General features: G+C 44.8%; 4 protein-coding genes across 7 annotated transcripts; all 4 read left to right on the top strand.

Moving 5' to 3' along the window:
• Window positions 1–23178: 23178 nt before the first annotated feature.
• LOC100606376 (cytochrome P450 4F8) lies at window positions 23179–40310 on the top strand. Of its 2 annotated transcripts, XM_003275907.2 has the most exons (13): window positions 23179–23241; window positions 23568–23766; window positions 27277–27421; window positions 28752–28805; window positions 28897–29024; window positions 31477–31598; window positions 32370–32640; window positions 32976–33042; window positions 33242–33371; window positions 37964–38097; window positions 38193–38257; window positions 38423–38505; window positions 38857–40310. In XM_003275907.2, the coding sequence occupies exons 2-13, from the start codon at window positions 23569–23571 to the stop codon at window positions 39020–39022; spliced, it is 1563 nt and encodes a 520-aa protein (XP_003275955.2). In that variant the 5' UTR covers window positions 23179–23241; window position 23568; the 3' UTR covers window positions 39023–40310. The 2 variants fall into 2 exon arrangements, with proteins under 2 accessions (XP_003275955.2, XP_030676421.1); XM_030820561.1 differs by lacking the exon at window positions 23179–23241 and having other exon boundaries at window positions 23566–23766; window positions 38857–39039.
• Window positions 40311–49188: 8878 nt separating this feature from the next.
• On the top strand, window positions 49189–68571 carry LOC100579320 (cytochrome P450 4F3). 3 transcript variants are annotated; one of them, XM_003275913.4, is made up of 13 exons: window positions 49189–49231; window positions 49697–49895; window positions 53970–54114; window positions 55250–55303; window positions 55395–55522; window positions 57370–57491; window positions 58125–58395; window positions 60737–60803; window positions 60991–61120; window positions 66989–67122; window positions 67217–67281; window positions 67452–67534; window positions 67944–68571. In XM_003275913.4, exons 2-13 carry the CDS (start codon window positions 49698–49700, stop codon window positions 68107–68109), a joined length of 1563 nt encoding a protein of 520 aa, XP_003275961.2. In that variant the 5' UTR covers window positions 49189–49231; window position 49697; the 3' UTR covers window positions 68110–68571. The 3 variants fall into 3 exon arrangements, with proteins under 3 accessions (XP_003275961.2, XP_003275960.2, XP_012365069.2); XM_003275912.3 differs by lacking the exon at window positions 53970–54114 and adding an exon at window positions 52189–52333 and having other exon boundaries at window positions 49189–49215; window positions 67944–68199; XM_012509615.2 differs by lacking the exon at window positions 53970–54114 and adding an exon at window positions 52189–52333 and having other exon boundaries at window positions 49192–49231; window positions 67944–68534.
• Window positions 68572–72820: 4249 nt separating this feature from the next.
• Window positions 72821–78485, top strand: LOC115836968 (cytochrome P450 4F2-like). The gene is made up of 6 exons (XM_030820560.1): window positions 72821–72885; window positions 72975–73101; window positions 74934–75055; window positions 75677–75935; window positions 78092–78164; window positions 78352–78485. The coding sequence occupies exons 1-6, from the start codon at window positions 72821–72823 to the stop codon at window positions 78483–78485; spliced, it is 780 nt and encodes a 259-aa protein (XP_030676420.1).
• Window positions 78486–82038: 3553 nt separating this feature from the next.
• Window positions 82039–102322, top strand: LOC100593273 (cytochrome P450 4F12). Its single transcript, XM_030820558.1, has 13 exons — window positions 82039–82092; window positions 82486–82684; window positions 85618–85762; window positions 87599–87652; window positions 87746–87873; window positions 89650–89771; window positions 90773–91043; window positions 92085–92151; window positions 92337–92466; window positions 101110–101243; window positions 101335–101399; window positions 101604–101686; window positions 102077–102322. Exons 2-13 carry the CDS (start codon window positions 82487–82489, stop codon window positions 102252–102254), a joined length of 1575 nt encoding a protein of 524 aa, XP_030676418.1. The 5' UTR covers window positions 82039–82092; window position 82486; the 3' UTR covers window positions 102255–102322.
• The last annotated feature ends 28397 nt before the right edge of the window (window positions 102323–130719 follow it).

Here is a 130719-nt window from a genome sequence, read left to right as displayed (position 1 = left end):
TGTCCTGAGGCCACACTGCTGCCCACAAACTGCCCTTGTGGAGCCCACTCCGTATGACTCTCCCTGGGCTGGAACCACTCTCAGGAAAAGAATACATTTTCTCTCAAGCCAAAACAGACCTCTCTGTTGGCAGTGTGTCTTCTCCCTCTGCCCTGGAATGCACCCTTGGGGCTTGGAGATGTCCCTGATATAGAAGGAACAGGAGGAAGCAGAGCTTCCCTTTATCCATGCAGAATCGAGACACTGTTTACTGCTGAGGCTGCACCACCTCCAGAGGCTGCAGGCAGAACTGCGATCTTAGTCAGGGTTCTCCTTAGAATCAGAATCGATAGAATATATCTCTATCTATGTTCGTATCTATCCATCTATCCAGAAAGGGAGGTAGAGTGAATAGGGAATTTATTACGGGAATCGCCTCTTGTGATTAGGGAGGCTGAGAAGTTCTACAAGATGCTCTCTGTAAGCTGGAGAACTAGGGATACCTGGTGGGGTAGTTGCATCTGAGTCCAGAGGCCTGAAAACCTGGAGTTCTCATGTCCAAGGGCAGGAGCAGATGGATGTCCCAGCTCCAGAACAGAGAGCAAATTCACCCTCTGCCTTTAGTTCTATCCATGGAGTTGCAGCAAACTCCTTCAAAGAGTGACTTATCCTTGCAGAGTCAAAGGTTTCTTTTTTTTTTTTTTTGAGACGGAGTCTTGCTCTGTCACCCAGGCTGGAGTGCAGTGGCACGATCTCGGCTCACTGCAAGCTCCGCCTCCTGGGTTCACGCCATTCTCCTGCCTCAGCCTCCGGAGCAGCTGGGACTACTATTTTTTGTAGAGATGGGGTTTCACCGTGTCAGCCAGGATAGTCTCGATCTCCTGACCTCGTTATCCACCTGCCTTGGCCTCCCAGAGTGCTGGGATTACAGGCGTGAGCCACCGCGCCCGGCCAGTCAAAGGTTTCTTTTCCCACTCCACATAGGCTTTCAGCTTCCTCTAAGGGGAGTGATCATTTATGAACGAGAGAGTGAGTGGGGAGGCAGAGGGCCAGTGGGCCTCTAGGATTCTGCTACACCTGTGTGTATAATTCTAAAAACATTCTCAGGGCTGTGCGCAGTGGCTCACACTTGTAATCCCAGGACTTTGGGAGGCCGAGGTGGGTGGATCACGAGGGCAGGAGTTCGAGACCAGCCCATCCAACATGGTGAAACGCCATCTCTACTAAAAAACACAAAAATTAGCCAGGCGTGGTGGCATGCGCCTGTAGTCCCAGCTACTCGGGAGGCTGAAGCAGGAGAATCGCTTGAACCTGGGTGGCGGAGGCTGCAGTGAGCCGAGATCCTGTTACTGCACTCCAGGCTGGCAACAGAGTGAAACTCCATCTAAAAAAAAAAAAAAAACAACAACAACAACAACAACAACAAAACACACACAGGCCTGCTCAGGCCTGGTCTTGTCATCGGTTGCTGTGGGGCCTCCTTCCTCTCTTGAATGTGAAGGAGGCGCCACTGGACAGTTTGGGGAGAACAGACTCCAAGGTGTCTGGATTATTAGTTTGTCTCTGTGTTTGTTTGCGTGTGTGTGACAGAGAGAGAGAGAGAGAGAAAGAGGAAGTGTGTGGGTGTGTGATTGTAGGTGTGTGTGTGACTGTGTGTATCTGTGGGACTGCATTCACAGCATGTGCAAGTGTGTTTGTGAGTGTATGTAATTGTGTGCATGGGTGGCTGTGATCGTGTATGCATATATGTCTGTATTACACCCTGTGTTGGCGACTGAGTGTCTGAGTGTGGTGTGCATGTGTGAGTGTGTGTATGTTGTTGTCACTGAGCCACTGTAGCTGTCTACACCAGGCTGTGTTCCTATTCATGACTGGAGCCACTGTCCTTGACCCCAGGCCTGACCCTTGCAGTGCAGGCAGCACATTCTCATGCCCTTGACCCCACATCTGACCCTTGCAATGCAGGCAACACGTTCTCATGCCCTTGACCTTACATCTGGCCCTTGCAGTGCAGGCAGCACATTTTCATGCCCTTGATCCCATGTCTGACCCTTGCAGTGCAGGCAGCACTTTCTCATGCCCTTGGAAGCAGCCCTCAAAAATCCGTGGTGAGTATTGGTGGGTAAATGCCCCAGCTCCTTTTCCCCGAGTGGGATGACTCTGAGGTGCATGTTCTATGCTGTCTCCCAGAGGTGCCATGCAGGGCTGAACCTTGGCTGCCCATGGTGGAAACTATTTTAAATAAGTTCCTTTTAATTGCTACATTTCCTTTCCTGTCTCAGTTTTCAGCTGTCCTACTGGTGTTTCCTGGACTTACCTCCCAAACAAACAACTGGCAGTTGAAATTTGGTCACCTCTAAATAAATTATTTGCACTTGAATCCTTGCATGAGGGTCTGCTTCCTGGAAACCCGAACTGAGACACGCATGTCTGCTGGCTTCTCCCATCTCGATAGGCTTATCATTGTGTCCTTTGTACTGAAGAGGAACATGAGATTCAGAGAAGACAAGTCACTGGCCCAAAGTCACGCAGCTGATTAGCGGCAGGTCCAGGTTTGATCATGGGTCATCTAATCCCAGGCTCAGTGCTTGCTCCTCTCCGGAGGGACTCCACCCTACCAAAGGCCAGCGGAAACAACACAGGAAGTTCGAAGCTATCAAGGGCTCTGCTGCATGTGCCAGAGGGAACCAAGGCTCATAGCTGCTGTCTGTGTCCTTGTCCTGTCTTTAAGTAATAATGGCACGCACCTGCTTGTGGTTGATTATGTGCCAGGGAATGTTGTAAGCACTTTACTCTTTCAAACTCACTTAATTTTTACAACAACCTTGCTATGACTCCCAGTTTTCAGGCAAGAAAACTGAGACACAGAGAAGTAAAGAGACTGGCCCAAATTCACACAGCTCGTTGAGAGCTGAACCAACCAGCCTGCACCTGGAGTCCCTGTTCTTCACCACGACACTCTCTGGCTTCTCACAAGTCATATAGATGGAGTTCTACTACATGTCAGGCATGATGCTAAGCAATTTCTTTTTTGTTTTGGTTTTTGAGACAGTGTCTCGCTCTGTCACCTAGGCTGGAGTGCAGTGGTGCAATCTCGGCTTACTGCATCCTCCGCTTCCTGTGTTCAAGCGATTCTCCTTCCTCTGCCTCCCAAGTAGCGGTGATTACAGGCGTGCTCCACCACCCCCGGTGAATTTTTGTATTTTTAGTAGAGATGGGGTTTCACCATGTTGGCCAGGCTGGTCTCGAACTGCTGACCTCAGGTGATCCACCCACCTCGGCCTCCCAAAGTGCTGGGATTACAGGCGTAAGCCACCATACCCGACCAACAATTTCTTTTAAAATATAATTTGTAATTATATATATTAGTAATTATAATTAAACATGCTGTACAACCTCATATAATAAAAGGAAACAATTGCTAAGTGTAAGCATTGAGATCAAGAATTCTCCCTTCAACCCCCTGCTCCCATTCCAACAGTTGGGAGAATGCTTATGATGTGCTTATGTAAACTTCAGCACCGACATAACTGGTGTGTTGAGAGGTCCCATCTTTTTGGGAAATGTAGCACTTGGGTCCTGGCAGGGAACCCACAGGGGCTAAAGGAGGGGGCTTAAGGAGGAGCTGTTTGCAAAGGTGTGGGCAGGGCCAAGGGGAACCATGAGGGGTGGTGCAGCACCCTGGGGGTTAGCATCCACCGAGAGCTGTCACCACTCCCAGGCTGGTGGTGCCAGGAAACAGCTGCTCCTGGAACCAAGATCTGTGGCTGAAAGAGGAGGGCAGAGGACAGACCTCATTCTGCTGTCCCCTCTGATCATCAGTGGATGCTCCCATTGACCAAACTGCCATCTGCTTATATGACTGGAGAGGCTGCAGGCAGGTGTCCAAAGCCTCTTGTTGTGGTTCATTCCTGACAATGGGTCAGTGCTGGTCCCCCCGATCCCACAGACTGAAATCCACTCAGCTTCTCTGTCTTGAGTGGCCCCCTTGTTCACTGACTAGGCAGACACTTGAATGAGGAACAATATTCTGTCTCTCCCTGTACTCTCCTCTTTTCCCTGTCACAGGGAGGGTCTCTGTTGTTCATGTCCTGAGTCTCTCCATCTAGGGCTGGGGGCTGGTGCTACAGGACCACCAGGTTCATATGCCTGCTGTGCAATAACAGAAAATACACCGAGACAGAAGTGTTTGCGGCAGAGAAAAAGTTTAATGATCACAGGGTGGCTGAGCTGGGAGATGGAAGGAACTCTCAAATACATCTCCCCCAGGAGTTCTGGGCTGGAGTTTTTAAGGACTCCATGGAGGATGAAGGATTAGAAAATGGGGGTCACTGATTGGTTGAAGAAAGGAAGATGAAATCATCAAGATGTGGAAACTGCCTTCTTTGGTGAGTGAGCCCCTCTTGGGGTCCTGCAGAATAACTGATGTCAGTAGTTTCCTTGATATGCAAAACCTGAAAGAATATCTCAAATGGAGAATTCACATTTCACAATGCTTGAGACGCTGTCTCTAGGGCAGTTAAAGAGGTCTATAATTTTGTGATAGGGTCTATGTGATTCTAAGGCAAGAAGCAGCAAACAGCTATGAGGAAGCAGTCAGAGAACAAGCTGACGTAATGATTAATGCTGAATGTGCTGCAAACTTGGTTTATTTTTTTCCTCCTCCCTTCTTCCATGATTAATTTTATAAAGTGTATAGGTGATATGGTTGGGGTGTGTCCCCCCCCAAATCTCCTCTTGAATTGTAGTTTCCACAATCCGTATGTGTTGTGGAAGGTACCCGGGAGGTAATTAATCATGGGGGTGGTTACTCTCATGCTGTTCTCATGATAGTGAGTAAGTTCTCACAAGATCTGATGGTTTTATAAGGGGCTTTTCCCCCTTTTGCTTGGCACTTCTCCTTGCTGCTGCCATGTGAAGAACGACATGTTTGCTTCCCCTTCCACCATGATTGTACGTTTCCTGAGGCCTCCCCAGCCCTGTGGAACTGTGAGTCAATTAAACCTTTTTCCTTATTAAATTACCCTGTGTCTTTATTAGCAGCATGAAAACAGACTAATACAATAGGGATGGGTCACTGGTGAGGGTGCTGGGGTCAGCTGTTCAGGACCAGCACCACCCAATAGATCCCACCCATGAGGGGTTGATGCCAACTCTTATGGGTCATCTGGACTTTTCTGAAACTTCCTGGGGCTGTTTTTCTCCAGCTCATCTGATCTCCTGTTGCCTCTGGCAAGGTGCTGGCAGCCCCAGCCAGTCAGTCTAGCTCTGGACATGCCTTGGGAGGCTGGCTATGATTCATGACCTTTATTGCGGTAAATGGCACTCAGGAAGCACTTTGACTTGACTATCGGGCCAAATTTTATCAGCACCACAGGCAAGTTTGCAGGACAACTGGTTCCTGTTTACCCCATGCACCCCAAGGGAAATTGCTGAAGTTTCTGTTTATCTTGGTACAACTAAAGAAGGATGCAAGAATGGACAAACTTTTTTGGCCACTCATTTACTTCTCCCGGTGCTGGGTCTTTACACACCCGGTGTGATTTCATGGGCTGGTTCTTATCTGCAGGTGACTCTTCCACGTCACTCAGGTTTCTGCTCAAAGGTCACCTCCCAGGGGCCCCCTGCCTGATCACCGTGTCCAGAACTGCCCCCCTTGGTCCCTTTCTATCTCATCTCACCCTTGTAATTTCTTTCATCACCATCACCATTGGATTTGGTCTTATGATCTGTTGGCTTCCTCCATCAGACGGGAACACCAGGTTGGCAGTGCTGACTGAAATTAAGGCTTTGAGGCAGAAATAATTCCATAAAGGCTTATTGGAAGTCAAATGTGAGGACTGATTGGGGAAGACACAGTAACGAAATTGAGCATGCTTTAAAGTCTTTTATAAATTGGAATGTTTTTGTGAGAAGGTTTAGGAGAAGGGAGGGGAACTCAAGCAGGAGTTGTATGTTTTTCTTTTCCTTCCTTCCTTCCTTCCTTCCTTCCTTCCTTCCTTCCTTCCTTCCTCTCTTTCTTTCTTTCTTTTTCTTTCTTTCTTTCTTTCTTTCTTTCTTTCTCTCTCTCTCTTTCTTTCTTCTTTCTTTCTTTCTTTCTCTCTTTCTGTCTTTCTCTCTTTCTCTCGTTCTTTCTTTCTTTTTTTGAGACAGGGTCTCACTCTGTCACCCAGGCTGGAGTGCAATGGTACAATCACAGCTCACTGAAGCCTCAACCTCCTGGGCTCAAGCGATCCTCTTGCCTCAGCCTCCCAAGTACCTAGGACCACAGGTGTGCACCACCAAGCCTGGTTAATTATTTTTTTGTAGAGACAGGATCTCCTTTTGTTTCTCAGGCTGGTCTCGAACTCCTGGGCTCAAGCAACCCTCACACCTCAGCTTCCCAAAATGCTGGGATTACAGGTGTGAGCCACTGTGCCTAGCTGGAGTTGTCTTTTTCATTGCAGGGTGTAATATAGAGATTATAATTATTGGCTACAAATGACAACATATAGGCTAAAACATTAATATGTGTAAAACAATCTGTACAACTTTATGATTTAGAAAAAAATTTGTGTCTTTTTCAATGTCAGTAGGTTACATATTAAGCATGTCAACAGTTTGAGGAACTCAGGATAAAATTTGAGGCTGGCTATGATTCATGACCTTTATTGTGGTAAATGGCACTGAGTAAACACTTGGCTTGACTATAGGGCCAAATTTTATCAGCACCACGGGCAGGTGTGCAGGATGGCTGGTTCTGCCACTCATTATTTTTCATTCAGGGACAGGAGGTAAACCACGAATCATAAGATCTTCCTGGGATGGTTACTCTGGAAGCCTGCCAAAGGTGACTTATAGATTATTAGTTCTTTGGATAGAGAATCTTTTCAAGGAAGCAGTGATGACCAATCTCTGTTCAAGTTAGAGTAATAGGGATTATTTATCTTTCGCCACTGGGAAGGCTCATTTTCAAGAAGTCATGTCTTTCCAGGCTGAGGAGATAAATAATTTTGTTATTGCAGGCAGGTGAAATTGTTAGCGACATGGGGCAGGTCACGACTTGAGGCTCTGTGTTTTCTTTTGAATTGCGAGTCACATCTAGTTGCTGAGAAACCATTATTTTGGTCTTAGCTGTTGATGAATAGTTTTAAAATTCTAGAGAATTTAGGTAGAGAGAAAAATAAATGTTTTAATTTTGTTTATAAAATTGTGTTTTACCCATTTGTTGTAAGACATACATAGTTTAAAAGAAAAAAGTTTTTTTGATTTTAGAAAACAATATAAAAATAATTAGCAATGTGTTAAATAGAAAGTCATATAAATCATTTTAGTCTTTTATCAATTCAGTCTCATAATTTTTGTTGTGTTTGATGTTGGGTTAATAATCTTTATGCATAAGTTTTTATTGGAGTTTTTGACGTTTTTATTTAGTCTATAGATCATTAAATTATTAGAAATCTGTGTTGTAGAGTCTTTTATAAGAAAAGTAATTTTAGACTGGGTGCAGTGACTCATGCCTGTAATCCCAGCACTTTGGGAGGCCGAGGCGGATGGATCAATTCAGGCCAGGAGTTCCAGACCAGCCTGGCCAACATGGTGAAACTCCATCTCTACTAAAAATATAAAAATTAGCCAGGCGTGGTGATGCGCACCTGTAGTCCCAGCTACTAGGGAGGCTGAGGCAGGAGAATCACTAGAACCTGGGAGGTGGAGGTTGCAGTGATCATGCCACTGCACTCCAGCCTGGGAGACAGAATGAGACTCTGTCTCAAAAAAAAAAAAAAAAAAGTAATTTTGTACTAGAGTTGGTTGCAAATGTTTTTGGGCCAGGCACGGTGGCTCACGCCTGTAATCCCAGCATTTCGGGAGGCTGAGGCGGATGCATCACCTGAGGTCAGGAGTTTGAGACCAGCCTGGGCAACATGGTGAAACCCTATCTCTACTAAAAATACAAAAATTAGCTGGGCATGGTGGCGGGGACCTGTAATCCCAGCTACTTGGGAGGTTGAGGTAGGAGAATCGCTTGAACCTGGAAGGTGGAGGTTGCAGTGAGCTGAGATTTCGTCACTGCACTCCAGCCTGGGCGACAGAGTGAGTGAGACTCCTTCTCCAAAAAAAAAAAAAAAAAAAAAAAAGGATAATGACCAGAAATATCACTGGCAGCAGCATCACATCAGAATCATCAGACTTCTATAAATTTTGCATAATCTTTAGGAAATTTATAACATTTATATAAATCTAATTTTAGAAAGGATTAGCATAATTAAAATTATGACTGCAAATATATTCGATATTTATAAATTTAAATAATTTTTGGAACATTTATATTAATAACATATTTATAAACATGACTAAAAGATCTAGTATTATTTATCATTTGACAACATTTTTAATATAATTTTTCAAATAAATCTAATTATTTAATCTATAAAGACTTATTTTAGGATTTTCATCTTGGAGAAACCTGTAAAAGATATAAAAAGATCTGAACACCTTGTCAAATTAGAATCATAGGCCAGGCATGGGGGCTCACATCTGCAATCCCAGCACTTTAGGAGGCCAAGGTGGGCGGGTCGCTTGAGCTGAGGAGTTTGAGACCAGCCTGGGCAACATGGTGAAACACCATCTTTACAAAAAATACAAAAATTAGCCGGGTGTGGTAGTGCACACCAGTAGTCCCAGCTACTCAGGAGGCTGAGGTGGGAGGATTGCTTGAGCCCAGGAGGTTGAGGTTGCAGGGAGCCAAGATTGTGCCACTGAACTCCAGCCTGGGCAACAGAGCAAGACCCTGTGTCAAAAACACCAAAAAAAAAAAAAAAAGAAAATTAAAATCACAGGTCATTGTAAAGTAATATTTATTTAACCAGAGTGATAATCAAAAGACTTTACAAGCAATAGAGAAAATTATATGGACGTGAAAATCTTAACTCTTTTATTTTATTTAATTAATTAATTAATTTTTGAGACAGGGTTTTGTTCTGTCACCCAGGCTGGAGTGCAGTGGTGCGACCATAGCTCACTGCAGCATTGACCTCCTGGGCTCAATCTATTCTATTGCTTCAGCTTCCCGAGTAGCTGGGACTACAGATTTACGTCCCCACACCAAGCTTTTTTTTTTTGTTTTGGAGAGACAGGGTTTCCCTATGTTGCCCAGGCTAACCTTGAACTCTTGAGCTCAAGCAATCCACCCGCCTCGGCCTCCCAGGGTGCTAGGATTATAGGCGTGAGCCACCAGGCCTGTCCTCACTCTTTTGCAGCTTAGTCTTTGTAAGTAATTAAAAATCTGATAAAGATAACACAGAAATTATTTCAATAACATGTAAACTTTTTGTTTTTAAGGCCAATGACCAAAATGTAAAGACAAACCTCTTGTAGTGTGATTGTGATTTTTTTTTTTTTGAGACAGAATTTTGCACTGTCACCCAGGCTGCAGTGCAGTGGCACGATCTTGGCTCACTGCAACCTCTGCCTCCCGGGTTCAAGTGATTCTCCTGCCTCAGCCTCCCTAGTAGCTGAGATTACAGGCATGTGCTACCACATCAGGCTAATTTTTTTTGTGTGTGTGTGTTTTTAGTAGAGATGGGGTTTCACCAAGTTGGCCAGGCTAGTCTGGAACTCCCTACCTCAGAGGATCCACCCACCTTGGCCTCCCAAAGTGCTGGAATTACAGGTGTGAGCCACTGTGCCTGGCCTGAATTTTTAGTTTTAGTAACCTTAAATTTTAGTGGAAACTTAGAAAGTAAGATCTTGAGTTGTCTGTCACAAATTAGTATGTTAAAGAGGTGAGCTACTTTATAATGTTTAGAAACATGGTTTTTTAATAATTTTTTATTTTTTTAACTTTTATTTTAGGTTCAGGCGTACATGTGCAGGTTTGTTACACAGGTAAATTGCACATTGCAGGAGTTTGGTGTACAGATTATTTGATCACTAAGGTAATACGCATAGTACCCAATTGGTAGTTTTTGGTCCTCACCTTACTTCCCACCCTCCACCCTCAAGTAGGCCTCAGTGTCGTTTTTCCCTTCTTTGTGTTTATATGTCCTCGATGTTTAGCTCTTATTTATAAGTGAGAACACGCAGTATTTGCTTTTCTGTTCCTGTGTTAGTTTGCTTAGGATAATGGCCTCCAGCTCCATCCTTGTTGTTGCAAAGGACATGGTCTCATTCTTTTTTTATGGCTGCATAGTATTCCATGGTGTATATGTACGACATGTTCTTGATCCAGTTGATGTACATTTAGGTTGATTCCATGTATTTGCTATTGTGACTAGTGCTGCAATGAACATACGTGTGCATGTGTCTCTATGGTAGAACAATTTCTATTCCTTTGGGTATATACCCAATAATGGGATTGCTGGGTCAAATGGTAATTCTGTTTTAAGTCTTTGAGAAATTGTCAAACTGCTTCCCACAATGGCTGAACTAATTTACATCCCCACAAGCTGTGTATAAGCATTTCCTTTTCTCCATAACCTCTCCAGCATGTTATTACTATATATATAATTTTTACTTTTTAATCATAGTCATTCTGACTGGTGTGAGATGGTATCTCATTGTGGTTTTGATTTGCATTTCTCTAATGATGAGTGATGTTGAGCATTTTGTTGTATGCTTTTTGGCCACGTGTATGTCTTCTTTTGAAAACTGTCTGTTCATATCTTTTGCCTACTTTTTAATGAGGTTGCTTGTTTTTTTTCCTTGTAAATTTAAGTTCCTTATAGATTCTAGGTATTAGACCTTTATCAGATGCATAGTTTGCAAATATTTTCTCCCATTCTGTAGGTTGTCTGTTTACTTTGTTGATGGTTTATTTTGCTGTGAAGAAGCTCTTTAGTTTAATTAGGTCTCATTTGTTGATTTTTGTTTTTGCTTTGTTACAATTGCTTTTGGTGTCTTCATCATGAAATCTTTGCCAGTCCTATTTCCAGAATGGCATATCCTAGGTTATCTTTCAGAGTTTTTATAGTTTTTGGTTTTAACCAAAAGTCTTTAATCCATCTTGGGTTAATTTTTGTGTATGGTATAAGGAAGGGGTCCAGTTTCAATCTTCTGCATATGGCTAGCCAGTTATCTCAACACCACTTATTGAATACAGAGTCCTTTTTCCATTGCTTGTTTTGTCAGCTTTGTCAAAGATCAGATGGTTGTAGGTGTGCGACCTTGTTTCTTGGCTCTCTATTCTGTTCCATTGGTCTATATGTTTGTATTTGTATCAGTACCATGCTGTTTTGGTTACTGTAGCCTTGTAGTATAGTTTGAAGTTGGGTAATGTGATGAATCCAGCTTGGTTCTTTTTGCTTAGGATTGCCTAGGCTGCTCAGGCTATTTTTTGGTTCCATATGAATTTTAAAATAGTTTTTTCTAATTTTGTGAACAGTGTCATTGGTAGTTTGATAGGAATAACATTGAATTTGTAAATTGCTTTGAGTAGTATGGCCATTTTAACAATATTGATTCTTCATATTCATGAACATGGAATGTTTTTCCCTTTGCTTGTGTCATTTCTGATTTCTTTTTTTTTTTTTCTTAACACAGCTTGGTTGTTACTTTATTGAGAACTTAGAAAAAAAGCTAATTAAGACACTGCAAGTGGCATTAAACTTTCCATGCTGAGACTTTTGTGGACTTACATTGGATGTGCTGTATTTTCTGTTCTTCATCTGATCCTTAATGACTTTAATCAGGTTTTCATATGCCCTGCTCTCCAAAGCATCAATTATTCATTCAAATAATTTTATTAAATATGTCAGACCTACACACAGCTATACAGCATATTAAAGCAAACATCCTGATAATGCGGCACCCAGTTCAAGACATAAAACATTACCAATACAATTGAGATGTCTTGAGTTCCTTCCACTATTGTATGCCCTCCATGTAACTCATATCTCATATTTGATGTGTATCGTTTCTATAAATTCCACTGTATTTTTACTACTCATATGGTTTACCCTAAAAAGAGTATATAGCTTTTCAAATTTCTGCAAGCAGATTGTCTATCTTCTGTAACTTGGTTTTCCCTTTAGCAGTGTTTTGTAACTCTAGTTGTAGAGGTCTTTCACCTCCTTGGTTAACAGTATTCTTAGTTATTGGGCCAGGCGTGGTGGCTCATGCCTGTAATCCCAGCACTTTAGGAGGCTGAGGCAGGTGGATCACGAGGTCGGGGAATCGAGACCATCCTGGCTAACAGGGTGAAACCCTGTCTCTACTAAAAATATAAAAATATAAAAAATTAGCTGGGTGGCGCCTATAGTCCCAGCTACTCGGGAGGCTGAGGCAGGAGAATGGCTTGAACCTGGGAGGCGGAGCTTGCAGTAAACCAAGATCGTGCCACTGCAGTCCAGCCTGGGTGACAGAGCGAGACTCTGTCTCAAAAACAAAAACGAAAAAACAGTATTCTTAGTTATTTTATTCTTTTGTGGCTATTGTGAATGGGGTTGCATTCTTGATCTGGCTCTCAGCTTGGACATAATTTTTTCTTAATTAGAAATGACCCAGATGTTTAATGAGCATCTATTATTTAATTTAACATAACTTTTAAGATTTTGAATTACACAAAAAGTTTTTAATAAGCATTTATCTCATTTATGCTTACCCAACTTATTTTTAATAGGTTGACTAGACTATGAGAACTTAGATATTAGACAAAGTTAGTCATTATCGAAAGTTATGTATGGTTATGTTAAACATGTTTATAGCCTGTGATTATCACGTGTTCACCCAAGTGAGAAACTTAAATTAAAATATGGGTATTTTGTCAACAACTCAGAAGATTTAGCTGTTTTTATTAAGCTAACAATACTAAATATCTTATTTATTAAAATTACACAAAGATCCTTTGGTTTTGACTAGATTTATAGTCTTATTACCTTTGTGTCAAACCCAGGCACCTTAAAATATCTAGTGGAGAGAAATACAAAACTTTCTGACCAGCAAACTCAGGCAAAAATGTACGTTGACAATTTTAAAGACATTTAAATATTTATCTCATCAATAATTTGAACACCAACTTATTTATTAAAGACTTCTTTAAGTCACACAAACTTGGAACATACTTGGGTTTAGTAATTTATGAGCACTCATCTATTTATAAGTCAGTTTTGTAGCATATAGATACAACATATAACAATATATGTACATATATTTAAACACATCTAAACAAACATATACACACACATAAAGACTTTATAGTTTTTATTTTAGAATTTTAGTCATGAGAGAGTAGGGTAAACTTACTAGTTTATAAAAGACAGTTGGATCCATATTACATCTGACAAAATTGGAATTTGTTTACATGGCTTAAACTTTATTTGTCTCAACAGATAACTTAATGAAGGCTGTGGATCAAAATTTTGGGTAAAGCAATTCTGTTTTTTTCTTTTTTTATTAATTTTTTTTGCACACAAAACAATAAACATTTTCTAAAAATACATACAAACAAAAAGATGCATATCAAACATATTAGGAAGGTTGCACATGGGAAGACGGGGAATAGAAATGGGGGGTGGGAATTAAAGAAAATGAATGAGAAAGGGACTTTGTATGGATCAATGATAACTCAATCCTCTATTTGACAAAGAAGAGGGAGCAGGAAGAGGAAGAAAAAGAAAGTGGGATAAAGGATCAGAAAGGGAGGAAAATAGAAAAAATTAGAGTATGACTCCAGGGTAGACCTGTTTTGTTGTCACTGGGTTGGTTGGTTGGTTTGTCTGTTGTATTTTTCATATGTTTCGCCATGTTGGCCAGGCTGGTCTCGAACTCCTAGCCTCAAGTGATCAACCCGCCTCAGCCTCCCAGAGTGCTGGGACTACAGGCATGAGCCAGCACCTCCAGCCCCCACACTGCATCTGGCCTCCATGGTAGACCGCTCAGACGGGGCGGCCGGGCAGAGGTGCTCCCTACATCCCAGACGGGGTGGCTGGGCAGAGACGCTCCTCACTTCCTAGACGGGGTGGCGGCTGGGCAGAGGCGCTCCTCACTTCTTCCCAGACAGGGTGGCCGGGCAGAGGCGCTCCTCACTTCCCAGGCGGGGTGGCGGCCGGGCAGAGGCGCTCCTCACTTCCCAGGCGGGGTGGCGGCCAGGCAGAGGCGCTCCTCACTTCCCAGACGGGGTGGTGGCCGGGCAGAGGTGCTCCTCACTTCCCAGACGGGGCGGCCAGGCAGAGGCGCTCCTCACTTCCCAGACGGGGCGGCCAGGCAGAGGCGCTCCTCACTTCTTCCCAGACGGGGCGGCCGGGCAGAGGCGCTCCTCACTTCCCAGACGGGGCGGCCAGGCAGAGGCGCTCCTCACTTCTTCCCAGACGGGGGGGGGCCGGGCAGAGTCGCTCCTCACTTCTTCCCAGACGGGGCGGCCGGGCAGAGGGTCCTCACTTCCCAGACGGGGCGGCCGGGCAGAGGTGCTCCTCACTTCCCAGGGGGGTGGCGGCCGGGCAGAGGCGCTCCTCACTTCCCAGACGGGGCGGCCGGGCAGAGGCGCTCCTCACATCCCAGACGGGGCGGCCGGGCAGAGGCGCTCCTCACTTCCCAGATGGGGCGGCCGGGCAGAGGCGCTCCTCACTTCTTCCCAGACGGGGTGGCCGGGCAGAGGCGCTCCTCACTTCCCAGACAGGGTGGCCGGGCAGAGGCGCTCCTCACTTCCCAGTCGATGGGCGGCCAGGCAGAGGCGCTCCTCACTTCCCAGACGGGGCGGCCGGGCAGAGGCGCTCTTCACATCCCAGACGATGGGCGCCAGGCAGAGACACTCCCCACCTCCCTGACGGGGCGGCAGCCGGGCAGAGGCTGCAATCCCAGCACCCTGGGAGGCCGAGGCAGGCGGCTGGGAGGCGGAGGCTGCAGCGAGCCAAGACCACGCCACCGCACTCCAGCCCGGGCAACACAGAGCACCGAGTGAGCGAGACTCCGTCTGCAGTCCCAGCCTCGGGAGGCGGAGGCGGGCAGCACTCGAGGTCAGGAGCTGGAGACCAGCCTGGCCAACATGGCGAAACCGCGCCTCCAGCCAAAGGACAAAAACCAGGGACGGGTGGTGGCTCGCGCCCGCAATCCCAGGCAGCCAGCAGGCCGAGGCAGGAGAATCCCGTGAGCCGGAGGCAGGGAGTCTGCAGCGAGCAGACTGTACTCCAGCATGGGCAACAGAGGGAAGAAAAGAAAAGAGGAAGGAAGAAAGGAAGGAAGGAAGGAAGGAGGGAGGGAGGGAAGGAAGGAGGGAGGGAGGGAGGGAAGGAAGGAAGGAAGGAAGGAAGGGCAATTCTTATGGCAGTTTGATTTTAAAAACATCTTCTGCCCCTTTTTTCTTTAGTTCTAAATAAGTTTAGGGTGAAAATTTTAATGTTTATATTTTAGTTAGAACTGGCTGAATTGTTAAAAAAAAAACAGAAAATCTCTAAGTAATTTTGCATTAGCAATACCATAAACAGTGAGCTTTATCTCAACACCAGTAAAAAAGTTAGCAGATTTAAAGTGGGCAGAAAAAAACAGAGAACTTAGAAGGCTCTGTGTGCTAACTCTAAAGTTATAAGTTGACCATCTGAGCGCTGAATTCCTTTTTTTTCTTTTTCTTTTTTTTTTTTTTTTCAGAAGGAGTCTTGCTCTGTCACCCAGGCTGGAGTGCAGTGGCACGATCTTGGCTCACTGCAACCTCTGCCTCCTGTGTTCAAGTGATTCTCCTGCCTCAGCTTCTCAAGTAGCTGGGATTACAGGTGCGTGCCACCGCACTCAGCTAGTTTGTGTATTTTTATTAGAGATGGAGTTTCGCCATGTTGGCCAGGCTGGTTTCAAACTCCTGACCTCAAGTGATCCGCCCGCCTCTTCCTCCCAAAGTCCTAGGATTACAGGCTTCTGCTACCTCGCCCGGCCCTGAATTGTTTTAACGTAATCTTTCCATCAATTTAAAATGTACAGAAGAACCAGCCATGATACATAGCCAGCTGTAGTCTCAAAAAAACCTGGCATATATTAATGTTTGAGAATTTTATTTCGTTTGTTAATCTCCCAGTTTAGAAAGAAATTATTGGATCTGTATTGTTTAATCTTAAGTTTCATTTTCTTTTTGTAGTTGTTCCATTTGCTCTTTTCGTTTTACATTTATATATATTTTCCCCTTTTGAGGGAAGGAAATGTGTGCATTGTGAACTCCTAAAAATCTCTGTGTAAGAGATATATGGGAGCTGAGTGAACAAGGAAAAAGGGACGAACTCATATTGTTTCCGGAACCAAGCTGGATCTGGCTGCGTTTTCTTGGGGCCCGATAATGAGAAGCAGACAAACTAGGAAAGAAAGGAATTTATTACTGTAACCAGACACAGGGAGAAGGCCAGAGATAATTCAAACAGACCAACTCAAAGTGTTACTGTTGGGTGGCGCAGACACGTAAGGTACCACAAGGTGGCGACAGTTCCAGGTTCTTCCTCCCTCTCCACACCTGACGCAATGTTAAACCCGCCAAGAAAGACCCAATAAGACAATGACACCTCCTGCTCCCCCCGGCTCATCCCCAGGCCCGCCCACCAGACCCAATCATTGATACCTACGTAGCCCTAAGGGATATAAATATCCCATCCCAACAGCACTCTCTCTCTCTGCGCGACCTGACCTGACTGCTAGTAAAGATCTCTTGACTGCGTTTGGCGTGCTCTGGGTCTGCCTTTACTCTTTCAGTTACAATTTTCTTAGTGCTTACATAGGTTGGGGTTACGTGCCTATGTGCTGTATATCATTCGCCTAAGTCTACTGGTAACTAATTTTGTTTCAACTAGAAGGCCAGAGGCAAAAAATGCTGGCTAAGTCTGATTAAAAGGGTCCTAGTACCGTCAAGGCCTGTCTACTGTGGTACTGGAGTGACTATTTTTCCTTTTCTTTCTTTCTTTTCTGTTTTTTTTTTTTTGAGACAGAGTCTCACTCTGTCGCCCAGGCATGAGTGCAGTGGCACAATCTCGGCTCACTGCAACCTCTGCCTCCTGGATTCCAGTGATTCTCCTGCCTCAGCCTCCTGGGTAGTTGGGATTATAAGCGTGCGCCACCATGCCTGGCTAATTTTGTATTTTTAGTAGAGATGGGGGTTTCACCATGTTGGCCAGGCTGGTTTTGAACTCCTGACCTCTGGTGATCCGCCTGCCTCAGCCTCCCAAAATGCTGGGATTACAGGTGTGAGTCACTGCGCCTGGCCTGGAGTGATTATTTCTATCTTAATCTCCTTTACAGGTTGACCCAGAGAGCTGCCTTAGGCTCTCCAATGAAGGCAGCTCTCTCAAACAGCTGCCTCTGTTACCTTGAGTTGTCTCAGATTCTGTTACCCTAGATGGGTCCTTGCACTAGGAATGTAAGACCGTCTCTATTACTTTGACTTGTTCCAGGTTAGGGAGAAGCCTGTGCAAGGCTCCTACTGACCATATGTTCATTTCTAGCTTTGATGTCTGGGCACCTATTTCCCTAGTTTGGACTATTTGCTCAATTTTTAAGGCAGCTCTGTGGAAATCTGTTTGTGTAACAGAAGTGCTATGCAGGCCTGTCTGTGTGACTGTCATGTAGGCCTGGTTGTGTGGTTGTCAGGGAGAACTCTCCTGCCACAATAGCACAGGGGGTAAGAGGAGGGGGAACAATTGGAGGTTTAGAAGCTTCTAAGTCCTATTGAAAGTGTCTCATTTAATTTTTCTGGTTCTAAGACTAGCATCTTTTTTTTTTTTTTTCCTAAGGGGAGTCTTGCTCTGTCGCCCAGGCTGGAGTGCAGTGGCGCTACCTCGGCTCACTGCAAGCTCCGCCTCCTGGGTTCACGCCATTCTCCTGCCTCAGCCTCCCGAGCAGCTGGGACTATGGGCGCCCGCCACCACGCCTGGCTAATTTTTTTTTGTATTTTTAGTAGAGACAGGGTTTCACTGTGTTAGCCAGGATGGTCTCGATCTCCTGACCTCATGATCCGCCCGCCTCGGCCTCCCAAAGTTCTGGGATTACAGGCGTGAGCCACCGTGCCTGGCCAAGACTAGCATCTTTTTTAATTGCCCACACAAATAAATCACTTTAGGCATTTCAAAAAGATCTCCATTTCAGCTATTGTTGCTTATAACCGTAGTGGGTTAGGCAGGACCACTTATCTCAGCACTTGTAAATATATAGACTTTTAAAAATAACTTTTCATGGCTGGGTGCAGTGGCTCACGTCTGTAATCCCAGCATTTTGGGAAGCCGAGGGAGGCAGATCACCTCAGGTCAGGAGTTCGTGACCAGCCTGGCCAACATGTTGAAACCCTGTCTCTACTAAAAATACAAACAAAACAAAACAAAACAACAAAAAACTAGCTGGGCATGATGGCGGGCATCTGTAGTCCCAGGTACTCGGGAGGCTGGGATGCTGAGGCTGGAGAATCGCTTGAACCCAGGAGGTGGAGGTTGCAGTGAGCCGAGATTGCGTCATTGCACTCCAGCCAGGGTGACAAGAGCGAAACTCCGTCTCAAAACAAACAAACAAACAAACAACTTTCCCCTTAACTTTTATGCATAAACACTAGCTGATGTACAGTCAGTCTTAACAGGACTGAGTTCCCATCTTGGTTGTTTTGGGTGAGACAAGCTATGTTGTGGAGCAAGAGTACCCTAATGTGATCGAAAAATGATAAAACGAAGGAAAGTTTGTCTCTCCCCAACCCCCTAGAGAAACCATTCACAAAGATCCTATTTTATCCTGCCCTAGGATTCAACAAAAACTCTTACCTTAAATTTGTAGCAGTAGCTCTTATTCTGAGAACATCACTGCACCTCCTAGCCAAGGGGGAAAGCAACTTCAATAAGGCAGAACTTTGCCTAAAACAGGAAGTTGGTCGATTTCAGGAGAAACTTACCTGTTGCACCCAGCAGGGGCATCTAAGTTGGGGGAACACGATGGATTCCGTGCATAAAGGTCGAAACCTGCTCAGGATGATCCAGGGTGACCAGGGAGGCCACTCTGAAACACTGATGACTACATCATTTTGTGGACTGAAATTAAAGCTGCCGAGGCAGAAATACTTTGATAAAGGTTTATTTGAAGCCAAAGGTGAGGATCAACCCAGAAAGATGCACCAACACATTTGGATGTGTGCCAGAATCTTTTACAAGTTGGAATGTTTTTATAAGAAAGTTTAGGAGAAGAGAAGGGAACTTCTCATATCAGAATTGTCTGTTTTTATTGGAGGGTATAATACAGAGGTCATAATGATTAGATACAGATTGTAACATACAGGCTAAAACATTTTGTATGTAAAACCATCAGTGAAACTTTATAAGAGAGGGCACAGTGGCGTATGCCTGTACTCCCAGCACTTTGGGAGGTTGAGACGGGCAGATCACTTGAGGAGAAGCTCATCACTCCTGAGGCCAGTAGTTCGAGACCAGCCTAGCCAACATGGTGAAACCCTGTCTCTACTAAAAATACAAAAATTAGCTGGGCATAGTGGCACATGCCTGTGATCCCAACTACTCGAAAGGCTGAGGTAGAAGGGTTGCTTGAACCTAGGAGACGGAGGTTGCAGTAAGCTGAGATTGCGCCACTGCACTCCAGCCTGGGTGACAGAGTAAGACCCTGTCTCAAAAAAAAAAAAAAAAAAAAAGAAAAACTTTATGATTTAGATTTATAAATATATCAGCAAAACTTCATGGTTTAGAAACAAAGGATTGTGCTTTTCCACATCAGTGGAAAATCAGAACATCAACAGTTGGAAGAACTTATAAGATCTGAGTAATTAAAGATAAGATTTGAGGAACTCACAGGATTCTTTACTCAGGAACAGGACGTAACCCATGCATCAAGAGATCTTTCCTGGGGGCTAATTGGGAAGCCTGCCAAATGTGACATGTAGGTTATCAGCAGAGACCGCGTCTGTCTTGTTCAACCTGTGTCCCAGGTCCTAGCATCATACCTGCTACTGTTTAAGTGTTCATGTGAAGTTTGTTGTTGAGAAACTAATTACCTACAAGTTAGAACTTGACCTCTCCATTTTACCGAGGAGGTTATGAGACTCAGAGGGTTACACAGCTAGTGAGTGGCAGAGCCTGGACTTGAACTCAGTTCTGCTGAAGCCAGAATGTGTTCCTTCCTGAACATTCAAGGACAGGGAAGGTGAAAATCCAGCTAGCGGGCAGCCCGTGTGCTTGTTCTAGGGAGACTGCAGGCCGATTCCTGGGAGCTGGGTCTTCATGGTGACGCAGTAAGAACAACTCACCTATTGGCTAGGCGCAGTGGCTCACGCCTGTAATCCCAGCACTTTGGGAGGCCGAGGTGGGCGGATCACTTGAGGTTAGGAGTTCAAGACCAGCTTGGCCGATATGGTGAAACGCCGTCTCTACTAAAAATACAAAAATTAGCTGGGTGTGGTGGCTCATGCCTGTAATGTCAGCTACTCGGGAGGCTGAGGTAGGATAATCGCTTGAACCTGGTGGGGCGGAGAATTGCGCCATTGCCCTCCAGCCTGGGTGACAAAGTGAGACTCTGTCTCAAAAAACAAAGCAAAACAAAACAAAACAAAACAAAACAAAACAGAACTACTCACCTATGTTGTGGATCAACTGTGTCCCCACTGTACCAAATCCTTATTTATTTAAAAAAATTTGTTTTAATTATTACATTTATAGCAGCCCGGCTTGAAAAACGAAGCAACAGAGACATGTAGAAAGTTAAAAAGTCTCTACTCCAATGGTAATTTCTCCAATTCCATCGTGGTATGTGCATTCTTCTGGATTTTTTTCAATGTGCATACACGTGTACATACAGACACACACACATACACTCGTACGTTTTTTATATTGATGGGACCATTACTCACATCTTTAATTTGGAGCTTATTCTCTGCTCTCTCTGCCTGTGTCTGATAGAATGCTGGCAATGCTTTGTGATGCTTTAGGAGACACATTTGTCAGATGTGAAGACTTAGGCTTAGGAATTGATGGGTGGTGACTGAGGCTGGTCGCTCTGTGGTCTGGTGCACTTTCCCACTGCCCCACTCTGGGTAGGGGTGGAAGGGCCCCTGCAGAGAAGCACCAGCTTCTGTTTTCCCATGAGTGACTCCCCTCCCTCCGATACTCACTAGGGGACATTCCATAAGCCAGGCTGTGTGATTTGGCCCCTGAGATAGTCCTGGTTGGATGAGAAATCTTGGGGAGACTCCAGCCTTCTCAGGCACAAAACTCCCGGAGTAGAGAGCTCCCTCTGGACTATCCCTCCTTCCCTTGGCCTCAATTTCCTGTTCTGCTACCTGGTCCAGGAATCAGGACCTCAGTGATGCACCTTGGCTTCTCCCAGGCTGCAGAGTCCTGCTGGGGTGTGAGTCCTTACTCATGGCTCGTGAAAGTTCAACATCTGCTCATGGCTTCAATATTGGGCCAGATTTCGCTTCCCACCTTGGCCTTCCCAAGGATGAATTGTGTGGTCCCACGTGTTGGTGATCTCAGCATGAACTTCAAAGGAATAAGAACTCATGTGCATTTTTGCACAGCCTGGGTGCCCCATCCCATGGCTGCCCTTGGAGGGTCTCCCTCTTCATTCATGTCTCTGCTAAAAGGTCACCTCTTCCTGGAAGCCCTCCCTGATTCTCTGATTTATTGGATTGTCTGATTTGTTGGATCATTGCCTGTCTCTTTATGTGATGTGACACCTTTGACAGCCGAGCACTCACTGTTGCATCCCCAGTGCCTGGAACAGTGCCTGGCACGTAGTAGGTGCTCAAGAAACATATAGTTGCATGAACAGCCCTGAGAGGCATAGATTTTTCTTTTTATTTTATAGCTGAAAGAAGCCCTGAGAATCAGAAAGGTTAAGGGATTAACTCCCAGCATCCCTGCAAAGCCTGGAGCCAGGAATCTTAAAACAAGTCTGCTTAAACTGGAAGGATTGTATAGGGATTTCCTGGGGTTCTATTAAGATGCAATCTTGAGTTAGTATTTCTGGGTTGGGGCATGGGATTCTGCATTTCCTGCCAGCTCTCAGGTAATGCTCATGGCACAGGTCCCTGGACCACACTTTGAGTAACTGAGCCTTACAGTTAAAGTGCATGTTGCCAGCTCCTTCCCTTCACCTCCTCTTTTTGAGGCTCTTTCCTCTGAAGACTGCTCCTCTGTCCCCCTCTAAAGCCCCTCATTCCACATCCCATCTCCCAAATGCAAAATCTGAGCTCACAGCAATTTGGGAGGCCAAGGTGTGCAGATCACGAGGTCAGGAGTTCGAGATCAGCCTGGCCAACATGGTGAAACCCTGTCTCTACTAAAGATACAAAAAATTAGCTGGGCGTGGTGGTGGGCGCCTGTAATCCCAGCTACTCAGGAGGCTGAGGCAGGAGAATCACTTGAACCCAGGAAGCAGAGGTTGCAGTGAGCTGAGCTCACCCTCCATCCTGTTGCGCCAATGCACTCCAGCCTGGGTGACAGGGCGAGACTCCGTCTCAAGAAAAAAAAAAAAAAAAAAAAGCCTAGCCCAGGAGGGGCAGTACTGCCCATCATCGAAGCAAGGACAGAGCAGAAGAAGGACTCCACTCAGGGTCCCCTGGCTCTGCCTTCCCCTGTCTGGACCTCGTCTGCTCACAGCTTCCCTCACCCTTACCCTTCACGGGCCCCCTCTGTCCTCCTATGCTGAGCCTAGCATCCAGGTTGCTTTTCCAGCTGGTCTCCTTATCTCCAGAATCTGACCCTGGGTAATCCCCAGTGGCGCTGCATTCTTTGTTCCTGCTCCTGTCCGTCAGGTCTCAGCCTAGGTCCTGGGCTGCTGGGAGGCAGGACTTGAATTCCTGCCATGCTGGCAGTGGAGGGCAACAGGCTTCTGTCTCTGAATCTCCTAAATCTGCACTGAGAAATGGTGCACAGCATTCTCCTGGCCCACATTTGGAGGGGAACTCGGGGGATGTTTTGGGAGAAGGCTTGGCCTCACCCAGCTCACCTGGCACCTGAACACTTCATTCCTTTACCTACATTCCCCTGGTCTTGGAAAGGCAGGGTGGCTGCAAATTTTGGGGCTCAGATCACCATTGGCTGCCCTCCAACTTACCCTCTGCCTTACATGAGAGGTGCTGAGGACCGAGTGGCCATGCTGGGTCACCCTGAATTGGTTCTTCTACAGTTATGGTCTCCACCAGTCCCTGGGGTTTGGTTGGCTGCCCTGGCACAAAGGAGGCATCCAGGCTGTGAGGATTGGCCAGCCCAGCCCAGCCCAGCCCAGCCCAGCCCAGCCCAGCCTCCTGCAGTGTTTCCTAGATCTGGGGCCAGGAGCAAAAACCTCCTAGCAAAGGAGGAGAGGAGGTTGTGCGGGACAAGCTTCTCCTGACAGAAGGTGCCAGGCTGGGGGTGGCAGGGCTGGATAGGGAGGGGCACTGCCCAAGACTGGGGTGGCTCCAGGGAGCTGGCGCTGGTGATGGGTGCTTGCAGGTAACCAGAGGTCAAGTTGGCTGGTGGTTCTAGATGAAGCTGTCTGGTCTCTAGTCTCCTTGATCTCTAATTTGGTGTCACTTCTCCTCTCCCCTCTCCCTTGGCCTCTTCCCCTGAGATTCCCTGAATCTCCCTCCATGCTCTTAACCATGTTTACCCATCATTGGTCCTGGAGCTCCCCAGCCCCTTTCCTAGGCCTCAGGACCTCACTCCATCCTGTCTGCCCTGCAGGATGTTGCTGCTGAGCCTGTCCTGGCTGGGCCTCGGGCCGGTGGCAGCATCCCCGTGGCTGCTCCTGCTGCTGGTCGGGGCCTCCTGGCTCCTGGTCCGCATCCTGGCCTGGACCTACGCCTTCTATGACAACTGCCGCCGCCTCCGGTGTTTCCCGCAGCCCCCGAAACAGAACTGGTTCTTGGGTCACCTGGGCCTGGTGAGTGGCAGGAGGATGGATCTAGTGTCTCAGGGTGGAAGGGTGGAAATGGGGCTCAGGCTGAGGGGGTGGGCTGGGGTCTGGGATGGCAGAGAAACTCACTCATTCCTCTGCTCACTCACTCATTCCTCTGCTCACTCACTCATTCCTCTCCTCACTCACTCATTCCTCTCCTCACTCACTCATTCCTCTCCTCACTCACTCATTCCTCTCCTCACTCACTCATTCCTCTCCTCACTCACTCATTCCTCTCCTCACTCACTCATTCCTCTTCTCACTCACTCATTCCTCTCCTCACTCACTCATTCCTCTCCTCACTCACTCATTCCTCTACCCACTCACTCATTCCTCTACCCACTCACTCATTCCTCTCCTCACTCACTCATTCCTCTCCTCACTCACTCATTCCTCTCCTCACTCACTCATTCCTCTCCTCACTCACTCATTCCTCTCCTCACTCACTCATTCCTCTCCTCACTCACTCATTCCTCTCCTCACTCACTCATTCCTCTGCTCACTCACTCATTCCTCTGCTCACTCACTCATTCCCCTGCTCACTCACTCATTCCCCTCCTCACTCACTCATTCCTCTCCTCACTCACTCATTCCTCTCCTCACTCACTCATTCCTCTCCTCACTCACTCATTCCTCTCCTCACTCACTCATTCCTCTGCTCACTCACTCATTCCTCTCCTCACTCACTCATTCCTCTCCTCACTCACTCATTCCTCTCCTCACTCACTCATTCCTCTCCTCACTCACTCATTCCTCTCCTCACTCACTCATTCCTCTCCTCACTCACTCATTCCTCTCCTCACTCACTCATTCCTCTCCTCACTCACTCATTCCTCTGCTCACTCACTCATTCCTCTCCTCACTCACTCATTCCTCTCCTCACTCACTCATTCCCCTGCTCACTCAATCATTCCCCTGCTCACTCACTCATTCCTCTCCTCACTCACTCATTCCTCTCCTCACTCACTCATTCCTCTGCTCACTCACTCATTCCTCTGCTCACTCACTCATTCCCCTGCTCACTCACTCATTCCTCTGCTCACTCACTCATTCCTCTCCTCACTCACTCATTCCTCTCCTCACTCACTCATTCCTCTACTCACTCACTCATTCCCCTGCTCACTCACTCATTCCTCTCCTCACTCACTCATTCCTCTACCCACCCACTCATTCCTCTCCTCACTCACTCATTCCTCTCTTCACTCACTCATTCCCCTGCTCACTCACTCATTCCTCTGCTCACTCACTCATTCCTCTCCTCACTCACTCATTCCTCTCCTCACTCACTCATTCCTCTGCTCACTCACTCATTCCTCTGCTCACTCACTCATTCCTCTGCCCACTCACTCATTCCTCTGCTCACTCACTCATTCCTCTCCTCACTCACTCATTCCTCTCCTCACTCACTCATTCCTCTGCTCACTCACTCATTCCTCTGCTCACTCACTCATTCCCCTGCTCACTCACTCATTCCTCTGCTCACTCACTCATTCCTCTGCTCACTCACTCATTCCCCTGCTCACTCACTCATTCCTCTGCTCACTCACTCATTCCCCTGCTCACTCACTCATTCCTCTGCTCACTCACTCATTCCTCTCCTCACTCACTCATTCCTCTGCTCACTCACTCATTCCTCTCCTCACTCACTCATTCCTCTACCCACCCACTCATTCCTCTCCTCACTCACTCATTCCTCTCCTCACTCACTCATTCCCCTGCTCACTCACTCATTCCTCTGCTCACTCACTCATTCTTCTCCTCACTCACTCATTCCTCTCTTCACTTGCTCATTCCTCTGCCCACTCACTCATTCCTCTGCTTTGCCATGCCAAGCCTTTCTCATCTCCTTGTCTAGGGGAAGTCACCCCTAGCCTGTTTTGAATTCTTTTCCGGACTGTTTTCAGTACACTAGTGAACCTCTGATGGGTTCCTGTGGGAGTGTCGGGGTTACACAGCAGGGATTCACCATTATTTCCACTTTATCCACTGCTGTACTGGAGGCCTCTTGAGCTCACTGTCTAGAACCCACTTTCTGCCTGGCTCATTTGCTTGTGTCCGCCCATCTCTGGGCTGCAGTTTTCCCATAGGAAGTAGCTATACACCCCCTACCCTCACATCGTGACACAGCTGGGCCAGAAGAGAGATGTGTCCCATCTCCACTCTACCCTTGCAGGGGCATCTTCTTTATCCCCACTAAGCTGTCCCAATGGGTTGTGTTGCCCAACCTGGATAAAAATTGGCCAGTGACTTCCTCTTTAAAGTTATCTGTGACCCTTCAGACCCTGCCCTTTCACTTAGACCTGCTGTCTCCCTTGGGCGATTTGGCATCAGTCTGTTCATTGGCAAGTGGCAGGATTGATGGGTGTGTCCACAGGTGCAGGGTGAGGGAGCACAGGAAGGACTAGCTCTGAGCTTGCTGTGCAGAAGCTGCTCCCTGGTGAGAGCTGCTGTTCTTCCTGACAGACAGTTAGATTCACCTCTTCTCCCCTGGGGGCTGCTGAGAAAGGAAGTTCCACAGTGGGCAGACCCTTCTCCATGGGAGGACCTGGAGCCCGTGAGGCCCAGCCAGGACATAAAAGGATGTGGGGACCAGTCCTGGGGACATGTCCTGAGGCCACATTGCTGCCCACACACCACCCTTATGGAGCCCACCCCACATGACTGTCTATGGGCTGGAGCCACTCCCAGGATGAGAAAATCCATCCTCTTTATTCAAGGTGGGCTTCTCCGTGAACAGACAGTGTGTCTTCTCCCTGTTCCCTGGGATGTAGCCTTGGAACTTAGATACTGCCCCAGGAGAAGGGAGCAGGAGGGAGTGGAGATTACCCCTATGTGTGCAGAATCTGGACATGCTGTTCATTGCAGAGGCTGTGCCACCTCTAAAGCCTGCAGTGGGACCTGCTGTGGCTCCTCCTGGGAAATGTATTTATTTCTCCAGAGTAATAGAATTAATATGATATTAATATCTACATCTATCTATCTATCTATCTATCTATCTATCTATCTATCTATCCGTCCATCTGTCTGTCTATGATCTATCTAATCTATGGAGAGACAGAAGAGGGCATTTATTATAGGAATTGACTCATGTCTATGGAGGCTGAGAAGTCCCATTCTGTGCCTTCTGCAAGCTGGAGAATCAGGGACACTGGTGGTACAATTCTGTCTGGGTCCAAAGCCCTGGGAACCTGGAGTTCTAATGCCCAAGGGCAGGGGAAGATGGATGTCTCAGCTGCAGAGGAGAAAACAAATTCACCCTTTCTCCACTTTAACATTCTACCTGGACCCTCAACAAATTGGATGATGCCCACCCAGAATGGGAAGGGGAGATCCTTCTTCCTCAGTTTTCCTTCAAATGCTAATCTCTCTTGAAACACTCTCACAGACATACCCAGAAATAATGTTTGACTGGATATCTGGGCATCCCTTAACCCAGTCAAGTGGACACCTAAAATTAACCATCACAGGAGGTGATGGCCTTTGCCTTGCTTGCAGGTCACCCCCACAGAGGAGGGCTTGAGGGTCCTGACCCAGCTGGTGGCCACCTACCCCCAGGGCTTTGTGAGGTGGTTGGGCCCCATCTTTCCCGTCATCAACTTGTGCCACCCCGACACCGTCCGGTCTGTCATCAATACTTCAGGTACTCCTGCAGAGCTTGTGGTGGTGGGCACAAGAGAACATGGGATGGCTTCTAGATCTCATCCCCAAAGCTTCTGTGCGGCTCTTGTAGTACTCAGCCCCTTTCTTCCTGCTTCTCTCTCAGCCACCCTGCTCTTTCCTTCCTGTAGTCACAACCCCAACCTCAGTGTCTCTTCTCTCTGCTGCCATCTTCCCCACCTCCGTGTTGTTCTGGGAACCACTGGGGCCCCGAGAAGCCTTAATCCAAGGCCCTGTCCTGGAGGAATCCCCAAACTTGAGGAGATGGATGGGTACAGAGACATCCCCAACTTCATGGGGTTAGGAATGGGCCAGGAGGAGATAGGCTGTGACAGATCAGGGGAGAACAAGGTTTCTACTGGGGCAGGCTGGAAGGCTTCCTGGAGGAGGAGTAGCAGGAGCTGGGTCTGGAACGATGAGTGATAATTTTTTTTTAAGCAGAGGCAGGGTGATGCAGTGGGCAATGTTAGTATTCAAGACTCTGGGCCAGGCCTGGCATCAGCCTTGTCCTTCTGCAGGCCCAGAGCAGTGAGAAGGACTTGTGGTTGGTGGAAGATCTGGGCTGCTATTTCCATGACATTCACCTCTTGTGGGTCGATTCCTTCTAACCCCATCCTGTGGCACTTCCACCATATGCTCATTGCCCTCCTGCTCCAGGCCCCAGGAATCTCCAATACGAGACCCCACCCCAGTCTGGAGCCCTACCCTTGCCCTCTGCCCTTCCCATCTTTGGACAGGCCAGGGAGAGCAGCAGAAGGGGTATCACCCCACAGAGACCATGGCTCAGGCCCCAAAATGCTGAGTGACTCTGGGCAGGTCCACAGCTCTCCCTGGGTGCTGAGGTGTCTTTCCATTGTGAGTGGTAGAAACTCAACCCCACACAGTCTAAGCCATTAAAGAGAACCTATTGACTGCAAAGTCCAGGGAGGATGGCCTTCAGGCACAACTGGATCCAGGTCTCACCTAATATCATCAGAATTCTGTCTTTAACTCTTATTCTGTAAATGTGTTTTGCAGAGTGTTGACTTATGCTTGGGTGTTGCAGAACATGTTGGATTGTGTAGGAGCCACGTCAAGGCATGCTGGGTGTGCTGTACCACGTCAGGGTGTATCATTGCTCTATAGTGTTGTTGCAGCCTAGTCCGGCCCCCTTTATGCCCCCCACCCTCCTTTCTTCTTCTGCCCATGGCCTCCTTCCTGCTATGCTGGGCTTGGAGAAAAGAAGTCCAAACCTCTGGCTGGGAGCCACCCTCCATACCCAAAGTCCCTCCTCTATTCCTCTCCATGGACGCTGATGGTCCTCATTCATTCAGATGCCATTACAGACAAGGACATAATCTTCTACAAGACCCTGAAGCCCTGGCTGGGTAAGTAACTGTAGGTGGACGGGATGGGGACCAACTTGTGTGGTCAGGGGAAGGTTCTGCCCTTGCCCACAGCCTTTGGCTGCCCTACTAGGGGATGGGCTCTTGTCAAGTGTTGGTGACAAGTGGAGACACCACCGTCGCATGCTGATGCCTGCCTTCCATTTCAACATCCTGAAGCCCTACATAAAGATTTTCAGCAAGAGTGCGAACATCATGCATGTGAGTGCCTTGAACTCAGCGTCCCAGCTGCAGCCTTAGGGTGGGCGGATCACATACAATTGGGTCTGGAATGTTGGCTCTCCTGGGTGGGTTTGGGGCCATTGCTCTTCCTCTCTGTGCCTTGATTTCCCCATGAGGTTAATAATCCTCACTAAAAGGTGGTAGGAGCATGTGATGGACTCGTCTCTGACACTTAGTAGGTGGTCAAAAGGAGTCAATTTCCACATTTTTCTCACAGAATCCCTGTAAACTCAAGAAAGGAATGATGACACTTGCATAGTAGTCATTGCTGAGTACAGATCACTTCAAAACTAATTGGTTTAGAGCAATAAGTGTTTATATTTGCTAACAAATCTGTGGGAATGTTGGCCAACCCTTCTGCATGTGGATGGGATCCCTCATGGTATAAGAGCAGCTGTGGGTCAGGTAGGCAGCTTTGCTTGTGCCAGCTCAGTTCTCTCACATGTTTGGAGCTTTGCTGGCTTCTGGCTGATTTAGGATGGCCTCAGCTGGGACACCTGGACTTTTCTCCATGTGATTCTCTGCCTCTAGATGACACCCCAGGATTGCTCACACGGCAGAGACAGGATTCCAAGGCAGTGAGAGGAGGATGCAATGCTTCTCACTGGTTATTATTATTTATTTTATTTTTGAGATGAAGTCTTGCTTTGTCTCCCAGGCTGGAGTGCAGTGGTGCCATCTTGGCTCTCTGCAACCCCCGCCTCAAGCAATTCTCCTGCCTCAGCCTCGCGGGTAGATGGAATTACAGGCGCCCACCACCATGCCCAGCTAATTTTTTGTATCTTTAGTAGAGGCAGGGTTTCACCATGTTGGGCAGGCTGGTGTTGAACTCCTGACCTCAAGTGATCCGCTCTCCTCGGCCTCACAAAGTGCTGGAATTACAGGCATGACCTGCTGCACCCAGCCAACTTCTCACTAGTTAAGGCCTTATCATTTTCACCACATTCTATTGGCCAAAAAAAGTAAAATGTCCACCATGAATCAATGTGGGGCAAAATAGGCTCCATCTCTTAATGGAAGTTGCTAAAAAATCACATTGCAAAAGATGTGGATGCAGGGAGAAGAGAAGAAATGGAGCCAAGCGTTTTGTAAAATGACTAGGATTTTTTTTTTTCTCCTGTGAGCTAATAAATTAGCTTGTTACTTTTGCATGGATTCTGCCAGAAGACACGAGACTTCTGGGTCAAAGACAAAAATTTATTACTCATGTCTCAGCAAGTGGCATGTGCATCTTGTTGGTTTGGATCCTTTCTCTAAGCCACCCAAATTCCCTGGGGTGATAAGGTGGGCTTCTGTAGATGCCTGCCATATAGTATATTTGCATGATGGGGAGGAGCATTAGGCTTAGAGAATCAGCTTTCAGAGCAAGCAGAATAAGCCTAACGTGTGTCCCAGAGGAGCCATTACCTTATACCCCAAGGCTGTTCTCTGCAAACACAATACTGAGAAATAGCCCAGATTAAGAACCTCAGGGTTGACTGGGTGTGGTGGCTCATGCCTGTAATCCCAGCACACTGGGATCACTTGAGGTCAGGAGTTCGAGACCAGCCTGGCCAACATGGCGAAACCCTGTCTCTACTAAAAATACAGAAATTAGCAGGGTGTGGCGGTGTGTGCCTGTAACCCCAGCTACTCAGGAGGCTGAGACAGGAGAATTGCTTGAACCCGGCAAGCGGAGGTTGCCGTGAGCCAAGATCGTGCCACTGCACTCCAGCCTGGGCAACAGAACGAGACTCCATCTCAAAAACTAACAAACAAAACAAACAAACAAGAGCAACAACAAAACTTCAGAGTTTTGCATTCTTGGCATGCACAGAAAAAAATGTTCAGGGGGATCACAGGGACTTTTTGTAATTAATTTATAACAATGAAGATGAATCAAGATAATATTTATTGAGAGCTCATCATATGACAGAAATGACGTAATATGCCTATTCCATGGTATATGTGGTCTCATTTAATTTACACAGCCCTGTGAGGTAGAGGATATTTTCCACCCTCTCCCCCATGCCATGACAAATGGTGAAACTGAGGGCCAGAGATGTTAGGGAGATTTCCCAAGTTCACCCAACTTGTTAGTGAGTCTAAGAGTGGGGGAAAAGGGGCTCTAGCCTGGCTCACTGGCATCAAAGCAGGTCATCTTGATTGCTATTGAGGATTTGACAGGTGAGACCTAGATGAGGGCTGTGAGTTGACCAAGGGTACACACAGCTTAGGAATCACAGCTGGGGCTTGAACCTAGTCATGGGATCTTCATCTCCTAATAGTAACAGCTTCCACTCTCACCCAAGCCTAGTCCTCCCTGGGGATGGGCGTCTGGGACAGAAAACCAGGAGCCTGCCTCTGGGGGAGTCCATCCTGGTGGTTGGGGTTGCAGGGGGACTCAGAGGAGCCAAGGCCTGGCCCCAGCCCTGTTCCCTTCTCTGGCCAGGACAAGTGGCAACGCCTGGCCATGGAGGGCAGCACCCGTCTGGACGTGTTTGAGCACATCAGCCTTATGACCCTGGACAGTCTGCAGAAATGCATCTTCAGCTTTGACAGCAATTGTCAGGAGTGAGTTCTTGCCCAGGGCCTGGGAACACGGGATGGAGTAGGGGGGTGGGTGTGGGGAGAGCGAAGCCCAGGGAGACAAGAAGAGCCTTCCTGGAGAGATGATGAGAAGTAGGCATTGAAGGACCAAGAAGGAGAGAAAGAGATAGAGAGAGAGAGAGACAGAGAGAGAAAGAGAAGTTTCCTCCAAACAAGTGGAACTGTTTGGGTCAAGGCAAGGAGGCTAAGATGAGCAGAGCATGTGCAACAGGCAGTTGGGAGACACTTGGAAATGAAGGTGGAGGGGTTGGCAGTAACTAGATCTTAAGGATCTTGAAAAGTCAGACAAAGGAAGATGAATTTTATCCAAGGTTCCTAGGGAGCCATGGAGGTGTTTGAGCAGATGAGACTCATGGTCAGTGCTGAGCTTGGACACTGGACTCTGTGGGACTCTATGGAAAATTGACTGTCATGTAGACGCAGCATGCAAGGATGCCAGGGAGAGGAGGTCTGAGTTTGGTGGAGAAAATGGGGCAGATTTGGGAGAAACTGAATAATAATAGGCAAGAGCAGATGTTTTGTAAGAGAGAGAGAGGAGATGCCCATGATGGCCAAGCTGTGCCCTGGGGACCTGGGGCAGGAGGCAGTTCACAGAGAGTGGGAGGCAGAGAGTGAAGTGTGCTTGCAGGGCACCCCTTTCTGCATGGAACGTGGTCCTGGGATTCTGGCTGGAAGGTGCTGCCAGGCTTTCATGTGTGTAAGGAGCTGCTTCTTCTCTCTGGACTGGCCCTGCAGGAAGCCCAGTGAATATATTGCCACGATCATGGAGCTCAGTGCCCTTGTAGTGAAACGGAATAGCCAGTTCTTCTGGTACAAGGACTTCCTGTACTTCCTCACTCCCTATGGACGGCGCTTCCGCAGGGCCTGCCGACTGGTGCATGACTTCACAGATGCCGTCATCCAGGAGCGGCGCCGCACCCTCACTAGCCAGGGTGTTGATGACTTCCTCCAAGCCAAAGCCAAGTGCAAGACTTTGGACTTCATTGATGTGCTCCTGCTGAGCGAGGTGGGCTTCTCTGGGATCTGAATTCAAGAGGTAAAATGGAGCTTCAGGTCAAATGTCAGATTGAAGGACTGGACTTGATCCAGAGGGCACTAAGGAGCCATGGAAGGTGCTTGAGGAAGGGAGGGACAAGTTAGATAAGTTTTAGAGGTGATTGCATAGAAAGCTGCATAGAAAGCTGCCTGGGAAGAACAAACAGGAGGCCGGGAGGAAGCCTGTGGGGGTAGATCTGGAGGTGACAAGGGAGGGATCCTTCTGGGATAATGGGTCTTCAGAGACTGTTTCAGTTTAGACTCCAGTGACCCCAGAACTAGTGTGATTGGGGTTCTTGTCACCAGGATAAAAATGGGAAAGGGTTGTCAGATGAGGACATAAGAGCAGAAGCTGACACTTTCATGTTTGCAGGTGAGTGTCCCAGTCTGGGACTACAGTGGGGACAGGGGTCTCTCCACTCCAGGGAAGTGGAGGGCCGGCCCTGAATCACTTTATTCAGCCCAACCTCCCTCTCCCCTCAACCTTCCTGAGAGCCTCAATGTGTGGGTGCTGTCCACCCTCTGGGTGCTGAAGCAGCCCAGAGATTCAAGTCTGCCTGGCTGACCCTCAGGCCATGACACCACGGCCAGTGGCCTCTCCTGGGTCTTGTACAACCTCGCGAGGTACCCAGAATACCAAGAACGCTGCCGGCAGGAGGTGCAAGAGCTTCTGAAGGACAGTGAGCCTAAAGAGATTGAATGGTGAGTGCAGGTGCTTGTGGCTGTTTCTGAGTCCTTCTCGTTGGTTCTTCTCCCTAGGTGGGGGAAAAGGGGAGGATCTTTTTGATGATTCTGCCATTGTTGCCTAGTGGGAATAGGAGTAGAGCCCAGAAACAGGGCTCTACTACTCTACCTAACGGGGGCTAGCAAGGGTAACATTGCATGCTTTGGGGACAGAATGGTCTGGGAGTCCATATTTATTTCCCCACTAACTTGCTATGCAACATTAGTAAAATCAATTCCCTTTTCTGAACAACTTTTCTCCTTTGTAAACTGGGGGTGTGGGGAATTGCTGTCCCACAGGGCTGCTTGGAGAATTAATGGCAAAAACCGCAATGACTTTTGGACCAATCTAATATTATGATTTATCAAAACATTCTCTTATCAACGCATGTTTGTATACTTTTCAGCCTTTTGGTATAAAAGACATGATGTGTTGAATATTGGTGTACCATGATCATTGCTGACATGTCATCTTTGAAGAACAGATTCTTAGAAGTGCAGTTGCTGAGCCAAAGACCATTTGAGTTTTACAATTCAATAGCTCTTGGGAAATCTACTCCTACACACGGATTTTGAGAATGCCAAATTTCCTCATAACCTCCCCAGAAGTGCCTATTATGAAACTAAAACATTTGCCAATCTGATAGGTGCAATATAATATTTTGTTATTTTAATGAACATAACTTTAAATATGGGTAAACTTGAGCACTGTTTTCACCTGCTGATGAGCCATCCATATCTCTTTTTCTGTGAAGTCAGTTTTTGCATAATTTGTTTTTTCTACTTTGGGTCATACTAGTTTTCTTATTTATTTATAAAAGCTCTTTGCATATTAAGAAAATTATTTCTTTTTTCCGTTATGCAAAATGTTTCCTCGCATTGTCTTGGCCTTTATTTTTATTTTTGGTTCATTTATTTGTCACCAAATTTATTAATTAATTTTTTCTTTTATAATTCCTGTTTGTGTTTCTTAAAAAATTATTTAAAAAACCCTTTTATACTCTAATAGTAAAATGCAAAACTCTGTTTGACTTATTTTAATAGGCTTATATATTTTTAAAAGTTTATTTATTTAACATTTTATCAATATTTTTCACATTTAGAAATGTTTCCCTTTGAAATCTATGTTGGAATCTATTTTTTCTCCAAATGTCTAATTGTCCCAACCAAGTTTAATGAATATTTTGTCCTTGTCTCATGATTCTAAATAACAACAAATTGACAAGAAACTATATATATATATATATACACACACACATACTATATATAGTGTATACACTATATATATATATTTTAAGGCAACAAATAAAACCATATATATATATATGTCTATCTATCTTAGGCATATATGTATATATATGGTTTTATTTGTTGCCTTCATTTTGTTCCATTTATTATGTAGTCCTACACGAGCAGCATGAAGTCTACTTTTAAAAACACTTTAATATTTGGTAGAGTTTGTTCTGTCTCATTACTTTGTGTTTACAGTTTTTTTTCCCTCGAGTTCCTATTTTTTTCCATTTCAACTCTGTGATCAGGTTAGTTAGTTTGACAAATACTTTTGAAAATTTTAATTAATAAATTTTTTGGACCTTAGGTGCTAATGTTTGAGTTAACGATGCTCCTCAGTTCATGGCAAATTCTCATCATTTTTCTATACAATACGTATTTCTTCCCATTTATCTCAAATCTCTACTTCCAGCTCTCCATCAATATGATTACAAAATGATGGATACTTTTATTTGTAAAATTTGTTGTTGGGGTGGATACATTTTAAAATTCTATGTATGTTTTTATTTCACAGATGTTGTGCTGGTTCTTACCTTTTCAGAAATATAGCACTATGATTTGTGCTACGTTTGCAGCACCGTGGTTGCGTGCTATGATTTGTGCTATATAAATGTAGCACTATGATTTGCAGCACCGTGGTTCTAAGTATATTTATTCTCCTGCTTTTAGCTATGAGCTAGTCCTTTTCTCTTCAGTTCTGTAGTGGATACCTGGACTGCTTCTATCTCTTCAGTGCAATGACCATCTTTGTGCATATCTCTTTATCTGCATGTCTGACAATTTCTCTGGGATCTACAGTTGGGAACCCGCTTGCTGGGCTGTAAAACACACATCTTTCCTTGGCCATATCCTGGAGGTTGCCTTCCATATTGGCAGCTTCTCTGCACCCCACTATCAGTGCATGTGACCCCTCTACCCACACCTCAGCCAACCCTTGGCAACACCTACCTTTGGCCATTCTAGCCTCGAATAGATGTGAAGTGGTGTCTCATTGTCAGCTAGCTTCCATTTCTATGATAGCCAGTGACTTTGAGCATCTCCTCTTACATTTATCATGTTTGAGCATCCATGAATTCTTAGATCAAATCCTTTGTCTACTTTTCACTTGGGTCACCTGTTCGTTCTCTGGTAGATTTGCAGGAATTCCTGACATATTCAAGATATTGTTCTGGATATCTATCTATCTATCTATCTATCTATCTATCTATCTATCATCATCTATCTATCATCTATCTATCTATCTATCTATCATCTATCTATCATCTATCTATCTATCTATCATCTATCTATCTATCTATCATCTATCTATCTATCTATCTATCTATCATCTATCTATCTATCTATCTATCATCTATCTATCATCTATCTATCTATCATCTATCTATCATCTATCTATCTATCATCTATCTATCATCTATCTATCTATCTATCTATCATCTATCTATCATCTATCTATCTATCATCTATCTATCATCTATCTATCTATCTATCTATCTATCATCTATCTATCTATCTATCTATCTATCTATCTATCTATCATCTATCTATCTATCATCTATCTATCATCTATCTATCTATCATCTATCTATCTATCTATCTATCTATCTATCTATCTATCTATCTATCTTCGGCATCTTCTCTGAATCACTTATCTCTCATTGGAATGTTAATTGGGTCCACTGTATCTTTTATTGCACAGAAATCCTTAATTTGCATGCGTATTTATCCCTTATATTTTATCTTGTTTAAGCTTTTGGGGTTTTAAGAATTCCTGCTCCTAAGTCACAAAAATTTCTCCTATGTTATCATCTTTTAACATTATAATTTTACCTTTCTCATAAAGGAAAAGACTCCACCTTGTATATGCAGTAGACAAGAACCTGTTTCTCTCTGTTCCCACATTTCCAGTGGTCTGAACAACTTCCACCACACTATCCATTCTCCAGGGGCGTGTGGACCTTCCTTTAGCAGATGTTAAGTTTCCCCTTTTCACAGGCCTGATTCTGCGCTCTCTACTCTGTTCTATGGATCTGTTTTTCTGTTCTTGCAGCAGTCCCACAGTTTTTTAAAAAAATTATATTATTTTTATTAGTATGCATTTGCAATATTTCTTAATATCTGGAAGCTTGGGTTCCCCTTCTTCAATCTTTTATTTAAAAATTGACCTAGCTTGGACAGGTCATGGTGGCTTATGCCTGCAATCCCAGCACTTTGGGAGGCTGAGGCAGGCAGATCACTTGAGATCAGGAGTTTGAGACCAGCCTGGCCAACATGGTGAAACCCCATCTGTACTAAAAATACAAAAATTAGTTGAGTGTGGTGGTGCACACCTGTAATCCCAGCTACTTGGGAGGCTGAGGCACAAGAATCGCTTGAACCCAGGAAGTGGAGGTTGCAGTGAGCTGAGATCAGGCCACTGCACTCCAGCCTGGGTGACAGAGTGAGAATCCATCTCAAAAAAAAAAAAAATTGACCTAGCTCTTGATGTACTTTAAGATTCTTTCAATTAGAATAAGATTTCAAAGTTCCAAAAAGAATCCAGCTAGGTTATTTATTAATTGCATGAAGTATATTGATTAGTTTAGAAATAATTGACACCTTTACAACATATGGTCATCCCACCCTACAGTGTGGAGTGGAGATTATTTATTCAAATAACTTTATAAGCCCTTTGTAGAGATGTTTTTTTCCTGCTTTTGTTACCTCTTTATATAATTTTAAATACTTTTTCACACAAACAAATGAACACTTTTGTTTTTGAGATGGAGTCACTCTGCCTCCCAAACTGGAGTGCAGTGGCGTGATCTCGGCTCACTGCAACCTCTGCCTCTCAGGTTCAAGGGATTCTCCTGCCTCAGCCTCCTGAGTAGCTGGGACTACAGGTGCCCGCCACCATGCGTGGCTAATTTTTATATTTTTAGTAGAGATGGGATTTCACCATGTTGGTCAGGCTGGTGTTGAACTCCTGACCTCAAGTGATCCTCCTGTCTCAGGCTTCCGAAGTGCTGGGATTACAGGAGTGAGCCACTGCGCCCCGCTGGAATGAGCACTTTTAAGAGACACCTTCTGAATATTGTTTTGCTCAGAAATACCTCCAAAACACCAGGTCAACTTTTCTTCTAGTAGTTTTGTGACTTTGGTTTTCTAATGCTTACATCTTTGTTGCTTCTGGGATTAATTTTGTTATAGGACTGAGGGTCAGAGGGAGGTGGTGAGAGGGTCTCCAGGGGCAGCAGGAGGGCCGTGTTTGCTCCCTGGATAATTGTTGGGTGTTTCCTCAGGGACGACCTGGCCCAGTTGCCTTTCCTGACCATGTGCCTGAAGGAGAGCCTGCGGTTGCATCCCCCAGTCCCTACATTCTCCCGCGGCTGCACCCAGGATGTGGTGCTCCCAGACAGCCGGGTCATCCCCAAAGGTGCCCTCCATGGCAGGGGAGGAGGGTCCTGGGCAGGGCGGTGGTCCCAGCAGGCAGCTCGGACCTTGTCCTTACTGTCCTCTCCTGCACGACAGGGAATGTCTGTAGCATCAACATCTTCGCAATCCATCACAACCCCTCAGTCTGGCCAGACCCTGAGGTGCTGCCCCTTCCTGTTTCCCCATCCCCAGGGCCTGGTCGGGGGAGGGGTCTTGTCCCAGAAAACCAGATACTCCCTCTCTACTCCACCCACATCTGTCTTATGTGGGGGTGGCTGGGTGTCCTCAGAGGCCCCATCAGCAGCCTTAACTTGCCTCCACCCCAGGTCTACGACCCCTTCCGCTTCGACCCAGAAAATGCCCAGAAGAGGTCACCTATGGCTTTTATTCCTTTCTCGGCGGGGCCCAGGTGAGGCCAGGGGGTGTCTGAGGTGGGCATGGGCTGAGGGTGGCACAGATGGCTGCCTTGTCAGATGCCTGACTTGTAGGACCACGTGTTTCTGTGACAGGGGTTTTAATTAAAGAAGATCCTAGGAAAAAGGGTGTGCTCAGAGCCTCCTGCCCCGTCTGGTTTCAGTTGGGGCTGGGGTCTGGGTTAGGCTCTGGGAATATGCAAGCCCACATGGGGGTCCCAGACACAGCTTCCCCCATCTGCCCAAGGTGGTCTGGGTGGGGTTGGGGATTCCCGGCCTGGTTCCTGGCGCAGTGGGACTGGGATCTGGGTCCTGGGTGCAGTCAGACCCTCCACCCTGGCCCCCAGGAACTGCATCGGGCAGACGTTCGCGATGGCAGAGATGAAGGTGGTCTTGGCGCTCACGCTGCTGCGCTTCCGCATCCTGCCCGACCACAGGGAGCCACGCAGGACGTCGGAGATTGTTTTGCGTGCGGAGGACGGACTTTGGCTGCGAGTTGAGCCCCTGGACTGAGTCCTGCAGTGACCCACCCACCTACCTTTGCATCACCTACCTTTGCACCAACTACCTTTTCAGATTCCCGGGAATAAATCTGTGCTGGCTCCTGTGCCTGAGTCCCGCGGAGAGCCAGTAGGGGGCGCTAGAGGACTGCAGGGATCTAGGGCCTGGCTGGGAGGAGGCGGGGAGATGTCTCTGCCCAAGATACTGACTGCCTCTCTGGGTGAGCACAGGATCCCCCGTGCTGAAGGCGGGATCTCCCAGAGCCTAAGTAAAGACTTCACCCCCCCCCCCAATAATTGTGTATTCTGATATAAATTTTTGCCAATTTAGAATCCCTGTTTTTTTAGCTAGGTGCATAGCAGCCTGAAATACAGATCACATTTGAAAACCTTTCTTGAAGCTCAATTGGTTAAGTGACTGTGGCTGTCCCACGTGGAGAAGCCAAAGATTATGTGGTAATTCTGGTAACCTTTCTTAAGAGAAAGCTGCGATAGTCTCTCTGCTCAGTCCTCCCCTCTTCCTTCCTGCTGCTTGCAAGATTTTTTTTTTTTTTTTTTTTTTGAGACAGGGTCTCACTTGTCGCCCAGGCCAGAGTGCAGTGGCTCACTGCAACCTCCACCTCCTGGGTTCAAGTGATTCTCCTGACTCAGTCGCCCGAGTAGATAGGATAACAGGCGCCTACCACCACACCCGGCTAATTGTATTTTTAGTACAGATGGCGTTTTGCTATGTTGGCCAGGCTGATCTCAAACTCCTGGCCTCAAGTGATCAGCCCACCTCAGCCTCCCAAAGTGCTGGAATTGCAGGTGTGAGAATAAAAATTCTTGAGTTTCAATTTTTATTTTAGAATCAGGGGCTAACGTGCAAATTTATTACAAAGGTATATCGCAACATGCTGAGGTTTGGAGTATGAATGACTCCATCACCCATGTAGTGAGCATAGTATCTAATAGGTAGTTTTTCAGCTTTTACCCCTCCCTGCTTCCCCTGTCTAGTAGTCCCCAGGGTCTGTTGTTCCCATCTTTATTACCATGTGTATCCAATGCATAGCTCCCACTTGTAAGTGAGAACATGCAATATTTTGTTTTCTGTTCCTGCATTAGTTTGCTTAGGATAATGGCCCCCAGCTGCATCTATGTTGCTGCAAAGGACATGATTTTGTACTTTTAATGACTGCATAGTATTTCATGGTGTATTTCTACACATTTTCTTTATCCATTCCACCACTGATGGGCGCCTGTGTTGATTCAGCATCTTCGCTATTGTGATTAGAGCTGCGATAAACATGTGGATGCATGTGTCTTTTTGGCAGAATGATTTATTTTCCTTTGGGTGTATACCCAGTCGTGGGATTGCTAGGTCAAATGGTAGTTCAACTCTCAGTTCTTTGAGAAATATCCTAACTGCTCTCTACGCTCCATTAGTTTAGTGGCTGAACTAATTTATATTTCCACCAACAGTGTATAAATGTTCCTTTTTCTCCATAGCTGTGGCAACATCTGCTATTTTTTGACTTTTTAACAAATTGCTTGCAAGATTGATGTGGCATCTGGAGCTCCATCTTGGCCCATGAGGACGGGGACTGCTATTTGGGGCAGATGGGGCAGATGGCTAGAAGCAGTCAGGGTCTATGACCCTAGATCCATGCTGTGACCTGAATGTTTATGTAGCCCCCAAATCCATACATTGAAGCCTAGTCTGCATGTGGTGGTATTAAGAGGGGAGGCCTTTGGGAGGTGATTAAGCTGTGAGCGCTCTGACTTCGTCAGTGAGATTACCTCTTATAACAGAGACCTGAAGTAGCCTGTTTGCCCCTTCCACCATGTAAAGACACATGCAAGGTGCCATCTATGAGGAACAGGCCCTTAGCTGACACTGAACCTGCAGGCACCTTGATCTTGGACTTTCCAGCCTCCAAAATTGTGAGCGATAAATACCTGTTGTTTATAAACTACCTAGTGTAAGTTATGTTACAGCCAGAATGGGCTAAGATAATCCATATCCCCTTGGAATTGTGCTAAACACCACCTTGAAGTTGTATTATAAATGTCAGAATCCCAGTCTGCTATTCACTAGCTGATTGGCTAGGGGAAAACTCGTTTATCTCTGTAGCCCTGGTTTTGTTTACCACTTAATAGTATTCACCTCATTGGGCTGCTGTGAAGACTGAACAAGCCGGTATCTACAACATCCCTGAGCCACATCTGTTGGGTATTAGTGGTCCATGAGGGTTAATTGCCTCTCTTTCTCTTCTTTTTGCATCACATTTGAAGTTTTGACATTTTAAAAAATCACAAGCGGTTGCTTTAAGATTTGGGATGCATGGCAACCTTCTCTTGAGGAAAATTCATTCGAGTATTTTGTGTGCTCAAATATCCGTTATTACATCCGAGAATCTACAGTGGACTTTGGTGAAAGGTTGGCCCAAAGCTTAGAACGGAAAAAATTAATTTTTCCAGAGAGGCACGACCCGGAATTTATTCTTGTCTAAAAAGTTCAGGTCATGAAGGTTTTCAGTAGTGAGAGGACGTAGAGGGTGTGGGCTGGGGTGGGGGTGGGGGGTGGGCCCGCCCCGCCCCGCCCCGCCCCGCCCCTTTCAGCACCAGGGACAGCGGCTGCACCGGGACTTCCCCCTGTCTGACTGTAGGGGGCTCCCGCGGGGCACAGAGTCCAAGGACTGAGCGCCTTTCAGGGGCCAACAGATTGGGAACCTGGAAGGATTTTTGGCTGCAAAATAAGAATGGAACATTGCAAAACGAAATAAAGAACTATTTAATATATTCTAAGCTGAAAGTCAATTTGTTTTTCCTTCCCTTTCAAGTTTAAGTTTCATAAATAATGCATGCTTATAGAAGAAATTGCAAGAAATAAAAATCATCCATAATTTCAAAATGTCAAAATAATCACTGTTTATATTTTCCTGCATATGCTTCCAGTTTTTAATTCATATGTGATCTTTTTACATATGAAAATGTTTATTTACATCTATATAGCTGTATCTTATCGCATTTCCATGTAATTTTGTTTACAAATGCTATTTTTCTGCCAAATGAGCACATGAAAAGATGCTAAACATTATTCCCATTATGCAAACCAAAAGCACAATATGATGTCACCTCAACACCTACAGGATGGCTAGCATCTAAAAAAGGGAATATAACAAGTGTTGGAGAGGATGTGGAGTAATCGAAGCCCTCATCCATTCCTGGTGTGACTGTAAAATGGTGCAGCTGCTGTGGAAAACAGTCTGGAGATTCATGAAAAAGCAAAACATAGAATTATTATATGACCCAATTCCACGATATCATATTAAGCTCCTAGGTTCGTACTCAAAAGAATGGAAAACAGTCGTTCAAACAAAAAAGCTTGTACGTTCATGCTTATAGTAGCCCTATTCACAATTGCCAAAAGGTAGAAAGAACTCAAATATCCATTAACAGATGGATGAATGAAGAAAATGTCATCTATTCGTACAATGAAATATTACTCAACCATTAAAAGGAATGAAGTACTGATACATACTACCACCTGGATGAACCTTGAATACATTATAGTGTGTGAAAGAAGTCAGACACAAAAGATCACATAGTGTATGATTTATTTATAAGAAATGTCCATCTGGGTGCGGTGGCTCATGCCTGTAATCCCAGCAGTTTGAGAGGCCCAGGCAGGCAGATGACTTGAGGTCAGGAGTTCAAGAACAGCCCAGCCAACGTGGTGAAACCCCGTCGCTACTAAAAATACAAGAAAAATCAGCTAGGCATCATGGGATATGCCTGTAATCCAAGTTACTTGGGAGCCTGAAGCAGGAGAATCACTTGAACCCAGGAAGCGGAGGTTGTGGTGAGCTGAAATCATGCCATCAAGCCACTGCACTCCAGTCGGGGCAACAGAGTGAGACTCTGTCTCAAAAAAATAAAAATGTCCAGAATAGGCAAATCTATACAGACAGAAAGGAGATTGGTGGTGTTAGGAGCTGTGGGGAAGTGGGAATAGGAAGTGCTAATGGGGTCAGGATTTCCTGTTGGGTGGTGAAGATGTTCTGGACCTAGAGAGTGATGAAGTTTCCACAACACTGTGAATATTCTAAATGCTACTAAATTGTACACTTTAAAATGGTGAATTTTGTGTGAATTTTACCCAAACAAAAAATGCTATTTTATCTCAAATTTTTGTTAATTTGGGCACCTCACACAATATGCTGTTAACATCTTTCCATGACATCAAATCATTTTATGAAACATTATTTTGTGGTTTTAAAAAATATTTGGGTTATGTATTCAAACCACTCTATTTCTTAAAAATGGCATGATGTTACAAAATGATATAAAAGTGCTTTGTCTCACTTTGCAAGAATTGTCTTCATACAAGTTGACAGTTTGAGGTATCATTGGTTACAAATTGAGTAACTTCATCAAATAACTTTTGGGGTAAAGATTTCATTTTCAGAGCAATAGATAATAACTATTTTTTGTCTTTCTACTCAATATATGGGTAGTTGACATACCACAGTTACAGTGTTATAGTATTGTGTTTATCTGTGTACTTACAGTGAGTTTTGTACCTTCAGATGATTTCTTATTGCTCGTTAACGTCCTCTTCTTTCAGATTGAGGAACTCCCTTTAGCATTTCTTTTAAGACAGGTCTGCAGATCCCTTAGGTTTTGTGTGTCTGGGAAAATCTTTATTTCTCCTTCATGTTTGAAGAATATTTTTGCTGGATATACTATTCTAGGATAAAAGTTTTTCCCTTCGGCACTTTAAGTATGTCATGCCACTCTCTCAGCATATGAGGTTTCCACCAAGAAGTCTTCTGCCAGACATATTGGAGCTCCTTTGTATGTTACTTGTTTTTTTTCTCTTGTTGCTTTTAGGATCCTTTATCCTTGGCCTTTGGGAGTTTAATTATTAATCTTTTTTTTTTTTGACAGGATCTGGCTCTGTTACTCAGGCTATAGTGCAGAGGCATGATCTCAGCTCACTGCAACCTCTGCCCCCTGGGCTTAAGCCATCCTTCAACCTCAGTCTCCCAAGTAGCTGGGACTACAGATGCATACCACCATGCCTGGCTAATATACATATATATGGTAGATACAGGGTTTTGCCATGTTGCCCAGGCTGGTCTCAAACTCCTGGGCTCAAGCAATCCACTTGCCCCAGCAACCCAAAGTGCCGAGATTACAGGCATGAGCCACCCTGCCCAACCTAACTATTAAATATTTTGAGGAGGTAGTCTTATTTGGATTAAATCTGCCTGGTGTTCTGTAACCTTCTTGTACTTGAACGTTGACATCTTTCTCTAGGTTTGGGAAGTTCTGTTATTTTCCTGATCTCTCTCCACCTCCTCTTTAAGGGCAAGAATTGTTAAATTTGCCCTTTTGAGGCTATCTTCTAGATCCTATAGGCATACTTCATTTTAAAATTCTTCTTTCTTTTATCTTCTCTGTGAATTTTCAAATAGTCTTTCTTCAAGTTCACTAATTCTTTCTTTTGCTTGATCAGTTCTGCTGTTGAGGGACTCTGATGCATTCTTCAGTATGTCAAATGGATTTTTCAGCTCCAGGATTTCTTTGGTTCTTTCAAGTTATTTCAATCTTGGTTCTTCTTAATTATTTCCATCTCTTTGTTAAATTTACCTGATAGGATTCTGAATTCCTTGTGTTATCTTGAATTTTACCGAGCATTCTCAAAACAGCCATTTTGAATTATCTGCCTGAAAGGTCACATACCTTTGTCACTCTGGAATTGATCACCGGTGTTGTATTTAGCTCATGTGGTGAAGTAATGTTTTCCTGGATGGTCTTGATGCTTGCGAATGTTTGTCGATGTCTGGGCATTGAAGAGTTAGGCATCTACTGTAGTCTTTGTGGTCTGGGCTTGTTCGTACCTGTCCTTCTTGGGAAAGCTTTCCAAATATTCAAAGGGAATTGAGTGCAGCAATCTAAGTCTTTGGTAACCACAGCTGTATCTACACAGGGAGCACCCCAATCCCAGTAATGCTGGGACTCTTGCAGATTAGTAGAGGTACTGCCTTGGTTGTCTTGGGTAAGATCTGGGAAAATTCCCTGGATTCCCAGGCACAGACTCTTCTCTTCCCTTACTTTTCCCCAAACAAACGAGTCTCTCTCTCTCTTTCTCTGTGCTGATCTGTCTGGAGCTGGAGGAGGGTTGACACAGACACCCCTGTGGCATCTACCACTGGGACTGTGCTGAGTCAGACCTGAGGCCACCACAGCACTGGGTCTTGCCCAAGGCACACAGCGACCACTGCTTGGCTACCACCTGTGTTGACTCAAGGCCCAAGGGCTGTATAATCAGCATGTGGTAAATCTAGCCAGGCTTTGTAACCTTCCCTTCAGTGCAGTGAGTTCCCCACATCTCTGGTGGGTCCAGAGATACTGTCCAGGAGCTGTGGCCTGGAATCAGGGACTCCAGGTTCTCCATCCCACTGTGGCTAAGCTGGTACCCAAGCTGCAAGACAAGGTCCCCTTTACTCTTACCTCTCCTTTCCTCAAGCAGAAGGAGCTTCTCCCCGTGGCCACTATGGCTGGGAATGTGCTGGGTCACACCTGAAGCCCGTATGGCACTGAGTCTCACCCAAGGCCTGCAACAAGTACAACCCAGCTACCACTGATGATTATTCAGGGCCTATGTCCTCTTTAATCCGTAGGTGGTAAATCCTGCCAGAACTGGGTCCTTCCCTTCAAGGCAGCATGTTTCCTTTGTCCAAGGGTGTGTTTAGAAATGTTGTCTGGGAGCTAGAGCGTGGAATGGGAGCCTCAGGATGCTGTCTGGTACCCTATTCTGCTGTGGCTGAGCTGGTATCCAAGCTGCCTCTCCTCAAGCAGAAGGAAGAAGTCTCTCCTGGAGCAGCAAGCTGTGCTGCCTGGAGTTGTGGGAGGGATGATGCTTGCCAAGACTCCCTTGGCTGCCCTGGCTGGTGCCTCACTAGGTTGTGTGCACCCCAAGTTCAGTGGCTCTGAGCCCAGCGCAGCACCAGGACTTGCCCCAGAATTGCAGTCCTTGTAGCTGGATTTACCACGTACTGATTGTAGAGCCCTTGGGCCTTTAACAAACATAGGTGATAGCCTTTCAAGTTTATTTAGGACCCTGGAGCACTTTAGCCTGCAATGGTGATACTAGCTGGAACTCAGGTTCTGACCAATGGGATGGACAATTCCGTTCTGACTAGGGCTGGCCTAAATGCTTCCTCTGTCGGCACTGGCTAAATTCTACCCCATGTTGCTTTCTGCTGTGACAGGGCAGCGCTGAGTTTCAACGCAAAGTCCCATAATCACTGTGCTGTCTCCCCTCCACTCAAGCACACAGATTCTCTCTCCAGCCATGAGGCTACTTCTAGGAGATGGGGAAGTGTTAGTGTAGGCAATTTAAGACTCTTTTGGCCAGGCACAGTGGGTCACTCCTGTAATCCCAGCACTTTGGGAGGCCAAGGCAGGCAGATCACCTGAGGTCAAGAGTTCAAGATCAGCCTGGCCAACGTGGCAAAACCCTGTCTCTACTAAAAATACAAAAATTAGCCGGGCTTGGTGGCATGACCCTGTAGTCCCAGCTACTTGGGAGGCTGAGGCTTTAGAATCACTTGAACCCGGGAGGCAGAGGTTGCAGTGAGCTATGGTGCTATTGCACTCCAGCCTGGGCAACAAGAGCAAGACTCCATCTCAAAAAAAAAAAACAAAGAAACAAAAAAAATTTACTCAGTAGGCACTCCTTTTTTTTTTTTTTTTTTTTTTTTCGTGATGAGTATCGCTCTGTCTCCTAGGCTGAAGTGCAGTGGCATGATCTCAGCTCACTGCAACCTCCACCTCGTGGGTTGAAGCGATTCTCCTGCCTCAGCCTCCTGAGTAGCTGGGATTGCAGGCACACACCACCATGCCCAGCTAATTTTTTGTAATTTTAGTAGAGACGGGGTTTCTTTTTTTTTTTTTTTTTTTTAAGACGGAGTCTCCCTCTGTCGCCCAGGCTGGAGTGCAGTGGCTCAATCTCTTCTCACTGCAAGCTCCGCCTCCCGGGTTTCACCATGTTGGTCAGGCTGGTCTCGAACTGCTGACCTTGTGATCTGCCCCCCTCGGCCTCCCAAAGTGCTGGGATTGCAGGCGTGAGCCACTGCGCCTGGCCCAGTAGGCACTGTTTAAGAGCAGGCGTCACACAGTAGAAACTCTATGTAGACCATGAGTCACAGAGTGGGCACGCAGGTGGCAGCAGTAGGCACTCTTTATGTACAGCAGGCAGCAGTGAGTAAGCACTCTTTATCAGGAGCGGATGATACTCAGTAAATACTCTTTATATAGAGCAGGTGGCATCTGTAGGCACTCTTTATCTAGAGCAAGTGGCATTCAATGGGCTCTCTCTCTTTTTTATTTTTTTGTGAGACACAGTGTCACTCTGTTGCCCAGGCTGGAGTGCAGTGGTACGATAACTCACTGCAACCTCTGCCTCCCGGATTCATGAGATTCTCCTGCCTCAGCCTCCCGAGTAGCTGGGATTATAGGTGCCCGCCACCACGCCTGGCTAATTTTTGTATTTTTAGTAGAGATGGAGTTTCACCATGTTGGCCAGGCTGGTCTTGAACTCCCGACCTCAGATGATCTGCCTGCCTTAGCCTCCCAAAGTGCTGGGATTACAGGCGTGAGCTCCTGTGCCTGGCCAGTAGGCACTCTTTATGTATTGCAGGTGGTACTGAGTAGGCACTTTTTATGTAGCGCAGGCAAGAGTAGGAACTCTTCATGTAGAGCAAGCAGCACTCAGTAGGCACCCTTTACAGAAGGCGGCGCACAGTAGGTACACTTTATGAAGCACAGGTAACACTCGAGCAGGCAGCACTCAATAGACCCTCTTTATGTAGATCAGGAAACACTCAGTAGGAAGTCTCCATATAGAGCAGGTGGTATCAGTAGGCACTCTTTATGTAGAGCACTTGGCACTCAGTAGGCATGCGTTATGTAGACAGCACCTGGTACTCAGTGGGCACTCTTCATATACAGGTGGTGGCACTCAATAGGCACTCATTATGTAGAGCAGGTGGCACACAGTAGGCACTCTATGAGGAATATCAGGCACTGAGTATACAGGGTTAATGTAGAGCACCAGGCACACAGTAGGCACACTTTATGGAGAGCACTTGGCACAGAGTAGACAGGATTTAGCACCTGGCACACAGTAGCTGCCCTTCATTTAGAGGATTGGCACACAGTAGAAGTACTTTCCATGCAGCCTTTGTGCAGAGTAGAGACTGGCACACAGCAGCTCAAGTGCTAGTTGCCACCCTTTCCCTTCACTCCTTTTTGGGGCTCCCTCCTCTTAGGAGCCCTCATTGTCCCCTTCTAAGGCCCTCATCCAACATCCCATTTCCCAGATGGGAAGACTAAACCCAGGAGGTGCAGCACTGACCAAAGTCAGAGCAAGGATGAGGCAGAATGAGGACTCCATTCAGTGTTCCCTGGCTCTGCCCTTCCCCTGCCTGGACCCCATCTGTTCCCTCTCATCCTTACCCTCCTCGTCCCCTCTCTGTCCTCTTATACTGAGTCCAGCCTCTAGATTTGCTTTTCCAGCTGGGCTCTTAATCTCCAGAATCTGACCTGGGTAATCCTCAGCGTGGCTGGATTCTTTGTTCCCGCTCCTAGCAGTCAGGTCTCCAATAGGGCTCTGGGCTGCCTGGAGGCAGGACTTGAAATCCATCCAGCAGCAGGGGGATAGAGGCTTGTCTCTTCCAGGTTGCCTGATTCAGCATCCAGAAGTGGTGCCCGGTGTCCTACTGGCCCAGGCTTAGAGAGGAGCACAGGAGATGATCTGGAACAAGGCTTGGCCTGACCTGGCTCACTTGACACCTGAACCCTTAAGTTCATGCTTTTATCTGCCACACACTCAGGAGGCGCTCTTTAAGAGCAGGTGTCACACAGTAGAAACTCTATCTGACCCCCCTCTGCTTACTCTCCACCTTATGTGGGAGGTGCTGAGACCTGAGGATCCAGTGCCCGTGCTGTGTCACCCTGAGCTGGTTCCTCTGCATCGAGTTGGTCCCCCACACCCAGGTTTTGGCAGGCTGCCCAGACATGGGAGGGGCACCCAGGCTGTGGGGATTGGCTGGCCAAGCCCAGCCCAGCCCAGCCTCCCACAGTCTTCCCTGCAACAGGGGCCAGGAGCAAAAACCTCCCAGAAGAAAGGGAGAGGAGGTTGTGTGGGACAAGGTGCTCCTGACAGAAGGTGCCAGGGTGGGGGTGGTGGGCCAGGGGCATCCTAGCCTGTGATGGAGACGGGCACTGGGCAAGGGGTTGGGTGCACACAGAGGTGAGCCCCGGCCTTCCCACATTCTCCATGGCCCAGGCCCAGGCAGCTCCTGGTTGCTGGCTTGGAGGATGAGTGGTTTTCTAACTGAAACCAAGCCCCTGGCAACCTTCCAGTGATTCAGGCTGGGGCTTTCTGGACTTTAATCAGTTTCTCTCTCTTTCCCAATCTAAGTGCTTACCAGGTAACTGGAGGCTATTTGGCTGCTGGTTTTGGCTGGGCCTTTCTGAACTTTACCTCTCAGCCCCTGCTTATCCATCCCTGTATACTCTTACTGTTCTATCTCCAGCACTGCCCGACCCTGCCTCTCTCCACTGTCCCTGGAGCTCCCTGGGCCCTTCCCTGGGCCTCAGGACCTCACTCACCATCCCGTCTGCCCTGCAGGATGCCACAGCTGAGCCTGTCCTCACTGGGCCTTGGGCCAGTGGCAGCATCCCCGTGGCTGCTCCTGCTGCTGGTTGGGGCCTCCTGGCTCCTGGCCCGAGTCCTGGCCTGGACCTACACCTTCTGTGACAACTGCCGCCGCCTCCGGTGTTTCCCGCAACCCCCGAAACGGAATTGGTTCTTGGGTCACCTGGGCCTGGTGAGTGTGGCAGCAGGATGGGTCTGGGGTCTCAGGGTGGATGGACTTCCTGAGGGGTAAGAATGAGGCTCAGGTGAGAGGGGGTGGGCTGGGGTCTGGGGTGGCAGAGAAGCAGGGGAGGCGTCTTACTCATTCCTCTGCTTATTCATTTCTGTGAGGTGCCAACCCAAGCCCTTCTCACCTCCCTGTTCTCCCACTCTTGGCCTGTGTTGAATCCTTTTCCTGCCTGTCTTTCCACATTAATGCACCTCTGCGGGGCTCTTGGGCAGGGGGTTGGGTGCACAGAAACGTGAGTCCCTGGCGTTCCCACATTCTCCATTGCTGGACTCGAGGCCTCCTGCACCCACTGTCCACGGTCCTCTCCCTACCTGGCCTATTTCCTGTTATGAGGGTACAGGTAGGCCAGAGGAGAGGTGTGGGCTGTCTCTCACCTCCACCACATCCGGAGGCACCTTCCTCTTATCTTGTTCCTCCCCAGTAAGATGTCCCAATGGGGTCCTGTTGCCAAACCCACTTAAAAGTTGGCCACTCACTTCCCCTTTCAGAAGCCTTCCCTGACCTTTCTCCTCCCCGAGACTTTGCCCTCTGACTTAGACCTGCTCTCCCCTTTGGGGACCGTGGTCTCAATCTGCTCATTGCAAATGGCAGGATTGATGGGTGTGTCCACAGGTGAAGTGGGAGGGTGCACAGGACGCACTAGCACAGAGCCTGGTGCAGAAGCTTCTCCCAGGTGGGAGCCACTGTCATGATGGACAGTTAGAGTCACCTCTGCTCCCCTAGTGGCTGCTGAGAAGGGAAGGTCCCCTGTGTGCAGAACCTTCTCCATGGGAGGAACTGGAACCTGTGTGGCTGGCGGAGGAAACAGCCAGGGCATGAAGGGATATGGGGACCAGTCTTAGGGACATGTCCTGAGGCCATATTGCTCCCCACAAATCTCTCCTGTGAGGACTTCCTCATATGCCCGCCTCTGGGCTGAAATGACTCTCAGAACAAGGAAATCTTTCCTCTCAAGCTAAGTGGGCCTCTGTGAGTGGACAGTGTGTCTTTTCCTTCTGCCTTGGGATGCACTCTTGGGACTTGGAGGTGGCCCCAAGAGAGATAGAGCAGGAGGAATGTAGACAATAGATAGGTAATAGGATAGATGGATGGATAGGTGCACAGATAGGGTGAATAGATGGCTGGCTGGCTGGATAAGTGGGTGGGTAGATAGATAGATAGATAGATAGATAGATAACAGGATAGATGGATGGATGGACAGATGGATGCATGGATAGGATGGATGGATGGATGGATGGATGGATGGATGGATGGATGGATGGATAATACCTACATAGAGTAGTAGATAGGATGGATAGATAGGTAGAGTAGATATGTAGGATGGATAGATTAGATAGATGGATAGATAGCTAGATGATTGACAGATAATAGGATACATGGATGAGTGGATGAATGTGCAGATAAGATGGATGGATGGATGGATGGATGGGCAGATAGATATATAGATAGAAAATTAGAATAGGATGAATAGATTAGATAGATAGATGAATAGATAGATAGGTAGGTAGATAGATAATAGGCTAGATGGATGAATGGATGCACAGATAGGATGGATGAATGGATAGATAGATATATAAGATAGAATGGATGGATTAGATAGATGGATAGATACATAGAAACATAGGTAGATAGATAGATTAGATAGATAGATAGATACATACATACATACATACATACATACATATATATACATACATAGATAGGTAGATATGTAGATATATATGTAGGTAAATAGATGGATAGGTAGACAGATAGGTAGATAGATGATGATAGATAGATAGATAGATAGATAGATAGATAGATAGATAGATAGATAGAAGAGGGAGTTTATTATGGGAATTGGCTCACAGGATTATGGAGGCTGAGATGCTTCATGGTCTGCGGTCTGCAGGCTGGAGAAACAGACACTGGTTGTGTAACTCAGAGTCCAAAGGCCTGAGAAGATGGAGTTCTGGTGTCCAAGGGCAGGAGAAGATGGATGTGCCAGCCCCAGAACAGAGCAAATTAGCCTTTCCTCTGCTTTTTTATGCTACCTGGGCTCTCAACAGATTGAATGAGCTCTGCCCACACTGGGGAGGGTGATTCTTCCTTCCTCAGTTTACCAAATTGAATGCCAGTCTCTTCTGGAAACACCCTCACAGACAGATGATCAGCTTTCTGGGCATCCTTTAGCCCAGTCAAGTGGACACCTAGAATTAACCATGACAGGAGGTGACAGCCCCTGCCTTGCTTGCAGGTCACCCCCACGGGGCAGGGCATGAGGGTCCTGACTCAGCTGGTGGCCACCTACCCCCAGGGCTTTAAGGTCTGGATGGGCCCCATCTTCCCCGTCATCCGTTTTTGCCACCCCAACATCATCCGGTCTGTCATCAATGCCTCAGGTACCACCTGGAACACCTGGTGGTAGGTGCTGTGGTGCATTTGAGGCCTCTAAGTCCCTCTATCCCCAAGCTCCTGTGTGGTCCCTGCAGTACTCTGGTCTCTCCTTTCCTTCTCTCTCAGCCATCTTCATCTTTCTTTCATGTATTCACCAATTCCCATCTCAGCATCTCCTCTCTCCATTGCCATCTGACCCCCTGTCCTGGTGTTCTGGGCTACCCAAGGGCCCCAAGAGACCTCAACCTAAGGCCCTGTCCTGGAGGAACCCCCAAGCTTAAGGAGGTGGATGTGGACAGAGACATCCCCAACTTCATGGGGTCAAGAAAGGGCCAGAGGGAGATGGATGACAGCCCAGAGAAGAGCAAGTTCTCTGCTGGGGCAGGCTGGAAGCCTTCCTGGAGGAAGAGTTACTGGAGCCATGTCTGGAACAATGAGTAGGAATGTTTGAAAGGAGAGTGCAGGGTGATGCAGCTGGGCATCGTTAGTGTTCAAGGCCCCTTGCCAGGTCTAGCGTCACCTTGCCTGTCACAAAGCCTAGAACAATGAGGAGGATTTGTGGCTGGTGGAGGATCTGGACTGTTATTTCCGTGATGTCCATCTCTGGTGTGGGTCAAGTCCTTTTAACCCATCCTGTAGTTTGTCTCCCCTAAGTTCATTGCTCTCCTGCTCTAGGTCCTGGGAATCTTCAAAAGGAGACTCCACCACAGCTTGGGGCCCTCTCCTTGACCCCTGTGCTTCCCTTCTTGGACAGGCCAGGCTGAGCAGGGGAACAGGCAGCCTCCTACAGAGACCATGGCTCTGACCTCAAAATGCTGAGTGACTCCGGGCTGGTTCCCAGCTGTCTCTGGTTATTGAGGTCTCTTTCAGTTGTGAGTGGTGGAAATCCAACCTGGTGTGGTCTAAGCAAAGAAAGAAAATCTATTGATTTTAAAGTCCAGGGAGGGTGGCCTCCAGGCATGGCTGGATCCAGGTCTCACACAATGTCACTGGGAGTCTGTCTTCCTCTCTTGGCTTTAGCTTTCTCCACGCCACTTTTGCTTTCAAGACAGCCTTTCTCTCATGACGTCAACAATGAGTCCTAGAAGTTCAATTCTCATGGGAAAGCCCACATTTCCCCCAGAGTTCCCAGAAAAGGCCCATGATTTACTTCTCCTGGCCTGGATCACCGGACCAATTTTTCACCCAATCCCTGTGTTTCTGATTGCCTAGTCTTGGCAGGCCTGGGCCTTCCAGAGCTACTGTTTTGGGGGCACAAAGAAGTTTGATGGTTAAGGACTCAGGCCATGGGTGCAGATAGACCCAGTCTCAGGCCTCAGGCTTGCCATGGTCTGGGACTATGGGCAAATTACTTTATCATTTAGAGCCTCAGGCTCTTCATCTGGAAAATGGGATGAATGAGAGCCCAGGGAACATGGTGTGTGGATCCACATGGGGAAAGGCCTTTTCTGTCTGTGTAAATGAAGGACTGGAGAGTCCTGCATGGGGATGTGAGGAGGAAGCCCAGGGGGGCTCAGCACTGAGAGGAGGATGAGATGCTGCTTGAAATTCTCAGGGAGAGGGCCTCCACCTCTTCCCTGCAGATCCTTCTCTCTCACAGCCTAGGAGAGCATGAATTGGGTCCTGTGTCTTTCTCTTCAGATTCACAGCTCGGAGGAAGGTCTTCTATACACACAAAGCCTGGCATGCACCTTCGGTGATATGTGCTGCTGGTGGGTGGGGCCCTGGCACGCAATCGTCCGCATCTTCCACCCCACCTACATCAAGCCTGTGCTCTTTGCTCCAGGTAGACACTGCACTGGCCACGCCTTGCCCACAGCTGGGGTCTCTGTGCTGCCTCCAGCGGGTCACGTGTCCATGTGCAGACAGGAGGGGCTGTGGTGGAGATGCCACTGCCTCCATCGCCCCTGGACTTCCATCTGTCTGATCTCTGTTCCTATTTGCTCATGTCTGGGAAGTGTCTCTGTGATGGCTGTTATATGGTCAAGTCGGCTGTACGGCTACGTCTTGTCATGTGTATATTTACACCTGGGTCCTGGTTACACATGAAATATGTTATACCTGGTTACATCTGGTATATCATTCCAACTGAGGTCATTTAGAGCTGGTCATGTGTGGGGTTCATCTGTGGCCAAGGACATTTGGGGCATGTGAGGGCCTGTTTGTTTCTTGTCTCAGGTGCTGTATGACATTGCCGTTTTCTCCTGCTGGTCACATCTGGGCCATGTTTGGGGGTTGTGTGAGGTCTGGGACATTATTTGAGTCTTGTCTGAGGCATGTGTTATAGTATGTTTGGGTCATACCTGAGGAACAGTCTGGGTCACGTGTTGGCTATGTCTGGGACGTTAAAGTTACCATATTTATATTCAACCTGGAGCCTGTATGTGGAACATGCTTTTAAGGTCATGTTAGACCATCTCATGTGCATGTTAGAGCATACTGTCTCATGTTAGGAATTGTCATGTATTTTGTGGCCATGTCAGGACATGTGAACACATGTCAGGGTCATGTCTCATGTCCAGGTCCATGTCAGAAGATGCCATGTCAGAAGATGTCAGAGAGTGCTGGGACAGACAGGGTGTCCTAGGTCCTTGTGAAGGCATTCTGTAGAGTGCTGAGCTGTGTTCAGGGTTTGTAGAACATGTTGGATCATGTAGGAGGCGTGTCAAGGCATATTGGAGCCCTGACATAGCTCCTACATGCCATGTTAGGCAGTGTCATTGCTGTACTGTGCTGCCGTAGCCTGGTCTGGTCTTCCCTCCCCTCCCCCATCCTGCCTTCTTCCTCTGCCCTTGACCCTCTTCTTGCTATGTGGGGCTTGGAGGGGAGAAGTGCAAACCTCTTGCTGGGAGCCTCCCCCCACCCCCAAAGTCCCTCCTTCACTTGCCTCCATGGCCCCTGATTGTCCTCATTTATGTCAGCTGCCATTGTACCAAAGGACAAGGTCTTCTACAGCTTCCTGAAGCCCTGGCTGGGTGAGTATCTGCAGGTGAACAGGGTTGGGAACAACCTGGGGGGCCAGGGGAGGGAGATGCCCTCGCCCATGGCCCTTGGCTGCCCTGCTAGGGGATGGGCTCCTGCTGAGTGCTGGTGACAAGTGGAGCCGCCACCGTCGGATGCTGACACCTGCCTTCCATTTCAACATCCTGAAGCCCTATATGAAGGTTTTCAATGAGAGTGTGAACATCATGCATGTGAGTTATTTGAAGCCAAGGTCCCAGCTGCAGCCTTTGGTTGGGGGGAACCACAGACAGACCTAGTCTGGAATTTTGGCTCTGCTGTGTGCCATTGAGCCATTGCTCTTCCTCTCTGAGCTTTGGTTTCCTCCCCTGTAAAATGGGGATAATGATCCCTACTTAAAAGAAGGTTAAGGTGATGTAGTGGAATCATGTTTCTGGCTCATAGTTGGTGCCCAGAAGGTGTCTGTTTCTATGTTTGCGTCACCCGAACCCTGTAAACTCAAGAAGGTCATGACGACAATTGCGTAGTAGCTGTTGCTGATAAGAAACCACCTGAAAACTCACTGGTTTAAACCAATAAATGTTTATGAATCCTGATAAGTCTGTGGGGCAGTTGGTGGGTTTGTCTGGATGTGGATGGAAGGGATCACTCATGGTACATGAGCAGCCTGGGGTCAGGTAGGCAGCCTTATGGGTGTTGGCTGAGTTCTGTTACACGTTTGGGTTTCGTCTGGCTTCAGACTGATACAGATGGCCTCAGCTCGGATCCCTGGATGTTCCTTCATCTGATCCTTTCCCTCCAGAAGGTGTCCCATGGTTTACAATACAGACAGGGTTCCAGGGAATAAGATAAGACTTAGCTTCGTTAGTTATCACTTCATCATTTTTACCACATTGTATTTTGACATTAAAAGCCAATAGTCCAACACAGAATCAATGGCGGGGGGTAAAATAGGCTCTGTCTGTTATTGGGAGTTGCTGAAAAAGCTCATTGCAAAGGATGTGGATATGGGGAGAAGGGAAGAATTAGGGCAAAGGTTTTGTGAAGTGTTCAAAATTTTTTAACTTTAAAGTTGATGTTAAGCTAGTTACTGTTTCATAAATTATTCTGGAAGAACAAGAAACTCCTGGGTCAGAGACAAAGGATAGTTTTACTATTCATGACACAGAGAGCATTATGTGTTGCTTGTTAGATTGCATTTCTTCTCCAAGCCTCTCAAATCCCATGGGCTGACACAGGTGGGCTTCTATAAATGCCACTGACATCATATGTTGCATTACAGGGAAGAGGCGATAGGCTTAGGAATATGTTTTTATAGCAAGCAGAAGCAGCATATCCAGGGGGTGTCCCTTATCCTCAAAGTTATTTTCTGCAAACACAACTCTGAGAAATTTTTCAAGTTAAGAACATCAGCATCTTGCATTTGTGACATGCCCAGAAAGGGTGCTCAGGACTCATGGCGGACTACCTCTACAAACCTAGGATATTTTTATAATCAATTTATAACTGCAGATGAGGAAACCCAACATTTATTGAGAACTCACAATATGCCAGAAACAATGCCATGTGCCCATTCCATGATACGGGTATATATTGTCTAATTTGATTTTAACAGCTCTGTGAAGGAGAGGTTATGTATTTCTGCCCCATGGTAGATGATGAAACTGCAGGTCTGAGAGATTAGGGAGCTAACTCAAGTTCACCCAGCTAATGAGTGAGCTCGGCATGGTGGAGCAGAGTTTCCAACATGAATTATATGGCTCCAAAGCACATCATCTTAACTGTTCCTGAATATCTGACAGGTGGGATATAGGGGAGGGTAATGAGTTGACTAATGGCACACAGAGCACAGAGGACAGGGCTGGAACTTGAACCTAGGTCTCCTGACTCCCAGTCTTGGGTCTTCATCTCTTAATAGTAACAGCTTTTGCTTGCACCATAACCTGGTGCTCCCGGGTAAAGGGTCCCTGGGGAGAAGATGAAGAGGCTTATTCCGGGGAGTGCATATTGATTGTTGGGGTTGGAGAGCTGCTCAAGGGAGCAAGGGACCTACCCCAGCTCTGTCCCCTTCTTTGGCTAGGCCAAGTGGCAGCTCCTGGCCTCAGAGGGTAGTGCCCGTCTGGACATGTTTGAGCACATCAGCCTCATGACCTTGGACAGTCTGCAGAAATGTGTCTTCAGCTTTGACAGCCATTGCCAGGAGTAAGTTCTTGCCCAGGGTCTGGGATCTCGGGCCGTGGACACAAAGTTGGTAGGTGGGGGGCGGGGGAGGACTGAGCAGGGAAATCAGACAAACCTTCTTGGAGGAGTTTTGTTACATCTGATCATTGAAGGACTGGTATGAATTTTATCCTGAGGTTTCTAGGGACTCATTAAAAGGGTTTGAACTGGTGGGTGAGGTCAAATCCGGTCTCTGTCAGGGACTGACTGTAATGTAGCACTAAATGGAGTTAACACTGATGCAAAGAAGCTAGGGTGGAAGCTGGACCATGGACCAGTTGGAGGAGGATAAAGTCTGAGCTTTGTGGACAGCTTCAGGAAGGAGAAGGGGCAAGACTCTATACTGGGAGGGACAGAGAGAATAGGAGCATAATGTGCAAAATATCCTCTGGGTGCCTAGCTACATGGAGGCATCTCACAGAGATGGGATGCAGGGAGAGATAAGAGAGCCTGGAGAGTCGATTTCATGCTGATCCCCACCCTGCATCTGAGGGGCCATCTGTTCCTGGATACCCCGTTTATTGATAGGAGGTAGATCCTGGCTGCTGGTGGGAGGTGATCCTGGGGCTTCGGGTGTATTAAATTGTTGCCTCCCTTTTTGCCCTTATCCTGCAGGAAGCCCAGTGAATATATTGCCGCCATCTTGGAGCTCAGTGCCCTTGTGGCAAAAAGACACCAGCAGATTCTCCTGTACATAGACTTCCTGTATTATCTCACCCATGATGGGCAGCGCTTCCGCAGGGCCTGCCGCCTGGTGCACGACTTCACAGATGCCGTCATCCAGGAGCGGCGCCGCACCCTCCCTAGCCAGGGTGTTGATGACTTCCTCCAAGCCAAGGCCAAATCCAAGACTTTGGACTTCATTGATGTGCTCCTGCTGAGCAAGGTGGGCCTCTCTGGGGTCTGAATTCAAGAAGCAGAAGGGAGCTTCATGTGAAATGTCAGATGAAAGAATTTGAACTTGATCCAGAGGGCACTGGGGAGCCATGGAAGGTGACTGAGGAAGGGAGGGACAGGTCAGAGATAGGTTTTGGAGATAATTCTGTGGACTAGCACCTGGCAGGGGACTGCTAAATGAAATTGTGATGAGTCTGAGGTTTACTCTATTTATCAGTTAATAAGTTAATTGGCCACCTTTTAATCTATACATCTACATCTATGCCTATGTCTGGTCTATGTTTATGTTTTTGCCTATGTCTTTCTGTATCTTTGTCTCTGAGTTTGTGTCTCTGTCTATGACTATAACTACATCTATGTCTTTGTCTTTGGCCATAACTGTATGTCTTTGTCTGCATCTGTGTCTTCATCTTTGTCTATGTTTATGCCTTTGTCCCCTCCCTCCCTCCCTGCCTCCTTTCTTTCTTTCTTTCTTTCTTTCTTTCTTTCTTCTTCTTTCTTTCTTTCTTTCTTTCTTTCTTCCTTCCTTCCTTCCTTCCTTTCTTTCTTTCTCTTTCTTTCTTTCTTTCTTTCTTTCTTTCTTTCTTTCTTTCTCTTTCTTTCTTTCTTTCTTTCTTTCTTTCTTTCTTTCTTCTCTCTCTCTCCCTTCCTTCCTTCCTTCCTTCCTTCCTTCCTTCCTTCCTTCCTTTCTTTCTCTCTCTCTCTCTTTTCTTTTTTTGATGGAGTCTCACTCTATCACCCAGGCTGCAGTGCAATGGCATGATTTTGGCTCACTGCAACCCCTGCCTCCCATGTTCAAGTGATTCTCCTGCCTCAGCCTCCCGAGTAGCTAGGACTACAGGGGCACGCCACCATGCCTGGCTAACTTTTGCATTTTTAGTAGAGACGAGGTTTCACCATGTTGGCCAGGCTGGTCTCGAACTCCTGACCTCAGGATCCATCCACCTTGGCCTCCCAAAGTGCTGGGATTACAGGCGTGAGCCACTGTGCCCCACCTTGTCATGTCTTTTCTATGTCTGTGTTTATGTCTTTTTCTATATCTATATTTTTGTCCTTGTCTGTCTATGTGTCTGTGTCTTTGTCTTTTCTCTGTGTTTGTGTCTTTGTCTCAGTGTATGTCTATGTCCGTGTTTTTTGTCTGTGTCTATGGTTATGTCTATGTCAATGCTGTGTCTGTATCTTTGTCTTTTTTTTTTTTTTTTTTTGAGATGGAGTCTCGCTCTGTCACCCAGGCTGGAGTGTAGTGGTGCGATCTCGGCTCACTGCAACCTCCACCTCCCGGGTTCAAATGATTCTCCTGGCTCAGCCTCCCAAGTAGCTGGGATTAGAGGCACCTGGCTAATTTTTTGTATTTTTAGTACAGACGGAGCTTCACTATTTTTAGTCTCAAACTCCTGACCTCATGATCTGCCCGTCTCAGCCTCCCAAAGTGCTGGGATTACAGGTGTGAGCCACCGCGCCCGGCCATATGTTTGTCTTTGACTGTGCCTGTGCCTGTGTCTGTTTTTGTCTGTCCATGTTTATGTCTATGAGTATTTGTGTCTGTGTCTGTGTCTATGTTTATGTGTATTTGTGTGTCTGTGTCTGTGTCTGTGTGTCTGTGTCTTTGTCTATTGTGACAGAGGCATTAAATCTCTGGATCAGAGCAGCTCATGTCTTGCTCACAGCAATACTATCAGCCAGAGTAGGATTGTGGCACTGACTCTCCACCCCCAAGTCAAATTCCTCCAAGGGCAATGCAATGTTTTCACCTGTGTGTGCAGCAGAGTTTGTACCCTAGGAAAGGCACCCTATATTATGAGTCTCAGCGTATTTTCTATAGAGAGAGAGAGGGAGAGAAAGAAAGAGAGAGGGCACCAGCTTTGTGAGAGATTATGTGCTTTGTTCTGGATGCCATATTCCATAGACTTACAACTCAAATGTCTCCAGGAAGATAAGATTTATTTACCACTGTAGAGTGTGGGCAAATATCTTTGAAGCAATGCTTAATCTCTAATTTCCAAGACAAATTGCCATTTAATTATCTTGTAACCCAGGTTGCCAGTAATTTTTTCTCAGAAAGTTTTCATCGGCAGAAACATGAAAGCATTCATGGGTCATTGAGTCTTCCCATTAGGGACCAAAGAAAAGGCAAGGAAGCCAGGGAGGAAGCCCATGGGGTCAGGGCTCTGGCCGTGGTGACCAAGAAGGGTCTAGGAGTGCAAGATGGGCTTGGGTTTCTGGAAAGAGGATGAATCTTCAGAGATTGTCTCAGATTAGACTCAAGAGCCCTCAGAGGTACTGTGATTTTTATGGGGGTGGGGATGGGGGAGTTATTGCCTTCTCTCCAGGATGAAGATGGGAAGAAGTTATCTGATGAGGACATAAGAGCAGAAGCTGACACCTTTATGTTTGAGGGTGAGGGCCCCAGTGTGGGGCTAGAGTGGGGACTTGGATATCTCCATTCCAGGAACAGGGTGGGTGGACCCCTCACACTTCCCATCCCCCTTCCCCCATCCTCCCCGAGGCCCTCAATGCATGGGTGCTGTCTACCTTCGGGTGCCGAAGCAGCCCAGAGACCCAAGCCTGCCTCGCTGCCCCCCAGGCCATGACACCACGGCCAGTGGTCTCTCCTGGGTCCTGTACCACCTTGCAAAGCACCCGGAATACCAGGAGTGCTGCCGGCAGGAGGTGCAAGAGCTTCTGAAGGACCGTGAGCCTAAAGAGATTGAATGGTGAGTGCAGGTGCTGCTGCCCTGTTCCTGAGCCTCTTTCATTGGCTCTGTTCTCCAGGTGGGGAAGGGAGAAGGGGTTGTTTTTGTTGATTCTGCCACTATTGCTTAGTGGGAATAGGAGCAGAGGATCACAGGCAGGACTTAGTACCCATCCTGACTGTCTGGGGAAAGGTTATAGGCCCTTAGGACAGAAAGTCCTGGGCTTCTGAAAAAATTGGTGATGATATGTGAGGACAGATAACGCCACTTAGCACGTGTTCAGCAAATGAACTTCCCCTCCAATCTCTTCCTTTTCTCCCAGAAATATCATTTTTTTGAACGTCTTCACTTCTTGAATGTTTGCTCTTCTGTTCCCCAATTCCTACCCTACTGTCTGGTCCAGGGATTTATAAGGGAGACCTGGGGGTAAAATGCATCCATTCTTGTCCAGAACACCTGCATCATTCGTCCATCCAGTCCTCAGTCAGCAAATGCTCTCACACTGCATTCCCACCCCCAAATCTGTGCACAGCATCTTTCAGTGCTCTGGAGACCTGGGAAGGACCCAACCAGGGATCTATTTTCCAGGTGCTCCCAGCCTGGTGGGGGAACTGTCCCTGGGCAGGACAGTCCCAGCCCACGTGGGCAGGGATGGGGTTTACAGTAAGGGAAGCAGGACTAGAGGGATATAGAAAGTGTCTCAGTTGAAAGCCTGAATAATGATCAGTAGATAATTGGGTACAGTTGGGGAGCAGTGCTGTAGGTCAAGAAGACTGCCTGGGGTCTTCGGGGGAGGAAGAGAGAGAGGAGAGAGAGAGAGAGTGAGAGAGCGAGCGCAGGGTCAGGACAGAAAGGAGAAGGGGAGAGAGAGGGAGAGACTGAGTTGTGGTGAGATGATAAAACTGGAGATGGTAGCAGGGGCTGGCTGTGGAAGCCTTGGGGAAAATGTTAATGGCTTCAGTTTTAGCCCAAGGGCAATAGGGAGCCATGGGAAGTGTTTGAGCAGGGGAGGGACAGGTCACATCTGGGTACCAGGAAGATCTTTCTAGGGTTAGTGTGGAGGGTGTACTGGAGAGAACCAGCTATAGAATGAGGGCACAGTGAAGACATTCTGAGGCCCAAGCCAGGCCAGGGGCTGGAGGAAGGAGAGGAAGCTTTGGAGTGGATGGGTGTCTTGGATTCAGTGTCCTCCCATCCACGCCTTTGCCCAGCACAGCAGTCCTGGGAGGGGAAGAAACATTTTTATGCTTTTAAAATAAAGAGTACTTTTGCAATTTTATTTTTTAAAACACATTTTTATTGATGCATAATAGATGCACATAGTTTTGAAATACATGTGAAAATCTAACACATTCATATAATTGATAAAGATCAAATCAGTGTACTTGGGATATCCATCACCTGAAATATTTGTCTTTTCTTTATGCTAGAAACATAACTAACACAAGCAAACTACTTTCTAATGTATAGTACACATTGTAAACTACAGTGAACCCACTGATCTATCGAGTGCTAGGTTTTATTTCTCCTATCAAACCTCAAATTTGTACCCATTAATCAACTTCTCCTTATCCTTCCCTCCCCTCTGCCAATCTATCTTCTTTTTTCATGAGATCCACTTTTTCAGCTCCCACACGTGAGTGAGAACATGCGATATTTGTCTTTCTGTTTTTGGCTTATTTACTTACCACAATGACCTCCAGTTCCATCCATGTTGCCACAAATGACAAAATTTCAGTCTTTTAAGTGGCTGAATAGTATTCCATTGTGTATACACACTACATTTTCTTTATCCATTCATCTATTGATAGACACTTAGGTTGATTCCATATTTTGGTTGTTGTGAATAGTGCTGCAATAAATACAGAAGTACAGGTATCTCTTCCACAGATTTATTTTCTTTCTTTGGGATAGAAATTTCTTCTCTTTCTTTTCAGTAGTGGAATTTCTGGGTTATATGTTAGTTCTAGTTTTAGTTTCTTGAGGAACCTCTGTGCTGTTCTCTGCAGTGGCTGCACTAATTTATATTCCCACCAACAGTGTGTGAGAGTTCCCCTTTCTCCATATCCTCACCAGCATCTATCGTTGCCTGTCTTTTTGATAAAAGCCATTTTAACTGGGATGAGATGATATCTCATTGTGGTTTTGATTTGCATTTCTCTGACGGTTAGTGACATTGAGCATTTTTCCATCTACCTGTTGGCCATTTGTATGTTTTATTTTAAGAAATGTCTATTCAGATCTTTTGCCCATTTTAAAATCAGATATTTGGTTACTTTTCCTACTGAGTTGCTTGAGTTGCTTATATATTCTGGTTATTAATCGCTTGTCAGATGAGTAGTTTGTGAGTATTTTTTGCCATTCTGCGGGTTGATTCTTTGCTTTGTTGATTGTTTCCTCTGCTGTGCAGAAGCTTTTCCGCTTGATATAATCTCATTTCTCTATTGCCTGTGCTTTTGAGGTCTTACATAGAAAGTCTTTGCCCAGATCCATGTCCCGGAGTATAAAACCAAGATTTCAAGCAAAATTATGTGTGTAGTTTAAAAAAATGGTCCAAAGACTTTATGACAAAAATGAAGTACCTTATTAAGATCCACCTTAGCGGTGACTACAGTCAACAGTTTTCTGTGTATTCTTCTAGAAAATGGCTGTCCCGATGCCCACATTTATATGAACTCACACTGTGACTTTTATTTATATGAACACATACTGTGCTTTTCTTTGTAAATGAAAGTCCATAAAATAGACACAGGTCTGCATATTATCTCTGAGATCTTTTACTTTTCTCAAAATATACATTTTGGAAAATGAGTTTGTTTTTAAATTTGTTCTTTGTCTTTAATTGACAAGTTTTAATTATATATGTTTAGAGGCACAATATGATGTTATGATATATGTATACAACCTGAATTATTAAATCAAGGTAATGAACAAATCCACACTTCATGTGTTTATCATTTTTGTGTTGAGAACATTTGAAGTTTACTTTCTTAGCAATTTCAACTAATACAATACATTGTTCACTAACGGCACCGGGCTGGGCAGCAGATCTCAAAAACTTTTATTCCTGTTGTCTAACCGAAGCTTCTACTCTTTGACCAACATTTCACCCTTCTCTGTCCCTCCCCCAGCCCTGGCCTCTGGTAACCACCATTCTATTCCCATTTCTATGAGCTCAACTATTTTAGGTCCCAAGATAAGTAAGATCATGTGGGTTTGTCTTTTCTGCACCTGGCTTACTTCACTTAGCATCAGTTCCTCCAGGTTCTTCCATGATGTGGCAAATGAGATAATTTTTTCTTTTTTAAAGGCTAAATGGGATTCCATTGTGTATATATACACATCGCATGGAAAAACAGCATTAAATGACAAAATGAATGATAAAAAAGAGTTCTTGCACCAAATGAGACATTACAGATAAGACTAGGGGCTTCCTTGACAATCCTGCCACCTGACCTAACCCTTTCTCATTCTCCAAAGGTGTCTCTAGAGCCATAGATTTGTTATCTATCTATCTATCTATCTATCTATCTATCTATCTATCTATCTATCATATATCTATCTACCTATCTATCTATCATCATATATCTATCTATCATCTATCTATCTATCTATCATCTATCTATCATCTATCTATCTATCTATCATCTATCTATCTATCATCTATCTATCTATCATATCTATCTATCTATCATCTATCTATCTATCATCTATCTATCTATCTATCTATCATCTATCTATCTATCTATCTATCTATCTATCTATCTATCTATCATCTATCTATCATCTATCTATCTATCTATCTATCATCTATCTATCTATCTATCTATCTATCTATCATCTATCTATCTATCTATCTATCTATCTATCATCTATCTATCTATCTATCATCTATCTATCTATCTATCTATCTATCATCTATCTATCTATCATCTATCTATCTATCTATCTATCTATCTATCTATCTATCTATCATCTATCTATCTATCATCTATCTATCTATCTATCTATCTATCTATCTATCTATCTATCATCTATCTATCTATCTATCATCTATCTATCATCTATCTATCTATCTATCTTCTATCTATCTATCTATCTATCTATCTATCTATCTATCATCTATCTATCTATCATCTATCTATCATCTATCTATCACTTATCTATCTATCTATCATCTATCTATCTATCTATCTATCATCTATCTATCATCTATCTATCACTTATCTATCTATCTATCATCTATCATCTATTTCTATTATCTATCATCTGTCTATCTATGTATCTCTGTATCTATCATCTATTATCTATCTCTCTACTTATCTATCTACCTATTATCTATGTATCTATCTATATCATCTATCTATGTATCTATCTATGTATCTATGTATCTATGTATCTATCAATGATCTATCTCTCCATCATCTATCTATGAATCATTCATTTTTATAAATATGTATCCATATACTTCTTGCTGTTTTACATGTACATATGTATATATTTGTCACTTTTTTTCACTCAACAGGGTGCCTTAATGCTATCTTTTTGTGAGTGCGTATATTTTATTCCATATTTTATTCAGCTCATTTCTATGTTGAAGAGGACATTAAACATTTTCAATTACAGTAGATATTTCCAATTTGCCTTCCAGAGTGTCTGTACTGATTTACCTTCTAGCCTGCAGTATGTGATGAGACTAGTGATCCCTATTTCCTTCTTTTGTGTAGCTGTATAGTATCCATTGTGTGGCTGTTTATCTAAACATTTTCCCATTAATGTATATTTGGCTTATCTCCAAACTTTTGCTAAACTGGACATGATGCAGTCAGCACGTGTGCACAGTGACCATTCTTTACTTGTATAAGCATCTCTGCAAGACAAATTCTCTGAAGTGCAATTGCTGAATCAAAGACCATTTGCACTGTATAATAATTATTTTTTTCGAGACAGTTTCACTGTTTTTGCCCAGGCTGGAATGCAATGGTGTGATCTCAGCTCACTGCAATCTCCGTCTCCCAGGTTCAAGCAATTCTGCCTCAGCCTCCCGAGTAGCTGGGATTACAGGTGCCCGCCACCATGCCTGGGTAATTTTTTTGTAGAGATGGGGTTTCACCATGTTGGCCAGGTTGGTCTCGAATTCCTAACCTCAGGTGATCTGCCTGCCTCTGTCTCCCAAAGTGCTGGGATTACAGGCATGAGCCACCATACAATATGATTGCAAATCCTTTACTATTAGTTGAATTTTATGGCACAAACTTTCCCATAACTTTACCAATAGTACTATTGTACTGTTGAATTTTAAATCTTGGCCAATCTTCATATTTCTTCTTTTGATGGACATTTTAGAAAGATAAGAGTGAAGCTGAACATCTCTTGCATGTGTTGATATTACTTGCTTTCTTTTTATGGAACTGGTTTTCTTATTATTTTTCCTCTTTTTCTTTGGACTCTTTAAAAGTATTTACTTTTAAGACTGTGTATTAAGATTGATTTTTTTCTGCCCAGTGTTGCAAAACATTGCCTTTTAACTTTTGGAGGGTACTTTTGATTAATTTTTATGATGTTAAGTTGGTCCACATTTTTCTTTCACAACTGTAAAATCCATCCATTTCCTAGGATTTTGTTTGGGGTGGGTGGGGGCCCCTTTAACAAATGTGAAGTTTTCACTTATTCTCATGTCTTTTTCTGAGCTCTTTATGCTGTTCCATGGGTCTATTTTCTTGTTTCTGCAACAGTGTCACACTATTTTTATTCCTGTGACTTTGTAACAATTCTTTTAAAAAGTTTATTTCGTTACAGGGAGAAAAGGTCTCACTTGCAAACAGAGAGAAGCTGGAGAGTTGTGTCTTTGCTCACTTGACAAGGATTGGGGCTGGGGTGTTTCCTTAGGGACGACCTGGCCCAGCTGCCCTTCCTGACCATGTGCATTAAGGAGAGCCTGCGGTTGCATCCTCCAGTTCCTGCTGTCTCTCGCTGCTGCACCCAAGACGTTGTGCTCCCAGATGGCAGGATCATCCCCAAAGGTGCTCACAGCCTCAGGGGGAGGAGCCTCCTGGGTAGGAAGAGGGGCCCCTCAGGCAGGGAGCCTTGTCCTTACTGCCCCCTTCTCTCCCACAGGCGTTATCTGCCTCATCAGTATTTTTGGAACCCATCACAACCCAGCTGTGTGGCCGGACCCTGAGGTGTGGGCACCCCTCTCTGTTTTTGTCCATTCCAAGGCTCCTAGAGGAGGGGGCAGGGTTTTGATCAGGAGAATCCAACATCATCTCCCTCCAAGACACACACCACTGTCTCTCCAAGGGTGGCAGACTGGGAGACCCCACCCAACAACCCTTCTTGGTCTCACCTACAGGTCTACGACCCCTTTCGCTTTGACCCAAAGAACATCAAGGAGAGGTCACCTCTGGCTTTTATTCCCTTCTCAGCAGGGCCCAGGTAAGGGTGGCCTGTGTCTGAGGCGGGGACGGGTTGATGGGTGCAGGGGTCTGGGCATGACAGTGGGGAAAATGGGGACATTGTAGACGGTCCGAGTTCCAGCTCTCCTTCCCTCACCTCCTCCGGAGTTTATGGGAAAAGGTCCATAGAGTAGGGTTGGGTTGGTCCTAGAAGGATCCCTAGTGTGCTCAGAACTCCCTTCCCCACCACCTTGGTCTAGGCTAGGGGCTGGATCTGGGCTAGGCTCGCAGTATACGCAAGCCCACATGGGGATCCGGGCACGGATACTCCCTTCTCTGTTCCTCAAACTGACCTGGGCAGGGTTGGGTGTCCCAGGCCAGGTTTCCAGCTTGATGGGGCCAGGGTGGGGCTCCTGGGTGCAGTCAGAGTTTCCACCCCTCTCCCCAAGGAATTGCATCGGGCAGGCATTCGCGATGGCCGAGATGAAAGTGGTCCTGGGGCTCACGCTGCTGCGCTTCCGCGTCCTGCCTGACCACACCGAGCCACGCAGGAAGCCGGAGCTGGTCCTGCGCGCAGAGGGCGGACTTTGGCTACGGGTGGAGCCCCTGAGCTGAGTTCTGCAGAGACCCACTCTGACCCCACTAAAATGACCCCTGATTCATCAAAAGTGATTACCCTAAGGCCCTGTTCCACAGTCCTGTATTCCATCCTAGATACCTACTCAAAATAATTCAGACAAGTGTTCAAACAAAAGGACACTTGTGCATGAATGTTCATGGCAGCCCTATTCACAGTAGCCAAACGATGAAAACAACCCCAAGGTATATCTTAACAGATGAAAGAATAAACAAAATATGGTCCATCCATACAATGGAATATTACACAGCCATAAAAAGGAATGAAGCAGTGATCCCTACTACACTGTGGATGAACCTTGAATACATGATACTGAATGAAAGACGTCAGATGCAAAAGGTCACATAGTGTACGGTCCTTTTATATGAAATTTCCAGAACAGGCCAATCTGAAGAGATGCATAGCGGATTGGTGGCTTTCAGCAGCTGTGGGGAGGTGGGACTGAGGAGCGACTGCTAATCAGGATGGGGTTTCCTGACTGCTAATCAGGATGGGGTTTCCTCCTGGGGTGGTGAAAATGTTCTGGATCTAGATAGTGACGAAGGTAGCACGACACTGTGAGTGCACTAAATGCTGTTGAATTGGGCACTTTAGAATGGTTGAGATGGTGATTTTTATGTGAATTCTACCTAAACATGCTATTACAGCTCATATATACTTTTTCCATCCAGATTCTTCACAAAGGAGTATGTTCTGAGCATCTTTCCATGACATTAAATCATCTTAGGAAACATTATTTTGTGTTCTTCAAAATGTGCATGTTAAGTATTCAAATCAGTCTTAAATTTTTAAAAAGATGTAATTTTAGAAAATAATTTAAAAGGGTTTTGTCTCAGTTTGTAAGGTTTCTCTTCATGCACTTTAATGGCTTGAGGTATCATTATCAGTTACAAATCGAGTTATTCTTCATCAAATGACTTTTGGAGTAGAGATTTTATTTTTATAGTAATAGATGCACAGATATTCCTGTAAGATACAGGTGTGGTTAGACACTTTTCTAGAACAGGTATGCCCTGCAAACTCCACAAACACTGACTGTTTTGGTCTTATTAACAAGTAGACCACTGAGAAGGGAGAAGGTGACATTTTAGCTTTCCCAGGTAAAAGTGGTTTTCATTCTCACACCAATTTTATGGACTGGATGGACGTTAACTCTCTTGCTCAAGGTCACTCTGTGAGTGGCAGAGTGGGGATAAATCTGGTTCGTTTGGCATCAGAGGTCATGACTTTTCCTAACACAGAAGTGATTTTCAAAGTAAGTCTCTGCCCTAGGCACATCAGATCACCTGGGGACCACTCCAGAGTGAGTAGACGAGACTTTGACAGGGGTGCCTAATTTTGTTTTTTTTTGAGACAGAGTCTTGCTCTGTTGCCCAGGCTGGAGTGCAGTGGCATGATCTCGGTTCATTGCAACCTCTGCCTCCTGGGTTCAAGTGATTATCCTGCCTCAGCCTCCCAAGTAGCTGGGATTACAGGCACCCACCACCACATCCAGCTAATTGTTGTGTTTTTAATAGAGGCGGGGTTTTGCCATGTTGGACAGGCTGGTGTTGAACTCCTAACCTCAGGTGATCCACCCGCCTCGGCCTCCCAAAGTGCTGGGATTACAGGCCCGGCCCAGTTTGATAGTTTGTTATCATGTTATACATACACTTAGAATATGATCCAGCCATCTCATTCTAACAGCAATGAGAACTTAGGCTCCCCTCTCTACTAAAACACAAAAGTTAGCTGGTCATGGTGGCGCCGGCCTGTAATCCCAGCTACTCGGAAGGCTGATGCAGGAGAATCACTTGAAACCCATAGGCGGAGGTTGCAGTGAGCTGAGGTGGTGCCACTGCACTCCAGCCTGGGGGAGGGGGACATAGTGAGACTCGGTCTCAGACAAAACAAAACAAAACAAAACAATACTACCAAACTGTTTCCAAAGCATCTGCATCGTGTTTAATTTCCATAAGTCATGTATGAGAATTCTAGGTCCTCCAAATAATTGGCAGTCCTTGGTAGTGTCAGTCTTTGTTTCGGCCTTCCTTATGGGTACGCTGTGGCCTATCCCTGAGATTTTAATTCGCACTTCCCAGTGACTAATGGCGTTGAACCACTCGTGCCTTCCTGTGCCTATTTGACACTCCTATATTTTCTTTGGTGAAGTGTCTGTTCAATCATCTGCTCATTAAATTTTCCTTCGGTTGTTTGCCTTCTTATTGTTGGATTTTGAGAGCTCTACGTACAAGTCCTTTGTCAGTTGTGTGATTTACAAGTCTTATTCCTAGACTCTGAAGTTTCTTTCATAGAGCAAATGTTTTAAATTTTTCTGAGGAAAGACTTATCAATATTTTTTTGTGAATTATGTTTACACTGCCATATATAGGAATTCTTTGCTTAACTGGAGGTCAAGGAGATTTTCTCCTACCTTTTCTTTTAAAGGTTTTATAGTTTCAGAGTTTACATGTAATTCCATAATCTCTATTTAGTTAAATTTTGTATGGGGTGTGAACTGTGGTTTGACTGTTTTCTTGTATATGGATATCCAATTGTTCCATACAATTTTTTTGAAAGGAATATCCTTGGCAGGGTGCGGTAGCTCACACCTGTAATCCCAGCACTTTAGGAGGTCAAGGTGGGCAGATTATGAGGTCAGGAGTTAGAGACCAGCCTGGCCAATATGGTGAAACCACGTCTTTACTAAAAATACAAAAATTAGCCAGGCGTGGTGGTGTGTGCCTGTATTCACAGCTACTCAGATGGCTGAGGCAGGAGAATCACTTGAACCCAGGAGGCAGAGGTTTCAGTGAGCCAAGATTGTGCCACTGCACTCCAGCCTGGGTGAAAGAGCTAGACTCTGTCTCAAAAAAAAAAAAAAAAAAAAAGAAAGAAAGAAAAAAGAAAGAAGGAATGAAAAGAAAAGAAAATCCTTTTTGCTTTAACTTGCCTTGCAGGTTTGTAGAAAACTCAATTGTTTAAATTTGGGTGGATCTATTTCTGGATTTTCTATTCTATTTCATGTTGGCCCAATACTACACCGCCCTGGTCACTGTTGCATTATAGTATGTCTTTAAAGGAGTAATGGGAATCCTTCAACTACATTTTTTTCCCCAATAATTTTTGGCTATTCTGCTTCCTTTCTGTTTTTATGTAAATTTTATAATCAGTGTGTCTATTTCTACAAATAGTCCTGATAGGATTTGAACTGGGATTTCTGTGAATCTATAGATCAATCTGAGGAGACTTAATAATGATATTGATTCTTCCAATTCATGAATATAGTATACCCCGTATTTATTTGTTTCCTTGAATTTCTTTTATCATTGTTTTGTAGTTTTCACCATGACAATCCTGCTCATATTTTGTTAAATGTACAGCTGAGAATTTAATTTTTTCTGGTGTACAATGCTAATAAAATGGTGCTTTAAAAGATGTGTTCTCCAGTTGTTTATTGTTAATACATGATAGAAGTTTGTATCCGTTTTTGTAAAAGGCCACATAGTCAATATTTTAGGGCTTGCATGCCCTATCTGGTTTCTTCTCTTTCTCCTTCTTCTCCTTGTACCACCTTTTAAAATATAAAAACATTCTTGGCTCATAGGCCATACATATACAGTACACAGGCCATATATGATCCATAGACCATGGTTTGCTGACCCTGGGATATAGGAATATGGTCGATTTTTGTATATTGTCTGTATATTGGATTATTCTTATTGGAATACAATAATGCTGTTATTTCCTCAGTCTTAAAACACTTCCCCTCTTGGCCTCATTTTCACACCAGTCGATGCTCCATTTCTTTGCCCCACTGTGCAGCAAACTCCTTCAAAGAGGGACCCACACATGGGTGTCCAATGTCTCCTCCCCGACTCCAAACAGGCTTTGAGAATCCTCTCAGGGGAGTGAGGGTTTATGAATGAGACATAAACCCACAGGACTCTTCTACACCTGTGTATGTAATTCTCAAAACACACTCAGGCCTGGTCTTGTTATTGGCTGCTATGAGACCTCCATCCTCTTCTGAATAAGTGTGAAGGAGGCACTCTTTGCTGGACAGTTTGGGGACAACTGGCCCTACAGAGTCTTTATTAGTTTCATTGTATGTGTATGTGAGAGCAAGAGAAGACAGAGTGTGTGGGTATGTGACTGTATGTGTTTGTGTGACTGTGTGCAGTGTCGTAACAGCACATGTGTGTGCGTGCATACAGGCGCATATGTGAGGCATTCTGACTGGTGTTAGGTGGCGTTTCATTGTGGTTTTGATTTGCATTTTTATATGATCAGTGATGTTGAATGTCGGGACATGTTAAGATACATTGGAGCTATGTCATATGTTCCAGCTTTATGTCAGGAGATGGTAGAAAGTGCCAGGAAAGACGAAGTATGCTAGGTCCCTGTGGAGGCATTTTGTAGTGTTGAGCCATGCTCAGGTTTTGCAGAACATGTTAGACTATGTTGGGGCCATGTCAGGTCGTACTGTAGCATGCTGTGCCATGTTAGGCTGTCATTGCTGCACTGTGCTGCTATAGCCTGGTCTAGTCTCCTCTCTCCTCCCCCATCCTCTCTTCTTCCTCTCTCTTTGGCCCCCTTCCTGCTATGTGGGGCTCGGAGGGGAGAAGTGCAAACCTCTGGCTGGGTGCCTTCCTCCAACCCCAAAGTCCCTCCTTTACCTGCCTCCATGGCCCCTGATTGTCCCCATTCATGTCAGCCACCATTGCACCAAAGGATAAGGTCTTCTACAGCTTCCTGAAGCCCTGGCTGGATGAGTATCTGCAGGTGAACAGGGTTGGGAAAAAAGTTGGGGGATCTGGGGAGGGAGATGCCCTCGCCCATGGCTCTTGGCTGCCCTGCTAAGGGACGGGCTCCTGCTGAGTGCTGGTGACAAGTGGAGCTGCCACCGTGGGATGCTGATGCCTGCTTACCATTTCAACATCCTGAAGCCCTATATGAAGATTTTCAATGAGAGTGTGAACATCTTGCACGTGAGTTATTTGAAGCCAAGGTCCCAGCTGCAGCTTTGGGGTGGAGGGACCACAGACAGATCTGGTCTGGAATTTTGGCTCTGCTGGGTGGCATTGGGCCATTGTTCTTCCTTTCTGATCCCTAGTTTTTTTTTTTTTTAATCTGTAAAATGGGTATAATAATCCCTACTTAAAAGGTGGTCAAGGTGATGTAATGGAGTCATGTCCCTGGTGCATAGTAGGTGCCCAGAAGGTGTCTGTTTCTCTGATTCTGTCACCCAAGCCCTATAAAATCAAGAGGGTCCTGACGACAATTGCATAGTAGCTGTTGCTGATAAGTAAAAACTTGAAAACTCATTGGTTTAAAACAATAAAGGTTTATGAATGTTAATAAGCCTATGGGACAGTTGGCAGGTACTTCTCTATGTGGAAGGGATCGGTCATGGTACATAAGCAACCTGGAGTCAGGTAGGCAGCTTTGTAGGTATTGGCTGAGTTCTCTCAATTTTTGGGCTGTGGCTGGCTTCAGACTGATACAGATGGCCTCAGCTGGGACCCCTGGATGTTCCTCCATGTGATTCTCTCCTTCCAGAAGGCACCCCATGGTTCGCAATGCAGGCAGGCAGGTTTCCAAGGAGTGACACGAGGCTTACTTCATTAGTTATTACCTCATCATTTTCACCACATTGCATTTCATCATTGAAAGCCAAAATCCCAGCACACAATCAGAAAAGGAGAGGATGAGTAAAATAGGCTCTGTCTCTTAAGGAAAGTCGCTAAAAAATCACATTGCAAAGCATGTGGATATGGGGGGAAGTGAAGAATTGGGGCGAGGGTGTGTGAAGTCTCTGGGGTTTTATTAAACTTGCAAATTGGTAAGTTAGCTTGTTACTATTTCATGGATTCTGCCAGAAGACAGGAGACTCCTGGGTCAGAGACAAAGGGTGGTTTATTACTCATGGCACAGCAAGGAGTATGTGTTTCCTGTCATATTGCATTGTTTGGGGATACCCAAATCCCTTCCGGTGACATTGTTGGGCTTTTATAAATGCCTGCTCAGGTAGAATGTTGCATTACAGGGAAGGAGCATTAGGCTTAGGGAATCTGCCTTAATAGCAAGCAAAGTAAGCCTGATACAGGTCCAAAGGGAGTCATTACCTTATTCTTGAACACTGTTCTCTGCACACACAACTCTCAGAAATGGCTGAAGTTAAGAACTCAGTGTTTTGCATTTTTAGCATATCCAAAAGGGATACTCAGGGCTCATGGAGGACTTCCTGTCCCAACATAGAGATATTTTTGTAATCAATTTATAACAAGGCAGATAAGGAAAGCCAACATTTATTGAACACTCACTATATGCCATAAACAATGCCATGTGCCCATCCCATGGTACGAGTGTATATTGACAGATTTGATGTTCACTATTCTTTGAAGGAGATATATTTGCCCCACTGTAGAGGATGAAGCTGTGGGTCTGAGAGATCAGGGAGCTTGCCCAAGTTCACCCAGCTAATAAGTGAGCTTGGAGTAGTGGAACAGGGTTTCTAAACTTGTTTATGTGGCACAAAGGCACATCATCTCGACTGTTCCTCAAGATTTGACAGGTAGGATGTAGGGAAGGGTAAGGAGTTCACCAAGGACATTCAGAGCTGGAACTTGAACCCAGGTCTCCTGACTCCCAGTCTTGCATCTCCATCTCTTAATATTAACAACTCTTACTCTCACTGCAATTTGGTTACCCCTGGGAAGGGATACTTGGGGAGAAAACAAAGAGGCTGGAATAGTGTGCCTTGGTGGTTGGGTTTGGGGAGGGGCTTAAGGAAGCCAGGGACAAGCCCATCTCTGGCTAGGCCAAGTGGCGCCTCCTGGCCTTGGAGCATAATGCCTGTCTGGACATGTTTGAGCACATGAACCTCATGACCTTGGATAGTCTGCAGAAATGTGTCTTCAGCTTTGACAGCCAATGTCAGGAGTGAGTCTTTGCCCAGTGCCTGGGAATTTGAGCCATGGACCCAAAGGAGTAGGCTGGGGGAGACAGAACTGATGAGAGCAAGCAGAAGTGCCTATGTGGAGTTGTGTCACAGTCTTTGAATGACTGGTACAAACATTATCATGAGGTTTCCAGGGAGATATTGAAGGGGTTTGAGCTAATGGGCATGGTCAGAGCTGAGCTCTGTGAGGGACTGACTGTAGTGTGGACACTAAATGGAGTTGATGTTGGATGCAAGGAGGCTAGGGTAGGGTAGGGACTTTGGACCAGTTGGAAGAGGATGAGGTCTGATTTTTGTGAACAGTTTCAGGAAGGAGAATGGGCAGGATTATATACGGGGGGCAGGGGAGAGAGAATAAAAGCATGATGTTCAAGTTATGCTCTGGGTGCCTAGGGGCATGGAGGCATCTCACAGAGATGGGATGCAGGGAGAAAAGGGCTTGGAGAATCAATCTCATGGCTGACCCCCACTCCATATGTGTGGGGTCATCTGTTTCTGGATACTCTGTTTCCTGATAGGAGGTAGCTCCTGGCTGCTCTGGGGTGCTTCTGGGGTTTCAGACATGTTAAGTTGTTGCCTCCCTTTCTGCCCTTATCTTTCAGGAAGCCCAGTGAATATATTGCCTCTGTCTTGGAGCTCAGTTCCCTTGTGGCAAAAAGAAACGTGCAGATCCTCCTGCACATGGACTTCCTGTATTATCTCACCCAAGATGGGCGGCACTTCCACAGGGCCTGCCGCCTGGGGCATGACTTCACAGACACCGTCATCCAGGAGCAGCGCCGCACCCTCACTAGCCAGGGTGTTGATGACTTCCTCCAAGCCAAAGCGAAGTCCTTCATTGATGTGCTCCCGATTAGCAAGGTGGGCTTCTCTGAGATTTGAATTCAAGAAGCAGAAGGGAGCTTAATGTCAAATGTCAACTCAAAGAACTTGGACTTGATCCAGAGGGCACTGGGGAGTCATGGCAGGTGCCTGAGGAAGGGAGGGACAGGTCAGAGATAGGTTTTAGAGATGACTCTGTGGAATGCACCTAGCAGGGGACTGCTAGATGTGAAACTGACAAGTATAAGATTTTACCCTGTTTATGCATTAATAAGCTAGTCTATATGTGTATTAATATATCTATATCTATATCTATATCTATATCTATATCTATATCTATATCTATATCTATATCTATGTCATTGTCCATGCCTGAATTTGTGTCTATACTATGTCTGTGTCTTTGTCATTGCTAGTGTCTGTCTTTGTATCTGCTTCTTTTTCTTTCGTTGTGTCTATATCTATGTCTTTGTGTCTTTTCTTTGTCTATATCTTTGTCAATGTCTGTGTTTATGTCTTTGTGTATGTCTGTTTATGTCTTTATGTATATGTCTTCATCTCAGTCTTTATGTCTATGTTGAGTGTCTTTTCTGTGTCAACGTCTTTATCTAGATCTATGTTTGTGTCTTTGTTCATGTCCATATCTGTGTATCTATGTCTTTGTCTTTTTCTGTGCCTGTGTCTTTGTCTATGTCTATGTATATTTCTGTGTCTCTTTGTCTATGTGTATGTCTATGTCTATCTCTTTCTCTTTGTCTATGTCTGTCTATGTATTTATCTACATCTATATCTTTGTCAATGTCTGTCTTTGTCTATGTCTGTGCCTATGTCTATGTCATGTTTATGTCTTTGTCTATGCTCATGTCTATATCTTTCTCTATGTCTGTGTCTGTCTTTGTCTAATACTCGGTCTCTGTCAATGTCTTCATCTTTGTCTATGTCTGTGTCTTTGTCTATTCTTTTTCTTTTTCTTTTTTTTTTTTTTGAGAAAGATTCTTGCTGTGTTGTCAGGCTGGAGTGCATGCAATGGCATGATCTCGGCTCACTGCAACTTCTGCCTCCCGGGTTCAAGTGAGTCTGCTTCAGCCTCCTGAGTAGCTGGGACTACGGGTACCTGCCACCACGCTCAGCTAATTTTTGTATTTTTAGTAGAGATGGGGTTTCACCATGTTGGCCAGGATGCTCTGGATCTCCTGACCTTGTGATCTGCCTGCCTTGGCCTCCCAAAGTGCAGGGATTACAGGCGTGAGCCACGGCTCCCAGCGTCTTTGTCTATTTCTATTTCTTTATGTCTACATCTATAACTTTCTCTATGTTTATGCCTTTGCCTATGTCTACACCTTTGTCTATGTCTATATCTTTGTCTGTATTTGTGTCTGTGTCTATGTCTATATCTATATCTTTCTCTATGTTTATGTCTCTGTCTTTCTCTGTCCATGACTTTTTCTATTGTGACAGATGTCTATTGTAACAGGTGCATTAAACACCTGGATCACAGCAGCCCATTTATTGCTCACAGCAACACTAGCAGCCAGAGTAGGATTGTAGCACTGGCTTTCATTCCCAAATCACATTTCTCCAAGAGCAGTGCAATGTTTTTATCTGTATGTGGAACAGAGTTTGTGCCCTAGGAGAGGGGCTCCACATTACGAGTCTTGGCACATTTTCTATTTATTTTCTCTACACAGAGAGAGAAAGAGAGAGAGCGTGCAAGAGAGAGTGCTTTATTCTGAAGCATAAAACAATTCTCTTCAGTGAGATGTAACAGTCTGTAGACTTACAACACAAATGTCTTCAGGGGAAATTAGTAAGGTTGTCTGCATTTACCACACTGGAATGTGAGTATACATCTTTGGAGCAATACTTAATCTCTAATTTCCAAGGCGAATTGTTATTTAATTATCCTGTAAGCTCATTTGCCAGTAACTTTTTCCCAGAAAGTTCTCAACATGTAGAAACATGAAAATATTCATGTGTCATTGATTCTTCCCACCAGAGACAAAAGAGGAAGCAAGGAAGCCAGTGAGGAAGATTGTATGGTGCGGGCTCTAGTGATGGTGACCAAGAGACATCTAGTAGTGCAAGCTGGGCTTGGGTTTCTGGAAGGAGGATGGATCTTCAGAGTTTATTTCATGTTAGACTGAGGAGTCCTCAGAGCTGGTGTGGATTTCAAGTGTGTCTTGCCTTCTCTCCAGGATGAAGATGGGAAGGAGTTGTCTGATGAGGACATAAGAGCAGAGGCTGACACCTTCATGTTTGAGGGAGAGGGTCCCAGTGAGGACTACAGTGAGGACCGAGATCTCTCATCCCAGGGACGTGGTGGGTGGACCCTGGATGGCTTCACCCTTCCCGTCCCCCTTCCCCCATCCTCTCTGAGGCCCTCAATGCATGGGTGCTGTCCACCCTCTGGTGCTGAAGCAGCCCAGAGACCCAAGACTGCCTGGCTGCCCCTCAGGCTATGACACCACGACCAGTGGTCTCTCCTGGGTCTGGTACAACCTTGCAATGCACTCGGAATACCAAGAGCGCTGCGGGCAGGAGATGCAAGAGTTTCTGAAGGTCTCTGAGCCTAAAGAGATTGAATGGTGAGTGAAGGTGCTGGTGGCTGTCCTGAGCTCCATGACTCATGTTGGCAATGCCGATAGCTCTGCTCCCCAGGTGGGGATGGAAGGAGGAGTTGTTTTTGTCTATTCTGCCATTATTGCTTAATGGGAGTAGGAGCAGAGGATGACAGGCAGGGCTTAACACCCAGTCTGGCTATCAGGGGAAAAGTTGCAGGCTGTAGAAAAGATCTACTCTGCTGAGAGAATTTGTGACAATGTGAGAGGGGAGATGATGCCACTTAACACATGTTTAGTAGATGAACTTCCCCTTTACTCCCTTCTTTTTATCCCTGAAATGTCATTTTGCATGCATCGTCTGTTTTAGTTATTGCAACAACCTTGTGAGGTGCTTCTGCTGAAATGCCCATTTACGGACATGAAGGAGCACAGCCTGATGGTGAGGGGGGCACAATGTGAGGCTGGGTGGGTGGTCTGGGTGCACAGCCCAGATCCACCAGCTCCGTGACTGTGGGTAGTCACTTAAATATTTTCCAGACTCTATTTCTCATTTGTAAAATGGAAAAACAATATGGTTAATATACTTAAAAGACTTAAAACAGGCTCCATGACTCATGATGGCAACGTCTATGGCCGCCATTCCTGTTCTAGGCTGCCTGCCCATCCCAGGCACACAGGAGATCCACAGTGAGCTGAGCCCCTCTAGCCACTGGGGGCACTTTCTTCTGTGTCCTTAGGACCCTGCCTGTTCATCAACCTCTGGCTTTGCTCCCTAAGCCTAACAGGGATGGAACTGCCAGCAGGTAAGGTCTGTCCTTGCAGAGGGAGTGGGGATTTTGGGGGATGCACCCTACCAGACTGCGGCTGTAGGACCAGGTGCCTGAATCCCCTGGCTGATTGAGCTGGCAGGGGTAATGGGGTGGGGGTGGTCTAGGGGCTCCCCAACACCCAGCCAGTGTCAGGAGTACTGCATTCCCCACCATCCTGCTCAGCAGCTCTGCTAGGAGCCTCCTCCTTCAAGCCCCCCTCACCTGAGTCCACCCCACAGGGCAATTCTGGACAGGATCTAGGAAGGGCCAGGAGGAGAACCCTGGATTTGTTGGGTGGAGAATCATGCGTGTGGGTGAAGGAGCCAGGTGCTGATCCAAGAGCCTCAAGATATTTCCCCTTTGGGGCTACCACATTGCCTGAGATTCTTTCATTATAAATATCCCTATGTTAATATGGCATCGACGCTAATGAATGGGGGTGGAAGCAGCATGGCAGAGGGGATGGATTTGGACTTGAGGGTCTCATAGGCTTGAGTTCCTATGAGCTCTGCAACTTGGACTAGAGGCATGCCCTCTCCCAGCCGCAGTTTGCTTTTATACTAAATGGACACCTTCCCTCCTCTGGATGCCATCACTCAGGTCTCTCCAACAATGCCCAGGGCTCTCATCTAGAGAGCTGATGGGAGGGTGGTGGGACAGCTTTGGGCATTGGGATGCAGGTGAGCATATGATACAGTCAGGTGCATGTTATGCAGAGCACCTGGCACATAGTAGGTGCACGTTACGTAGCGCACCTGGCACATAGTAGGTGCCTGTTAGGTAGAGAGCACCTGAGAGACAGTAGGTGTACTTTATGTGGAGTACCTAGCACATAGTAGGTACACCTTATGAGGCATATCTGTCACACAGTAGGTGCTTTTTTTTTTTTTTTTTTTTTTTTGAGACGGAGTCTCGCTCTGTCACCCAGGCTGGAGTGCAGTGGCGCAATCTCGGCTCACTGCAAGCTCCGCCTCCCGGGTTCACGCCATTCTCCTACCTCAGCCTCTCGGAGTAGCTGGGACTACAGGCGCCCGCCACCACGCCCGGCTAATTTTTTTGTATTTTTAGTAGAGACGGGTTTTCACCGTGGTCTCGATCTCCTGACCTCGTGATCCGCCCTCCTCGGCCTCCCAAAGTGCTGGGATTACAAGCGTGAGCCACCGCGCCCGGCCCAGTAGGTGCTCTTTATGTAGCATATCTGGCACACAGTAAGGCACACTTTATATAGTGTACTTGGCACACTGTGTGTGTGCTTTATGTCAAGTATGTTGCACAGAGGAGTTTTACTTCATGTAGGGGACCCAGTACACAGGAGAAGCATTTTATGTGGAACATCTGGCACACAGTAGGTGTGCTTTACTTGAGCACCTGGCACACAGCAGGCATGGTTTATATAAAGGGCCAGGGAATCAAGATACAGGTTTTGTGAAGGGTGCCCAGCATACAGTAGACACTCTTTATGTGGAGCACCTGGCACACAGTAGGTGCACTATATGTAGAGTAGCCAGCACACAGTAGACAAGATTTATGTAGATTACTTGATGCAGAGTAGGTGCGCTTTCTGTGGGTCACCAGGTACATAGTAGGCATGCTCAATGTGGAGCACGTGACACACAGTAGGTATGTTTTATATACGGCATGTGGCACAGAGTAGGCACGCTTTATATGAAGTGCTCTGCACAAAGTAAGCTTACATTATGCAGAGCATGCTGCACACAGTAGGTGAACTTTATGTGGCACACCTGGCACATAGTAGACAGAATTTATGTAGAGTACCTGATACACAGTAGGTTCACTTTATATAGTGAGACTGGCACACACAGCAGGTGCACACAGTAGTGCTTTCCATACAGTGTTTCGCACAGAGTAGAGACAGGCACACAGCAGCTCAAGTGTTAGTTGCCATCCCCTTCCCTTCAGTCCCTCTTTTTGGAGCTCCCTCTTCTTAGGAGCCTTCCTCTATTGCCCTCTAAGGCCTCATCTGACATCCCATTTCCCAGATGGGAAGCCTGAGCCCAGGATGGCCACACTGCCCACAGTCAGAGAAAGGACAGAGCAGAACAAGGACTCCACTCAGGATCCCCTCACTCTGCCCTCCCCTGCCTGGACCCCCTGCCTCTGCTCTGTCCTCCTAAGCGGAGCCCAGCCTCTAGGTTTGCTCCTCCAGCTGGGCTCTTTATCCCCAGAATCTGAGGCGGATAATCCTCAGCAGGGTTGGGGCTGGATTTTTTCTTCCTGCTTCCAGCAGTCAGGTCTCAGCTCAGGCCCTGGGCTGCCAGGAGGCAGGACTTGAACTCTTGCCAGGCTGTGAAGCCAGAGACGAGAGGCTTCTGTCTCTGAATCTCCTAAGTCTGCACCAAGATGTGGTGCCTGACATCCTCCCCGTCCATGTTTGGAAAGGAGCCCAGATGATCTGGGACAAGGGTTGGCCTGGCCCAGCTCAGCTGGCTGCGAACTCTCATGATAAGTATATGCTTTTATCTGAACGCCCTTGTCTTGGAAGGGCAGGGTGGAGGTAAACTTGGGCCTCAGAGTCCCCTCTAACCACCCTCCAACTTCCCCTGCAAACTGTCAAGAAGGCACTGAGACCTGAGAATTCAGTGCTTCTGCTGGGGTACCCTGAGCTACACCCAGCTGGCCCAACCCCAGGTTTTGGCTGGCTGCCCAGGCACGGAAGACACACCCAGGCTGTGGGGATTGGCTGCCTCAGCCCAGCCCAGCTCAGCTCCGCCTCCTACGGCCTTGCCTAGATCAGGGGCCAGGGCCAAAGATCTCCCAGCAAAAGAGGAGAGGAGGTTGCGTGGGACAAGCTGCTCCCGACAGAAGGTACCAGGCTGGGGGTAGCAGGGCTGGAAGGTCCTGGCCTGGGATGAAGAGGGGACTGCCTAAGGCTGGGGTGGCTCCAAGATGCTGGCATGGGAAACTGGGGGTTTCCTGGTAACTGGACTCCTAGCAAACTCCCAAGGATTCAGGCTGGGCCCTTCTGGACTCTAATCGGCCCATCTCTTTCCCTTTCTGTGTGGTTACCAGGTAATTGGAGGCCATTTGATTGTTGATTTTGGTTGGGACTTTCTGGACTTTAGATCTCAGCCCTTGTTTACTCACCCCCGAGCCCTCCCTGCCCTGCCCCCAGCAGTTCCTGACTTTGCCCCTATCCACTGTCCCTGGAGCTCTTCCCTGGGCCTCAGGACCTCACCCTCCATCCCGTCTGCCCTACAGGATGTCACTGCTGAGCCTGCCCTGGCCGGGCCTCAGACCGGTGGCAACGTCCCCATGGCTACTCCTGCTGCTGGTTGTGGGCTCCTGGCTACTCGCCCGCGTCCTGGCTTGGACTTATGCCTTCTATAACAACTGCCGCCGGCTCCAGTGTTTCCCGCAGCCCCCAAAACGGCACTGGTTTTGGGGTCACCTGGGCCTGGTGAGTGTGACAGCAAAATGTGTCTGGGTCTCAGGGTGGATGGACTTCCAGAGGAGCAGGAATGGGGCTCAGTGAGCTGGGTATTGACGGTGGCTGGGGTCTGCGACCCCAGAGAAGCAAGGGAGATGGCTCACTCATTCCTCTGCTCACTCATTCCTCTGCTCACTCACTCATTCCTCTCCTCACTCACTCATTCCTCTCCTCACTCACTCATTCCTCTATCCACTCACTCACTCCTCTATCCACTCAGTCATTCCTCTCCTCACTCACTCATTCCTCTCCTCACTCTCATTCCTCTCCTCACTCACTCATTCCTCTCCTCACTCACTCACTCCTCTATCCACTCACTCATTCCTCTCCTCACTCACTCACTCCTCTATCCACTCAGTCATTCCTCTCCTCACTCACTCATTCCTCTCCTCACTCACTCGTTCCTCTACCCATTCACTTATTCCTCTATCCAATCACTTTTTGCTCTCTCCACCCACTCATTCCTCTGCTCACTCACTCATTCCTCTCCACACTCAATCATTCCTCTCCTCACTCACTCATTCCTCTCCTCATTCACTGATTCCTCTACCCACAGACTCATTCCTTTCCTCATTCATTCATTCCTCTGCAGTTCCATGCCAAACCTTTCTCACCTCCCTGTCCTCCCACCTCAGCCTGCATGGATTCTTTTCCTGCTTGTCTTCCCTACCATAGTGCACCTCCCAGAGGCTCCTGTATGGGTGTGGGGTGCACAGAGCAGGGCTCTCCTGGCATTCCCACCTTCTCCACTGTTGGACTTGAGGCCTCCGGAGCCCACTATAGAGGGGCTGCTCCCTGCCTGGCCCATTTGCTTGTATCTGCCCATCTCTGGGCTGCTGCTTTCCCACAGAAGTTAGCTGTGACTTCCTTCCCCAAGGAAGGACACAGCTGGACCAGAAGAGAAGTGCAGGCAGTCTCCCACACCCTTCCCTTCCAGGGGCGACGTGCTTTTCCCCACTAAGATGTCCCAATGAGCCCTGTAGCCCAACCTGGATATAATTTGGCCACTCCCTTCCCCTTTCAGAAGCCGTCTTTGACACTCCCAAACCTTGCCCTCTGACTTGGACCAGCCGTCCCCTTTGGGGGACGTGGCCTCTGTCTGCTCACTTACAAAAGGCAGGATTGATCGGCGTGTCCACAGGTGCACAGGAGGCACTAGCACAGAGCCTGGCGTAAGTGAGGCTCTCCTAGGTGGGAGCTGCCATCCTGATGGACATTAGAGTCACCTCTGCTCCCCTGGGGGCTGCTGAGAATGGAGGGCCCTCAGCATGCAGATCCTTTGTCTGTGGGAGGAACCAATGCCCATGTGGACCAACCAGGACACAAAAGGATATGGGAACCAGCCCTAGGGATATGTCCTGAGGCCACACTGCTGCCCACAAACCTCCTCCCATGGGGACCCTCCCATGTAGCAATCCCCAGATTGAAATCAATCCAGGATGAGAAAACACATCCTCTTGAGCAGACCTGTTTTCTCTCTCTGCTTTGGTATTTACCCTTGGATCTTGGGGACAGCCCCAAGAGAGAAGGGGCAGAGGTCAGCAGAAATCACCTGCAGCTGTTCAGAATCCAGACACGCTGCTCACTGCAGAGGTTGCACCACATCCGGTGGCTGTGGGGGAACTTGCTCTGGCCCCTTCTAGGGAGGTGCATTAGTCAGGGTTCTCCCTAGAAACGGAATCTCCTTAGAAACAGATAGGGTGTTTCTTCTTACCTCTAATGCATGTATGTATGGAGACAGAAAGAGACAGAGAGATAAGAATTTATTATGGGAATTGGATAATGTGATGATGGAGGTCAAGAAGTCCCATGATATACCATCTGCAAGCCAGAAACCAGGGACACTGGTGGTGAAAATTCAGCCTGAGTCCAGAAAGGCCTGAGTACCTGGAGTTCTGAGGGCAGGAGAAGACGGATGTCCCAGCTGCAGAATAGAGAGCAAGTTCTTCCTTTCCTCTGCCTTTTGTCCTGTTCATGCCCTCAATGGATTGGATGGGTTCTGGTGTCTCAGGGTGGATGGACTTCCAGAGGAGTGGGACTTCCAGTAGGGGTTCAGGGAGCTGTGTATTGATGGTGGCTGGGGTCTGGGAACTCAGAGAAGCAAGGGAGACGCCTCACTCATTCCTCTCCTTACTCACTCATTCCTCTCCTCACTCACTCATTCCTGTGCCCATTCACTCATTCTTCTCCTCACTCACTCATTCCAATACCCACTCACTCATTCCTCTCCTCACTCACTCATTCCTCTTCTTATTCAGTCATTCCTGTCCTCACTCACTCATTCCTCTCCTCACTCACTCATTCCTGTCCTCACTCACTCATTCCTGTCCTCACTCACTCATTCCTGTCCTCACTCACTCATTCCTCTCCTCACTCACTCATTCCTCTCCTCACTCACTCGTTCATCTACCCGCTCACTCGTTCCTCTCCTCACTCGTTCCTCTACCCACCATTCATTCCTCTCCTCACTCACTCATTCCTGTCCTCACTCACTCATTCCTCTCCTCACTCACTCATTCCTCTCCTCACTCACTCGTTCATCTACCCACTCACTCGTTCCTCTCCTCACTCGTTCCTCTACCCACGCATTCATTCCTCTCCTCACTCACTCATTCCTCTGCTCACTCATTCATTTCCTCACTCACTCATTCCTCTCCTCACTCCTTCCTCTCCTCCCTCACTCCTTCCTCTCCTCACTTGCTCTTTCCTCTCCTCGCTCACTCATTCCTCTGCACCTACTATTTCCAATCTGTTTACCTTTAAATGCTAATCTCTTCTCAAACACCCTCACAGACACACACAGCAATAATGTTTGACTGGCTATCTGGGCATCCCTTAGCCCAGTCCAGTGGACACCTAGAATTAACCATCACAGGAGGTGATGACCCTTGACTTGCTTTCAGATGACTCCTACAGAGGAGGGCTTGAAGAACTCGACCCAGATGGTTGCCACCTATTCCCAGGGCTTTACGATATGGCTGGGTCCCATCATCCCCTTCATCGTTTTATGTCACCCTGACACCATCCGGTCTATCACCAATGCCTCAGGTACCCATGCAGAGCTTGTGGTGGTGGGTGTCAGGCCAAGCTTCTGTGTGGTCTCTGCAGTACCCAGGCCCCTCCTTGAGTACTCGTGCCCCTCACTGAGACTTCCAAATCAATGTCTTCTCTCTCCATGGCCATCTGCTCCCTGCCTTGGTGTTCTGGGCACCACTGGGGCTCCAAGAGGCCTCAACTCAGGGCCCTTTCTTGAAGGAACACCCATGCTTGAGGACATGGGTCTAGACAGAGACATTTCCAGCTTCATGGGGTCAGGAATGGGCAAGAGAGAGATGGGTATGACAACACAGAGAACTGGGTGTCTGCTGGGGCAGGCTGGAAGGTTTCCTGGAGGAAAAGTTGTTGGAGCTGAGTCTGGACCAATAAGTAGGATTTTTAAAGTGTGGGGCAGGATGATGCAGTGGGCATCATTGGTCTTTGGGGGCCCAGCCAGTCCTGGCACCAGCCTTGCCCATCCCTCAGTCCAGAGTGGTAGGAGGATTTGTGGCTGGTGGAGAATCTGGGCTGCTATTTATGTGGCATCCACCTATGATGGGTCAGTTCCTCCTACCTCATCCTATCACTCATCCACCCTAAGTTTCCTGCTGTCCTCCTACAGGCTTCAGGATTCTCCCATAGGAGAGCCCACACTGGCTGCTTGATGTCCCCTTGCTCTCTGCTCTTCTCATCCTTGGACACACCAGGCTGAGCTAGGGAAGTGGCAGCATCCCACAGAAACTATGGCTCTGACCCCAAAATCCTTAGTGACTCTGTGCAGGTCACCAGCTCTCTGGCTGCGGAGGTCTCTTTCAGTTGTGAGTGGTGGAAACTCAACTTCGTGTGCTCTAAGCAAATAAAGAGAATCAAAGGAGTGTAAAGTCCAGGGAGGGTGGTCTTCAGGCGTGGCTGAATCCAGGTGTCAATGAACATCATCAGGAATCTGTCTCCTTTTCTTAATTTCACCATTTCTCTGCATCGCTTTTTCTTTTAAGACAGCCTTTCTCTCATGCTGTCAACCATGGGTCCTAGCAGCTCAGTTCTTGTCAGAAAGCTCACCTTTCCCCAAGGGGTCCCATAAATAGCCTATAGTTTCAATACTATACCTGGTTATATCTTTTCTGTTTAACCTGGGATCATATGGAGAAGTCATCATGTGTGTGGCTCAGCTGTGGCCAAGGACACTTGGGGCATGTCAGAGACTTTCTAGTTCTTCTCTGACATGTGATTTGAAATTGCCTTTTCTCCTCCTTGTCATCTCTTGGCCATGTTTGTAGCTTGTCCAAGGTCTGGGAGCTAGGGTCTCTTTGGAATTGTCAGAGTTATTATTTTAGTCTTCCTGAGCCAGGTTTCGGAATCCATTCCAATCAAGCTTGAAGAAAACTCTTGGTTACACCTGGGACATGTCTGGGACATTTAAGAAATCATATTTAAACCCTATCTGGGGCTTGTCTGTGGGGTACACAGAGGTCATGTCAGATTATCTCAGGTCCATGTCAGGAGATGACAGAGAGTGCTGTGGCAGACAGGGTGTCCGAGATCCTTTAAAGGTATTTTGTAGAGTGTGGAGCTGTGCTCAGTTGTTGCAGAACATGTTGGGATATATAGGAGCCATGTCATGGTGTGCTGGGGTGTGCTATGACCTGTTAGGTTGTGTCGTAGATTTACTGTGCTGTTGCAGCCTGGGCTGGTCCTTCTTCCTCTAACCTCCCTTCGTCCTTTGCCCTTGGCCCCCTTCCTGCTATGCTGGGTATGGAGCGGGGAACGTGCTGGAAGGGAGCCTTGCCTTATACCTGAAGTTCCTCTCTCGCCCTCTACATGGCCCCTGATGGTCCTCATTCATGTCAGCTGCCATTGCACCCAAGGATGATCTCTCCATCAGGTTCCTGAAGCCCTGGCTGGGTGAGTACCTGCAGGTGAAAGGGGTTGGGGACAACCTTGCGGGAGGGTGGTGGAAGTGCTGCTCTTGCCCACTGTCCTTGGCTGCCCTACTAGGAGAAGGGGTACTGCTGAGTGGCGGTGACAAGTGGAGCCGCCACCGTCGGATGCTGACGCCCGCCTTCCATTTCAACATCCTGAAGCCCTATATAACGATCTTCAACAAGAGTGCAAACATCATGCTTGTGAGTCCCTTGAACTCTGGGTCCCAGCTGGAGTCTTGGGGTGGAGGGACCATGGGCAGATCTGGTCTGGAATTTTGGCTCTTCTGGGTGGCATTGGGCCATTGCTCTTCCTCTCTGAGCCTTGGTTTCCTCATCTGTAAAATGGGGATGATAATCCCTACTTAAAAGGTCATTTACTTGGCACATAGTAGGTTATCAGAAGGTGTCAGTTTCTGTGTTTTTCTCACAAGAATCCCTGTAAACTCAAGACAGTAAAAATGAAGATTGCGTAGTAGTCATTGCTGATTACAAACCACTTCAGAACTCATTGGCTTAGAGCAATAAGCATTTACGATTGCTGACGAGTCTGTGAGACAGCTGGCCACTTCTTCTGGATGTGGAAGGGATCACTCTTGGCACATGAGCAGCTGTGGGTCAGGTGGGCAGCTTTGCTGATCCTGGCTGAGTTCATTCACATGTTTGGGGCTTCAGTACCTTCAGACTGATCTGGGATGGCCTCAGCTGTGACACATGGACTTTCCCCCATGTGATTCTCTGCCTCCAGAAGACACCCTGTTGTTCACATGGCAGAGACTGGGTTCCGTGAGATGGGGCTGCAATGTCTGTGGACATTGTCTTTGCAATGCTTCAAAGTTCAACCAGGTTTGAGTCTGTTAGAGTTATTACATCATCATCTCACCACATTGTATTGGCCAAAGAGAGTCGAAAGTCAAAAGTCCAGTACAGACTCAAAGGGGTGTAAAATAGAATGCATCTCTTAATGGGAGTTGCTGAAAAATTACTGTGGAAAGGGTATGAATACAGGGAGAAGTGAGGAATTGGGGGGTCAGGATTTTCTGAAGTGTCTAGGATTTTTTTTTTAATATGCAAGCTGATAAGTTAGCTTGTTACTGTCTCATGCATTCTAACAGACTCCTGGGTCAGAGACAAAGGGTAGTTGATTACTCATGGCCATTAGCCTGCTCATGCAGTACATTGCATGACAGACAATGGGCATTAGGCTTAGGGAATCTGCTTTAATAGTGGCAGATACAAGCCTGATATTGGTCCAGGAGGAGTCATTGCCTTATCTCTCCAGGTTGTTATCTGCAAACACAACTCTGAGAAATGGCTCAGGTAAGAACATCACAGTCTTGCATTGGTGGCAACAGCAAGGATGCTCAGGGCTGATGAAGAAGTGCCTCTTCCAACACAGGGATATTTTTGAAATGAATTTATTACAATGGAGATGAATAAAGCAAACATTGACTCATCATGTGCCTGAAAAAATGTCATGTCTCAATGCCAGGATACAAGTTGTCTAAATTTTAATAACCCTGTGAGGTTATGGTTATTTTTGTCCTATTGCAGATGACGAACTGAGGGCCAGAGAGATTAGGGAGCTGGACAGAGTTCAACCAGCCAGGAAGTGAGCTAGGAGTGGTGGAGCAGAGATTCTATCCTGGTTTATCTGGCCCCAAGGCAGATCACCTTGACCGTTATTGAAGTTTTGACAGGTGGGACCTAGAGGAGGGCAATAGGTTGACCAAGGGCACACAGAGCATAGGAGACAGAGCTGAGACTTGAATGCTGGTCCCCTGACTCCCAGCCATGGGTCTTTGTCTCCTAATACTAACAGTTTCTGCTCCCATCCAAGTCTGGTCTTTGCTGGCAATAGGTTCCTGGGGCAGACGACCAGGAGGCTGGTTGTGGGGGAGTCCATCCTGATATTTGGGACTGGGGAGGGGCACAAAGGAGGTAGGGCCCAGCTCTAGCTGTCTTCATTTCTCTGGCCAGGACAAGTGGCAGCACCTGGCCTCAGAGGGCAGCAGTCGTCTGGACATGTTTGAGCACATCAGCCTCATGACCTTGGACAGTCTGCAGAAATGCATCTTCAGCTTTGACAGCCATTGTCAGGAGTGAGTTCCTTCCCAGGGCCTGGGATGTGAATTCACGGACCAAAGGGAGTAAGTTGGGGAGGGAGGAATGAGCAAAGTAACCAGAAGTACCTTTCGGGAGGATTTATATCATAGCTGTGCTTTGAAGGTCGAGGAAGAGGAGAAAGTGCTGACTTTCCAGGTAGGTAGAAATACGTGTGTAAAAGCAAGAAGATTAGGATGAGCCAAGCATGTGCAAGAGACAGTAGAAATGAGGTTGCGGAAGTAGGGGCTAGATATTAAGGGCACTGAAAATCAGGAAAAGTGGTATGAAGTTTATCAAGAGATTTCCAGAGAGCTTTTGTAGTTTCAGCTGATGATGGATGTGGTAAGAGCTGAGCTGTGTGGGAAACTGATAGTCCGCCACCACGTCCATCTGATTTCTGTATTTGTAGTAGAGAGGTGGTTCGCCATGTTGTCCAGGCTGGTCTCGAAATTCCTGACCTCAGGTGATCTTCCCTCTTTGGCCTCAGAAAGTGTTGGGATTACAGGCATGAGCCACTGTGCCCAGCTGCTCCTTCTTTCTTACAGGGTGAAAGAGAAAGGGAGAGAGAGAGAGAGAGAGAGAGAGAGGGAGAGAGAGAGAGGGAGAGAGAGAGACAGAGAGAGAGAGTTGGCTATGCTGGGGGCTGGAGCACGGCTGAACTGGAAGAGGATGAAATCTGAGTTGTGTGGACAGTTTTGGTAAGGAAAATGATCAGTACTGCATACTGGATGGGAGACAGAGGAGAGAAACATGGTGTCCAAGCTATACTCTAGGTGCCTAGGTGCATGGAGACAGCTCTCTCAGAGATAGGATGCAGGGAGAGAAGACAGTCTAGAGAGTCAGTCTCATGACTGATACCCACCATGTATCTCTAGGACCATCTATTTCTAGATACTCAGTTTTCTGATGGGAGGTAGCTCCTGGCTGCTGGTAGGAGGTGTTCCTGGGGCTTTGCCTGTGTTCAATTGTTGCCTCCCTTTCTGCCCTTGCCCTGCAGGAGGCCCAGTGAATATATTGCCACCATCTTGGAGCTCAGTGCCCTTGTAGAGAAAAGAAGCCAGCATATCCTCCAGCACACGGACTTTCTGTATTACCTCACCCATGACGGGCGGCGCTTCCACAGGGCCTGCCGCATGGTGCACGACTTCACAGACGCTGTCATCCGGGAGCGGCGCCGTACCCTTCCCACTCACGGTATTGATGATTTCCTCAAGGACAAAGCCAAGTCCAAGACTTTGGATTTCATTGATGTGCTTCTGCTGAGCAAGGTGGGTTTCTCTACAATCTGAATTAAAGTGATAGAATGGAGCTTGACGTCAAACATCAGATGAAATAAGCTGGACTTGATAAAAATGGCACTGGGAGCCATGGAAGATGCTTGAGAAAGGGAAAGTCACAGATAGGTTTTAAAGATGACTCTGCTGAATGCAGCCATCAGGGCACTGCTAATTCTGAAACTGTGAAGAGCATGAGATTTTATTCAACTTACAAGTTAGTGTGTTAGTCTTTCACATTTTTATGTGTATCTATATGTCTACGTCTTTGTCTATGTCTGTATCTATGATAAAAGATGCACCAAACCCCTGGATCACAGCAGCCCATTAATTATTTACAGCAATAACAGCAGGTGGAGTAGGATGGTAGTGCTGGCTCCCCATTCCTAGGGCAACACAATGTTTTTAACTGTAAATGCACAAGAATTTGCACCACAGGAGAGGGGCCCCCACATTATGAGTCTTATAGCTTATATAGGAGAGCTAGCTCATATGCTCCTTCTTTATTACAGGGTGAAAGAGACAGAGAGAGAGAGAGAGAGAGAGAGAACGCTTTGTTCTGGAGTATAGACTACTCCTCTCCAGTGAGATGGCAATTTCTGTAGTTTATAACCAAATATCTTCTGGAAAGATAAGATTCTCTGAGTTTACCACTCTAGAATGTGAGCAAATATTTTTGGAGCAATACATAATTTCTAACCTCCAAGGCAAATTGCCATTCAAATATCCTGTACCCCAGGTTGCCAGTATCTTTTTCTCTGAAAGTCTGTATTATGCAGAAAAATGAAAATATTTGAGAACCATTGATTCCTGCCACCAGGGTCCAAAGAGGAGGCAAAGGATCTGGGGGAAGCCCTTGGAGTTGGGGCTCTGGTGATGGTGAACAAGAGAGATCTGGACGTGCAGAGTGCATTTGAGTTTCGGGAAGATCAGAGCTTCAGAGATTATCTCAGGTTAGACTCCGGAGTCTCAGAGATAGTATAATTTGTGTGTGTGTGTGTGTGTGTGTGTGTGTGTGTCTTGCTTTCTCTTCAGGATGAAGATGGGAAGGCGTTGTCAGATGAGGATATAAGAGCAGAGGCTGACACTTTCATGTTTGGAGGTGAGGGTCCCAGTGTGGGATTACAGTGGGGACAGAGGTCCCTCCATCTCAGGATCCGGGTAGGTGGACCCTGGATCACTCCATTCTGCCCATCTTCCCCCTCCCTCCATCCTTCTGAGGGCCTCAATATCTGGGCGCTGTCCACCCTCTGGTGCCGAAGCCAAGCTTACCCGGCTGCTCCTCAGGCCATGACACCACGGCCAGTGGTCTCTCCTGGGTCCTGTACAACCTTGCGAGGCACCCAGAATACCAGGAGCGCTGCCGACAGGAGGTGCAAGAGCTTCTGAAGGACCGCGATCCTAAAGAGATTGAATGGTGAGTGCAGGTTCTTCTGGCCTGTTCCTGAGCCCATCATTTGTTCTGCTCCCCAAGTGAGGAGGGGTGGAAGAATTGTTTTGTTGATTCTTCCACTATTGCTTAGTGGGTATAAAAGCAGAGGACCACAGGCAGGGCTTGATACCAAGCCTGGCTGTCAGGGGAAAGGTTGCAGGCCTTTAGGACCGAAAGACCCGGGCTGCTAAGAGAACTGGTGGCAATATGTGAGGACAGATAATGCTACTTTGCACATGTTCAGCAAATGAACTTCCCCTCCACTCTCTTTCTGTTCTCCCAGAAATATCAGTTTTTTCGAACATCCTCACTTCTTGAATGTTTGCTCAGGTGGGGAGGGGGAAGTTGTTTTTGTCGATTCTTCCATTATTGCTTAGTAGTACTAGGAGTAGAGCACAGTGGCCGAACTTGGTATCCAGCCTGGCTAGCAGGGGAAAGTTTTCAGACTTTTGGGACACAGAGTCCTAGCCTGCTGAGAGAACTAGGGACAATATATGAAGGCAGATGATGACACCTAGACATGTTCAATGAATTTTCCCTTCACTCCTTTCTTGTTTTCTCTGAATTATCATTTTTTTCAAACATCTTTACTTCCTGAACGTTTGCTCTTCTGGTCCCTAATTCCTACCCTCCAGTCCAGTCCAGGGAGTCCTAAGGGAGACCTAGGGGTAAAAGTCATCTATCTTTTGTCTGGAACACCTGCATCGTTCATCCATTCAGTCTTCATTCAGCAAAGTTCCACATGCCTTTCAATGCCAGTTCTGTTCCCAGAACCTTTCTGTGCTCTGGAGACCTGGAAAGAACCCTGCCTATGGATGTGTTTTCCAGGTACTTCTAGCCTAGTGGAAACGGTCCCACCACAAGACATTACCAGTCCACATGGGCAAGGATGGAGTTAAGAGCAAGAGAAGCATGGCTGGGAGTACAGAAAGTGTTATAGAAAGTGTTTCAAGCCAGATCTGGTGGCTGTTGCTTGTGATACCATGTACCAAGGAGGCTGAAATGGGAGAATCACTTGAGGTCAGGTTTAAGATCAATCTGGACAGTACAGAAAGAACCCATTTCTAAAAAAGTAAAAAACCAAAATAATAAAGTGCCTCAACTGAAACCCTGAATGGTGATCAGTAGGTGTTTGGATGCAGTAGTGCCCTAGGTCAAAAAGAGAGCCTGGGCAAAAATGCAAAAAGAGGGAGCAGGAGAGAGGGAGAAAAGTGAAAGAGAGGTTTGTGTGTCGGGGAAGGAGATGGTTATAAACGGAGGAAGAAGGAAGAGTGAGGAAAAGTGAGGGAGCACAAGATAAAGAGAGGAGGGAAGAGAGAAGGAGACAGAGAGAGAATGAGAGAGAAAGGAAGTGAGTTGTGATGAGACAATAACTATGGAAGTGAAAGCAGGGTCTGGCTGTGGAAAATATGGGAAAATGGTAATGGCTTCCATTTTAACCCAAAGGCAATGGGGAGCCATAACAGGTGGTTGAGCAGGGGAGGGACAGGTCATATCTGGGCACCAGAAAGATCTTTTCAGAGCTACTGTGGAGAGAGGACCAATTGTAGAATGAAGTCCCAGTGAGGACATTCTGGCACCTGAAGCAGGCCAGGGGCTGGGGATGGAGAGGAGGCAATGGACTGGACATGTGTTTTGGAGGCCGTGTCCTCCCGTCCAAGCCTTTGCTCAGCACAACAGTCCTAAAAGGTGGCAACACTTTTTATGCTTTTAAAAACCAAGATATCAAGTAATATTGTGCACTTTGTAAACAAAAAAAGTGTCTAAAACATTTATAAAAATGAGCTTTCCTCACGCCTGTAATCCCAGCACTTTGGGAGGCCGAGGCGGGTGGATCACGAGGTCAGGAGATCGAGACCATCCTGGCTAACACGGGGAAACCCCGTCTCTACTAAAAATACAAAAAATTAGCCGGGCATGGTGGTGGGTGCCTGTAGTCCCAGCTACTCAGGAGGCTGAGGCAGGAGAATGGCGTGAACCCGGGAGGCGGAGCTGGCAGTAAGCTGAGATCGCGCCATTGCACTCCAGCCTGGGCAACAGAGTGAGACTCTGTCTCAAAAAAAAAAAAAAAAAAAAAAAAGCTTCCTTCTTAACTCTTACCCTAGTAGTTTTGTGTGTGTCCCTCCAGAAAATGGCTATCCTGATGCCTACTTTATATGAACACAGACTTCTTCTATACAAATAAGAGTGTATAAAATAGACACAGTATTTTTTCCCAAGATGGTGGGTTTGAGGCAATGTCAGTGTGCCTCTCCCATGTGGAAGGACAGAATAGTGTGTAGAGATTCACAGTGTGAACTTTCTTTTCCCAAGAAACAACACAGGGACTTAACAGGAAAACCAGAAGAATCCACAGACCCTTCAAAAGAAGCTACAGGCTGCATCCTACTCTGTAAGACAGGTGAAAAACTGTGAATTCCCAGAGGGTGAGAGGGGGAGAGACTGCCTCCAGGGTACACATCTTCACTGGGGAATCTGAAAATCCAGACCACAGGGGAAGACCTTAACTCTACCCAGGGCTTGAACTGATTTAGGGAGTGGTAAGAAATAAAAAAGTAGAAGCAGCAGCAGGAAGTGCCTTGCAGGCATTCCCAATATCCAGCATGGACTGAGGGAAGCCATTCCTTATTGTATCTCACAGGGGACCTTGGGGAAGTCAGACAACTAGCTCAGATGAGGTCACAGGTTGAACGAAATGCCCAAATGAATTTCTTGATATAACCTCGAGTGGGGATGAACTCCCTTGACCAGAACCCGGGAGGCAAGCAGGAAGTGTCCTGCAGACAGGAGTTCAGAAGCTGGGTGCCTGGCCTTGGACAGGGACAAAAAAGTGCATGGCCTGAAAGCATTGCTATTTTCTGTGGGAAAAGCTTATAGCCTGGGGCAGGTCTGAGTTCTGTGCACAGACTGCCTGGATCTAAATCCAGTGCTATGAGTGGAATACTGCAGGTGTGAGACCCATCTAGTGCCAACTGCATGGGAGCTAGATGAGGCTTAGTGCCACCTGCTACTCTCCACTCCCTTGTCAAACTCTTCTGTGAGGCAGAGGCAGTTATACTCACCTCTGGAACATTACTCCAGTGACCTGAGAACAGCCCTCTGACTCTCACAGGGCAAAACAAACAAACAAAAAAACAGTTGCAAAAAAAAAAAAATACCTAGGAATATACTTAACCAAGGAGGTTAAAGCTCTCTACAAGGAGAACTACAAAACAGTGCTGGACAAAACCATAGATGACACAAACCAATGAAAACACATCCCATGTTCATGGATTGGAAGAATCAATATTGTGAAAATGATCATAGTGCAAAGCAATCTACAGATTTAATGCAATGCCTATGAAAATACCTTCATCGTTTTTCACAGAACTGGGAAAAGCAATTCTAAAATTCATATGGAACAAAAACAGAGCCTGTGTAGTCAAAGCAATACCAAGCAAAAAGAAAAAATCTGGAGGCATCACATTACCAGACTTTAAATTACATTACAAGGCTACAATTACCAAAACAGCATGGTAGTAGTATAAAAGTAGGCATTTAGATGAATGGAACAGAAAGGAGGACCCAGAAATAAAGCCAAATACTTACAGCCAACTGATCTTTGACAAAGCATACAAAAACATAAATCAGGGAAAGGCACCCTATTCAATAAATGGTGCTGGGAAAATTGGATAGCCACATGTAGAAAAATGAAACTGCATCCCCATCTCTCACCTTGTACAAAAGTCAAAGGCTTAAATCTAAGACCAAAACCATAACAATTCTATAAGATAACCTTGGAAAAACTCTTTTGGACATTGGCCTAGGCAAAGAATTCGTGACCAAGACCACAAAAGCAAATGCAACAAAATCAAAAATAAATCAGTGGAACTTAATTAAACTAAAAAGCTTCTGCACAACAAAATAATAATAATAATAATAATGATAGCAGAGTTAACAGACAACCTACAGAGTGGGGGAAAATATTTGCAAACTATGCATCTGACAAAGGGCTAGTATCCAGAATCTACAAGAAACTCAAACAACTCAGCAAGGAAAAAAAAAATTAGTTCCATCAAAAAGTGGGCAAAGGGCATGAACAGATAATTCTCAAAAGAAGATACACAAACAGCCACGAAACATATGAAAAAATGCTCAACATCACTAATCATCACGGATATGCAAATTAAAACCACAATGAGATACCACCTTGTTTCTACAAGAATGGCCATAATTAAAAAGTCAAAAAACAATAGATGTATGTTGTGGATGTGGTGAAAAGTGAATGCTCATACACTGCTATGAAAATTAACATAACCTCTGTGGAAAACGATAAGGATATTCCTTAGAGAACTAAAAGTAAATCTACCATTCCATCCAGCAATCTCACTACTAGGTATCCACCCAAAGGAAAAGTGATTATATGAAAAAGACACATGCACACGCATTTTTATAGTAGCACAATTCACAATTGTAAAGATACGGAACCAACCTAAGTGCCCATTGACCAATGTGTGGATAAAGAAAATGTAGCATATATACACAATGGAATACTACTCAATAATAAAAAGGAATGAAATAATGTCTTTTGCCACAACTTGGATGGAGCTGGAGGCCATTATTCTAAGTGAAGTAACTCAAGAATAGAAAACCAAATACCATATATTTTCACCTATAAGTGGGAGCTAAGCTATGAGGACACAAATACATAGAGAGTGATATAATGAGCTTTGGAGACTCGGAGAGCAAGGTTGGGAGCCGGGTAAGGGAGAAAAGACTACATATTGGGGACAGTATACACTGCATGGGTGATGGGTGCACTAAAACCTCAGAATTCACCACAGTAGAAATCATGCATGTAACCAAACCACTTGTATCCCAAATGCTATTGAAATAAAAGGAAATAAAGAAGAGACAGATCTGCACATTAACAATATATCTTTGGGAGCTTTTCTTTTCTTTTTCTCAAAATATGAGTTTTGAAAAATTAGTTTGTTTTATTTTTAATTGACAAATTTTAATTATATATATTTATGGGGTGCAATGTGATATTATGATATATGTATACAATGTGGAATGATTAAGTCAATTTAATAAACATACCTGTCATCATATACTCATCATTTTTGTGGTGAGAATATGTGAAATTTGCTCTTTTAGCAATTTTGAGAAATTTATTAACTGTAGTCACCATGCATGTAATAGATCTCAAAACTTATTCCTCCTAACGGAAAATTGTACCCTTTGACCAATGTCTTTCCATTCTTTCTTCCTTCCTTCTCTGGTAACCACCATTCTCTTCTTGGTTTCTATGATTTCTGTGTTAATTATTTCAGATCTCACAGGTAATTAAGGTCGCGTGCTGTTTGTCTCTTTGTGCCTGGCTCATTTCACTTAGCATAATGTCCTCCAGGTTCTTCCAGGTTGCCACAAATGAAAGAATTTTCTTCTGTTTTAAGGCTGACTAGCCTTCCATTTTGTATATATACACCACATGGAAAATGAGTTTTGAATTACAAAAGCAATGATGAGAACAGGTTCTTCTTGCACTCAATGGGACATTACAGATAGACAAGGGTTATCCTTGACATTCCTGCTACGCCACCTAATATCCCCCTTTCTCCAAGGGGGCCTGTAGAGACACTCATTTGTCATCTATCTGTCTGTTTACATCTATCTACATATCTTTCTATCATCGATCTCCTTTTATATTCCATATATTTTTTGTCCTATGGTATTTACATATATGGACATTTGGGAACATGTTTTTTCCACTCAATACTGTGTCTGATAGCTATTTTTTCTGAGTGCTGAATAGCATTCCATGTTTTATTTGGCCCATCCCTTTCTTGAAGACACTTGTGTAAACATTTCCAATCACTGTAGATATGGCCAATTTGCCTTCCAGAGTCTCTGTACTGATTTAGCTTCTGGTCTGCATTGTGTGACAGGACTAGTGATCCTTATATTCTCCTTTTGTGTAGCTGTATAGTATTCCATTGTGTGGATGTTTATCTAAGCGTCTCCCCATCCACGTATATTTGGCTTGTTTCATCCTTTTGCTAAATTAAACCTGTGCAATCGGCATGTGTGTACAGTGAGCATTGCTCATATGTATAAGCATCGCTGCAGGAGAAATTCCCAAAAGTGCAATTGTTGAATCAAAGACCATTTGCATTCTACAATTGTAATAGTGATGGCAAATCCACTTCCATATTAGCTGAGTTTGATGGCACTAGCTTTCCCACAAATTTGCCAATAGTATTATTGTATTATTAAATTTAAAATTTTTGTCCATCTTCATATTTCATCTTTTAATGAGCATTTTCTTAAATAAGAGTGAGAAAGAACATCCTTTGCCCAAGTTGATAAGCCATTTATTTTCTTTCTATGGGAGTGGTCATCCGATATTTTCTGCTGTTTTTCTTTGGGTTCTTTTTTCTTATTTACTTATAAGAATGTGTATCACAATTAATGTTTTTCTTTCTGTATTTTGTTGCAAAAGATTGCCTTTTGACTTTTTTGGGGGGTGCTTTTGGTTAATTTTTATGAAGTTACATTTGTCCATATTTTCTTTTGAACCACACTACCCATCTATTTCCCAGAGTTTTGTGGGGCTTCCTTTAGCAGATGGGAAATTTTCACTTATTCACATGTCTGTCTCTGACCTTTTTAGTCTTTTGAATGCATCCCTTTTTATGGCATTGCCAGACTATTTTTATTATTGTGACTTTTCTTTTTTCTTTTTTTGAGATGGAGTCTAGCTTTGTCGCCCAGGCTGGAGTGCAGTGGTGTGATCTCGGCTTACTGAAACCTCCTGCCTCCCTGGTTCAAGCGATTCTCCTGCCTCAGCCTCCCAAGTAACCAGGACTGCAGGCACCCTCCACCACGCCTGGCTAATTCTTGTTTTTTAGGTAGAGATGAGGTTTCACCACGTTGGTCAGGCTGGTCTCAAATTCTTGACCTCAAGTGATCCACCCACCTCGGCCTCCCAATACTCTGACTTTCTAATAGGTTTTAATATCTGGCAGAGTGGCTTTTTTTTTCTCATTAAATCATTGCAATGTTCTCATTGCAAACATTTGTTATGTGATAAAGTGTATTTTTTATTTGGATTGAGGGAAACTTATAGTGAAATACAGAGATTTCATGTTTCTTTTTAAGGTTGATCCAGGTATTTTATATTATTATGACTAGTATCTTTTCTTGTATCATCTTTTCATTTGATGGTTATCTCTACATGGTAAAACTAATGATTTATGCATATAAATTCTATGCCCAATGAACATAGTATATGCTAAAGGTAGTGTTGTGTATCAAGAGAAAAAATATAGATAATTAAGTAAAAGCTCTTGGGACAACTGGAAAGCCTTCTGGAAAAAAAGACAACTGAACCTGGTTTTCATGTCTTATGACAAGATAATGTTCAGATTAATCATTTTTTTCTAAAAGACTCCTAAAAGCTCTAGAAGGAGCCATGAGAAAATTATTTCATAGCTCTAGAGTAGGGATAACCTTATTTTGACGTAAGTCCCAGGGGCTATGAAAAAGTGATAAACTGTTAAATGAGAAAAGATACATGCCAGGCGCAGTGGTTCATGCCTGTAATCCCAGTACTTTGTGAGGCCAAGGTGGGCAGATCACTTGAGATCAGGAGTTCAAGACCAGCCTTGTCAACATGGGGAAACCCCGTCTCTACTAAAAATAAAAAAAAAAAAATTAGCTGGCTGTGGTGGTGAATGCCTGTAGTGCCAGCTACTTGGGAGGCTGAGGCAAGAGAATCACTTGAACCTGGGAGGTGGAGGTTGCAGTGAGACAAGATTGCGCCACTGCACTCCAGCCTGGGGGACAGAGACTCCATTCCCCCCACCCAAAAAAAAAGGTACAGAATAGTGTCTACAGTAGATGGTGTGCTCCTATATAATTTTTTAAGATGCTTAAAGTCAGCCCAGAAAGCGTACATTAAAAAAATAATAACCTGGCAACGTGTGGGGAGAAGTAAATGGCATTGGGCCATAGGAATGAATTATGTTTTATAGTTTTCAGATTCTGAACCAGATAATTGTGGACGGTATTAAAATTTTAAATAGCCACTGTAAAAGAAGAAAGATTAAGCAAAGAATGCAGCTCCTTTGCTGGATCTTAAATGTTTATAAACATTTTCCAGTGGGGCCTCTAGTGTTTTCTAAGTATAAAATCACTATCTGCCAAAATGATACATTTACTCCCACATTTCAAATCGCATGACTTTCTTTTTTTCCTTGCCTATTGCACTTGCTGGTATCTCTAGTGCCATGCTAAATAAGAGCAAAACATTGGATCTGGGCATTTTGTTTGTTATTCATTTGCATTTGAGTTTGCTTTCTTGCCACAGACAATATTTATTTTTATGCGAGTTTGTTAACTTTTTACCGCTGGTTTCTGGGTGTTTTCCTCAGAGTATTTATTTTTATCTACTTAGCTAAATTTTCTCTGGTACTTTTCTAATTCTCTGCTTCTCTAATTTTTTTCTGCTTTTTAAAATTCTCAAATGTTTGATCCCTGTGGAGTTTTTGTGACAGGGAGAAAAGGTCTCACTTGCAAATAGAAAAGGTGGAGAGTTGTGTCTTTGCTCCCTTGATAATGATTGGGGCTGGGGTGTTTCCTTAGGGACGACCTGGCCCAGCTGCCCTTCCTGACCATGTGCGTGAAGGAGAGCCTGAGATTACATCCCCCAGCTCCCTTCATCTCCCGACGCTGCACCCAGGACATTGTTCTCCCAGATGGCCGAGTCATCCCCAAAGGTGCCCACAGCCTCAGGGGGAGGAGCCTCCCGGGTAGGAAGATGGTTCCCTCAGGGGGTCCTTGTCCTGACTGCCCCCTTCTCTCCCACAGGCATTATCTGCGTCATCACTATTATAGGGGTCCATCACAACCCAACTGTGTGGCCGGATCCTGAGGTACTGCCTTCCCCATTCACCACCACCACCCCCATCCTCTACTTTTTTGTGTATGTGTGTGAATTCCAAGGTTCCTAGTGGAGGGGGCAGGGTTTTGATGAGGAAAATCCAGCATCACCTCGCCCCAACACACACACAACTGTCTCTCCAAGGCTGCTGGACATAGGAAATCCCATGAGCAAATCTTCTTTGTCTCACCTGCAGGTCTATGACCCCTTCCGCTTTGACCCAGAGAACAGCAAGCAGAGGTCACCTCTGGCTTTTATTCCCTTCTCCGCAGGGCCCAGGTAAGAGCACCCTGTGTCTGAGGCAGGGATGGGGTGATGGGTATGGGAGTTAAAAAAGGGGGACGTTGCAGATGGTCCCAGTTCCAGCTCTCCTTCCCTCCATCCCTTCACAGTTTATGGGAAAACGTCCATAGAATGGGGATGAGTAGGTCCTAGAGGGGTCCGCGGAGTGCTCAAAATCCCCTTCTCCATCTGCTGGTGTGAGCTGGGAGCTGGAGTCAGGCCCAATCTCCGGGACATGCAAGCCCACATGGGGGTCCCAGGGACGCTGAGTCCTTCTCTCTCTCAGGCTGAGCTGGGTGCTGTTGGGGGTCCCGGGCTAGGTTCCTGGGTTGATGGGACCCAAATGCGGGTCTTGGGCGCAGTCACAGTCCCCGCTCCCGCCTGCAGGAACTGCATCGGGCAGGCTTTCGCCATGGCGGAGATGAAGGTGGTCCTGGCGTTGATGCTGCTGCACTTCCGGTTCCTGCCAGACCACACTGAACCCCGCAGGAAGCCGGAACTGATCATGCGCGCCGAAGGCGGGCTTTGGCTGCGGGTGGAGCCCCTGAATGTTGGCTTGCAGTGACTCTCTGGCCCATCCACCTTTTTTTTTTTTTGCAGATTCTCATGAATAAAACGGTGCTGTCACCTCTGCCTGGGCCTCACTGACAGCCTGCAGGGGGCTCTTGGGGACTGGGAGGCTTCAGGGAAGGGGCCTAACCTGGGTGGGTTAGGCGGGATGTTTTCCCTGAAACCAAGAACCTGACTGCCTCTTTGGCTGAGCATAGGGACTCCATGCTTATAGCAGGGTCTCTCAGAGCCCACGTATGGACTTTATCCTGTGGACAATATGGAGCCGTGGGAGGTTTTTGAGCAAGAGAGGGACCAGGATTAAGAACGGATTTAAGAGATACGACTGAAGCTAAGTGAGAAGCAACCATAGGGGCAGATCCTTTCTTTTGGTCTGGGAGTGTCCCAAGACCGAGGTCCCTGGCCAGTTCAGAACACAAGGATAGAAGGGTGCAGCTTCTACCCTGGCAGGCTCTCAGGAATTCTGTTTCCTTTCTTGCTAACGTCCCACCCTATGTCTCCCCCTTCCAGTTGACAGCTTTTGTGACCCCTTTCCCTAACTTCAGACAGCTCCATTTTTTCCTCTTTTGAGCCCTCTGACTCTGCCCAGGCAGCCCGTCCATCAGCTACTATCTGAATCCTCCCCCTAGTCTCTTCTACACTCTCACAAGTGTCAGGGGTTGGGCATGTCTTCACCCTTTCACCTCTAGATTCCTCCTTCATTCCCATCACTGACCCATCTTGGGGTGGGGTGCAGTCAAGAACATCCTGTTTGACCCTTGAAATTCAAAGACAGATGATTGGAAACAAAACACCATCCCAAAGGTAGGAGATCTGGAGCCAGACAGTTGGGCTGAAGTCTCATCTTTGCTGTGTGACTTGAGCAAGTTAATTCCTCTCTATGCACTTCAGTTTCCTCAAACATATAATGTGGGCAACAACATTATCTACCTCAGAGTTGTTCCGAGGACAAAGTTTGAGGAACTCAGAACTGTGCCTGGTGCACACTGGATGCTTAATAAATGTGGCCATTATTACCTCCTCTCTGAGAAAGTCTGGCTATTAAAGCATGTTGCCTTTCAAGATAGTTTTTTTCTACCATGACTTTAAAGACTGTTTTGGAACTCATAGGCAAAAATTTTGATATTTGTGCTCCTTGAATAATCTCTTGCCTTTTAGAGGGCTGTGCATTTAGGAGGCAATTTTTTCCAAGACTGGTTGCGGGCACCTGAAAGTGCAAGGTGGTAGGAGAAGGAAAGAAGCCTCAGTTAATGTTTTAAAATGATGTCCTGCTACAAACATTGACCTCTGTTCATAGCCTAAGGAATTCTGCACCACTGCACCCTGCAGACTTGTTAAATCTTCTCTCCAGCTCATATCCCTCCCTTGTTACACTCAGTCACCTTGTCCTTGATTCTTATCTCCAAATACATTATATTTTCTTGTTTAGGGCCATTGTACTTCCTTGGAACTCTTGTGAAAGATCAGTTGCCTATACTTACGTGGGTCTATTTTCTGGGATTTGTATTCTGGTCCATTGACCTATTTGTCTTTTACTAATACCACAACATCTTGATTACTGTAACTTTACAGTAAGTCTTGAAGTGGGATATTGTCATTCCTCAAACAATGTTCCGCTTCTTCAGTAGTGTGTTGACTATGTACATTTTATAGTATGTTGTACTATAGTACATTCAATAGTATGTTGTCTATGTACATTTTAGAGTTAGTTTGTTGATATCCATTAAAAAACTTTCTTAAATTTTTATTGAGACTGCATTGAATCTACAGAATTACTTGGGAAGAACTGACATCCTGAGAATATTTTCTGCCTTATAAGAAATGCTCAAGGAAGTCCTGCATCTGGAAGTGAAAATAGGATAGCTACCATCATGACAACATACAAAAGTATAAAATTATCTGGCAAAGACTGGAAAAAAATTCACAGTGTGAATCTTTACACACTATTTTGTCTTCCAATTGGAAGAAGCATACTAACAATGCCACCAATCCACCAACTCAAGAAAAAAATAAATAAACTGTCTTTTCTATAATCCACTTTTCAATGCGGGTGAGGTGTTATCTCACTGTGGTTTTGATTTATGTTTTTTGGGAAACAAAAGCAAACAGGAGTAGCTATATTTATATCAGATATAATAGACTTTAAGTTAAAATCTGTAAAAAGAGACAAAGATGTTTGTTAAATAATAATAAAGGGATTAATTCAACTAGAGCAAATAATTGCAAATATTGTAAATAGTTACAATATTATTTACACCCAATAGTAGAGTACCCAGATATCTAAAGCACACATTATTAGATCTAAAGAGAGACATACACTCTGATGCAATAATCACTGAGGACTTCAGCAACCCACTGTCACCATTGGACAGTTCGTCTAGACTAGCAGTCTCCATCTTTTTTGGCACCAGGGACGAGTTTCACGGAAGACGATTTTCCCACGGACGAAGGTAGGGGATGGTTTTGGGATAATTCAAGCACATTACACTTATCATTAGATTCTCATAAGGACTGTGTAAACTAGACTCCTCATGTTTGCAGTTCACAATAGGGTTCACACTCCTATGAGAATTGAATGCTGCTGCTGATCTGCTTTTGATCAACAGGGCAAGACATGGAGCTCAGCTTTGCTTGCTTGCCCATCACTCACCTCCTGCTGTGCAGCCTGTTTCCTAACATGCATCGGACTGGTATTCTATATAAACATATTTTAATTAATATATACTATTAATATATAAATATAATAATATATAAAATATATTATTAATATATATTATAATATTATAATATGTCTTTCCTTTTTTGATGATCTTTTTAGTTTCTTTCATCAGTGTTTTACAGTTTTCCTTGCAGAGATCTTTCGCCTACTTATTTAAAGTAATTTCTATGTAATATATACTACCAAGAAATAGTATAATATATATATGTGTATATATATTATATATATAACTTAGAAATAAATTTAACCTACTTAGTTAAATTTATTTCTAAGTGGCTGGGCGCCGTGGCTCATGCCTTTAATCCCAGCACTTTGGGAGGCCAAGGCAGGTGGATGACCTGAGGTCAGGAGTTCAAGATCAGCCTGACCAACATGGTGAAACCCTGTCTCTACTAAAAATACAAAAATTAGCTGGGCATGGTGGTGTGTGCCTGTAATCTCAATTACTTAGGAGGCTGAGGCAGGAGAATCACTTGAACCCGGGAGGTGAAGATTGCAGTGAGCCATGGTTGCGCCATTGTACTTCAGCCTGGGCTAGAAAAGTGAAACTCCATCTCAAAAAAAAAATATTCCTCAGTAATACAGATTACTAAGAAATAGTATAGTGTATATACATGACTTAAAAATAAAAATAACTAAGTAGATGAAAGAGCTCTGCAAGGAAAACTATAAAATACTGACAAAAGAAACTGAAGAGGTCACAAAAAAAAATAGAAAGACATTCCTTGTTGGAAGGAACATTATTTCAACATTAGTTGGAGGAACTAATATTGTGAAAATGACTCAACTACCAAGAATATTCTACAGATTTAATGCAATCTCTATCAAAATACCAGTGACGTTCTCTGGAGAAATAGAAAAAAACAGATTCTAAAATTTATATGATATCACAAAACACTACACAGAGTTGAAACAATCCTGAGTGAAAAGAAGAAATCTGGAAGAATCTCACTATCTGACTTCAAATTATACTACAAAGCTATAGTAATCAAAACAGTATGATACTGACATAAATAGAGACCAATGGAAAAAGACCAATGGAACAGAACATAGAACCCAGAAATAAATCCGTGAATTTACACCCAGCTGATTTTCAACAAAGTTGCCAAGAATATTCAATGGGGAAAGGACAATCTTTTCGATAAATGATGGTGAAAGAACTGAATGTGTACGTGCAGAAAATGAAACTAGATGCTTATCTCTTACCATATTCAAAAATCAAACCAAAATGGATTAAAGACTTAAATGCAAGACGTGAAACTATGAATTACTTGAAGAAAACATTGGGGAAATGCTTAAAGAAACTGATACTGGCAAGAAGTTTTTTGATAAGAACTCAACAGCATAGCCAACAAAGGTAAAATGGAGAAATGGTATTAAATCAAATGAAAAAGCTTTTTCAGAGCAAAGAAATCAATCAACGAAATGAAGAGACAACCTACAGAATGAGAACAAAAATTTGCACGTTTTCAGTCTGACAAAGGATTAGTAATCAGACCATATGAGGAACTCAGACAACTAAATAGCAAAGGAAACCCACAAATAATTCGAGTAAAAATGGGCAAATGATCTGAATGGACATTCCTCAAAAGAGGACATACCAATAGGTATACGAAGAGTTGCTCAACATTACTAACCATCTGGGAAATGTAAATCAAAACCACAGTGAGATAACACCTCATCCCCATTGAAATGGGGATTATAGAAAAGACGGTTTATTTATTTTTTTCCTGAGATGGTGGATTGGAGGCATTGTTAGCATGCTTCTCCCATTTGGAAGACAAAATAGTGTGTAAAGATTCACACTGTGAAGTTTTTTCCAAGAAGTAACACAGGAACTTAACAGGAAAACGGAAAGAAACCACCCTTTGAAAGAAGCATCAGGCTGCAGCCTACACCATGAGCCAGGTGGACAACTGTAAGTCCCCAAAGTGTGAGAGAGGGATAAAGTGCCTCCAGGATATACAGTCCCACCAGGGAACCTGGCAATCCAGGCCACAGGGAAGGTTTTAATCCTTCCTTGTGGCAGGCCAACTGGGTGGCTGGATTGTAATCCTTCTGAGTACTGGAGCTGACTTAGTAAGTGGTGGGAGCATGTGAGAAGTGGCATCAGGACAGGCATTCCCAGTCTCTGGCATTCCCAGTCTCCAGCAGGACAGAGGGAAGCCATTCCTGATCCTACCTCAAAGGGGACCTCATGGACATCTGCCAGCTAACACAGGTGGTGGTCACAGGTTGAGAGAAACTCCCAACTGAGATTCACAATATAATCTCAAATGGGGTAACTCCCCCTTGGTCAGAACCAAGGGGCCAGTGGGAAGTGAGCGGCAGCCCCCAGCACAGAAGCTTGGTGTTCCTGTTTAATGGGCAGGAGAGGCATGGCCTGAAAGCTGCAGATACTGGCTCCTCAGGGAAGGTGTATGGCCTAGGGCACATTTGAATTCTGAGCACAGACTGCCTGGAACCTAGCTAGCTGCTGCTAGTGGAATACTGTGGGTGCAAGACCTGTCTTTCCAAGAGTGTAGGAGCTGGGTGTGGCTTATTGCCACCTGCTACTCCCCATTCCCCATACAGACTCTTCTGTGAAGCAGAGGCAGCTGTGCTCCTCCCTGGAACATTATTCCTGCAACCAGAGAACCACTCTCTGATCCCCCGTGGGGCTACTGCTTTTGTCCAGAGGTGGAGAGCCAGAGTGCAGACTTGCCCGATTGAGCTCCCACTTGGCTTTGCCCCTCCACCTGCCCTGGTATATTAATACATAGGGCAGAAATGTTTGGGAGCCCTATGCCCCCCCTCCCCCGCCCCGCCACTGCCTGAGACACCAGAGTACCTCCTCTGGGTAACATGAGACAGACACAAATTCCACTGCTACTACCACAGCTGGTGCTGTTTTGCAAGCGCCACCTCCTGGCTGTGGGCCAGTTGACAGAGTCCATTATAGCATCTGCTTGCAAGCACAATAACAGCCAGCAGGAAGGAGAAAACTTGTGCATGACCCCAGCTATCACTATTGCCTGCATCCATCTGGTTAATCAGGAAGTTCCGAGTCTGTCCACATGACCAGTTTGTTACTACCACAGCTGGCATTTGAGAAAGCCAACACACTAAGGTTATTTATAACTGAGGAATCTCACAGAATCTACATCACTCCCCTTCTTCCCCCATCAGAGCTGGTGCTGGTACTGATGGGGGTTTTGAGAATCGGTTACATCATTGGCCTCTTGCAGATATTCTCCAGCACCAGCATAAATTGTGGCGGCCCCACTGGGTGGCTAGACTCAGAGGAGCTGCAGCCTTCATAGTAGTCTGGCTCTCTGGGACTCCTACTTCTAGGGGGAAGGGGAGTGCACCATATCAATGGAGCACATCATGAAACAAAAGATTCCAGATGGTGGACCTTGAGTCCCACTTTCTGCATATGAGAAGTTGCTTTTCTTTTTCTTTTTTCTTTTCTTTTTTTTGAGACAGAGTCTCACTCTGTCCCCCAGGCTGGAGTGCAGTGGTGCAATCTTGGCTCACTGCACCTGGGTTCAGGCAATTCTCCTGCCTCAGCTTGCCGAGTAGCTGGGGTTACAGGCACCTGCCACCGTGCCCAGCTAACTTTTTGTATTTTTAGTAAAGATGGGGTTTCGCCATCTTGGCCAGGCTGGTTTTGAACTCGTGATCCACTTGCCTCAGCCTCCCAAAGTGTTGGGATTACAGGCGTGAGCCACTGCGCCTGGCAAGAAGTTTCTTTCAGCAGAGGCACAGGTGCAATGCTGGGTTCAGTGGGGGAAATGTCTGCAGATCTACTTCAACGGTCAGGCAGTTCTGGGGATCAATGAAAGGTGTTAGAGAAGGGGACTTTTTCTTCCCCTTGTCCACTACTGCAGACACAGCTGCAGCTTCTCCCATGACAGTTTGGCATGGCTACACATGTAGACATTCTCTCTGGAATAGTTCAGAGTGACTGCATTCTATAGGAGGAGCACTCTCCAGGTTCAGGCTTGCATGAGTGGCAGAGCCACAATCCCTCGCTACAGGGAATGTCAGTATTCCTGCAAATGAAAAGAAGTGCCTATCTGATCTGACTAGTCAGATCACTGGGTCAGGAGTGTATCTGGTAGGCGGATAGCTTTCCTGCTGTCCTGGCAGGGGAGCTGAGGAGGCTCCCTCCCTTCCCCTTGAAAAGACCTCAGTGTGTTTCCCTGAGAGCTCCCCCAGCTACATATGTCAAGGATGGGACCTGTGCTCCCCACTGGGAACTGCATCGACCAAACTGCTTTAATCACAGCTGGTTTTTATTCGTGGATACCTCCCTCGACTGATATAAAGCCTGAACTCTTCGACCAGGTAAAAAAACACTGGGGGGATATAAATAAATAAATAAAGTGCATACTACTGGGGAATGAGATAAGCTTCAAGAGACCTCTGCCCTTCCAACACCAACAGAAACAGTGAACCTGCCCTCACACTGAGCACATGGCTACTACAACTAGCATCTGAGAAAGCCACCATACAAAGACTCCATATAACCAAGGAACTCATACAGAGTCTACACCCACGAAAGCACCCAGAGCTATAGGTTACAATAAACTCTATTAAAGTCACATCCTCAAGGGGAAAAAAGATCTAAGAAAAATCACAATTAATCAAAAATAAGTTCAAAAATAATTAGAAGAAGTAGTCTAACCAGATGAGTGGAAATCAGAAAAATAATTCTGGCAATATGACAAAACAGGGTTCTATAACATCCATTAGCTCTCCAGCAATAGATCCAAACAAAGAATAAATCTTTGAAATACCAGATAAAGAATTCAAAAGATTAATTATTAAGTTACTGAAGGAGATACAAGAGAGAAGTGAAAACCAACATAAATAAATTTAAAAATTAATTCAGGATATAAATAAAAAATTTTCTAAAGAAATAGCTATTTTAAAGAAAAATCAATCAGAAATTCTAGAAATGAAAGACACATTTAGAGACTTACAAAATGCAGGGGAATGTTTTGAAAGTAGGCTTGACCAAGTAGAAGAAAGAATTTCAGAGCTCAAAGACAAGGCTTTGAGTTAAACCAATTAGACAAAAATAAAGAAAAAAGAACTAACTTTTTTCTTTCTTTTTTTTTTTTAAAAAGAAAAGAAATGGAAAGTGTACCCAAGAAATACAAGATTATGTATAATGGCCAAATATAAGTATCACTGATGTTCCTGAGGAGGAAGATAAACAAAAAGTTTGGAAAACTTAGTTTAGGGAATAACTGAGGAAAACTTTCCTGGTCTTGGTAGAGATTTAGACATTTAAATATAGTAAGCTCAAAGAACTCCTGGGGAATTATTTGCAAAAAGGATATGACCAAGGCACGTAGTCATTAGGATATCTAAAGACAACGTGATAGGAAGAATGTTAAGAGCAGTGAGGAAAAGCATCAGGTACCTATAAAGGAAAACCTATCAGACTAACAGAAGACTTATCAGCAGGGACTTCATGAGCCAGAAGGAATTAGGGTCCTATCATTAGCTACGTTGTACAGAAAAAACTGTCAGCCAGGAATTTTGTATCCAACAAAACTAAGTAAAAACGTAAGGAGAAATACCATCTTTTTCAGACAAGAAATGCTAAGGGAATTTGTCCTAACAGACCAGTCCTACACCAGCTAAAACCTGTTTTGCTAAACTACATTTATGCACAACGAACACAGAGATAAACTAAACCAAAAAAAAGTTTGAATGAAACCACCGGGATCCTTCTATCCCCACCACCAATGACTGCTAATTACTAATTGCTAAAAGGATTTCTAAGTCTTGAAATAAAAGGTTAATATGCACCAGAATAGAACCTCTTGAAAACATAAAACTCACAAGACCTATAAAATGATAACATAATGAAGAAAATAAAGTATCTAGGTAACAATCTGATGACTGGAACAGTACCTCACATCTGAATATTTATGTTGAATGTAAATGGTATAAATACTCCAAATAAAATATATAGACTGTCAAAATGGATAAAAAAAATCACAAACCAAATATCTCCTGCTTTTAAGAGACTCACCCAACATGTAAGTATTCTTATAGACCCAAGGTAAAGTGGTGGAAAAATATATTCCACAACAATAGAAACAAAAAATGAGCAGGAGTAGTTATCCTTATATCAGATAAAACAGACTTTAAATCAATAACAGCAAAAAAAAAGACAAAGAAGGACATTATATAGTGAAAAAGGGATAATTCAACAAGATTTATCTTCAAGTAGGAGATATTACAACCCTAAATATATATGCACCTAACTCTTGATCTCCCATATTCATAAAACTATTACTACTAGATCTAAGAAAAGAGATAAACTGCAACACAATAATAGTGGGACACTTCAACACTCCACTGACAGATTGTTGAGGCAGAAAGTCAACAAAGAAACACCGAACTTAAACTGCACTCCATAGCAAAAGGCTTAACAGATATTTACAGAATATTGTGTGAAAGAACTGCAGAATGTATGTTCTTCTCATCAGCACATGGAACATTCTCCAAGATAGACCATATAATAGTCCACAATAAACTTTTTAAAATCAAAGTCATATCAAGTATCTTCTCAGACTATGGTGAAATACAACTAAATATCAACTCCACAAGGAGCCCTCAAAACTATACAAATACATGAAAATTTAACAATCCTCTCGTAAATGACTTTGGGGTTAACAATAAAATGAAGATGGAAATTTTAAAAATTCTTTGAAATGAGTGATAATAGTGAAACAAGTTATCAAAACCTCTGGGATACAGCAAAAGCAAGTATCTATTGCTAAGAGCAAAGGTTATAGCACTAAATACCTACATCAAAAAGTCTGAAAGATCACAATTTGACAACCTAATGTCATACCTCAAGTAACTAGAGGAACAAGAACAAACCAAACCCAAAGCTAGCAAAAAGAAAGAAATAACAAAGGGCAAGGCAGAACCAAATGAAGTTGAGTTTAAAAATATAAAAGATTAGTGAAATATAAAGTTGGTTCTTTAAAAAGATAAATAAAATTGATAGATCATTAGCTAGATTAGCCAACAAAAGAATAGAGAATATTCAAATTAGCTTGATTAGAAGTGAAAATGGAGGCATTACAACTGACACCACAGAAATATGATTATTCAAAACCACTATAAACACCTATATGCATAAAAACTAGAAAAGTTAGAGGAAATGGGTAAATTCTTGGAAACATAAACTCTCCTAGCTTAAAATAGGAAGAAACAGAGGCCCTTAACAGACCAATAAGAAGTAGTGAGATTGAATCAGTAATAAATAAATAAATTGGCAACAACAAAAAAGCCCAGGGCCAGATGAATTCACAGTCAAATTCTACCAGACATTCAAAAAATAACTGGTACCAATCCTACTGAAACTAGTCCAACAGATTGAGAAAGAGGGCATATTCTCTAACTAACTCATTTTATGAATTCAGTATCACTCTCATAACAAAACCAGGAAAGGACATAACAACGTACGAAAACGACAGACCAATATCCTTGATGAACATAGATGCAAAGATCCTCAACAAAATACTAGCTAACCAAATCCAACAGCGCATCAGAAGGATTATATATGATTGTTAGGTGGGTTTCATCCCAGGGATGCAGGGATGGTTCAACATGTGCAAGTCAATAAATGTGATTAATCACACGAACAGAATTAAAAGCAAAAACCATATAATCATTTCCATAGACACAGAAAAAGCATTCTATAAAATCCAGCATTGTTTTATGATAAATAAAACTCTCAACAAACTAAGAATAGTATAAATATACCTCAAAATAATAAAAGTCTTACATGACAAAACCACAGCCAACATCATATGGAATGGGAAAAACTTGAAAGCATTCCCTCTAAGAACTGAAACAAGACAAGGATGCCTACTTTCACCATTTCCATTCAATGTAGTACTGGAAGTCCCAGCTACAGCAATCAGGAAAGAGAAAGTCATCCAAATTAGAAAACAGGAGGTCAAACTATCACTGTTTACTGATGATATGATCGTATACCTAGAAAACACTAAAGACTCCACCAAAAGACTCCTAGATTGGTATTCATTGGTAAATGAATTTAGTAAAATCTCAGGTTACAACATCAATGTACACAAATCAGCAGCGCTGCTATACACTAGCAACAACCAAGCTGAGGATCAAATCAAGAACTTAATCCCTTTCATAATAGCTGCAAAAAATAAAATGCCTAGAAATATACCTGACCAAGGAGGTGAAAAATCTCTACAAGGAGAACTACAAAACACTGCTATAAGAAATCATATGGAAATACATCCCATGCTCATGGATTGGAAGAATCAATATTGTGAAAATGACTATACTGCCCAAAGCAATCTACAGATTGAATGCAATGTCCATCAAAATACCATCATTATTTTTCACAGAACTAGAAAAAGCAATCCTAAAATTCATATAGAAGCAAAAAAGAGCCCAAATAGCCAAAGTACTCCTGAGCAAAAGGAATAAATCTGAAGCACCACATTACCTGATTTTATATTATATTACAAGGCTATAGTAATCAAAACAGCATAGTACTGTTATAAAGATAGATATATAGACCAAGGGAACAAAATAGAGACTCCAGAAATAAAGTCAAATACTTACAACAAACTGATTTTTGACAAAGCATACAAAAACATAAATTGGGGAAAGAATACCCAATTCAATAACTCGTCTTGCTGGGAAAACCGGATAGCCACATACAGAAGAATGAAACTGGATCCCTTTCTTTAACCATCTAAAACAATCAACTAAAGATGGATCAAAGACAAATATAAGACCTGAAACCGTAAAAATTCTAGAAGAAAACCTAGGAAAAACACTTTTGGACATTGGCCTAGGCAAAGAATTTATGACTACAACCCCAAAAGCAAATGCAATGAAATAAAAAATAAATAAATAGGTTCTAATTAAACTAAAAAGCTGCTGCACAGCCCAAGAAATAATCAGCAAGGTAAACAAAAAACTCACAGAATGGGAGATAATATATTTGCAAACTATGCATTTGACAAAGGACTAATATCCAGAATCTACAAGGAACACAAATCAGGAAGAAAAAAAATAATCCCATCAAAATGTGGACAAATTACATGAATAGACATTTCTGAAAAGAAGATCTACAAATGCCAACAAACACATGAAAAAATATTCAATACCATTAATCAGCAGGGAAATGCAAGTTAAAACCACAATAAAATACCATCCTACCCCAGCCAGAATAGCCATAATTTAAAATTCAGAAAACAATAGATATCAGCGTGGATGTATTGAAAAGTGAATGTTCATACACTGCTGGGGGGAATGTAAATTACAATCTCTATGGAAAACAGTATGGAGCTATCTCAAAAAACTAAAGGTAGGTCTACTATTTGATCCAGCAATCCCACTACTGGGTGTCTACCCAAAGGAAAATAAGTCATTATATGAAAAAGACACCTGCACATGTATATTTATTGCAGCACAATTCACAATTGCAAAGATATGGAACCAACCTAAGTGCCCATCAGTTGATGAGTGGATAAAGGAAATGTGGTATATATACACCATGGAATACTACTCAGCCATAACAAAGAATGAAATAATGTCTTTTGCAGCAACTTGGATGGAGCTGGAGGCCATTATTCTAATTGAAGTAACTGAGGAATGGAAAACCCAATACTGTATGATCTTGCTTATAAGTGAGAGCTAAACTATAGATATGCAAAGGCATACAGAGTGGTATAATGGGGATTGGGGACTCAAAAGAGGGCAATGGTGGGAGGGGGTGAGGGAAAAAAACTACATATTGGGTGCAATGTATGCTACTCAGGTGATGGGTGCACTAAAATCTCAGACTTCACCACTATAGAATTCATCCTTGTAACCAAAATCCACTTTTACCCCAAAAGCATTTGAAATACACACACACACATATATAAATATATATAAAATACAAAAAATAACAGATGCTGTCAAGGATGCAGAAAGAAGGGAACACTCCTATACTGCTAGTGTGAGTGTAAATTATGTTCACTATGGAGAACAATATGGAGGTTCCACAAAAAAAAAACATAAAAATACATGTATCATGTGATTCCACAATCCCACTGCTGGGTATGTATTCGAATGAATGGAAATTGATATATCAAAGAGATATTGCCACCCCCCCTGCATTTATAGCAAAACTGTTCACAATAGCCAGGATTGGAATCCATCTAAGTGTCCATCAACAGATGAAGGGAAAAAGAAAATGTACAAACACACAGTAGAATAGTCTACAGCCATTACAAAGAATAGAATCCTCTCCTTTGCAGCAAAATGGATGGAAATGCACATAATTATGTAAAGTGAAATAAGCCCAGCACAGAAAAGCAAGTATGACATGTTCTCACTCATATGTGGGAACTAAAAAAGTTGATCTCAGGAGATAGATAGTAGAGTAATGGTTACCAGAGGCTTGGAAATGTTGGAGTTGAACAAAGATCGATTGGTTAATGGGTGCAAAAATGCAGTTAGATAGAAGAAATCATTTCTGTCTTCAATAGTGCAGTAGGGTGACTATGGTTAACAGTAATTTGTTGTATATTTCAAAATAGCTAGAAGAGAACATATGACATATTCCCAACACAAAGAAATAATAGATGTTTTAGGTGATGGATATCCCATTACCCAGATTCGACCATTACATTTTGTATGTTGATATCACAATATCACAAGTAACCCATAAATATGTACAATTATTATGTATCAATAAAAAAGAGAAAAAATGATGTAAAAAATAGATATTGAGTTTTTCTACCCAGGAACATGGAATATGTCTACATTAATTCAATTCTTTGATTTCTTTCATTAGAATTTTACAGTTTCCTCATATAAATCTTGTACTGTTTTTAAATGTATACATAAGAATTTTATGGGGATACTAATGTCAATGGTATTGTGTTTTTAATTTCCAGCTTCACTTTTATTGCTGCTACATAGTGTTTGACTTTTATATATTAACTTTGTATTCTTCAAACTTGCTATAATGGCTTATTAGTTCCAGGAGGGTTTTTGTTGTTTCTTTTGGATTTTTTGCATAGACCATTATGCTATCTGCAAACGAAGATGGTCTCTTTCTGCCCAATCTGAGTATTTTTTATTTCTTTCTCTTGTCTTATTGCATTTAGTCCTTCCAGTGCAATATTGAAAAGTAGTGATGAGAGAGGACATTCTAGTCTGGTTTCTAAGCTTAGTGGGAAAGTTTGTCATTCCTCATCATTAAGTGTGATCTTATCTGTAGGTTTTTTGAAGATATTCTTTACCAAGTTGAAGGCATTCCCTCCACTTTTATCTTACTGAGAATTTTTAATTATGAATGGGTGTGGGATTTCGTCACATGCTTTTTTGCATCTATTGATGTAATCGTGATTTTTCTTCTTTAGCTTGTTGTTGTGATGGTTTACATCATTTTATTTTCAAGTATTGAATCAGCCTTGCATACCTGTGATGAATCCCATTTGATTATAGTGTATAATTATTTTTATACATTGTTGGATTCAATTTGCTAATATTTTGCTGGGAATTTTGCATGTATGTTCATGATAGATTTTAATGTATGTAGTTTTTCCTCTTTCTTTCTTCCTATTTTTCTTTATTTTATTTTATTTTATTTTTGCTTGTAATGTCTTTGTCTGGATTTGGTATTAGAGTGATGATGGCCTCATAAAATGAGTTAGAAAGTATTCCCACTGCTTCTATCTTTCAAAAGACAAAGTAGAACATTGGTAAAAATTTCCTCCTTAAATATTTGATGGAAATCATCAGTGAACCAATCTGGAGCTGAGGCTTCCTGTTTTGAAAGGTTATTAGCTGTTGACTCAATTGCTTTAATAGATATAGGTTTATTCAGATTGTCTATTAGCACTTTCTCCTCATAGTTTTGGGTATATCAAAGGTGAATGATAATATATAAATGCGATTAAACATGTAGCTGATACAATTATAAAGTTTATGGAGAAACATAAGGTCTATATGTGCTATTTTACATACTTACAGAATAATCATGTAAAATATTTATGCAATAAGTATTGAATGACATTACAAAAATGTAGTTTGGTAAATATCACAGATATTTTAAAGAGATAATTCCGGGTACTGTTGTGGGGTGGGGGGGAGGGGGGAGGGTTAGCATTAGGAGATATACCTAATGCTAAATAACGAGTTAATGGGTGCAGCACACCAACATGGCACATGTATACATATGTAACAAACCTGCACATTATGCACATGTACGCTAAAACTTAAAGTATAATAATAATAATAAAAGAAATTAAAAAATAATTATTATTTTAATTTTTAAGTTCTGGGGTACATGTGCAGGATGTGCAGGTTTGTTACATAGGTAAACGTGTGCCATGGTGGTTTGCTGCACCTATCAACCCCTTACCAAGGTATTAAGCTGCACATGCATTAGCTATCTTTCCTAATTTCCCCCTACCCCACCCCCTGGCAGGACCCAGTGTGTGTTGTTCCTCTCCCTGTGTCCACGTGTTCCCATTGTTCCGCTCCCACTTATAAGTGCGAACATGCAGTGTTTGGTTTTCTGTTCCTGCATTAGTTTGCTGAGGATAATGGCTTCCAGCTCCATCCATGTCCCTGCAAAAAGCATGATCTGATTCCTTTTTATGGCTGCATAGTATTTTATGGTGTATTTGTACCACATTTTCTTTATCCAGTCTATTATTGATGGGCATTTTTGTTGATTCCATGTCTTTGCTATTGTGAATAGTGCTGAAATGAACATATGCGTGCATATATCTTTGTAATAGAATGATTTATATTCCTTTGGGTATATACCTAGTAATGAGATTGCTGGGTCAAACAGTATTGCAGGTTCCAGATCTTTGAGGAATCACCACACTGTCTTCCACAATGGTTGAACTTATTTACATTCCTACCAACAGAGATTATTTTTAAGGTTAGTCAGGCAGAGAGGCATACAGCAAAGAAAACTAATTTTAAACTCAGTGACAATATCTTTCAAATTCCAGCCGGATCACTTACTAGCTTTGGAATCTGGAGAACAAGATTCGGCTACTCTGGTAGCCCGAGTGCTGTAATAATTACATCAGAAATTGCAATTACAAAATTTAGAAGTGGAATCTAACCCCACAATTACGTTTCTCTTGTCTCTTTGTGGTGAATCCAATGTTTAATTTAAAAATTCAAATGAAAGTAAATAAAAGTGTTGGGGAACTCCTTTGCACTGGACCTTGCCCAGTAGTCCTGGAGGAGAAGATTCTCGAGCACAATTGCCTAAGCAGGAACCACCACAGCCCCATCAGAAGGAAGCTGCTGAGGCTTTGCATGCTGTTGTGCTGACCAGAAATCTACCATAAGGTAAATGTAAGCAGACCAGGGAGGGCTCATGACCTTGGATGGAAAATCGTGTTTGGAGAGGAAGCTTGTTGCTCATCCCCTTCTATGCTCAGCTGCCTGGGTTTTCTTCCCTACCATTTTATTTGATAACAAACTATCTAGAGAGCTTGATCCCAGTGCTGAGCCAGGAGGAGACACTTGTAAGCTTTGAAGGGGGCAGTTTCCTTTCAAAGACTGGAGAATATGTGTGCAAAGCTGGGGCAGGTCAGGGCAGAGTGACCTGCAGAGTGGTCTGAGGGCATCTATGGGGCTAGAAGAATCCACACAAATTCCTCGTTCTATGGTCCAAACCTTCACCTAGATTGTGGAAGTAGGTGAGACAAGAGTTGGGCAATGCAGACCTTTAATTCACCCTGATAGGCTGTAGTGTATGTTTAAGGCCCTTTCCTTTGACCCAATTAGCCTCCACTTCCAGTATATCTCTGTGCAGAAGGCTCAGCTACATGTGTCAGGTATTGTAAATCCTTAATATAAATCATAGTTTAACCTAGAATACTCAGTCCAGGCAGGAGGAGGAGCTTCTCCCTTATCAGAAAGGAATGCAGTATCAAAAAATTCATGCTTAATGGGCCGAAAAGTAAATCAGAAATCCCCACTGGTGAGGGTATATCCACGATGGGGGTGGAGGAGAATTCTCTGCCCTCTGAGCTCCCTTGAATTAATTTCTTCCCAGGATGATGGGAACAAACATTTAATTCCTGGACTTTTTCACCTGACAGAGCCCGGATCTTGTTTCTGGTTGTCATTTTACTTGGTGGTGTATTGACAAAGGGAAAGTCAGTGGCTTGGTAGCATCTTTGGTGGTTGGAGTGACCCAGGATCCCTGGTTCCCATCTCAAAAATAAAGGAGCCCACACAGCTAGGGCAGAGATGGAAAGGGAGAGATAGCCAAGAGGTTGGGGTACCTTGAATGCTGTGGGGATGGGAGGGGTTGCAGAGGGAGCTGTGCCTCAGCACAACTGTATCCTCAGCCTTGGATGGACCTTGTGTGTTTCATCAGCTGAAGTTGGTGCAAGAATCAGTAGTGAGCAGCCCTTTACAAACAGCCAGTTGTGAACAGGTTCAGAACACTGGGGTCTGCTGGAGGCAGGATTGCATGGTGGTAAGAAGTCAGGCTCTAGGTTCAGGCAGAGCTGGTTCAAATCCTGACTCTGCCCCTTACAAGTTGTACATCCTCGGGTGAGAGCCACAACCTCACCAAGCTTCCGTTTCATCATTTTCACAACGAACCTACCTCAGAGGCTACTGTAAGCAGTTAATGAGATGACAAGGAGACAGTATTTGGCACAGGAGCGTGCTCAACTAGTCATGTCTACAGCCAAACAGAGCAGATGGAGAGAACAGGCTGGACCTTTAAGGCCCTTCTCCAAAACAGTGAAAAGCTATGTCTTTGTCCCCTGCAGGATCCAATCTAAACTCAAAAATGCAGCCATCAGTCATGGCTTATCTCCCTCTCCCACTGCCTTGTACATGTGGACATATCCAATCACGCATTTTTGTATTCCATACATTTAGTAAGTTCAGTCCCCGTGCCTGGCATGCCATTTTCTCTCTCAGCCAGGAGAATTCCTCCTGATCTTTTAAGACCCAGAGAAACATTCCTTGCACATGGACATACCCAATCATGCATTTTTGTACTCCAAACATTTAGTAAGTTCAGTCCCCATGCCTGGAATGCCATTTTCTCTTTCAGCCAAGAGAACTCCTACTGATCTTTTAAAATCCAGAGAAAACATTCCTCTCTACGCATTTTTCCATAATGCCCAGCAGTTGTCTCAATCGCAGCCCTTCAACTTGCACTGTGGTTGCTGGGTCATGTGTGCAGTACTGGATATGATATATCTCTGTGTCCCCAGAGTCTTGGACAGTGGTGGGTATACAGGAGCAGCTCAATATGCGCCTCATGTATGAAGTTCAATAACAGAGCCTTTTCTATTGCCCAGAGTCCAAACTCTCAAGCCTGGTGTTCAGTGTCCTCTAATAACACTCCTATATGCAGATGTTCTGCTCACATAGCAGGTGGCACATTCTATACCAACTCTCCCTGGTAGAGAAGTGCTATTATTACTCCCAGTTTGTACATGAGAAAGCTTAAGTTCAGAGATTTGGCTCTACTATCAACTGAATATTTGTGTACCTCCCAAATCTATATGTTGAAATCTTTACACTCAATGTAATGATTTCAGAAGGTGGAGCCACAGGGAAGTGATAAGGGCATGAGGGTTGAGCCTTCATGAATGAGACTTGTGTGCTCATAAAGGAGACCCCAGAGCTGGCTCCCTAGTCTCACCATGTGATGACACAGCAATAAGACAGCCATCTATAACCAGGAAGTGGGCCCTCAACAGGCACTAACTCTGTCAGAGTCCTGACCTTGGACTTCCCAGCCTCCAGAACTATGGGAAATAAATTATGTTGTTTATAAGCCACCAGGTCTATGGTATTTTGTGATAGCAGCCAGAACAGACCAAGACAGAGTCATATTTCCCTGAGGTCAATGGCATGTTAGTGATGGAGCTAGAGACCAAACCCAGGGCTCTAAACAGGACATCAACTGGAAAATCCCATTGGTATTACAGATCAGTGGTGCCAAAACATTTGGAGAAGAGGCATGGCCATCCTTGAGCCATGGCTGAGCATGTGGCTCAAAACCTGACAATAACCTGTAGGTGGTTACACCAGGGGTTAGCAGCTGAGGGTGCACAGGGGAAATGGCTCCCACCATCATACCTACTGCCTTTGGATGCTGGAGACCAGAGATGGCATCTGAAGATGATTATGCAGGATTGGAGACAGGTCCACACACACCTCAGGCCCATGGGTTTGTGTTGATCTATCTGTAACCCAGAGTCCTTAATTTCTGCTGGATCCAAGATGAATGTACCCTAAAAATAGCTTGTATTGCATCATTGAGCAGCCAAATCCAGGTGGAATCATGAAAAAAAATGTCATTACAAGAGGACATAGGCAGAAGTCTCAGAACAACTTAGAGCCTCTGGTCAACCCCGCATTTAGGGCTGAAGATCAAGATGGCCTCAAAGGGGAGAACTAGGGCCCAGGCCTGGCCCTGCCAGCTTCCAGGCACCAAAGGGGACTTTGGAAGTTTTTAGGGAACTATTAATATTTCCTGTGGCAGGACCCACTGAGACTTAGTCTGGAACTGCACTGCACTTCCTGGAGTCACTGAACATCTTCGCAATCTCAGGCATCAGAGAACTTCCTTTAAAGAAGACACAAAAGAATATGGGTACCCAGAGGCTCAGGGCCGAGGTAAGTCCCAGGCCAGGCAGCATTCACCATAAGCTGAGCAAGGAGCCACTGGGCCTTAAGGGAACATCAGCAGGAGCCTGCCAGTATTCTCCATGGGCCTGCAGTGAAGGCCACGGGGTGAGGCTTCTCTGCCTGTGTAAATGGTGGGGAAGAGTAGGAAGGACTGCATCTAGTGGGTTGAGTGCCAGCTCAGCCACAATAAATACAACACTAGGTAGATTTCTAAAGTTTTGATTCCAGTCCCTGGCACCCAATACTAGTACCAGTCGCTGGCAACCCTGGACCCATGCAGGGCATGGGGCAAGTCACTGCCCTGAAGGGAAGGACACAAGTCCAGCTGGCTTCACCACCTGCTGACTATGGAGCCCCTGGGCCTTGAGTGAACTTAGGCAGTAGCCAGGTAGTGGTCATAGGAGGTTTTGTGTGGGATCCAGTGCTCTGCTGGTTTTAGGTCTAACCCAGCACGGTTCCAGTGCTGATGGCTACAGAGGTGCTTGTGTCAGTGCAGGCCACAGAGGTGCATGTGTCAGTGCACCCCCAACTCCTGGAGGCTTAGAACAGAGTGAGAGCAACTATGTTTGTTTCTGAGAAAGTGAGGGGGAAGAAATAAGTGTCTCTGCCTGGTAATCCAGAGAATTATCTTAAATGTCATCCAAGACCATCAAGGCGGTACCTTTATGAGTTTGCAAGAACCACATTGTTATTGTGCTTGGGGTGCCCCCTAATGCAGATACAGCGTATATTACAACACCTAAGTCTTTGAATACCTGGAAGCCTTCCTAAGAAAGATGGGTATAAACAAACCCAGACTGAGAAGATTACAATAAACACCTAACTCTCCAATGACCGGACACAGATGAATATCCAGAAGCATCAAGACCATCCAGGAAAACATGACCTCACCAAAGGAACTAAATAAGTCACCAGAGACCAATGCTGGAGATGCAGAGATATGTGACCTTTCGGCAGAGAATTCAAAATAGCTGTTTTCAGAAAACTCAAAGAAATTCAAAATAACACCGAGAAAGAATTCAGATTTCTATTAGATAAATTTAATAAAGAGACTGAAATAATTTAAAAGAATCAAGCAGAAATTATGGCATTGAAAAATGCAATTGACACACTGAAGAATACACAAGTCTTTTAATAGAAGAATTGATCAAAGACAAGAAAATTAGTGAGCTTGAAGAAAGGCTATTTGAAAATGCACAGTCAGAGGAGACAAAAGAAAAAAACTTTTTTAATGAAGCGTGCCTACAGGATCTAGAAAATAGCCTCAGAAGGGCAAATCTAAGAGTTGTTGGTCTTAAAGAGAAGGTAGAGAGGAAGAGATTGGTGTGGAATGTTTATTCAAAGGGATAATAACAGAGAACTTCCCAGACCTAAAGAAAGATATCAATATCCAAGTACAAGAAGGTTATGGAACACCCAGCACATTTAACCCAAAGTAGACTACCACAAGGCATTTAATAATCAAACTCTAAAAGGTTAAGGATAAAGAAAGAATCTTAAAAGCAGCAAGAGAAAAGAAACAACATAAAATAGAGCTCTAATACATCTGGCAGCAGACTTATCAGTGGAAACTTTATAGACCAGGAGAGAGTGACATGACATATTTAAAGTGCTGAAGGAAAAATCTTTTACCCTAGAATAGTAAATTCAGTGAAAATGTTCTTCGAAGATGAAGGAGAAATAAAGCATTTCCAAGCAGTCCTTATTTATCAATCATAATATGGAATATAAATAAACTAAACTCTTCAATCAAAAGACATAGAGTTGCTCCGTGGATTAAAAAAAAAGACCCAGCGATTTGTTGCCTTCAAGAAGCACACTTCACCTGTAACAATATACATAGTCCAAAAATGATGGGATAGAAAAAGACACACCATGCCTATAGAAGTTTAAAAAGCACAGGAGTAGCTAAATCATACAATATAGATGTCAAGACAAAAACTATAAAAAGAGACAAGAAGGTTGTCACCTCTTAGACCTAATTGATATTTACAGGAAATTTCCTCCAATGGCTGCAGAATATACATTCTTTTCCCCAGCATATAGCTCATTCTCAAGGAGACACCAGATGTTTGATCACAAAGCAAGTCTGAAAACATTCAAAAAAACTGAAATAATATCAAGCATCTTCTCTGATCACAGTGGCCTAAAACTAGAAGGCAATAATAAGAGAAAATTTGGAAACTATGCAAACACATGGGAATTAAACAAAATGCTCCAGAATGACCAGTTGGTCCACAAAAAATTGAGAAGGAAATTGAAAAATTTCATTAAGTGAATGATAATGGAACCTCAATATACTAAAACCTATGGAATATAGTGAGAGCTATAAACTTTCCTCTTATTGCTGCCCTCACTGTATCCCGTAGGTTTTGGTAAGCCAGGCACAGAAAGACAAACATAACATGTTCTCAAATATTTGTGGGATCTAAAAATCGAAACAGTTGAACTCATGAAGTTGCCAGAGGCTGGGAAGGGTAGTGATGGGTGGCTGGGGGAGCAGGGGGGATGGTTAATGAGTACAAAAAATAGAATGAATAAAATTTAGTATTTGATAGCACAACAGGGTGACTATATTCAATAATAATTTAATTGTACATTTAAAAATAACTAAAAGTATAGCAGGATTGTTTTTAACACAAAGGATACATGCTTGAGGGGGTGGATACCCCATTTTGCATGATATTATTATTTATTGCATTCCTGTATCAAACATCTAAAGTGCCCCATAAATGTATACACCTACTATATACACACAAACAAAATATATTTTTTAAAGTGGCAAAAGATATGAATAGACATTGCTCAGAAGAAGACAGAAAAAGCAAACAGGCATATTAAAAGATCTTGAACATCACTGATTTAGCAGAGAAATGGAAATCAAAACTACAATAAGAAATCATCTCACCCCAGTAAAAATAGCTTCTATCCGAAAGATACGAAATAACAAATGCTGGTGAGGATAAGGAGAAAAGGGAACCCTTGTACACTGTTGCTGGGGATGTAAGTTAGTACCACCACTATGGAGAACAGTTTGGTTCCTCAAAAAACGAAAAATACAGCTACAATACCACTCACCACCCAACAATCCCACTGCTGGGTATATACCCCAAAGAAAAGAAATCAGTATATCAAAGAGATACCTGCCATTCTATGTTTATTCCAGCACTATTCACAATAGCCAAGATTTGGAAGCAATCAAAGTGTTCGTCAACAGTTGAATGGATAAAGAAAATGTGGTACATATACATGATGGATATAAAGCGATAAAAAGAAAGAGATTCTGTCATTTGTAACCACATGGATGGAACTTGAGGACAATATGTTACGTAAAATAAGCCAGACACAGAAAGACAAACTTTGCATGTTCTCACTTATTTGTGGAAGCTAAGAATTAAAACAATTGAACTTACGAAGATAGAAAGTAGAAAAATGATTACCAGAGGCTGTTAAGGGTAGTTGGGGCTTCTGGGGGTGGGGGGAGTGGGGATGGTTAATGGGTACTAAAAATAGTAGGAATGAATGAATAAGACCTATCAGTTGCTAGCATAACAGATAGTAAGAAATGATTTAGTTAATTATTAATTAAAATACATCAATTAAAATACAGAGATTGTCAGAGTGGGTCAAAAAAATAAGACTCAGATATGTGTTTATTTTTAAACAAGAAAACCACTGTAAACATAAAGGCATATATAAAGTGAAAAGTAAATGGATGGAGAAAAATATACCATACCAACACTAATCAAAAGAAAGTAGAAGAAAAAGGTAACAAAGCGGCTAACACTCACAACACCTTGGATCTTGGAAAAATTTTTGGTTTATTTGTATAGAAAGTTCTGCTTCTGTAGCACTTTCATAGGACACATTTAATGCCATTTCCATCATCAACTATGTCACTTCATCAACTGTGACCATATTTCTAGAGGGTCTCTCACTGGTTGCTATGGTGCCTCACTGATGATAAGCATACATGCAAGTCTTGTCCAGAGTATGCAGGATAAGACAAAGGATAGTTTGTTTTTGTTTGGAATTTTATAGCATAAACATAGGATAAAACTTCTTCCAACCGTGTCACCTTTTGACCTTGCAAGGCCATGATCTCTGCTTTTCTAGAATGAAATCTCTTTTAGTGTTGACCTTCACATCCCAGCACCAGCAGGAAGAACAGGTGAGGGCACTATGAGTAGCACTAAAAGAGCAGTCACACTGTAAAAATAATATTGATTCATCAGCTGGTGGAACCAATGGCTAGAACCAGGAAACAAGAAAATTGATGCATCCATTGGAGGCAAGGAAGTACATATCCTAGAATGACCCACTGAGATTGCGGAGCAACTGTGTCAAAAACGCTTGGAGGAGAGATGTGGCTATCTTATCAGGACATATTACAGCCCTATTATTAAGATATATTAAGCCCTATTACCAACCTCCTTTTTTCTCTTTCTCTCTTTGCCAGATTTTGCTCCAAATTCTTAGTTATTACATTTTCTGTACAGATAAAAAAATTTAAAGAACTCCCATTTTAGATCTCATTAAACTAAAGAGCTTCTGCACAGCAAAAGAAACTATCATCAGAATGAACAGGCAACCTACAGAATGGGAGAAAATTTTTGCAACCTACTCATCTGACAAAGGGCTAATATCCAGAATCTACAATGAACTCAAACAAATTTACAAGAAAAAAACAAACAACCCCATCAAAAAGTGGGCAGAGGACATGAACAGACACTTCTCAAAAGAAGACATTTATGCAGCCAGAAAACACATGAAGAAATGCTCATCATCACTGGCCATCAGAGAAATGCAAATCAAAACCACAGTGAGATACCATCTCACACCAGTTAGAATGGCCATCATTAAAAAATCAGGAAACAATAGGTGCTGGAGAGGATGTGGAGAAATAGGAACACTTTTACACTGTTGGTGGGACTGTAAACTAGTTCAAGCATTGTGGAAGTCAGTGTGGCGATTCCTCAGGGATCTCGAACTAGAAATACCATTTGACCCAGCCATCCCATTACTGGGTATATACCCAAAGGACTATAAATCATGCTGCTATAAAGACACATGCACACGTATGTTTATTGCGGCACTATTCACAATAGCAAAGAGTTGGAACCAACCCAAATGTCCAACAACGATAGACTGGATTAAGAAAATGTGGCACATATACACCATGGAATACTATGCAGCCATAAAAAATGATGAGTTCGTGTCCTTTGTAGGGACATGGATGAAACTGGAAAACATCATTCTCAGTAAACTATCGCAAGGACAAAAAACCAAACACCGCATGTTCTCTCTCATAGGTGGGAATTGAACAATGAGAACTCATGGACACAGGAAGGGGAACATCACACTCCGGGACTGTTGTGGGGTGGGGGGAGGGGGGAGGGACAGCATTAGGAGATACACCTAATGCTAAATGATGAGTTAATGGGTGCAGGAAATCAACATGGCACATGGATACATATGTAACAAACTTGCACATTGAGCACATGTACCCTAAAACCCTAAAGTATAAAAAAAAAAAAAGAATAAAAAAAACTAAAAAAAAAAAAAAAGAACTCCCATTTTACTTGACACCTGCATTCTCTCTCTCCGTCTCTCTGTCTCTGTCTCTCTTTCTTCTGTCTCTGTCTCTGTCTCTGTCTCTCTCTCTCTCTCTCTCTCCTTCTTGGTCTCTCTCCACTTTTGCATTCTGACATCCTTCACTCAACTCAACATATTAATATCCACACAGAAACTTAGAGTATACCTCTCCCAAAGACAGTGAGGAACTTTACATAAGAACCAGTTTCTCTGAGGTGAGTAGTTTATTTTCCTTTGTACATTTCTTCTAATTAAAAGAATAGTATTTATAAAACACTGGACATAGTGCTGATACATAGAAAAAGCTCAATGTTTGGTGGCATTTATGACTATCAGGTTATTCTTTCTTTTTCTTACACTAGGGGAAAATAAAATCTTTTTTGCCTGTTCATTCAAGAAGAACCATGTGCATAAGTGCCCAGACACATCCACGTGATGACCTCCACCTGTCCATAGATAGAAGTGGGCTTCATCCCTGGGATGCAAAGCTGGTTCAACATACACAAATCAATAAATGTAATCCAGCATATAAACAGAACCAAAGACAAAAACCACATGATTATCTCAATAGATGCAGAAAAGGCCTTTGACAAAATTCAACAACACCTTCATGCTAAAAACTCAATAAATTAGGTATTGATGGGACGTATCTCAAAATAATAAGAGCTATCTATGACAAACCCACAGCCAATATCATACCGAATGGGCAAAAACTGGAAGCATTCTCTTTGAAAACTGGCACAAGACAGGGATGCCCTCTCTCACCACTCCTATTCAACATAGTGTTGGAAGTTCTGGCCAGAGCAATTAGGCAGGAGAAGGAAATAAAGGGTATTCAGTTAGGAAAAGAGGAAGTCAAATTGTCCCTGTTTGCAGATGACATGATTGTATATCTAGAAAACCCCATTGTCTCAGCCCAAAATCTCCTTAAGCTGATAAGCAACTTCAGCAAAGTCTCAGGATACAAAATCAATGTACAAAAATCACAAGCATTCTTATACACCAATAACAGACAAACAGGGAGCCAAATCATGAGTAACTCCCATTCACAATTACTTCAAAGAGAATAAAATACCTAGGAATCCAACTTACAAGGGATGTGAAGGACATCTTCAAGGAGAACTACAAACCACTGCTCAATGAAATAAAAGAGGATACAAACAAATGGAAGAACATTCCATGCTCATGGGTAGGAAGAATCAATATCATGAATATGACCATACTGCCCAAGGTAATTTATAGATTCAATGCCATCCCCATCAAGCTACCAATGACTTTCTTCACAGAATTGGAAAAAGCACTTTAAAGTTCATATGGAACCAAAAAAGAGCCCACATCACCAAGTCAATCCTAAGCCAAAAGAACAAAGCCGGAGGCATCACACTACCTGGCTTCAAACTATACTACAAGGCTACAGTAACCAAAACAGCATGGTAGTGGTACCAAAACAGAGATATAGACCAATGGAACAAAACAGAGCCCTCAGAAATAATGCCGCATATCTACAACTATCTGATCTTTGACAAACCTGACAAAAACAAGCAATGGGGAAAGGATTCCCTATTTAATAAATGGTGCTGGGAAAACTGGCTAGCCATATGTAGAAAGCCGAAACTGGATCCCTTCCTTACACCTTATACAAAAATTAATTCAAGATGGATTAAAGACTTAAATGTCAGACCTAAATCCATAAAAACCCTAGAAGAAAACCTAGGCAATACCATTCAGGACATAGGCATGGACAAGGACTTCATGTCTAAAACACCAAAAGCAATGGCAACAAAAGCCAAAATTGACAAATGGGATCTAATTTAACTAAAGAGCTTCTGCACAGCAAAAGAAACTACCATCAGAGTGAACAGGCAACCTACAGAATGGGAGAAAATTTTTGCAACCTACTCATCTGACAAAGGGCTAATATCTAGAATCTACATCTGACTAATTTTTGTATTTTGAGTACAGACGGGGTTTCACCATGTTGGCCAGGCTGGTCTTGAACTCCTGACCTCAAGTGATCCACTGGCCTCAGCCTCCTAGAGTGCTAGGATTACAGGCATGAGCCACCCGGCCCCCAACTCACTAATTCTCTCTTCAATTGTGTCTGACGTGCATTAAACTTCTGCTGGGATATTAATATTGTAGTTTTGGTTCTAAAAAATTATATTTCATTTTTTTTCAAATCAACCCTGCCGCTCTTTACAATGCTTTATTCCTTGAAGATATTTCCAAAATTACATTTCGTTATTTAAACTTAGTAAGCAATATTGTTTCATAGTCCTTGCCTGATAATTCCAGTATCTGAAGTCTTTGTTGGACTGTTTCTGGAGCTATGGGGAACTGGGAGATTCTGAAGGTGTTGATACCTGGGTCATGATGCACCCTGTCAAGTTTATGGGGAGGAAGAGGCAGAGCTGGAGCTCTTGGCCCCTTCACTCCATCTGGGCTTGCTGCAGGCGCCTGCAGTGTGACGTTGGCCTTGTTCCCTGCCCTCTGTGGGCTTTGTGTTCCCAGAGGCAACCATAGAGGATGCTTCTTCTGAGAATCACACCTCTGTATCTCTCCAGATCCCTTTCCTGATATCCATTGAGAAGAGACACCATCCTGGGAAACATCACCCAGTATCCAGTCTCATTTTTCCAAAACGCTTGGAATTGGGGCAGCCCAGCCCAGCCTCACTAGCCTCAGGGGGTGGTGGTGGTGGTGTCAGGGGTTGATGGTGAGATCTTTAGGGAGGAGGTGATGTAAAAACTGAAACCTCAAATGAGAACAGGACTGAGACAGGTGAGAGTGAGTAGTGGTGGAAGGGGTCCCAGGCAGGAGGGAGGGAGGAAAGATGGAAGAGAGGAAGGAAGTAAGAGAAGGAAGGAGGGAGGGAAGCAGCAAAGGAAGGAGGGAGGCAGGAATGGAGAGGGCAATCCCAACGTCCCCTGCCTCCCTCCTTGGACTTCGATTACCCTGCATCTTGCATCCCAGGCAGGCTCCTTAAGACACCTCTGGGAACCTACCACTGGGGAAGACGCCTGCAGGGATGAAGCTCTCACCCTGAGTGCACTGTGCCCAGGGCCATTACAGGCCTGGCTGCAAGGCGTCCCTAAAGGTCTCTGATGAAGGTAAGTGGAGTCTTCTATTTCCAAACCCGCTTTCCAGGATGAAGTGGCAAGAGTACTGGGAGGTGGAAGGGAGAAGGCAAGAGAAGCAGGGAAAATTGGAACAGAGGGAGGCACAGGTTTGGGAAAAGAAACGAGAGGGAGCATGGGATGATATGGAGTAGGGGTTCTATAGCCTCAGCCACCTGACTCCAGGCTGGGTCAGCCTGTCCTCACTCCAAGTCCACCTACTGCCCAGAGCAGCCCCCTTTCCACCGCAGCCGTAGCCACCAGGGTCCATGCTGGGGTGGGGAGTGGTCTCTATACTAAGTTGTGGAGGAGGGTGGTTCTGAGCCAGGAGG

The sequence above is a fragment of the Nomascus leucogenys genome, chromosome 10 (genome assembly GCF_006542625.1).
Source record: "Nomascus leucogenys isolate Asia chromosome 10, Asia_NLE_v1, whole genome shotgun sequence".
NCBI classification, from domain to species: domain Eukaryota; kingdom Metazoa; phylum Chordata; class Mammalia; order Primates; family Hylobatidae; genus Nomascus; species Nomascus leucogenys.
Note: the sequence above shows the minus strand (reverse complement) of the source record. Positions and strands in the feature narration are given on the sequence as shown.

Bases quoted from the DNA above. Each gene is read 5' to 3' on its own strand.
- LOC115836968 (XM_030820560.1), top strand. From the start codon at position 72,821: ATGTCAGCCACCATTGCACCAAAGGATAAGGTCTTCTACAGCTTCCTG. The intron at 72,886-72,974 runs GTATCTGCAGGT...TGCCCTGCTAAG, and splicing joins CTGAAGCCCTGGCTGGATGA to GGACGGGCTCCTGCTGAGTG. The intron at 75,936-78,091 runs GTGGGCTTCTCT...CCTTCTCTCCAG, and splicing joins ATGTGCTCCCGATTAGCAAG to GATGAAGATGGGAAGGAGTT.
- LOC100593273 (XM_030820558.1), top strand. From the start codon at position 82,487: ATGTCACTGCTGAGCCTGCCCTGGCCGGGCCTCAGACCGGTGGCAACG. The intron at 89,772-90,772 runs GTGAGTTCCTTC...CTTGCCCTGCAG, and splicing joins TTTGACAGCCATTGTCAGGA to GAGGCCCAGTGAATATATTG. The intron at 91,044-92,084 runs GTGGGTTTCTCT...CTTTCTCTTCAG, and splicing joins ATGTGCTTCTGCTGAGCAAG to GATGAAGATGGGAAGGCGTT.
- LOC100606376 (XM_003275907.2), top strand. From the start codon at position 23,569: ATGTTGCTGCTGAGCCTGTCCTGGCTGGGCCTCGGGCCGGTGGCAGCA. The intron at 33,372-37,963 runs GTGAGTGCAGGT...GTGTTTCCTCAG, and splicing joins GAGCCTAAAGAGATTGAATG to GGACGACCTGGCCCAGTTGC. The intron at 38,506-38,856 runs GTGAGGCCAGGG...CCTGGCCCCCAG, and splicing joins CCTTTCTCGGCGGGGCCCAG to GAACTGCATCGGGCAGACGT.
- LOC100579320 (XM_003275913.4), top strand. From the start codon at position 49,698: ATGCCACAGCTGAGCCTGTCCTCACTGGGCCTTGGGCCAGTGGCAGCA. The intron at 67,123-67,216 runs GTGCTCACAGCC...TCTCTCCCACAG, and splicing joins TGGCAGGATCATCCCCAAAG to GCGTTATCTGCCTCATCAGT. The intron at 67,282-67,451 runs GTGTGGGCACCC...TCTCACCTACAG, and splicing joins CTGTGTGGCCGGACCCTGAG to GTCTACGACCCCTTTCGCTT.